The following is a 131515-nucleotide window of genomic DNA, read 5'->3' as shown; positions in this document are numbered from 1 at the left end:
AATCAAAATTTTTTGAAAGTTGTAATCACGATTACAAGTAATTGATTACTTGTAATCGTGATTACAAGTAATTGATTACTGTAATCAAAATTGTAATCATGATTACAGCTGTAATCAAAATTTTTTGAAAGTTGTAATCACGATTACAAGTAATTGATTACTTGTAATCGTGATTACAAGTAATTGATTACATAGCTGTAATTATCTGTAATCAATTACAGTTGTAATCGATTACTGTAATCAACAGCCAACTCTGGAATAAAGTCAGTAGTTTGTTTACAATCTGGAATGAGTTGGAGAGAGTTGGTCGTCATTTTTAAACGGAAGCAAAAATTTGCCGCTATTTATGCATGTATGTTTTTTATTGTGTAATAAGGAAAAATATATATTAATTTTTAAATCTCTGAGAACTGTATTAACTAATTTTATGATGCGTAATTTCTATCCGGTGTCTGTTTAGTTTAGTTCGAATTAGTCCTAAGATTCTTTCTGCGTAACGTGCGGATGTTCTATTTACAAACTAATTTTATTTGAAGAATTCGTGTATATCTGCATTCTGAATTAATGGTTGTTGCTTTTTATTGTAGTGAGAAAATAACTTTACTGGCTCTTATCTATATCTTATCTTACTGTAATTGTAAATTTTAATGTAACTATTTCTTATTAACTGTATTTTAATGTAATTATAAATTACAATTTAACACCAAGTAGTGTGAAAGAATATTGGTGTAGTGAAACACTATATCCAAGAGTCATGTATAGCATTTCATCACATCATTTAGGTGAAAAGAAGTTGCCACTATCTTTGGCGAGGACATACACTAAACTTTTTAACAATATACAAAAATACAATACGATTGCACCGCCCCATTTTTGGCAAGCATTTCGGTATTTTTACATCTCTCAGGGGCTAAAGTTAAATTTAATTTATATATTAATGGATAGTGCCTTAGTCCTAAATGGTTCGAATTTTTTTTTTCACGCCATAATTTTATTCACCAGTGCAGTATAAGTATTACTATATCTCTCAATGGGTAAAATGTAATTTCAGTTTATCGATTAAAAAATAATGCGTCACCCCTATTTAGTTCCATAGCTTTTGTTTTCTCGGCATTTTTCATCCCACCGTGTAAAAAAAATTTACATTTCCAGGGGGGCAAAAGGTAAACTGTAAAGTTTACCCCAATAAAGTTTGGAATTTTTTTCTGCGTTTTCCACGTCCATACAGTAATAAACGTTTATTCTTTTTTTTTCTTTTTTTTCCCTTGAAAGCCAACAGTAAATTCAGTTCATTGATATACTGCTATACATTGAGAAATAATGAATGCCTTAAGAATTTTGAATTTATTTGTCTATGTGTCATTTTATATAAATAACCACGAGTGCATGAGAAATTTACCTGAATAAAAATTCCTGAAGATATATATATATATATATATATATATATATATATATATATATATATATATATATATATATATATATATATATATATATATATATATATATATATATATATATATATATATATATATATATATATATATATATATATATATATATATTTCGATTACACTGCTACAAAGAAAGTTATCGCTTCTTTTTTCGCTTTGGCAACACAAAATTAAAATTTATTTTCGAATTTCTGAATAAAAAAAATTTTCTCGCGTAGACAACAAAAAGATGAGATTAACTGAGCTATAATTCGGGAAGAATTGAAAGGTTAAAAGCGAATACCTTGTTTATTTTAACAAACAAATTGCTCTAGAATCTATATTATGGTTTAATTATATTTATGCAAGTTCGATAATAATAATTTTATTCATTGAAAAATGAGTATTAGTCGTGCTGTTACGCTTTTTAAGTGTATTTTTTTTTTTAAAGCGTGCTTGAAGAGCAGAAGAAATTCTTGATGTTATAATAGATCTAGTTATAATAGTTCTTGATATTATATATATGGGTCATTCTCACAAAAACAGTCATTTTCATGTCCCCAGTATATTTTATGTTTGTTTTATGGGAAAGTGTCCTTCGGAATACAGGCTAACAAAAGAATAAAAATAAAATTATAAATTTATATTTTTTATTTATTTTAGGTAATTAAAATATACCAATATGTCATTCCCTCACTTGTCCCCACTGCTGATTTAAAAAAAGAAAAAAATTGTTTCTGAAATATATATATTTTTTTTTTTACAAATTCGTGTTTTTTATTTCAGAATACTGAAATATAGAATTCAGAAAATCAATTTTATGATTAATTTCTGATAAAAATATTAACACAGCACTATTTTAAACTTTGTCCCCAGTGTTTCGCGTCATTCCCTCACAACAATGTTCTTATCTCCTGTAATCTTCTTAGAATAAAAATATTTTAATAAAAACTTCAGAAGTTAACAACTGGCATCATAGAACAAAATTGCAGTATGTTTCCATCTTCAACTTAAAGAAGCTTTGCTGTGGAATAAATTTGAATGAATCAAACCAGGTAAAATTTTTTACATTTGTCATTCCCTTATGTCATTTTTAGAGTAAAATAAAATACAACTTCATCGAGAAAGTGGATAATTATATGTTGCTTTCTTGTATGAATATAATTGTATGTGATTGACTTCAGAAATTAATTAGGCCTAACTGTTATTTTTAAATTTTATTGAATTCGTCATTCCCTCACTAGTGTATAAAGTGAGGGAATGACGCTGAAGTGAGGGAATGATTCAAGATGAGTATATTATCAAATTTTTTTTGTTCAATCATACCAGCCAATTTTATTTCCTAAACCAGTAAAAACTACTAAATATATGACCAAATTATAATAAATATTAGATATACTTAGTATGTTATCATTTTCAAACTTTAGGTAGATGTAACTTAGATAAAAACATGTATTAAAATAAAATATCATTCCCTCACTATTAGTGTCATTCCCTCACTTTTTAAATAGTGAAAATAATTAATTTACTTATTAATTAATTTGAAAAATAAATTAATTTAATAAATAAATTAATTAATTTATTAAATTAATTAATTAATTATTAATTATTATAAATTAATTATTTAATTATTAATTATTATAAATTAATTAATTAATTATTAATTATTATAAATTAATTAATTATAAATTAATTATTTAAAAAATTAATTAATTTAAATATTAAGTATAATTTATAGGATATATACTTTCTTTATAATGCCATTACATATTTCTATTAATATAAAAAGTTTCAGAGCTTTTTATTCACTTTACTTTTTTGGGATTTTATGAACTGAAAAATGACAGTTTTCGTGAGAATGACCCATGTATATATATAACATAATGTCCCCTTGCCGACAGGCTATCCGTGAGAGGTTTTGGTGGTATTCCTCTCCTTGTAACGCAAATGCGGGTTAGCTCCATCAAAAAGTCCTCTACGAAGGCAAATTTCTCCCAATACTCGATCCAGGAGTTCCCTTGTTTTCTGGATTGGGATCAAAATTACAAGGCTACGGAGTTGAACATTAGTAATCGTAATGTTTTTTTTTGGAGCTTTAGTCTCATGCTTTGTCAATCTCTGCCCCTATGTGATTCCTCATTTTGAAAATTTTAATCACTTGTGTTCTTAGAGTTTTTATATATGGTATATATATGTCCTTTCTGTTTAAAAAAAAAATAATAATAATTACTGGAATTTGATAACTTTAGTACTGTTGTGCCAGCCATAATTATATTCTGAGTTACAAACATCCTTTATTTTCCATGTGAAATTGTTTCCTTTTATTAACTTTGCACCCCTACTGAAGATGCGACATCAATATCTCTTCTGATTGTTACTGTTTATTTTCTTTGTAATGTTTGTTTCCTTAGTTTATTTCTAAGTAGCACCGTTTTCTGGATTTCATATTTAATATTCCACCTATTTGTTAAAACTCTAATTTGAAAATTTTGAATATGTTTGCTCATGTAATTGAACTGTTACGCTCACTTCGAACTTTCGGAGTGCCCCTGGATGCCCCCTTACGGGGGCGGGACGGGCTTAAGCTTGTTATTAGTAGTCGCGTAAACCCATAAATTTGGGTCGGCTGTTCAACGACGATTATAAAATAAAATTATAAAATTTGGGAAGTTTAGTCCAAGTGGTTTAACTCGGAAAGCATTCGTCACAGAAAAGTCACATTTTTAAAATTCGATTTCTCCGAGATCTTTCAGTCGACTTCGTTTAAATTTTGTATTCTGAAAAGTAAAATTACATTCTTTAAAATAATGTAAGAAATTGTATACCTTTTAAAAAAATCTTGTTTTTTGCTTGGATATTCTTTGGATAAATGAATTTTATAATTTTGTGCATACGTTTTTCAATTCGCTTCGCATTGTATAAGTTTTTCAATATAGCGAAATATGCAAAAACTGAAATTAACATTAAGGGGTACATAACATTATTCACACGATTCAAGATCGTATTTTCACGATTTTATATCAAATATCGTATTTTGTATTCACGTGATTTAAGAGCAACTATTATTATTCGTGGTCAGGTGACTTAAAAATTATCCATCGAAATTTGTATTTATGCGATTTTAAAATCAAACATCGGGATTCGTATTCACGTGATTTAAAAATCATACACTGAGATTCCTATTCACACAATTTAAATAAATAAAATCACGCATCGATATTTTTTATTAAAACGTAAATAGCTTTCTGTGGATAAATATTTCATGCATATGCTTTTATCTTGCTCAAATCTCAGGTATTTTTTTTAACTATTTAAAAAGTGTTTTTGTACGTGACATTTTTGATTTCTATTTTCAGTTTTTCTGGGTTTTTTACCAAATTCATCCCTGTGGTATGAATCAATATAGATTTCTATAAAAATTAAAACATTTTAAAGAAAATTCGTGATTTTCAAACTAATTTCGCCAAAATGAAGTGGCGAAGAATAGGTTGAAACGAGTTGCAAGAGTTATTCAATGCATGCAGAATTCTTTTTTAATTGAGATTCTGTGTCCGGAAAAAGGTTTTCATTTTATCTAACCCTGGCTATCTTTCCCTGATAAAGCTTTATTAGTAAAATTATTTTACAAAAAAGGAGAATCTGCAAATTTAGCTCTATGTTCATATAGTACAATTCGGGTTATTAGGTTAGGTTATTATATGGTTGGTAGGTCACTGGACCCATAACCAAGAGGTCATGGGTTCAATACCCGTGTAGTAAAGGGTGACTGAAGCACGTTAAATCTGTCGAGTCACAAAGCTCTCCATGTTCCCATAACGAATCATACCTCTGGGGGTACTGATCCAGGAGTTTCCTTTTCTTCTGCATTGGTTCAAAATTACAAGGCTACCGAGTTAAACATTAGTAGTCGTAAACCCAAAATTGGGTCTGCTGTTCAACGACGGTTATAGAATTCGGGTTATTAAAGAACGAAAAGAACTAATGACTTTGCCATCTTCAACATACGGTGCCAGTGCTATTACACGACGAACTGGAATTTGTTATAGAAGCATGTGACGAAGTTTGAGGATTCTTCTAAAAAGATACTCGTATTAAATGCGATTAGTGTAAGATTTCAATCAGCTAACTTAACAAAACACCAAGATTTTGCTAACTGAGTTTTTTTGCTAATGGAGAATCATGTGGATCGGCCTTTAAATGATTTGTGGACAGACGATGCCCACTTTACACTATGTGGAAGTGTTAACACACACAACTGCCGTATATGGGCAAGCAAAAATCCATACAGTATTGTTGAAAAACCACTTAATGACGTAAATGTGACAGTTTGGGGAGGTTTTACCGCATCATTCATCATTGGTCCCTTTTTCATTGAGGAGCTGTATGGTGAAGCACTTAATACAGTTTCTGTCACAGGTAAACGATATGAAGCGTTATTAAAAATTATTTCCTTATTTACAAGAAAGGCAAGCACTTTCTTCAGTATTAGTTTTGCAGGATGGGTCCCGCAGTGGACTGATCATAAAGACACGGTTCCCAGTAGAACACCGAAGTCACTGGCTGCTGTCAGTAAGCCGGTGGGTGACCACTCTGATCAGTCTGCGTAGGGATAGAGGGTGTGCGGTATCGGTTCTCGCTAAACTTTTCTACCGTAAAGTGCTCGACTTCGAGCACAGGGCGTCGGGCTACCAAAGCTGGCGAGCCATCGCCTCTGCAAAGGATCGAAATTGCGATGGCATGTCTTCGGATCGTTTTCAGGGATGTTTTCCAGACCGTCGCCAATAGCCCATTGCGCAGCTCCAGTGCGAGGTTAATAAAGTACTTACTTTCATGCTGTATGGTATGGAGTGCCTCCGCACATAGCTACTCCTGTCAAGTCACTTCTGCGGTTGACATTTGGAGACAACCATGTCCTCAGTCGATATTTTTCACACGAATGGCCTCCAGATTTTACATCTTGTGACTTTTGATTGTAGGGATATTTAAAGTTATGTGTTCGGCTAACGTCTTTGGCTCAGTTAAAATAAGCTATACACCACCATGTGTCAGGTAATGAATGGAAATTTATTTAATAGCTATATTATTAAAACACTTTTATTGTTAATTTTATAAGTCCAGTAATTCAACTGCAATGCCATTCTTTCAGTCAAAATGTAACTAGCATAAATATTTTTTCGTTACTAAAAATAATCCCCCGTGTTTTTAAGCATTTCTGTGCAAACCGCATCGTTTCATAATTTAGTTAAGTTTTTAAACAGTATAACACGAAACAAATTTCAAATTCACGAAGAATTGATATTTAAAAAGTAATAATATAAATATAATGTATTCTATTTTTTTAAAATTAATATCTATTTATTTTATGCATAACCATCAAAAAGCTTCGAACACACAGGTTGAGCATAAAGGTTACACTTTCTAGATGAAATACTTTATAGTGACAGGGGTTTTACTGCTCTCGGTGAATTACAAACGATTGGTAAAACCAATTTAGCAAAGAGTGGCAGCGACATTACTACTCTCGATGAGATATTATGACCGACCTGTAAATCCAATTCAGATTCAGCAAAAACTGAGATGGATATTACTACTCCCGGTGAATCATAAGCGACTGGTAAAACCAATTCAGCAAAGAATGCCAGAGGTTTCACTGCTCTTGGTGAATTATTAGCAACCGGTAAAACCAATTCAATGCTATTGTTAACTATAAAATGTGCAACAAGAAAGAATAAGTTTGAAATGTTTAAGAAATATTTTGAGAAAAGAGGATGATCACAAGAAAAAGTTCGTTAAATAGAGAATTCAATTTACTATTTGGGAGTCATTTTACGAAGAAATTCTCTAAAAGTTCTTGGTTCATAGAAAAAAATTGCAACATAGAAGTTCGTTAAATCGAAGTCCAATTATATTTTAAAGTTGATTACACGATATTACTAAATTGAACGGAAACATGGTTCAATTTAAAGCCAACCGTCATCTATCAAAAGGTACCTCTTGATAGATGACGGTTGGCATGGTCGATTAACTCCGCCCCCACAACCTATTAAGATTGAAGCAAATTTGCAAGATATTATGGTTCAAAATTATAGATATTATATTACGGATTGGTTTATATAGGATTGATCCAATTTTCCGTAAGAGTTTTATAATCACACGAATGTCTTAAATAAGAACTTTATATTTATAAAATAAAAGGGAATAATACTCATATTAAAATACCGGTTACCAAAAAGTAACGGAAAGTCGTAACTGCATGTTAACTGCGCCGAAAATCCCTTAGTTACGGAAACATGTTATGTTCTCTGGGTATGTTTAAAACTAATGCAATTAAATGTATGGAAAATATTGCATGAACTTAAGTGCCGGTTAAATTTAATCATGGTAAAATCTCATTTGTGATTTAGAACAATTTTCTGATTTATTTTACTATTATTTGAAATAGAAGTTGTTGTTTTTAAAAGATTTTGTTATGTTTCATTAGAATTACCCATTTTCAATTTCAATGGTTTCACATTTTAATAAATTGCTGCATTTTAATGGTAAAAATGTATTGCAGGAAGATTGCAAACATTTTTTCAATGAAACAAGGGAAAATGAAGTAACTACAAAATAAAAAAAATATTACGGTATTGCATTTTAAACTGAAAGATAGGGAAACTAGATTACTTACTAGGTGTTAAAACAGTTCTACAAAAATCGTCTGCTTTTCACGAATTTCGAATTTTCGTGAAAGAATGCGGTTTGCGACCGAACTTGAAGCAATGAAAAGATTTTGAACTCAAAAGTCTGTCCTGCTACAAGGTCAAAAAGTTCTTTGAAACTGGTTAGTCATTTTATAATTAAAATTCAGCATTAGTAGAATAGTGGGTGACATTTTAAGTTTATAGTCTAGAAATAATTGATTGAGAGTAATGAAAAAAAACTTAACGTAATACCTTATCTTTTTCGAGTCTTCTTGAAAATGTGTTGCGCTTGCGGCGAACATAAAAGCAGTGAAATTCTAACAATTCTCATAAAATGATGAGGAAAAAAATTGCAGGAAAGCAACGTTACAAAATCAGATGGACATAAATTTCTTTCAGATCTTTAAAATATTCCCCGACGTCTTTAATTTTAGGTCATTGACATAAAATTAAGTAAAGAACGGCGAAATTTGATTGACCAACCAAAAGTATTTGATCCAAGAAGTAATAGTATTTAATTCAATTTCTGTTTTAAATAACTAATGGAAAAGAATTTACATTAATGCATTCTAACATAGAGAACCAAAGATGCTTAATTATTAAAAAGGGAAATTTTTGATTAAATAGAGCTGTAAGTTAACAGATGTTACGTTTGTTATCCTTTATATATTTGGGAGAAAAAAAACGTCTCTTGCAGTTTTCATTGCAAATAGAAATCAATCAGTTCAGTGTACAGTGAGCAAAAAAGAAAACAGACCACTCTGAATAACTTTTGATCTAATGATCGGATTTTCACGTTCTAAGACTGAATCTTAATGGCTGGAGGCGGTGGCCTCAAATATTAATAAGTGCAGACGATTAATATTAATATGTGCAATATAATGAATAAGTGCAGACGATATTTTAAATAACAAAATTAGACGTAAAATCGTACTTTCTGTGAATAAACATATCTTTTTATCAATGGAATCGGATTTATGACCCCTAATATATAGGGGGTAGTGGCAATAATATGGTCCCAATAGTTTGGTCAGGAGTTCAAAGTTTAAACGCCTTAATGTTAATTTTACTTCTTGCTTATTTCGCTATATATCTAAAATTTTTTAAGCGAATTGAAAACTCTTTGCCCATAACTATGAAATTTGTTTATCCAAAAATTATTCCATGCAAAAAATAACTTAATAGTAATATTTATTATTTCATTTAAGAATGGTTAAAAAAATTTGAATTGTAAGGTATACAATTTTTTGCATCCTTTTGAAGAATTTAATTTTATACAGCAAAATATAAAATTTGAGCAAAATCGACCAAGTTTTATTTGAATCTGTTTAGTTAGATTAATAGTTAAGGTTAGATTATTTTTAATCTTCCATTTCTCGTTTTTTTCCTTTTTTTGATTGATGATAAAATGCTATTTAACAGTACAATATTTAAAAAAATTAAGACTTAGCTTTATAAGAATGAGAGAACGAGCATTTGATAACTTTTTGGAAATGAACATTATAGATTTAAAATTAACTTGTATTTCCATTTTTATTTGAAGTGCCGATTTGGATTATGACGACAAATTATTTTAACATAAATTACTCATTAACAAAGCTGTTTTTCAAAAATGTAAAAACAAGCAAATGTATTATTAATTTATAATACTAAATTACCTTTTTGTTAAAGGCTCATTACAGAATTGTATTGGTATAAATTTTATAAAAGAACATCCTATGTAATAACAACCGCTATATCTCTTTTATTCTAAATAGGCAATGGCTTGTATGTTTCGAAAGATATTGCCGATTAAAGTCTAAAGTATCTTTTTTGAAAGTAAGGTATCTTAGCACTTTTTTATTATTGCTTAGTATTTTTAGTACTTAATACCAAACGCATTTTTAAATTTCAAACTTAAAGGAACATGTAAGATACAGGGGTTGGACAAAATAAGGGAAACATTTCGATGCTAACACTTTTTTTGATATTTCTCAAAAAAATACTAAGAGAATTAGTTTATAAATTTAAAAATGATTAGATCGTGTGATTTCTCATAGATATCAATGAAGTTTAAAGCCTTTTGAGGTTTAAGGGACCGACAATAAATTACAAAGGGAAAAAAATGTTTTTGAACACCCTATGTCATAAAATGTAGCAAAATTATTATTTTGGTTATTATATGCAATAATTGCACAATATTTCGTAAACCTAGCTTAAATATTTATGGAAATATGGATACATTTATAAAAGAGAAAAACTAATTTTTTTTTGTCTTACGTATTTTTGCTATGACTTCGAAAATATTCAATAAAATTAAGCAAATCTTTTGGATAAATTTAAAATTGATTACAAAATTGTTGCTTTAAAATTTGAGAAAAATTCGCTGAAAACTGCGCAAGATATGATAGTAATTAGAGTAGTTCTTTTATACATGAGCGGAAAAAATTTTTTCTTAATTTTGTCGTAAATTGTATTTGGCAACTAATTTTAAAAAAATCCGATTAGAATATCTAAAAGATTTAACAAGTATAAAGCAATTTTCTAAGTACTTTTTTTAATCATTAAAAGAAAGCTCAAAATAATAAGTTCCCCCCCCCCCACACACACAAATTACATTTTGTACTATTAAACAAGATTTATGAACCAATAATAACACCATTCTATGGTCCGGAAAACAAAGTTTGATGGTACTATTAAGAAATAAAACATGCGAAAGAGAGGATACTTCTATGGGGGATAGATCCCCAATAATGCCGGTATCATTTTTAATTAATCTTGCTAAATAGTACAATATGAAATTTGAGGAAAACCCCTTATCATTCTAAGCTTTCTTTTAAAGAGTAAAAAAACTACATAGAAAATTGCTTGAAACTCTTTAAATATTCAAATCGGACTTTTTATTAGTTGCCAAATACGATTCACTACAAAATAACAAACTTTTTATTTAAAAATTTTTCCACGCATGCGCAGTATTAAAGTACTACTTAAATTACTCATATCTTGCAAAGTTTTTAAGGAATTTTTCTAAAGTTTCAAAGCCATAGATTAGTAATTAATTTCGAATTGATTCAAAAGTTTTGTTTAATTTTGTTGAATATTTTCAAAGTTCTAGCAAAAAACAAACAAACAAAAAAACATACAATAAAATTCGTTTTCTAAAAATGTCCATATCTCCATACGTGTTTAAGCCAGGATTACGAAAATTTGTGTAAATATTGCATAGAATAATCAAAATCATAGTTATAAATTTATTACTACATTCTATGGCATAGAGTGTTAAAAAACACTTTTTTTTTCGCTTGTAATTTATTGTTGGTCCCTCATACCTCAAAAACTTTAAACTTCATTGATATGTATGAGAAATCGCACGATCTAATAATCTTCTAAATTTAAAAACAGATGTTTTAAGTATTTTTCGAGAAATATCAAAAAATGCGTTCGCATCTAAGTTTTCCATTATTTTTCATTCATTATTTCCAACCCCTCAGGGATGAGAATAGTCAGAAAGTACAAAAGAGGAAATCCAAGTATATATATATATAATTTGCATTTTTATTTTCAAATTTTTGTTTAAACTTGTAATCTATGTGATTATAAATCCCGATATGAGGCTTTTAAATCACGTGAATATGAAACTCTACATCGAATTTAAAAAATGCGAAAATACAAATCATGATGCGTAATTTTTAGATCAAGATGCATAATTTTAAAATCGCGCGATATTACAACCGCAAAAACGAATCACGACATTGGATTTTAAGCTCGCGTAGCTACATAGGGTTTTAAAAGCTCGTAAATACAAATCGCGATATTGGTTTTTTAAATCTCGTAAATAAGAATCGCAATGTTCAATATTTAAATGGCCTGAATAAGAATCGCAACGTTCAACTTTTAAATCAGGTAAATACGAAAATCGATGTTTGATAATAAAATCGCGATTTTAAAAATGCAAAAATACAAAACACGATAAAAGCGTAAATAAGAATTGCAATGCGCAACTTTTAAATCAGGTAAATACGAAAATTGATGATTGATATTAAAATCGCGTGAATAAAAATCGGGATATTTGCAGAGTCTGGACCTGGGATTTCTAAAAGGATTGTTTGAATTGTTTTTTGTTTACACAATAAATAAAAATTTACAAGATTAATTGAATGAGCAAATAAATATTTTCACCGCAAATTCACCTCTATTTTTTTTCGCTTTTTTTGTTTGCTTTCACTCCAGAATACAAGAAGCAGCGACGTCTAAATTACGAAAATACGAACTACCCCGCTGACGGATAAAAAATACGGAAAATCTTATTTTCTGTGCGTGAAATCGGAGAAAATAGCTAATATAAGTAAACATGCGGAAGGGTTAGCAGCTAGGACGTAGTTTGAATTTTCTGTTTTTCGTTGAAAATCGTAAATAAATATAATTATTTGACTTCAACAACTGAATTTTTTTTAAAAAAAAAACGGGATATTTATAAATAAATAAAAAAAAGAAACTTTTAGATAATCTGAGTTTTTGATAAAAAGGCTGAAATTCGAGAGACAAAAGCGAAAAAAATCTCATCCCTGTATTAAGGTCAACCAGTTTTATCCCAAGGAAATGATTTTTAGAGAAACTTCAGAGGGAGGAATGAGGACTTCAATAATTTCGCTCCGCGGAAAATTAAATTCCTCATAAAATATTTTAACTTGTGCAAAAAAAAATTTCAGCGGAAATTAGCGGGAAAAATCTGAGAAAAAGCGGAAATCCGCGAATCCGGAAGAATCTCATCCCTGAACCCCTGTACGTACACAATTAGGATACTAAATACTCTTCCATTATAGAACATTGTTTAAGATTGAACTCTTCCCCCCCCCCCTCTGTTCTAAACCTTTTCATGCCCATGGGTATATAAGGCCTCGAGCTTATTTTGCTAGATCCTCCAGACCTTGGATTCCTGCCATGCAACAAAATAATTTTTTCAGTACATCAATTTGAATCTTTCACGATATTTTGTCCACGAGAGCCTAGGTATGAGCGGCCGATGGTAGTGGCCAATCGTAAAGCGTGCCCAAGCCAGCTCCACCATAGATTCAAAATAATTTAGAAGATTTTAATTAGCTATATCATTAGGCCAAAATTTATAAATATGCATATCAGGTACTTATTTCTAAGGACTCAAAGCACATATAAATACAGCAAAAAAATAATACAGATAGTTTTTTTTAAACAAAAATAAAACATTTCAAGCATATTTTGAAATAAAAAAATAAACGTTAAAAAATGTGGAAAACAATTCTTTATTTTCTTCATTCTTTTTTTACATTCGAATTGTTATATATTTCATTGTTGTGAGAAAGACATAAAAATAAAAGTTGCAACGCCTTGTTTTCCCACATGACTAGAGCGAGAGCAAACCAGTTTTTTTTTGGTCCACATAAATTATGATATACTACAACAAATCATCAGATCTTTTTTATATCGCCTTCATTCAAAAATTAAATACAAAGAGACTTTTTTGACTTAATAACTCAAAGTGCTTTACAAAAAGTTCAATATTTTTTTAAATTGAAAATAAACAGATAAATAAAATTTCAACATAAAACAAAAAAATACACAGGTAGACAAAAAAATCGGACGAATATATACAAATATGGCCTCAAAACCAAGACATTTAACTTTTTACTTTATAATTCGCTTAAAAAATTTATTTAGTTAAAACTCTAATTCTTGTTTAAATTCAAGTTTGAATTTTTTTTTTAAATTGATATGCTATCACATGGGATATTATTTTAAATAAAACTTAGAAATAATAAACAAAATTAAAATGATAAATATTTTATTTAATATGAAGTTTCAATAATTTTAAATCTAAATACTCAAAGCTTAAGCTTTAAAAAATGTTGAAAATATAAATTATAAATTATATTTTATATCTTTTAACTAAAGCTTGAATAATAAAATTCATAAGCACTATAAACTCTAAAACATAAAATAGAGCAGCTAATACTAAGCTAAGTTAATAAATTCAAATTTTTAAAAACAATTTTGAAATTATAAATTAAATGATACTCTTACAATATTGACCAATACAGTAAGTTTTTTTTTTAAAGATTGAACGGAATATTTCATACATTTCACCTTAATTTTAAAACCAAATGTTCTTAAGTTTGAGTTCTAATTAGGATTTAGAAATAATAAAAAATTTAAATCATGAACTAAACTTCTTACATTCTAGCTAAAAAATTCAAATGAATTGAAACTCTAAATAAAATTTTATTTAGTTGCTACAATAACTTTTTAAAATAATGTTTTTAAATTTTTAAAAAATTCAACTAAATTAATTTTTAATTTACATTGACTTAGTGTATTTTGATCTTATTTGGCTGTGAATTAAGAGCAGTACAATTTACTAAGTTTTCCCTTCGACACAGATGGGGCACCAGTGTCCTTTTTTATATATATTTTTTTTCCTGATGCACTAATTACAAACAAAAATATATTTGGGTGTTCTTTAGTTGTAAAAAACAGTTAGTTACTAAAAAAATCGGTTAGATTATTGAAATTATATTTGTACTAAAATATTTTTAAAAAAAATATTCCCATTTAAAATTTATCAATAATTGACTTTGTAAACTAAAGAAATTTCAATGATGAATCACTGTTTCTCTTATATCTGAATAAGTGCAAATTTGAAAAAGTATTGTTTAAAAGTGAGCCGTGTTAGAAAGATTTTTACCTTTAAAGCAGAAAAGACACCGGTGTTTCATGCTGTATTTCACAACAATAAATTATTAAAACAATAAACATATTTTTTACTTATTTCGATCTAAAATAATACAAAATAATAAAAAAAAGTATGAAAAATATGCTTAATAAAAATTCTGCATCAAAAGGTTAAACTTGGTACTAAGCTTAACCAGAATAGACTTTCAAAAAAATGTAGTTTTTAATACAATCATCTTTTAAAAAATCTACATAATTTTATTAAGATAGGTTTTTAGATAGTAATAAATATTTTTAAATATAAAATGATATAAACAAACAGTTAAGTTTGCCTGATTAGATATATTTTAATCTAAATAAATTATTTAATTAAATAAATATAATATCAGTAATTGAGCTTGTTTATTTATATGGTAATAATGTAAACAAAACTTAAGTTAAATGATATGCAAGATAACAGGAACCATTGAAATAAATTATATAAAGGAATAAATCAATGAAAAAAAAAAAACATTTTTAGCATCTATATAAATTGGGATGGTGATTTTAAAATGAATTAGCTGAAAAAGAAAAACCTCTTTCAGTTGACAGGAATACAAATGTATAGAAATGTTTAAAAAAAATTATAATTGGTATTAAACAATTTATAAAATTTTTAAAATAAGTTTGTACTGTGGAAATTCTTCACATTTATAGTCACGAATCATTGTCAAAAAATAAATGACAAAGTAGTAAAAATATTTCCAGGAAATAGATAAAATGTTTCGATCAAATTATTTAAATATAAGTATGATGATGACAGGTAAAATATTAATCAGTATTCTTTTGCAATCTTACACTAACAGTATTAAAACAAGCAAATATTTTAAGAATAATTTTTTTTTCTCTCAGAGTATTTAAGCCAGAATTAAACATTGTTTTATTTTTAAAATATTTTAAAAAGATAACAATTAGTAATAAAATTTTTCACATTTCTAAACAATTTGGCATCAAATGTTTAACAATTTGTAAAGCAGAAGGTGCGATGCTTTAGCTCAACATTATGGAATAACTCTAAAAAAGGATTCATTTTAACATCAATACAAATTTGAATGTTGAATTCAAAATGAAGAGAAGGAAAAAAAAACTTTATCAGTTAAATGGAACACAAATGTATGAGAAAAATTATAATTACCTAGTGTAATAAAATTTACATAAGTTTGTATTGTGGACATGGTAACAAAATATATGATTCTCCTTATAAGTCTATGAAAATTGTCTCCTATTAAGCAAAATATAAGTAAAATTAACAAAAAATGGGGATTGCTCGAATATTACATATTTCTTATGAATCTATGAAAGTTGTCTCTAATTTAGCAAAATATACTTAAAATAAATTGAAAATGGGGATAGCTCAATTATTACATATGAGATGGAAGGGATGAAGTTCGCTAACAAGAAATGAAGGGGAAAAGTTTAAACTATATACACGAGACTAAAGCCAGAAATTTTTTTTAGAGGAATGGTCAATAACTGTTTTCAAATTTCATTCAGAAGAGTACATTTACTTCTTAATATTAACCTATTTTTAAAAGTAATTTTTAGCATGGTCAAAAATAATGAATGATTGCAAATTTTTTAAATCATTGCTCTTTATTTTTATAATTAATAAAAAAAATGTAAAAACACTAACTAACCAATAATTACACATAAGAATATAGGTAATGTGATTTGGCTAAGTAAGAAATTAGTGGTTGATAAAAATAATATACAGGATGTCCGGAAAAGCAGAGAAATGTTTAACCCATTTGTGCATTTTGGGATGCTTTTTTTAAAAATTCCGCAAGGGAACTACATTCCTCAGATCTTTTGAAAATTATACAATAAATATCCAGAGTTCTTAATACTTATCTATAAATGGAAGATTTTCAGAATTAAAACAGCGAAACAGATGTTTGATTACAGCAAAAGTGTCGATTTTCCAGATAATAAAAAGGCAATAAGAAAAGTTAAGATATTGTATTTATTCTTACAATCAATCATTTTATAATCAATCATTTTATAATTAATGTTATTTATTATCTAAAAAAATTATTTTACAATACAAATTTTTTGATATTTTTACTTTTTATTTGTTTCTTTTTTTTTAAGCGTTAATACATTGCCTTATTTTGGAATGGTAGGTTTAATAGGGTAAAGGTTTTTTCCAGCGCTTCTGTGCATTACAATGTACGCTTTATCTCAACGATATTTTTAAACATGCAGTCTGGCATATTTAATTTTTAAAATAAATTCTCAGTTTTTTAAACATATATATATATATATATATATATATAAACTAACTGGCACGACAGCCCATAGAATTCCTACTGTGCCCATCTCAGTTTTCTTGGCCTTAGGCTCTGGGGTGTAAGAGCAGATGTTCCGGTTGGGTGGTCAGCCGAACCCGAAACCCAGAGTGCTTAGTTCCCAAGCATGCTTGGTACTCATTTTATCGACTCACTGAAGGGATGAAAGGCTGAGTCAGCCTTGCCTGGCCTGAGGATCCATCCAAGCACCTGTGGCAAGAGAGCATGAAGTGCTATCACTCAGTCACCGGGCATATATATTTATACAAATAGACATTTCGTCTTATGAATTGCCCTTTCTGTTATCGAAAGAAAGAAATATTTTTCAACAAATTTGTGCAATGTTTTCAAAAACATTTTGTTATAAAATCACATATTTATACACAAAAAATATTTTAAAGCAAATTATAACCTTGAAGTTATTGGCAAAAATATTTGATTATTTTAGAAATAAAATATTTCTAATTTTCATTTTATAATTACTAGAATGATTTTCAAGTTGTACCCCATCATGTGTATTTCTCTAGACATCACACCATTTTAATACTTTTCGAACTCTCTGTATAATTCTTAAAACAGAGAAGTAATCTCATTTCAGCTAAGTGAACTGTTACTAGTTACATTTATCAAAAGTTTTTTTCAGAACTGATTTACAGGAGGGGGATTTTCTTATTTTTGCCAAGAAGGGGAAAAAATGAAATATTATGTGACAAAACAGGATTATGTATTATTTGAATTACTCCCACAGAAAATGGCATCACTTGTCAATTTTTTTTACATCAATTTGAGTTACATAACAAAAATATATAAAACTTAAAAGGTGATAATTAAAATAGAAAACAAAAAAAATTATACACATTCTAAAAGAAAATTTAACTTTATCGCCACATAAAGTTTGTTAACTCAAACTTGCAATTTTAAGACTAGAAATAACTAAGGTTTAAAAGGCTACCCGTTACAAGTAATAATATAGAACTAATGGCAAATGTAATAATATCAATATTATTTAAAGGAGAATTATACCTTTCACAGACTTATATAAGAAATCAGTTTTAGAAATTTCTCTAATACTTTTCATTTAAGTACAGTTTAGCAAGAACACACAGTGTATGATGTGAAAAATGATTTCCGATTTTAAAACGTAATAATTTTTTAAAAAGATAAAATAAACAGTATATTAATAGAAGCTGTAAGATTTTTGTATATAATTATCAATTTTTTTTACACACACAAAAAAAGGAACCCGATAGTGATGTAAACGTAACGAAATGATGGCGTTGAAACAGACTTGAGTTACAAAAGGCTACATTACCACCTTTTGGTTACATTTAAAGCTCTGTACAGAATTTAGCAATATTTTTAGCAGTTGGCAACAAACCAGAGTACTTGAAATGGTATGGCAATTATCTTTTTTTGATATACAGTACAGAACCCATTATCCGGAAATCAGAAAACCGGAACAAAATTCAATAAATTTTCTTGCCATTTTTTTAAAAAAAAAATTTTCCCCTCATAAGATTTTACGATTTTTCTTTCTTTTTGAAAGATGTTTACCTTACCATCATTTTGGAAATAATCATTAGTGTATTACTTAATCGTTTTTTCTTATTTTTAAGATTATTTCCAAATTCTTTCTTTTTTTAGTTGGGTTTAACAATAAAAAAAGCGGCTTTTTGTAGCGATTCAGAAAACCGGAAAAATCAGTTATCCGGAATAGCGATGGTCCCGAAAGTTCCGTATAATCGGTTCCCTACTGTACTAGATTCGCCTGAGAGGACAAGTTATTTCACCTACATGAACTCATAGCTTTACTGCTTCACGTTGCCTTTCTTTAATACGAAATAAACGTTTTAGTTGGGGAACAATGTTATTTCCGGCTACTTTTGACAGCATTGTTCTGAATTCTTATCATTAGAATTTCAAATGCAAATTAAAGATTTGAAACCATTTAATTACAAATATCAAAATGAAACTTTTTTTTTTCTTCTTCTACCCATCTCATAAAGAATCAAATCATCCAAATGTGAGACTTTTATCTTAGAAAAAATGAGTTATTTTGCAAAATAAGGCCAATTATCCAGATAATTACAAAATATCAAAATAAAACTTCAGTTTTTCTATTTATCTCATAAAGAATACATGTTCCAAATTTTAGCTATCTGATTACTTTGGGAAGTTGAAAACTTATAAATGAATTAGTTAGCAAGGGCTTTGAATTTCATACATACAGAGAAAACTTACAGCTTTTACTATCAATACACATTTTATCTTCAATCGTTTGAGAGTTATTTAGTATTGATGTCGGATATTCTTTTGCTAGACATCCTGTGTTTTTAACAGCACATTTGTGTTTCATAATGCATATTTCATTTTATTTTAAAACCACAAATTATAATTTTTGCATTTTTAACATTCAATCACTCATTTCGGATAACATCACTCTTTTCGTCAGAATGTTAGGTAACTAAGCAATGATTATTAAAGTGCCTCAAACTGTAAAGCAGCAAGAGTTTTCAAGGATAAACTTTATTTTATAGGCAGATTTGTTGATAGAGAGTTATAATGCAGATAAAAATTGTATCTTACAGTAAAAAAAAGAGATAACAGAAATGTAAATTTTACTATCAGTAATAAATCCTCATACTCTGTTTAACCAGAACCGTTGGCTGATTGGTGTCAAGGTTATGCCAAAAGCACTGGCATAACCTTTCAGCAATTTGGCGTCAAAATCACTTATCTGAATAGCGGTTAATACAAAAAGAATTGCTGACTCAGCAAAGAACCAAGAGTAAAACAGAATTAGGTGATTAACAGCAAACCTTTATGTTGTCTTGCACTACCAGTTCTCATTGAAAAGAGTATAGTAATGCAACTGAACTAATATCCCTAACTAAACTTACATTGCAGCAAATCTGCCAAAAGATAATTCAGGTTTCATATTGAAAGCTGTTTTTTATAGCCTTAACTTTGCATACTTGACTCAATTCTCCTTACCCTTAAGCAACACATGAAGCTGCTTACTTGGTTTAGTATTTTGGGAATTATGCAAACTTTGTTTAGGATTTTATCTTTTAAACAAAGTAAGTATTGAAGAATGCTGTTTACCACTTTGATTAACTATCTAAAGCCCACTTTTCAATAAATTATTTTTTATTAACTACATTTCATTTATTTTAGAACCAAAGTTTTGCAACTTCCAATTTCAATAAGCATTTTGAAAAATCTTGTCTAGGCCAGCTAATATCCTGTAATCAGAAATGTAGAAATTTTGTCTGAAATTCCATTTTCTCTATATAGATGTATCAATGATACGTGTGTATAGGGAAACTATGTATCAACCTAAAGAACTTTGTTTATTTCACTTTACATCAATTGGTTTGAATTTATTTACAGAGAAAATAAATAAGTTGATCCATAAAAAAATAAGAGTTTGTTTCCAAATTGAAAAATAAGTGGAGATTTGTACTAATTCATTAGAAATTAACTAAAGGGTTGTTTAAAAAAACCGGAAAATTAGATCTTACAAAATTTTTAAAAACTTTCTAAAATTTCATAATTGAAACTGAAGAAAATATGAAAAATCTTTAGTAATTGTTTCCCCCCTGCAATTAACTGTCTACCAACATTTCAACCTATGTAATAAAGTTTGCATACTTCACGTTCTGAATAGACAATAAATAAACTGGCAACATGTATGCAAGTATCACAGCGAATGGAAACTAAGTAGGGGCAATATGCCTCATATTATACAGACAAGTAATTCTTCATATATAAACATACATAAAAGCATCACACAGAGTTCAAACTGTTATAGATATGAAAGTTCACATTATATATTCAATGACAAAGAAATCAATTAGAAAGAAAAGGTAAGGATCAACAATGAAAGAAATCTATCCAGAAATGGTTTGCAGTTTAATAACTTTAAAATCAATATAACTCACTAATTCCTAAATTATAAACTTACTTATAATTGGAAATAGCAGTTACTTTGCATGGTTGTTATAAATTAGGAATTGTTCTGAAGCTAATGTAATATTCATGTAACAAAAATATTGTTACATATTTAAAACTTTTCTTTCTTTTAAAAAATGTTATTTTTAGCAAATATTTTTATATCAGATTTTTAAAAATACATGTTTTGTGCCTATTTTTATTTACAATTTAATGCAAAATCATTTTTATCAAAATGCACAATTTTCCATTTTAGAACAATAACCTGCAACTTTTTTTTCCAACCGAACATAACACTAAAAACAAGTTTTTGAAGAACTAATAACCTGTTTCTACTTCTAATTTGTTGAAATAATACATTGTGGCTACAATAATTAATTCTAATTAAAGAGCAAGAGGTTCAATTTTTAGAACAGTTACCAATAACTTGTTAGAAAACATATTACTTCTTCTGAAAACTGCTGCAATATTTTATTATTAACATTTCGATAAAAAATTACATTCTGATAAAAATGGTAAACCTGTATTAAATATAGAGCAAAATATAAGACTGTCAACTTTTAGAACAATATTTTGGAACTTTTTTTAAATGAAAGATAATACTAAAAACAAGCTTTTTAATAACTTGAATTTTTTTAATCTTACTTTCGAATTAAAAGAAAAATATATGATGATTACAATAATCAGTCTTAGTTAATAATATAAAGATCTTCCATTTCGGAATTTATTAACTGTTTTCTGTAATACAATGTTCAAAAAAGTTAAATAACTCAGATTTTTCTCTTATTTCTAATTTGTTCGGTAATTGCATGGTAAATTTTTGTTAGGTGAAAAAAGTATAAAGTTACTCCTTTTAGAACAGTTATATAAAGTGTTTATTTAACTTTATTAAATATAAAAATAATAAAACTTTAAAAACTGTTATAACATTAATCTATGTACAATTAGATTATGAAGTTACATAATAATTAAAATAACTATCCTGTGTTAAATAAAGTAAAAGGTAAAACCACCAGATCATTTTGGTGCTTTTTCTTACATTTTTAAACACCATAATAAAAACAAATTTCTTAAAAAATTTACATAACCTATATCTACTTCTAATTTGATAAAAATCAGAAAAGATTTATGATTTTTTTGACAAACAATTTTAGTAATTGCATGTTAATTTTCCTTCGTAACATGTTTTCAACTACTTGAAACAATTGTATAAAAAAAATGACTCCCATAATTAATTCACTTCTGATTTGCTTAATAATTTCATTACTTTAAAAATAATGTTACTAACTGTTAAAAATCAAAATTTTCCACTTAAGATACACTGAAACAGAGCAACTATTGCAAACTTTTTTATAGGAACAAAATAAAATTATTAACCAAATAAAAGGAATTTTTTTTAACTACTAGAAAACCATATCTGGATAGGCAAATTACAAGTAAAGACAGACAATAGGGGATTCAACATACATATATTACAAAACATTACACAAAAAAGCTATTAAAGTGAAAAAAGAGAAAAAACTTTTTATACAGTGAAGATGAAGGACAACAAATATCATATCAAAAATATACAATAGGCTTTTAAATAATAAATCTAATGATTGCTCAAACATATTCTGTGCACAGTTTGTGCCTGTTCTATTGCAACACATATAAATTGACATTGCTCATGCAGAAAGTACAATAAATAAGCACATCACTCAAACAAATTCGCCTGACAGCCCAGGAATACGAACTCGAGAATTCGGAAACTCCGACAGTCGTCCAGCGATTCCAAGTTCACCCTCTATTGTGGATGCCCCCTATATTATGTAAAGATATTTAGACTGTTAAATGCAATATAAGAAATATTAAGTACTATTTATGTATAACAAGTAAAAAGAAATGATGAATCATTTAATTATGTTCTAAATTTTATATTTTTTCTCCTTTTTAGAACTAACAAGTTGCTTAGATATTGAAATGACATTGCATGCTTCTATATAGCAAACTTAAAAAATTTTAAAATTTTTACATGTTCTTTGCAAAATACCAGTATGTAAATAACTTAAACTATTGAATATTTTTTTTAAAATTTCGATCAGAAAATAAATTTTAGTTTACATCTATATTTTTGCCTTAATGGGAAAAAATTCAAGGACATTTAAAAATTGTCAGATAAATCTAAGTAAGTCAAGTAATTTTTATTTCTTTTATAATCTTAAACACACTGTTAAAAAAACATCAGGCAAATAGAAATTTTAAGTATCAAAGATCTAATGAAAAAATTAAATTTTTCTTGTCACCATTTTATAAGAAAAACTTTCAACATTCTCACATGCAAATTCAAATTTGTTTATTGTTTCCATAGATGCATAAATATCAGTCATGAAATAAATAAATAAAGCTTCGTGGTTTAGAAAGAATTATAAGTTCAATTTTAATATAAGTTAAAGATACAAATAAGGGGTAATTAGTTAATTTAAATAGATACAGAAATTCGAGTAAGACAATAGTTTTTTTTTTTCCTAACGTAGACATAGATTTTTTCAAAATATCGTACACAATTAATAAATTTTAAAACAGTTTCACATAATTTAAAGAGAAGCATATGAGTGGTAATTGTATTATGATATTGAAGAATACATACATAAATGAGGTTCAATATATATACTTATATATATATATATATTATTTTGCATAGCTATTATATTTAAAATGGAAAATTTATAAATATTTCATAAAATTTAATTTAAAGGGTGTGTGTGTATAAGAAAAATTAAGAAAAACATGCACTTAGGAGCCTTAAAAACAAGTTTATGAATTTTAACATCTCAAAAACCCTTTCAATAAACTTGTTAAATTTACTAAATTTATTGGATATTGGATTGGCTAAGCTTATTGGACTCATTCAATATCTTTTATTTAGTTTAATTTAATAAAAACAAAGCCATTTTTACATACAATCTATTATAAGAGTTTAGAAAATTAAATGAATGAATATTAATAAGTGAAGTAGAGAAGGAAATTATTAACTGTTTTGTAACTATCATTGAAAAATCTCTGTGCCAAATATAAAAAGACAATAAAAGTACTACAACACAGTTCTTGTGATTTTAAGCAACTAAAAGTTTAAAAAACGAACAAAGACTTACTTACTTTTTTTAGATTAATGATCTATAAAACATTTTTGAGGGCAAAGGAAAATTTAGAAAATGTATGGTAAAATATTTATTTAAAAAATGTTGTGCAAATAAGTCTTAAAGTTTTCATAAAAATCTACCAACAAAAAAATCAAGTAGCTTACAACAGGGTGAATAAATTTCGGTGCAACAATTTTGCAATTAGGAATTTTTAATTTGAACTTTTGTATTTTGAAAAAAACTTTCTTAATAATTAACCATGTGAAACTCATTTTCTAGTCAGTCAGAATTACACAAATTAAAATGAAGGGTTTGTCAGTCAGAATATTAATGCAGGGTTTGTTTCAGAAATAGCAAATATTGCATAAAATGTTAAATCAATAAAAAATACTTATAATAAGGTTAATATTTTAAACTTTATAATTTTAACAAACAATAATTTTCAAACTGTTAATGCACAGTAAAATTTAATAATTTTACTCAACATGGAAGTTATAACTAAACTAAATATGTTAATATAAATAGTTATAATTATAACTAAATTTTCTTTCATGCAGAATTAATTATTTATCAAGATACAAAATTCACAAGCAAATCACTCAATAACTCTCCTGTCTAACACATTTATGACAGCACTGTTAACACACTCATATGATTTCTGGATAGTAGCACCTTTCAAATGGTACATGAAAAAATTTCACGACATTCTGATAATTACTTTAGAGATTACTAGTGGTGTTATTGACCCTAGTTTTGTAATTTTTTTTAAATGCATAAAGAAATTTTGAGAATTGATTAAATATTGTTTTTTTGAAGAGGAAAAATACTATTGAAGCCAAAAAGTGGTTTGATTTGCTATAGAGACTTTACACCAAGAAAATCAACTATTATTGACTGGTATGCTGAATTTAAATGTCTAAAAACACTGTTGAACGCTCTAGTCACCCAATATCAGCAGTTGTTCCAGTAAGTAGTAACATAAAAAATTAATCTACAAATAGTTTCAAAAAACCATTATTGATGGAGATAGCTGACACCTTTCAGATATCAGAAGTGTGTTTACAATTTTAAATGAAAGTTTTGGCCGCCTATGCTCTTATTGGATCAAAACCACGTTAACAATTCAGAGTGCTGGTTGGAACTGCTCAAGTGATGGATGAAACATGGATCCACTACTGCATACATAAATCAAAAAGATTCTCTCTTCATCTAAACTGAGTGGACAGCAGCCAATGAAAGTTGTACAAAGTGAACAAGAACTCAAAAGACAGCACGTTTTTACATCCGTATTTTTGTATGGTATTTTGTTAATAAATTTTGAGAAAGATAAAACTATCGATACATAATATTACATGACAGTATTGGATTGATTAAGAGTAGAAATCAAAAAAGAAAAAACTGTCTTACATGTAAAAAAAAAAAGAAGGTCCGTTTTATTAAGATAATGCCCTAAATTACAAAACAATGAAAAAGATGATTAAATTCAATGAATTATGCTTTGAGTTGTTTCCCCACCAACAGAGACTACTTGAATTTTGAAAACATCAAAAAGATGCCCCAGGAATTATCCTCAAAAGAAGTGATAGTAGAAATCGAAATTTATTTTAAGAGCAAAGACAAATCATTTTACAAAAAATGTATCGAAAAATTAAAGGAGCATTGCAATAAATCAAAGAATCAGGATTTCTTAAAGGAGAATAAATCGACAAATAGAATCAAATTTCTAAAAAAAAAAATTATATTAAGAAAAAATTTGTATTGGAAAAAATGTAGAGGTCAGCATCCCTGGTTCAGAGGAAGATTTATTTTCGTAAAAAAACAGGGTGTAAAAAATGTGATTTTTCAATTTGAATTATTGAAGGGGTATCAAATAATAAATATTTTATAAAATAAAACATACTTATTAAAAAAATTTCTTTAATTTTTATTTATTTTAAAACTAAGTTTGGCAAAAAGATAAAGCTACATTTGTTTCTCTGTCAGATTTGCTAAAAGAAGTTAAAGAACTAACATAAAACTCTTAAAAAAATATACAAATTTATTTTTAAAAAAATTAAAGGAGAGAATGGATTGAGTTAATTCATACACTGCGTTCCATAATCACTATAAATATGTGTTCTTGAATCCTCATTAAAATTCAAGATAAAAAAAAAAAACATCGGTTAAAAATTAATATTTAAGGATAAAACAGTAATACTGTTAAATTTTAAGAAATCACTGCTGCAGAAGATATGACAAACTACAAGGAAAAATGTTTAATTGCAAAAAAATAAATAAATAAAAAAAAAAAATAAATAAATAAATAAAAAAAATAAAAAAACAGAGATGAGAAGAACGGCGATAATGAGAAACACCTTTCAGATTCATTAGACAATCAATTTGATTTCTACTTCCCTCCAATTATTTGACAGATTGCTTCTTCCTTTTTTAAATATTAATTTGTGTATATTTTTACAAATTCATTTTTGACAGAGAGAATATAAAAGTGCATAATAAGGTCAGTTATTATGGAACACACTGTATTTAACAACACAACCTAAAACAAAAACACAATTTAAAGAGTGCAACATAAAAAAGAAATGAATACTAACGTTTTAATATCCTTTGCTGCATGTGTTACACTAATAGTCAACTAAAAACAGAAATAAAGCAAATAAAAAAAAGAAGCTATAATAGAATTAAAACAGTGTGCATGCAAAAAGCAAATAATAAACTAAAATAATAAATATAAATGAAGATTTTTAAAAAAATAAACTAAAAACACTTACATTTTTCAATCTACAAATATAAATTTAAAAAATGTGATTGTAGTTATACATTGAAATTGAAAATGTTGCAATATTTCTCAATTCCCCCAATAAATTTAATTTAAGAGGGGGATTACATAATTGCACTTTAGTTCAGACAGTTCACTTGGCATATGCATGTATAATTCAAATACTTTGCACTTAAAATCTGTGCAGCGTAAATTTTAGTTTGAATGGTTTGCATTTAAAATTTGCACAATGTAAATTTTTATTAGAACCAAAATTTTTGTGATGCAGTAAATATCAAATTTTGAATGTTTTTCTCTTTGAAAGTTGAATTATTTACACAAGTAGTACATTTTAACAAATAATTATAACAATTAATTCTGTAATTAAAATTTCAAAAGCAAACATAAGTATTATAACAAAGGTATTTTTCTGCTGCATCGATAATGGCAAATTGCCAATGAATTTTGTATTCTCAAAATGGAAACTGAAAAATAACTCTTGATAATGGAAAGTTTGTGTTTTATAATAGGAAATATTGATTTCATAGAGGGAAATATATACTTTATAATAAAAAAATATTTATTTATCAAAGGTACGTATCCATTTTATAATGAATAATATATATTTCACAGTAGGAAGTAACAATTTTTTGAAGAAAAATATCTACTTTTTAATGAAAAATATTGACTTCATAGTAGAAAGTAATCACTGTAAGTATTTATAAGAGTTAATAATAATTTTTTGTGAGCATTACTTTGCTCATTGTAGAATAAATGTAATTATAGTGGTGGGGGGAGGGAATAGTCATGCAAATATAGTTGAGAGTTATGATTTCTTTCAATCAAAGTGAATATTATCTAAACTAAAGCACAAATAATTATCACTTAAACCATAGTTGCAAAATTCAATATCAGTGAATACCTTTACTATATTCAAATAAAGAAGTACAGTGAAATAAATAACTAGTACAGTGAAATAATAACATAATTCATTGTCTACTAAAAAAAAAAGTGAAACTAGTGCCATTTTTTAATGATATCGAATTTTACCCGAGTTCTTTAGACGAGCACACTATTGGAAATTCCAGTTCAACCTACAAACAAAACAGTTTTCTAGAAATACTGAATATTCAGAAAAATACTACATAGCACATTAAAAATTTCGAAACTGTATAATATTTTTGGAAGGATTGAGTTTGCATAGTAACTAGCAAACAAAAAACAAAGCTTTCAATGAAAAAACTAAAAGTCTACGCTTATATAGCAAACTTAGGTTGGTTTGGAAAGAAAAAAAACCTGTATATACAATAGAATATTTTAAATACTTCATATAAAAAACTTTGATTAGAAAGTAATAGCATGTTCAATAGTAGGGATGGAACGAATAGTGAATTGGCCGAATAGCTGAATATTCAGCTAAAAAAAAATCACCGAATACCGAATATTCGCCGACCGAATAACAATATTTTTTTCCTAAAAAAATCATTAATAAATGTTTATAATTTATAAATAAGTTTAGTCATTAAAAATAATTGAAAAATAATATAAACTTAGCAATATTATTGGTATGGAGTCAGCGACGGAATGGACGGAGGGATGGGGGGGGGGGGAAAAAGAATCAGCAAGGTAAAAGATAAAAAACTATAACAGCTATCCATTAGAAATGTTCAAAATAAATAATACCTAACTAACTATTTAAAATAATAATAATAATGTTGTAAAGTTGAAAAAAAGAGAAATAGAAAAAAAAACACCTCTTAATTCTTAATAGAAAACTTTAATGCTAAAAATATTATTTTTCGGAAAAAAAAGTATTAATAAAATTTTAAAAGAGATATAGTCTATTAGAAATGCTTCCAAAAACGCTGAGGCACTATAAATAATATGCCCATAAAATGAATAAAAGTCCATCGTAATTTTAGAAAAATTTCAAACTGAGCATGCACTCAACTCAGTTTTCTAATTACCATTTTTTAAGCGAAAGTAAAGAAAAAAGAATTAAGTATAATAGAAATCCTCTTACTTGCAGTGTCATAATAAATACATTGATAAAAAAAAAGTTTTTTGAAAAAGGAAAAGCTAGAAAAAAAGTCAAAACAAAAATTATTAATTTGTAAAAAAAAAAATTTAATGCAAAAAATCTGAATTTAACCTTTTTACATAGCTGTATTTTAATCTAGTTAAGTAATCCAATTTCAATTGTTTAAACTTCGCTCTTTTATTTGTTTTACAGAACATAAAACTGGGTAGAAAAAAAAAACATTGCTGAATATTTTGCCTAACATTCGTCAAGAGGGCCGAATAAACGTTACATCCCTATTCAATCGCGTATTTTAAATTTTTTGTTTAAAGAAATTAAGAGCTGAAAGTGTATTTTCTTTATTTCCATTATTTAGTACACTAATAACAGATTTTTTAAAGTGGGAATTCATTTTATAGCGGCAAATACCTACTTCACAGTGAAAAATAACTCTTTAACAGATGGAAATACATATTGAACAGTGGGAAATATCTTTCTCACTTTAGAAAAGATCTATTTTATAATGAAAAAGGTCATTTTTTCAATGAAGATATTTATTTTATAGTAAAAATTATAGCTTCCTAAATCAATTTGATTTCAGAAAATAATATTGTATTATAAAATTAGGAACACTTTAGCACACCAGGGCAAAAAAAAGATCAACCAAATTCCATTTTTACGAATAGTAATGAATGTATAAAGGCAAAAAAATGACATTTAAAACTATATATAAAATATAAAAAGAATATAAAACCAGCAATATTTTTTTTACAGTATTATTAAATTGAAACATGGATATTAAATCAACATTTCCTAATTTTTTTAAAACAATAAAATAAAGTTCAGTAGAAATTCAATTGTAAACATTAAAGATCAGAGTTTATAAGAATTTAATAAGGATGGCTTTGAATTTAATTATCAAAAAAAAAGAAAAAGATTTTTCTAAATCAGTCAATTCATTACTAAAAATAGATGGACATTCACATAATTAAAAAATAATAATAAGAGTCTCTTTTTAGAAATTTTTAAAACTTTAGTAAAAAGTTGTTTTTTGTATCATAACATGACAAAAAAAAAAAAAAACTTGTAGTAGGCACCTTTGTTAGTAATTTAGTAAATCAGTATGACTAACATAATCCTAGTTTATTATATTCCTTAGACAATCAAAAAGAAAATTTAAAAACCTAATGCCTCAATAACCTTAAATCTGATATATAAAACAACAAATGAAACAAAGTTTGATGCTAATATTGTTCCTAGTACTAGGGAAAGGTAATACTAAGCATTTTTTAAAAAAAAAAACCCACTAAAAAAAACACCTTTAAGTGCTTTTATAAAACGAAAATAAGCACCTTTAAGCACTTTTTAAAAACGCTATGCACCATGTACCCACCACACCATCTGAGTGGCTTAAAAATCATTAAAGCTGAAATTGGCTATAAATTGGAAGAGATGGGTTTAATTGAAAAAAGGAACAGATTGAAAGGATTAACTGCAATTTATTTGTAGATAGGAACTATAACTATATAAATGTCATCAGCAAATATATTTTTTAAAAATATACCAAATAATTATACATACCGTAGATATACCTGGATGGCCGTTTGAGCGATCACTATAAGGAAGGTTTTCTTCCATGCACAGATCTGCATCTGAATCTTCGTCTTCTCCCTTTGGTGTCTCGTCCTATAGAAAAGTATTCATTAAGAGTATGAAGGAATAAGATGGGTTTATAACTACAGGAGTTTTTTAAAACTATAGCAGGGTGTGTAGCTAAATCTTTCGACAAAAAATAAGCACTTTTAAGCACTAATAGAATATTTCTAAGCACTATATACATTAACAAAATGCAAAATAGTTTTTAAAGAAGCCGAAATGTTGAATAGAACAATGAGAAAACCACGCTTTTGCATTCATTTGAAAATCGACACGGTAAAGAAAAAAATATTTTCCAAATGGGAAAATTAAGCACTTTTTTAAAAAACAGTGATGCTACTCGCAAAATATCAAATTGTCTCACCAGAAATTGCATTTCGTCTCAGTTAAAATCTCTTTTTGGCTCAGTTTGTCTCAGCTAAAATTATTTTTTCACTCAGTTTATCTCAGCTAAAATGATTATTAATCAGTTTGATAACAATATAAAGATAATTTTCAGGATCCATAAAACCATTAATAGCATATTAGGAGTACTACAATTATACATACATTCACTATTGCTAGGATTTTAAAAAACCTGCATATGATTGATTATAAGAGTCCACAAAATTGTTTTATGGACTCTGTTGTTTTCATATATATTGCATTTATCATTTATGCCAATGAATAGTATCTGTTTCAGAATTTTCAAAGTAAATTTTAACTTTATTATTTTTTAAAATATAATGGTGTTAACTTTCTAAAAAGAAATATCTATTTAGTTTCAATAATTCAAAGGGGAAATACCCATTTAATTTTGAGCTCAAATTTCATCTCAAAATATATAACTATTCAGTTACAATGGAAGGTCTACAGATTTCAATAATTAAAAGAGAAATTCAGTAATTAAATAATGAGAGTTTAAGAAAATGCAAATAACACAAAAAAAGCACTCTTTGATAGAATTCAGGAGGTGCAGTGAAATTTTGAAATATTTTAGGTAGGAATTTTTCAAGAAAATTTTAGGGAGCACTTAATAGCCAAAAATTAGCATATATACATTTTTATATCAAAACAGAAATATATAAAAACTATTATAAACAATTTAAAAAGACACATATAAATATAATTTTCTTTCTAAAATGACTTGCATCCTTTATTAAGTATAAAAGTAAACTTTTTAGTTATTTGGCATTGACTAGTAGATTGTACTTTCTTGCATTCACAAGATCAGTTAGTTGACTATGTTCTTTTAATTTATATAGCTAAATATACAATCATAAAATGTGATTATGAATGGACTTAGTAATTGTTTAAATGCAACAACTGTAGAAAAATATATCACATCTTTACAGTAACTAATTCAAGAAAAAACTTAATTCTACTTCTTTCTAGAATCGTGATACTGGATTTTAAAATTGCGTGAATATGAATTGCGATTTTGGATTTTAAAATCGCGTGAATATGAATCGCGATATTGGATTTCAAAATCGTGTGAATATGAATCACGATATTAAATTTTAAAATCGCGTGAATATGAATCGCGATTTTGGATTTCAAAATCGCGTGAATATGAATCGCGATATTGGATTTCAAAATCGCGTGAATATGAATCGCGATATTGGATTTCAAAATCGCGTGAATATGAATCACGATATTGGATTTTAAAATCGATTGAACATGAATCGCGATTCTTGATTTTAAAATCGATTGAACATGAATCGCGATTTTTGATTTTAAAATCGATTGAACATGAATCGCGATTTTTGATTTTAAAATCAAGTGAATATGAATCACGATATCGGATTTTAAAATCACGTGAATATGAATCGTGCAGTTGGATTTTAAAATAGCGTGAATATGAATCGCGATTTTGGATTATAAAATCATGTGAATATGAATCACGCTGTTGGATTTTAAAAACACGAAAATACAAATCACGATATTGGATTTTGAAATCGCGTGAATATGAATCACGATTTTGGATTATAAAATCGCGTGAATATGAATCGTGTGGTTGGATTTTAAAATCACGTGAATCTGAATCACGATTTTGAATTTTAAAATCACGTGAATAAGAATAGCGCTGTTGGATTTTAAAAACGCGAAAATACAAATAGCGATATTGAATTTTTAAATCGCGTAAATAAGAATCACGATGAATAATTTTTAGATCACGTGAATACGAATCGCAATGAGTAATTTTTAAATAGCGTACAAATACGAAAAACGAGATCTGATATTACAACTGCGTGATAACGAATCGCAATATTGGATTTAAAAATGCGTGAATACGAATCCCGACGTTGGATTTTAAACTCGCGAGAATACAGATCGCGATATTGAATTTTTAAATTGAGTGAATAGGAATTGCTAGTACGATTTTTAAACAGCGTAAAAAAATCGCAACACATAAGTTTTAAATCAGTTAAATACGAAAATCGATGATTGATATTAAAATCGTCTGATTAAAAATCGCAATTTTAGCATATTCCAGCGCAGTTCCTAATATTTAAAATTCCGAAAATCAGCCAAACGAAGGAAAAAAAAAATGCCGGTGGTCGAAACGAAACGCTTAGACTCCTTTCCACTCTATAGCGGAAGTCGCGAGAATCCGACTATCGTTCCGGCGGCTTGGGTTTCTCCAATTGGACTCCCTAAAAATTTTAGTTTTTGGAACATGGTGGAAAATTTTAAAAATTGGGAGAAAAAAGCGGATTTCCGCTTTTTTGCGGAAGTCTTTCATCCCGTGGAGACGTGAACGGCAAAATGATCTCCAATGACTCACGGCGATGCGGATTAATATTTGAAACTGAATTCAGGTTTGCCAAATTTTGGACGTTTTGTCTCAGAATGGCGCAGCTTTGTCAGAAACTGAGCTGAATGTCGCAAAATGGCGCAGTTATGCCGTTTTGTCTCAGTTTGTCGCAAATGGCGCAGGCGTAGCATCCCTGAAAAAATAAAATAAAATAAGCACCTTTAAGGGCTTTTAAAAAACGAAAATCGAAAATAAGCACCTTTGAAAATGCTATTTTTAAAGTCTATTAGTACTTTTTAAGCACTAATAGAATATTTCTAAGCACTATATACATTAACAAAATGCAAAATAGTTTTCAAAGAAAACGAAATGTTGAGTAGAACAATGTGAAAACCATGCTTTTGCATAATACATTCGTTAATCGAAACGGTAAAGAAAAAAAATATCATTTTCGAAATGGGAAAAATAAGCACTTTTAAAAAACACCAAATAAAAAAAGCACCTTTTAAAAACGAAAATAAGCACTTTTTAAAAATGCTATGCACCATGTATAGTAAGTACCATATAATAATAGTTTAAAAATACAATTCACTGATAATAGTTTATAAAAACAATTCACTGGTTTTCCTGGTTTATAACCACTATTTCTACACAATTTTTTTTAACAAAATATTATTTTAGTAGTAGTAACATCATGGGTTCATAATTCAGGGGTAATTGTGAGCCCAACTCAAAAATCCTGAAAATTTCTTGAATAAAATCATTTGTGACGCATTTAAAAAAATTAATGTTTTTGTAAATTTAAATCATTGATATTTTCACAACATGAAATTCTAAATAAATTACATGCAGCATAATTTAAATTAATCATTATGTATAAGTTTACTTTTATCTCTAATCACATTGTTTATTCTAACAGAAAAAAGTATTTACAAATAAAAGAGATGCCAAGTATAAATTCTAGTTCTAATATTTTTAAATAAAATATACAATAATTTTTATACATAAATGTGATGGATAATTTCTTGAAACTTCTGAACCTTGGATTTCCGGATAGCAATTAGCGAAAAATCCGGAAATCCGGATTTTTTTTTCGAAGCACAATTATCTCTGATAATTTGTAAAAAATATTTAATACATTTAACTTTTTAAATTTTATTATCAGGATATCCTATAAGAATTTTTCATGTAAAAATGCCTTATTCAGTATCATGTATGTATGCCTTATATGAGTTTAATTTTAATTTTGAAACAATATTTATGATACACAACAGGTCATTTAACAAGAAAAGATAAACATTGAAAAAATAGTCATTCCAGGAAGTTCATAATAATTGAAAATTAGCTGTTTAGAGAATCATTTACTCAGAATATTGTGTTATGATTCTCACTTTTACATATCGTTTTTCTATAAAATAGGGCAAGCCTTAACACATTGGTAAGTTACAAATTATTCTGTTTCAAGATTTGTGGGTCGCATAACTTATAACAAGAGATGATTAGCACGAAAAAATTAGTCTTTATAGAAGCTTATTTAAATTAAAAAATTAGCCTTTTAAAGAACCTCATTCAAATTAAAAAAAATAGCTATTTAGAGAACCATATGATTACAAAATTGAGTTTTTTCTCTTATTTTAAAAGATTTTTTTTTAATTAAAATATGACAGGGAAACGCAAAACAAACTTGTAGATTATATATTTAATTGCAGCAAGAAAATAATTACATTCAAAAATTTGCCAGTTAGAGAGGCTCATTAAAATTGAAAATTAGTCATTTGGAGAATCAATAGATTAAAAAAAAAAGTTCTTTTTACCACTTTCAAATATTATTTCTCAATTCAAACTGGGCAAATCAAAGCATATTTTAGGTTAAAAATTTAACTACAACACTAGCTTGTATGTATAATAAATTAAGATTAACATTAAAAAAAATTAAAATCATTTCCTCATAAAATTGTGTTCATTTTCACACTTTTTATTATTACTTTTTAATATATCAGGGCAAACTAAAAACAAAATTCTAGGGTGCAAATCATTCTAATACAGTAGTTTTTAGGTTGTACAAAATTCAAAAGCTAATTTCAATTGAAAAAAAAATCTGAATGAGAAAAGGTACTATACATTGGAGAGCTGCTGAGTGCTTGTGAGTACTCTTGCAATAGAGTGACAAAAAGAAGGTAGAGTTTCAATAAGAGTAGGTCTACTATGAGTTAGAAGAGGCTTCATATATCTATATTAAATGATTAAGGAAACAACACACAAACATACATTATTATGAAGTATATAGTAGTGATAATCAGCAAATAATTACACTAAAATTAATATTCACATAATTACAGTAAAAATAATCACCAAATAATTAAAGTTATGATTGCCAGGGATGAGATTAGCCAAAACGCAAAAAAGCTGAATTTCCACGATAGTAAATTTTACGCACGCGCAACCCTTTAATAATAAATTCCACACAGTTTAAGGTAATAAATAATGTGTTGACATACAATTGTGTACTAATCTATTATTATAAAAACTATTGCATTGATACTTAACATTTAGTGAAAAAAAAATTACCAATTGAAAAAATAAAGCTGGAAATTATATTTTTCCTCAGTTCACATAAGAGACAATTATTACTTGAAAAACTACCTGGTTTAGCAAATTAAAACTACTGAGAATATAAATTAATATTTCATTTCTTTTAATAAATACAGTTATGTGATTTATAGCAAATATATCAGTAATATTACTTTTTAAATTATATTGGGGAAAAAAAACTTTAGCAATGGACCGAATCATTATGTTCATATTATAGTCTAATCTAACTACAGCCCTCTGAAACATATCAATAACAGTGAAGTAGAAATATATATTAACTCCTTAACATACAAAAATTGCTATTTCAGTTTGAAAAATTACATGACAATCAGCAACTGTTTAGATAATTGCTTTTTATTTGATAAAAATTTTGCATTTTATAGCATAAATAACAGCAATTATAAATAAAATTTTGATAATAAGTTAATTAACTCTTTTTCCCCTAAAATTTTTTTTTAATTAAATTCCTTTTTAAGTGATTGCTTTTGTTTGCTATATCTTTTATGTTTGCTATATTTAGTCGTTAGTCCATCTTCAAACATCTTGTGAGAAATCCTATTTTTTCTTCTTTGCAAGCACAGAATGTAAGTTTTGAATATATTCCCTTCCAGTTTCTCTGATGTTGTAACACTTACATATACTAATAATCGTCGTTAGAAAAAAAGTCACCTTTATAGTAACTAATTAAAAAAAAAATTTACTTCTTACAAGAATCGCGATAGTTGATCTTAAAATTGCGTGAATATGAATCACAATTATGGATTTTGAAATCACATGAATATGAAACTAGATATACGATTTTGAAAATGAGAAAATACAAACTGGGATATAGAATTTTTAAAACGCGTAAATACAAATCACGATTCATAATTTTTAGATAGCGTAAATACGAATCATGATGCGTAATTTTTAGATTGCATAAATAAGAATTATGATGCATAACTTTTAGAATGCGTGAATGCGAATCCCAATCCTTATTTTAAAATCGCGTATAAATACGAAAATCAATGTTTGATATTATAAACCGCATGAGCAAATCAACACATTGAATTTTAAACTTGCGTGAATACAAATCGCTACATAGGTTTTTAAAAAGACGTAAATACGAATCACAATATCGGATTTTTAAATCTCGTAAATAAGAATCGCAACATACAATATTCAAATCGCGTGAATAAGAATCGCAACACGCAAATATGAAAAGCTATGATTGATATTAAAATCGTGTGAATAAGAATCGAGATATTAGCAGATTCCAGGCTTGGGACCTCTAAAAGGCTTGTCAGAAGCAGCGTAGTTTGAACTTTGAAAATCGGATCTATCTGGAGGGCGGGTAAAAAATTCGGAAAATCTTATCTGCTGCATGTAAAAGGGGAGAAAATAGGTAAAATAAGTAAAAATGAGAAAGGATTGGTAGCTATGTAGTTTGAATTTTCTGCTTCTCTTTGAAAATCGGTGAATTTTCTGAAAAAGCGGAATACTTATAAAAAAATGAAATTTTTAGAAAATCTGAATTTTTGATAAAAAAAGCTGAAATTTAAGAGATAAAAGTGAAAATAGCGGAAATCCGCTAAAAAGCGGAAGAATCTCATCCCTGGATTGCAGAATAGCAGAATTTACAGTGCAAATTTCAGAAATTCAAATATGTCTGCAACATAAGAGAGGTTTTCTTATAGGAAAAATTGAGCTTAAACAGATTTATCATAATTTCAAAAAATAAATATAATAAAGTTATGAAGAAAAATATTACTTAAATATAATTTGAATATTTTATTATTATATTTTAGCTTAGCCCAAAAGGGAAAAAAAATGATAATTTTAAGACCAATAAAGATAACACAAAGGAGGGTTTAACTTCCATTTGATAACATTGAAATAAAAACTTCTCTCATAAAAAAAAAAGAAGAAATTAACAGAATTGTAATCTATGACGTTCTGATTTATGCTCATTTAAAGTTTCTTCAAATGAAATTCTTTACCATACTATTTCACAGGTATTTTGCAGAGGAATAACACAATAACTAGAAAAATAAACATTAACCTTTTGCTTACAGCTCGTATAACAGGTGAACCAGAATGGCGGGCTTCATCGCACTAAGCGCCGTAAGTAGAGGGTTAAGTATGTCTATTTTCAGAAAGAAAAAAATTTTTAAAAGGGGGAAAAATTCTTTAACCTTCATAAATGAAGATAGAAAAAGCTTTTCTTTTTTTGTTTTATTATTAATTTTTACTTGTTGTAAATTTTTTCTGCTGGCACTTTTTTCTCCATTTGTTATTATTTTAAAAAAAATTTAAGGTGGAAATTAATCTGAAACACTCACTGCTGTGCTGGAGGGTTTCTGGCACCAGGGTAATGGTTTCATTATAAATAATAGTATAGTTACTATTTTTTTCCTCTAGAAAATTATTCAATAAGAATAAATCAATGATTTCAACGCATAAATTGGATGCAAATAAATGCTTGCTAGTTTACTAAGACACTTATTATCGGGAAATTAATATCTAGTTTGAAATTGCAGTGAATTAAAAAAGAAACTGGTCACGCAGTTATTTTCATTTTATACATTTCAAACTTACATTAAACAACAAAAAAAATTAAGCTGCAAATATTAAGTTAATATTTAGAATTCTAAAATCTATATTATATAAAACGCTAATATGTATGTATCAATAAAACCGATGATATTTCTTTTCTCGCGTTGGCAATAGTTTTCATTTTTAATTGATAGGTTTCGGCGCGCAAGAGCACGTAGTGAGCATCATATAGCTAATCTATATTATATAAAACGCTAATACGTTTTAATTGAAAGGCTTCGGCGCGCAAGAGCACGTAGTGTGGATAATATGTCTAATCGGGTGAATTCTCATCGAATTATCAAAAAAAATTCTCACAAAATTATTTTCATCAAAGCCGATGCTTTACATCCGGTGTTCAGTGGCAGACTACTATTTCATATTGTTTTACAACACATGGTTTTATCCCTCTGGTGGGAAAGACATTAAAACAAAACTTACAACAGTTACTTTTCTCAACAACTGAAATTTAGAATAGTGTGATTAAGAAAAATATGTGAACTGTTTGCAATTTTCAAATTAATATTGAAATTCACAGGTTTAGACTTTTCTACAGTGAAAAGTTTTCGGAACTTCAGTGTTCAGAAAAGTATACAAAAGCTAGACGTTAAGAACGTATCCAATGAGCGAGCATCGGATTGCAAAGCAATCCGAAATGAACTGCGACAGCAGTTCGGGGGGTCGGCAAGTGCAAGCGAGCAGGGGGCGAAGCCTCCTAGTTATATTATAATTACATAAATAAAAGAAACGAAGGAAATAAAAATATGACCCCCAAAGCCGACGTCTTCAGGGGGTACCGGCCTCGGTAGCCATTAAAAACAAAACCAGTTCAGTTAAGCAGCCCCAGTTAAGCATTCTATTAATTTGTCTACGTATTTCTTTCTCCTGACCTTTTCCATTTCATTTTAAACTGTTTCTGCGCATTATAATAGGGGGCGTTGTTTTTTTCAGCTTTTAGTGTTTTCTTTTCTTCTACTTGCTTTTGAAGTTGATGCTTGACCTGTGACTTAGTGAGTTTTTATTTTTTTTCTGATGATTTTGATTGAGTTTCTTTTCTTAATTTGTTAATTATTTTGAATGTATCTTGTTTTTCCTGGACCTCTATACAAAACCATAGGGGTACTGAGGGAGATATTTTAAGCATTTGCTTCTCCCTCAATTAGAAATGGTTTTGTTTTTAATGGCTACCGAGGCCGGTACCCCCTGAAGACGTCGGCTTCGGTGGTCATATTTTTATTTCCTTCGTTTCTTTTATTGATACTTTTTTCTGAAATTTCTGCTGCTTCTTAGCGCGTTTTTTTCAAAGAAGTTTTATCCTTTTCGAATTTAATTATTTGTGTTTTCTTTCAGTATAATTACATAAAGTAACTTAGCAGGTATAACAAAACAGATGTAAATAATAATTACAAAAAAAGGAGAATATTTTAATAATTGATAACAGAAAGTTTCTAATGACACAAAGTTTCATAAGATTATTCTAAATAAAATAAAAATTGAAGATCTAAGCATTTTAGTTAAAAAGCAAGAAGTTTTTAAAAAAATGTTTATGAGAAAAAAATGCTGCAAAACTATTTGACATCATGTCTCGACATAATATCAGAATAATTAAATTAATTTAAAATATAACATGGTTTATTAATAATGGTTTTATGAGCCAAGGATACCGTAGATCAAAATTGTACCACTTCTTAACAAGCCATGCTTTTTCATAAGGAGTCTTCAGAACTTGAGCAGCAGGTGGACTTCTCAAATCAGTTGGTGTCGTTACTTGAGAAGTCTATGGAAAAATAAAATCAAATCATTAAGACAAATTAACTCAAAGGTTAGTTAAAAATTAAACCAAAAAATCCTTCTTATTAAGCATAGAAAATAAATTAGGAAATCAAAAATTGTGTGTGGGAAAATTTTTACAACTAGGACAACTGTATAAATATTATATATATATATATATATGTTACCGTTCAAGTATATAATGCAGTTATTTCATAGAATGCCTAGTTATTCCATGAAATAAGCGATAGTGTCCGTTAAAGTGTGTAATATGTTATTAATTTGACACTTTAACTAGTTATTCTATGAAATAACTAGGTATTCTATAAATTAACTAATGAGAGACAGTTAAAGTGTAAATTAACAATTTATCTGAAATGAAATAACTAGGTATTCTATAAATAAACTAATGATAGACAATTAAAATGAAAAACAAGTAATTTATCTAATTTATGCAGAGTATAAATGGTATTTATGGAAACGTACCATAAAATCATTTGTTACAACAAGGATTACTAAAATGACACTTGGAATTACAAAGAACATTTTATCTAAAACAAAAACATTTTTTGTTGACACACTAGCTTTTACACGAACATTTTTTAAATCCCTGACCAGTATGAGATATACGATATAGATTATTTTACACTTTAACGGGCTGCAGATCGTTATTCTATGAAATAACTAGTTAAACCATGAAATACAAGAGAGTTTTACACTTTAACGGACACGATCAGTTATTTCATGGAATAACTAGGTATTCTATAAAATAACGGATTTCATACTTTAACGGTAACATATATATATATAAAAGAATCTCACACAAAGAAAAATAATTTTACATACTTTAAAGTGATTACTATTAATTAGGCTTATGTTGTTTTTCTTGTAATAGTAATACTTTATTTAAACTGTCAAGCAAGTAATAAACTAGGTAAAAAGTTTATTTTAATAGGAATGTTTTTTAGAAACTTTTGCGATTTTAAGGAATTTTTTAAAAATTCTACAAATTAGTATAATTTTTTACTAAATTTAGAAAACAATGAGTAATTGAGAAAAATCCAGTGGTCTGCTGAAAATTCTAGCACAGATAATGCAAAAACCAAATTTTATGTGTAGGAAAATAATTACTGGGACAGAACAGTGCACAGGAACAAACTAAAGAATTCAAATCCCTCAGAAGTACCTCTATACCAGGGGTTTCCAACTTACATGAGGCCGGGGGCCACAATTAAAAACACAAATCAAATGGCGGGCCGCAACTTTATCAAAATCTTATATAGGACTCTTTTATGTTTGATGGAACATTAAATATTACTGTCAGTTGTACAAAACAAAAGTATTGAATCACAAATTAAAATAAGAAGTAGATTTTTAAAAATATTTAATTGCATATTAAAAAATTCGGGCTACAATAACTTCAATGTACACCCATGTATTAAACAATTAATGTGCTCCCATGTCTTAAACAATTAATGTGCAACAGATATCTAATTGCTAAGACACAAAACTTTAAAAAGGTTGGTATTAAAACTTACATAGTAGCACACAAAATGTTAAATGACAAAATTGAGGTTTGTCTGCTGCAGCCACCAGAGAATAGATATTTACATTTTAAATTTAAAATTTACAAATGTGTGTGTAAATATTTTCGTCCAAAATTAGGGGTTTCAAAAAGTTCAATCGGAGAATTTCTAAGAGAAAATTTCTGAAACACACATGCTAAATTATATTCACAAAATACAAAAAACTGAAATAGAAAATAGCAACATACACGATTATTTCTGTATTTGAATAAATATTTTCTTGGATGCTAAACCTGAGAAATAATTTTTTTTGCACCGTTGGTATGATAAATTTCACAGAAACGAAGAAATTAGGGGTTTCAAAAAGTTCAATCGGAGAATTTCTAAGAGAAAATTTCTGATACACACATGCTAAATTATATTCACAAAATACAAAAAACTGAAATAGAAAAGAGCAACATACACGATTATTTTTGTATTTGAATAAATATTTTCTTGGATGCTAAACCTGAGAAATAATTTTTTTTGCACCGTTGGTATGATAAATTTCACAGAAACGAAGAAATTAGGTTTTTATTAACGAGAAAAGTATTTTAAACCCATATAGATTATTTAAGAAAATTGTCCGCAAAAAATGACAACTAATATATCTTAGTTCGCGGGCCACAAAAAAAGGCATCGCGGGCCGCCAGTTGGAAACCATTGCTCTATACGATCATAACCAAGGGAATAGGTGTGGACATGCAAAAAATCTACACCAAATATCCTGCTGAGCTAAGCAGAAAAAGTAAATGAATACTTGAATTCAATACTACAATTACACAACACATTGTAGTTAATCTTAAAAAGACTTCTTCGAAAAACTTTTTATGTTTCAGTTTCATTTCCTTAGATGCATATTCAAACACTGAATGAAAAATAGAAAGAGAGAGTTGCAATAAATTATGTTATTTTGGTTATTGAATTTCATAAAGTAAACTTCCAACCAAAAATAGAATAAATTAAATCATCTAGTCTTAAGCAATCGTTATGCACAGAAAAATTTACAAGAACAAATTAATGAATATAGAATAGCATAATTTTAATTAAAAAAACATGTATCACTTAGATAATAGAAAAAAATTAGGATTTATATAGTTCATGTTCAGACTAAACTGTTTGTTTGTGATACATTAAATCACTAATTCTTTTAGAAATATTATGAATTTTCATAAATTACAGAGTACATATTTTTTATACAAGCATTCTCTTAACATTCATTTACAAGTTCCATAAGTAATATCTGAATTGCTTCATCAAGAAAAATTAACCTATGAATGAATAAAAATTAGAGAATGATAAAATTCATGCACGATAATCCTAATTAAAATAAAAAAAGGCTTTCTTTTAAATCAAAATTTATTAAAATACAAAATAAAATCAAAGAAATATAGAAGAATTCAAAAGTAATATTAGAAATAATCACAAAATTATAATGAAATAAATTCCACCACCAATGTAATTCACATTAATAAATAGGAGTGCTCTGTTTAAATGTGCAGCAAAAGTCATACTCTGGTGTTCAAAAATAAAATGTCAACATTTATAGTTAAGGATGCCTCATCATAAGTCAGTGATTCATAAGCAATTTTGTTTTTGTGATTCTTAATATATATAAGAAATAATAAAAAAAAAAAATTGTTTGTGCAAAATTTCAGTCAATTTGCAATACCTAACTAACTAACTAACTCAGTGGCGTGACAGCCCATTAAGAGGGCCAAGACCGACTGTGCCCATCTCAGTTTTCTTGACCTTGGGCTCTGGGGTGCAGGAGCATATGTTCCGGTCAGGTGGTCATCCGAACGCGGAACCCCCAGTGTTAGTTCCCAAGCATGCTTGGTACTCATTTTATCGACCCACTGAAGGGATGAAAGGCTCAGTCGGCCTTGCCCGGCCCAAGGATCGAACCAAGGACCTGTGGCACGGCAGCGCGAAGCGCTACCACTCAGCCACCGGGCGTCTTTGCAATACCTAATAACTTGATAATTTGATTGTAATTTAAAGAACTTGATTTTATTTTATGAGATCTTAACATTTTTATCAGTGTAATTTCTTTGTTTAGCAATTTACCCACAATAGGTTAAATCAAACAAACTGCATTATGCGGTCCTAACCTATTATTTGAATTTTTTTGTCTTGAAATTTACTCACAATGGGGGAAAGCAAGTTAAGTCGAAGTGGGAAAGAAAATTTCAAAATCTAGAAAAAGTACTGACATTCTAAAGAACATTGAAAGATGTCATTTGAAAAAAATTAAATGTATCTTTAAGATTTAATATATTATATTAATACTTGCACTTCATTGAGATAAAAAAAAACAACTTAATATCAGTTATTCTATTAGTTCCATAATTCTTTTCAATGTATACCATGTTTTTCGCAAAATAAGTGCAGTATATATGAAATATTAGTAAATATTTGCTCTACTTTTGCATCTTCATGATAGAAAAGACTGCACATTATAACATCCCTTTTTGTTTGTATCGCAGGTGTCGTTATGGTAAACATTGGCTAAATTACAAACAAAAAACTTATACTTGCTATTGAATTGAAAATAGAAAATTTAAAATAAATTATAACAAGATCAATTCTTTTGGGAAAATGTTGGACTTTTAGGTACCTTAAACTTGAGTCAATTTATTTTCCAGACTTTTCAGATAATTATAACCCAGATTTTTTCTAATTTTTTACAATAGATTAAAGTCCTTGTTCCGTGGCCACCACAATTAATGCATTGATGTCTTCCTTTCTACCAAATGCACTCTGCGTTCAGAGAGAACTTATACAGAGTTTGATCATATTCTATCAGGGTCATTTTTTCATAACAAGCATTTTAATGTGGACAATATTTTAACCAAGCAATTTTGTACAGGGCAACAGGAGTATTTCACTCTTAGATCAAATTATAAAAAAATTAACATTATAAAGAACTAAGGGAAAAATATAAAGTGCGAGAATAATAAAATAATAATCAATGAATGGACTTGGATCGAAAAAACGAAATCATGCACAAAGTAATACGCTGACAAATTAATTATTCTAAAAAAACTATATTTATTTTATTTATAATTATTTGTTGCCTTACTCCTCAGTTAACATTATTAGACTTACAGAAACACGTTTTTAGAAGTTCAGCTCATCAAAATAAAGGTTGGGTTTGGTTAGTTTCGAAAATTATGCTATTGGGTACAACCAACTCAAGATTGTCAAAATGTAGCACAATCGATCATTTTTTCCTATCATTTTTGCTCTTTAGTACACAATAAAATTTTTTTATTTCTATTATTTCCAATTTTAAATAATTTAGTTTTATATTTATAGATACACCATCCACATAAATTCAGATAATATTAGGAATTCAGTAACATAAGACACACATGCTATCTGAGTTAATCCTTGAGCTCACTTGACATACATAATTAGCAAAGAACATGCAATATATATATATATATATATGTTTAGTTGCACAGAGCTGCAAGCTAGCTAACATCCTGAAGTCCTCTTTTAAACATCTGAAAAAGCAAATTTGTCAACAGTTCAATTTATAAAAATGTTTAACTTTAAATCAATAAGAAAAATTCAATTTCGAAACATCCCACTTGGAAGGACTAATTGAAATTTCTGAATGATTTTAAGGATCAGGGTGAAAATGGCCCCTTGCACCCATTGTCCAATTTCAGAACTTCAGCACAAACGGTTTTGAAGTTATAAGAGAGCCATACACACAGATAGTGTTGAAGTATGAAATTTCTTGAAATATTTCCTTGGCAATAAAAATCATGTAATATAAACTACATGAATCATTCATTTTCTTAGAAGAATAAGCTATTTTAAACAATTAGAATCTCTGTAATTGATGGGTTGCAATTAAAATATCCAAAAATTAGTTCAAAAACCATAACAAGCAGAAAACCAAATTTCCATTGGTCAAAATATACAGTTGGCCCTAAATTCTATTCAATCCTATCAATTTCAGTTATCTCTGACTGTAATAGGGCTCCGTAAAAAAAATAATCATAAAATAAATAAAAGAAAATAATAAATAAATTTTTTTTTTTATGAAAGCTATTTTTTATTTTTTCAAATTTTCATTTATAGTTTTATAATAAGTGTGGTTGTAATGGGTTTAATAAATGGGTTAATAAAATGGGTTTTGTAAATGCTGAACACCAGAGTATATAACCACACAAACATGCAGTGTAAACCATAAGGAATCAAATTGCAATTCTTACCGTGGGTTCTATTGAATTATACATCTAAAACATGCAAAAAGGAAACAAAATGATTAAAGTATAGGCTTATAAAGAGAAATGTAATACATAGGTGTTAAAAATGTTAAGTAAAAATCATGCATATTATAATCAGTAAAAATCTAGGGAAGATGAAGATTATTTTTAAAACTTTGACACTCAAAGAAACTGAAAGGAAAGGATGTGTGTTTGTATAGCTACACTGACACGCAGCTACATACTTATAAGTCTATCAAGGGCATTTAACCCATAATATGATTTGTAAAATAACACATTTTAACATCAAAACATTACAATTTGTGCATGAAAAAAATCAATTAAAAAATATACAGAACCACCCTTTAAAACATAAGTAAAGAAAATTTAATGCAAACTAATTTTATAATATAATATTAATTATTTATTCATAAATTTAATTGAGATTCATAAATTTAATTATGCAATTTAATAAATTAAATTGTGTGGTAAAGTTTTAAAGATAATCCTTTAATACTTTGCTTGATAGTTCAGTAACATGCAATTGAAATAGATAGAGCCACAACTTCATGCACATTTTTAACTATTTCATGCATATTTAGAATTTTTTTTTTTTTATTTATGCAGAAAAAAATTATATTCAGGAGTGAAAACAACAGAAATACAAAAAATATTAAAATAAATTAGAAGTTAGATTTTTATGCAAATGAAGGAATCAGGTGAGAAAAGTAACTATTAATAAATAATTTATTCAACACAAAAATAGAAATAAAATAAAACAATGATAAACCTTACAGAAGAGAACGATAAAAAGAGTGCTGTGCAAGTAACAATTCCTGTGGCATAATTTAAAGGGATTCAAATAATTCCTTTCATTTCAGATTATTTTTCTTTTGTAACGTTTTCAAATAGAGCTTTCATATAAAAAATGAAAAAATGCATATCCTTGGGAGATTTTCACTGCTGAACTTTATAAAAAATTTAATCAATCGTTCAGATTGAAAAATTAAAAAGTTATGAAAAGAAAACCAAAAAAAAAAAAAAATTCCAAATGTATAAGTTTTAAAATATACATTTAATATTGATAATTATTTTAATGTAGTATGTAGTATTTTAATGTAATGTATAAATGTGTACCAGAATAGAAACTTAAATATGATAAAATAAGTAACATTGGATTGCTTAAAATAAAATAGCTTTAATGAGTTGTTGTTTTTAAATTAAATTCCCCATTGCATCTTCTTCAGGATCATTAAAATTTTCTTTACTTAAAAACAACATTTTTTATGAATATAAGGCATATTCAAATGGCTATTTCTGTTCTGCATATTTTACAAATTCTAGGCCAATTCTAGGGTAAGGCAACCAGCACTGTGCTCGCGTTAGAAACTTCAGGCTTTTGGTCAATAATTTTTCCAACAATTCTTTTAAAAAAATACTTTCTTTATAAAAAGTAAAGTTAAACAGATTTGATGAGGTAATAATAATAATTTTCACGTCATAGTAAAAATGATTTTTTAGGATAATTTTTTTAAACTGTGATTTTTTTTAAAAACAAAAATACATTTTTTAGATCACTGTTTTTTTAATTACTTTTTACTTTCAGGCTTTGTAATAAACTTATTAGGAGCACATTTTAATGTTGTTACAAGACATTTGAAAGTCTGTTATTTTGTCCAAATGAATTTTAAGCAATCTTTGAATTTTTACATAAAAAGAAAGGAAATTAGTGACAAATGTTATTACTAGTAAAAAAAATGCCCAATTTATTAACAAACAATTGTACAATAAGTAGAAAAACAAAACATATTTCACAAATAATTTAATTTTCACAAATTTCTTAATTTTATGTAATTTGGAAAAACCTTTTTTTTGTAATTTTTATGTAAAAATATTTCAATTTAATCAATTTCCATTAAAAATTTCCTTTTAGGGCATAAACTGGTGACCTATTTTAATTAAAAAAATAAATATTTGGATGACTAATAATTTAAACCAGGAAATGACAAAAAATTTTTGCCTACATCAGCACATAGCGCTAATATACAAAAATTAAAAATGAGCCAGTACTTTCATAAATAAAAACTAAATAATGCTTAAGAAGCTTTAAAATTAATCTAAAAAAAAACATAATAACTTTTTTAGTTACTGAATCCTCCCGGGTGCAAAAAAAAAAAAAATAATAATAATTGGTAGAAACACGATACTTACTCGATGCCCCACCTAGATAAAAAATAAATAAATAAAGCCGAAAAGTTTGTAGAGAAAAAGTTTAATTAATTTGTAATAATGAAAAATTCTTTTTCAGTACGCACTACAAAGGGATACAAAGCATCATTTTATATATATTTTGCAAGAGGCAAAGTATTTTTTTAAAATCACTATTGCAAGCAACTGACATATGACACGAATTTTCAGAAGATCTGAATACAGTGGGTGATCGGTTAACGAACATAATCCGTTCCAAGACTATGTTCGTTATCCGAATTGTTCGTTAACCGATCATCGATTCACCATAGACTTCTATGTGAAATCGATTAATTCGTTCTGGAGACCCTAAAAATTAAATTTTAAAAAAAATGTATAATTTCTTATTAAGTTTTTTAAAAAATAATACATACATATAGTCTTGCAGATTAATCAGTCCTTTTCATTTTTTGCTTATGGGGCGTTGAAGAACATGTCCAATGTCGATTGCTTTTCTCTCTCTTTCAGGATTATCCGGAAGTAATTAATAGCATTGTCGTTGTAAAAATCCCCAACCCTACTGACATCAGCTTAGTTTGGGTGCCATTCTAAGACCATTGCTCTGACATCCTCCCACTTTTTCAAAGATCTTTAACGGCAGATGTCGGCATTGGTATGCTCTTTCGTCTTCCTTTTGTTCAGAAGGAGACACATTTCGCTGTGTTTCTTGGTGTTCTTCATTCAAAATTTCTTGGAGTTCTTCTGCCGTCAGTTAATCTACATGTCCCATTATGAGCTCTTCTATGTCATCCTCGTTCACCTCCTATTCCAGATCTCTAGCAGTTGTCAAAATTTTATCCATAATTTCAGGGGTGTCTCCCTGATCATCTCCGTCACCTTGAACGAAGGATGGACACAGCTTCCGCCAAGCAGAAATCAACTGTCGCTGTGTGACTTCTGACCACGCCTTTTGAATGATACGAATAGCTTCAAGAATGTCAAATTTTTCTTTCCTAAACTTTTTTGAAGTCATTGTTGAGGAGAATTGCCTTGCTTCAAAACACCGACGAAATAGCGCGCGAGTGTTCTTGAAAGCCGCAATAACTTCCTAATCCATCGGCTGAATCAGCGAAGTCGTATTCGGATTTGAAAACTGAACTGTCAGCCAGGGAAAGTCAGTCAACAAATTATCTTCAAGATCCTTTGGATGTCCTGGTCCAATAAAAGCAGTGCTTTCAACGGCAAGTCATTGGTATCAAGGTAGTCCTTGATGCTCGGACAAACTTCAAATAGCCATTCTTTGAAAAGATACTGTGTGACCCATGCCCTCTGATTCGATCTCCACATTACTGGCAGTTTGTTATTAATTATGGAATTTTTTTTTGAATGCTCTGGGATTCTCAGAGTGGTAAACGAGAAGTGTTTTAAGCTTTATAATAATAATTATTGAATGACCTTTAAATTTAAATTCATTGTTAATTCAAGTTTCCTTTAGTAATTATCATTACTAAGCATGCTTTAAATATCTTATTTTGTATGCGAAATGATAACAAACGTTTAATAGTACTTTTTTTTCAGGCCGAGAAGTGTTCGTTAGAATTCGTTTTGTTCATTATCCGAATATGTGTTCGATGTCCGAACAGAAAAAATCTTTCTTGAAAGTGTTCGTTATCCGAATATGTGTTCGTTAACCGAACACTAAAATCTTTCGTGAAAGTGTTCGTTATCCGATTTGTTCGTTAACCGATCTGTTCGTTAACCGATCACCCACTGTATTAATCACTTAAAAATTTAAATCTTTAGAATTGAACTTTAATATTTATATGCGAGAAACTGCTAGCTATTAATTAACCCCAACGAAAAGTTTCACATATTTTGAGTTTTACCATTTCTTGCTATACTGATATATCTAGTGTTTTATATGATCAATAACTATTGTTATTTCAATTTCACTCATAAATTATAAAAATATTTTGCAAATAATGGTAATTAAATACTAATAAAATTTAGGTTGGATGGATACCATTAAACCACCCCTAGATGTGTACATACAAATATACTTACTGTTCTCAGACTTCCAAATTGAAGCATTTCATGATCTTCTTCCACACCAACCCTTAATAAGTACAGAAAATATAAATTATGTTAGGCATTAATGAAGCCAAATAAATGTATAATATAAAAAAAATATTTCAGTAAATAACTTCATGATTAAATTGTTAATTTAAAATAAATAATTAAATTTCTAGAAAACTCTAAAACTTTGGTCTTTAAAACTTACAAAGCTTTGAAACAAGACAACCTTTATATTTAGTTAAGTAGCAGTTGAAACTTAATGTTTAAAGAACTACTTCAACAAATTTCAAGATAATTTTAAGATGAAAATAAAAGAACTTAAGTACAAACCTTTAAAAAAAAATAGGGTATTTGACCAAAAGGTATTTTTATTACTAATTTTAAGTTGTATAATGACCATCCCCTAAGCAAAATTAGGTTGAATTTGTTGGATAATGTACAAAGCCGTAAATTAAAATTGATATTAAATATTAAAAAAAAAAACTGATTTTTTTTAAAAACTATATAAGTGTATCATTTTCTGGATAATAAATTCCTGATATTTTTTTAGCTAACTGCCTACTTTGCCTGTCCAAAAGTTCTAACCCCCCACCCCACCCCATATAAAAACTCTTCAACAAAAGTTTATTAAAAAAAAATGCTTTAAATTTTTTTAACGTTTTTGATTTGATCCACTTTTTATCATATAGTTATTTTATTGAAAATTTTTACTGAGAAATGAATCTATATTTTAAATTTTACTAAGCCAATTTTTTTTTTATTAAAGTTGCCCATACAGAAAAATTACAAGTGTTTCCATAGAAATGAATTCAATGCATCCTCTTTTAATTTAATTTAAACTATCAACTAAATATTATAGCTTAAAAACCATATTAGCTAAATATAATTTATGAGCTAACCATTGAAAATTCAAAGCTTATGGGGGGGAAAAAGAGTGCAAAGAATGCTTAAATCTCTGGAAAAAAAGAAAAGAAAAAAAACAGCTGTTTAGATGAAATTGCACCTATGTTTATATGGAAGTCGGGCAGAAATAATTTAAGAAATTCACAGGACTATTTACCACAATGTGAATACTATAGAATTCATAAATGGAAACAACAAAATATTAAGTTATGAATACAAGCTGAACTAACAGGTTATGAATGACTGAATTTGAAATCTAATTGCTTCAGCAATATTTTGCAGAAATAAAGGTCTCCTTTCAATACCTTGAAATTTAATGCAATTTGAATTAATAAAAAATTTGTAAAGTAATGAGAAGAAAGAAATATACATAGACATAATTTTTTGTTGTTGATGTTTCACATTAATAATGAGTTATTACTGTCTAGTTCATATGCATCATCTTTTGATATAAAACAAATATTATTACACTTTTTGTTACACATTGAAAATCATTAAGTTATCTACTAACTGTAATAAATTGAAATTTATTATAAGTTTTTTTTTGTAATACTTTTAAAGATAGATTATTTGTCTGTAGATGGCACCACTACGGTAAAGTTTAAATTCAATCTTAATGATATTTTCTTTAGAAATTTTGAATTAGTCTTTTAAAAAGGGATTTTTTTGGGTAAAATCTATGTAACTAAATTTATTAATATTTATTGAAGATGGTATTATAACTTGTATAGGGTATTAGTGGATTCATGACGGTTTTTCTCAGGGATCTTTTTTTTTGGTTCTGACGTCCGCCGGATGCGGGATGACTCTGGACGTGGTAAACAGGTCAGTCTGGATTCTTTCGCCTTGTTGACGGGAGGATAAAAGAGAAGCGATGAATGTGGCTAGTAGCAGTTGCAGTACCAGTAGGAAGCAGTTAATCAGAGCAGTATCCTGGGGATACGGAGTTTGTCCGCTGAAGGAGTGGTTCGTGACAGTATCTCGGAGATGGTGGATCGTAACCTTAGGGAAAGCTAAACTGAAGTCTCTAGCGGGAAGGACTACCGGGATTAGCCAAAAGCCGATATCTTTGAGACGATGGGCCAAGTCCGAAGGAATCTATGCTGGACGTCCGGTGTCCCCCTTCTACATGCCTAAGTCGCTTGAAATTAGAATAGCTGGAGAAATTTCGAGATCCTAGCCGAGGAGTTTGTCCATGAGTTCATCTACCTTTCCGGTGGGCGATTCCAGAGTGAAAGCAGTAAATTCCGTAGGGTACTTATAAAACTTTAAATTTTATTTCGTTAACATTTTAGAGGAATCATTTACCGAATATTCTGAACTGTTATGTTGTGTTTTTTTTTTGTGTAGGAGAACAATCAGCATTTAAGTGTAATTTATAGATATCATAAACCAAGTCTGGGTTTTTAGAAATGTTAAATGAAGTTTTTATTTTATAAATGTCTTTTTTTTGAACTGTAGAAGTTGAAGGTTATGCTTGAGTGTTTTAAGGTTGCATTTTTGTTTTAATTAATGTATAAATGTTTATTCCCATGTTGGCATTTGGAGATGTGTGAAATTATGTTTTTGAAGATTTAGAGGTGCAATAAAAATGAGTTTTAAATGTTAAAAGTTTTCTGTAATTCATTAGATATTTGTCTACTAAATAACCTGGGTAACCGTTACTAAATTTAAATTTTGAGATCACAGCCAAAGGGGTAACGGTACAAATTGGTGCCGTGACCAGGATAGGCAAATTTAATAGAGAGGGCCTAAATTGGTGCTGCAATATTTTGCATTTCCAGATGCTAACATTTGACTTTTTATGTGTTTTAAAGTTGTATCATATTTGAGTGTATTCATGTATTCCCAGTTTTTGAAATAGACGTAAACAAGTTCGGGTATATTCAATTAATAGTGTATTTGTGATATTTGAGTTATAATCGAATATGTGTCTTAAAGATAAGCCTTCGCCACAGGATGGTCAAACGGGTGTGTTTATACCTGGCCATTTTTCTCTTTTGGCGTTGCAAGTACTCCGGCACTGTTAACATATGGTAGGGAATTAACTTTACAGCTGGAATTTCGTAGGAACCATGAACCTTTCTCTTACGCGAGTGCTGAGGACTGTGCCAAAGATTTACTTGGTAAATTGCATAGTACTTAGGCATTAGCGAGGGAACATCTAGAATATTCTGCGGAAAATAGAAAAGCTCGTAGAGACCAAAACATCAAACAATATAGTTTCCAAGCAGGGGATGAGGTATACTGGTTCAATCCTGTGTTAAAGAAAAACCAGTGCAAGAAATTTGCTAAATTTAATGAGGGCCCTTTCAGGGTGGTTGAAGTCTTATCTCCGGTCACTTTGAAAATCCAACATACAAAAAATTTCGGCTATACTAGGGTTGTTCATGTGGAGAATGTGGCAAAGGCGGAGCAAAGATTGGAAATTTTGCGATCCAGAGATAGTGGGTTCGGTGACCAAATCAGTGGCAGTATAGATAGGGAAAGAGTAGAAACACCTGCTCCAGAAAATCTACTGTATGAGACAGGTAAATTCGTGCCTTTTCCGCAACCTCGTTATAACTTAAGACAACGAGTAAATGGACGGGTCATAAGAAATTAGAATTTGTAAGAGGGGGGTGCAACTAAATTTTTCTTGTTTTAAATTGGGTTATAAATGTTTTGGGGTGGAATGTCAAATGTTCTCCAAATATGGAGGAGGAGTTTATATCTGGCGGTGCATATTTTGGTTACATAAGCCGGAATGTAGTAGGTCGGTGGAGACTGTTTTTTGTTTTCAGGTGGACCACGGTCCTTTTATGTACATAAGTGTGAAGTGTAGGTCTCCACCGGCAATTGTAATGATGTATGTAATCAGTCAAAACTGGGTTTGTCCCATTTTTTTTAATGTTATTTTGAAAATGCAGATTATGAATCTTTAGATGTTTAAAATTTGAAAGCTGAAGATTGATAACGTTGCTGTACAATCTTTTCCTGACCCCCTATGGGCCGCTGGAAAAGGTATTGCTAAGTGTAAATCTGAGTTATAATGTTTTTTAAAGTTAAGTGTAGTTTAAACTATTTTGGCGCATATTTGATTCCTCTTTTCTGTTTCCTTGCAAGGTGCACATTGTTAGGGTCAGATTTGATTTTAGTGATAAAGATCTAAAAGTAGGTTTAAAGCCGCGTGGTGCTTTTAGAGATTTTGAACTTTAAGTAGGAATTATTTATGAACAGCTTAGAGAAAAGGAAAAAACGGAATTTTTTATGTGAAACCAATAATTTAGTTTTCTTGATTTCTTGATAGTGTTCCAGGTCATTTTAACATAGTGCTATAGTGTTTCAAAAAATTAAAAGTATTTTAATTTTTTTTTCGGTGAGGCGATGGTATTGTAATAAATTGAAATTTATTATAAGTTTTTTTTTGTAATACTTTTAAAGATAGATTATTTGTCTGTAGATGGCACCACTACGGTAAAGTTTAAATTCAATCTTAATGATATTTTCTTTAGAAATTTTGAATTAGTCTTTTAAAAAGGGATTTTTTTGGGTAAAATCTATGTAACTAAATTTATTAATATTTATTGAAGATGGTATTATAACTTGTATAGGGTATTAGTGGATTCATGACGGTTTTTCTCAGGGATCTTTTTTTTTGGTTCTGACGTCCGCCGGATGCGGGATGACTCTGGACGTGGTAAACAGGTCAGTCTGGATTCTTTCGCCTTGTTGACGGGAGGATAAAAGAGAAGCGATGAATGTGGCTAGTAGCAGTTGCAGTACCAGTAGGAAGCAGTTAATCAGAGCAGTATCCTGGGGATACGGAGTTTGTCCGCTGAAGGAGTGGTTCGTGACAGTATCTCGGAGATGGTGGATCGTAACCTTAGGGAAAGCTAAACTGAAGTCTCTAGCGGGAAGGACTACCGGGATTAGCCAAAAGCCGATATCTTTGAGACGATGGGCCAAGTCCGAAGGAATCTATGCTGGACGTCCGGTGTCCCCCTTCTACATGCCTAAGTCGCTTGAAATTAGAATAGCTGGAGAAATTTCGAGATCCTAGCCGAGGAGTTTGTCCATGAGTTCATCTACCTTTCCGGTGGGCGATTCCAGAGTGAAAGCAGTAAATTCCGTAGGGTACTTATAAAACTTTAAATTTTATTTCGTTAACATTTTAGAGGAATCATTTACCGAATATTCTGAACTGTTATGTTGTGTTTTTTTTTTGTGTAGGAGAACAATCAGCATTTAAGTGTAATTTATAGATATCATAAACCAAGTCTGGGTTTTTAGAAATGTTAAATGAAGTTTTTATTTTATAAATGTCTTTTTTTTGAACTGTAGAAGTTGAAGGTTATGCTTGAGTGTTTTAAGGTTGCATTTTTGTTTTAATTAATGTATAAATGTTTATTCCCATGTTGGCATTTGGAGATGTGTGAAATTATGTTTTTGAAGATTTAGAGGTGCAATAAAAATGAGTTTTAAATGTTAAAAGTTTTCTGTAATTCATTAGATATTTGTCTACTAAATAACCTGGGTAACCGTTACTAAATTTAAATTTTGAGATCACAGCCAAAGGGGTAACGGTACATAACTAATCATATACTAATTTTCAAAGACTTTACAGGATGATGATAAAATAACTAGTTTCTGGCAAAGAACTCTTTTCTTGATTACATTAGCCACCATAAAAATATGGAGATTTTTCGGCTTGATTTCAGAGGGTGGAAAATGAAGTCTGAAATTGAGAATCTCTTGCAAAATGCAGCAGAGTTACACATGATAGTGCTAGAATAATTCTCAGTGAATCCAGCTCAGTATACGCACATGCAGACCCACATATATTTCATCAAACATGTAAAATGATTGGCGCTTTCCTGCCCTTCGAAACAATGGTACGCCAAAATGCATTGTGTTTGAATGAATTTTGAAAACAAATAGAACAATGTGAAATGTGCTTTTGAATAATACGTGGTGAAAATTGACATGGTCAATTTTCAAAAAGGGAAAATTAAGCACTTTTTAAAAACACCCAATAAAAAAAGTACCTTTAAGGGCTTTAAAAAAAAAAATCAAAAATATGCACTTTTTAAAAACGCTACGCACTCTGGAAAATTATCCTAGAGTTAAATTTCAAATCTAACTACAGAGAAAAAAAATTTTGCAATATAGGTAGACAGTGAACATCAAGTTGTCAGAAAATTGTGGAACCTTACTCTCCATGTCTCCTTGGCCCACAATGTGCTACTGTGGAAATGCTTAGATTCTAGATAGATAAACAGGATAACTACAAAAATGGATAGATAACAATATGCATGACAGAATAGGAGGAGTTCACTTACGGGATACCCAACCAGGCTAATAGTTGTGTGGCTAATCCACCACAAAATATAACAGTAACAATAGCTATAATTGATGTAGCAGTTAGCATCAGATGTCTCGATTCTGACATTGTATTACGAATGGCCAGAGCAAAGGCCATTGCTCCTCTTAAACCTACAATTAGAAAGATAAAATTCAATTTAAAAATTAATATTTTTTAATGATGAATAACAAGCAAAATGTCGGAAATTTGTTTAAAATTTTTTAACAACATTATTTAATAAAACACTAACTGTTGAACAGAGAAATACTGGTATCTCTGACATAATAAACTAATTTTCATACAAAAAAGTACCCTTATTTGTAACAAAAATAAGCAATACACAATGGTGAATTCAACGAAAAAATAAAATAATGCAGAATTTTATATAACTCTTGATCTAATGTTGCAATTTTAATGATCTAATTTCAAGGTTCAAAAAGCCTCAATAAGATGGTCGAATGAATTAGAGTTAAATATTATTTAGACTAGGTGATCAAATACAAAAATATGTTGCCCTCAGAATAAACACAGTATACAATTTGAATTTTAGAGCTAGAAACCTAACGAAAATTCATAGAAAATAAAACACTATAGTTTACAGTAAATACACCATAATTTAAAAGCCTTAGAGTCGTATTTTAAGTTTTATAATTTCAACAATATCTTTAAAAAATATATATATTAGCACAAATGTAAAACATTTTGGATCGAATTATAAAACTTAAATCACCTAATAAAGATAGTTCCACGGCAAAAGGAATTTTATAACTTATTTTTTATTAAATATGGTTGAAAATTTTTTAAATCAAAATTCTTATGCAAAATTAAACATCATTATTTAATTTAATAATGATGTTACAAAATACTTTGAATGGTAAGGAATAAAAATTTAAACTATACAATTTTGAATGATAAAATCCAAAATTTGAATGAAATAGCTAAAATACTTATTAAATAGAAATGTTAATTTCTTTTTCTTTTAAATTTTATCAATCAGAAATTATCTGGCAGATTTTGCTAGAATTTTCTATTTTGTTGTTTGAAATCACATAGTCAAAAATGAGATAAACATTTGTGTACCTTAAAATGTAATTTTTTTTTACCATTATTAAGTTAAAAAGCAAAAATTATTAAAAACCATGTTGTTTTTGAATAAAGAATTTTTAAGATTATTTTATTAGCTTAAATAAGTTCACAGATTATTATAGCAAAAAGCAAAATTTATATTAATAGCTCCAAATTTTGGATAATTTTCCAGCCAATTATCTAGATTGCGATTATATTTTAAGAGCCAAAATTCTGATGCAATCAAAAGAGACGGAAGTTTATTCAGAGAAAGTAATATCGAATCATTTGCACAAATTAATTAGCTAAAAATATAATTTGCACATTTAGTATTATTTTAGGATATTTAGAACATCAGAACCTGATCCCTAGATTAAAAGTTATTATGCGCATTTTCTCTATTTTTCTTGTGTATGAGCAATGTACATTAATTACAATACAATAAAAACTAGTTTAAAATAAGAGAATTCAAACAATATCAAGCGGTGCAAAAATCAAATATACATTAAAAAATCTGTTATAAACAAGAGAATTTATACATAAATAAGTTGTGCAAAAAGCGAATATACCAGAGAAGAAGAGAACATGTTGAAAACTCAAAGGGATTTTATTGTGTCGTCCCAAATTAAGAAGGAAAGAAAGAGGATAAATATTTAAAGCTCTTCCAACTGCAATTGCAATCTATAACACTTATTAAGGTTAAATAGATTTTTAAAAAAACAATAATACACTGTTATATTATTAAAATAAAATAAACAAGAGTTCATTTTAGCAAAATTATCATTATGCTACAATATTGCAAATTTTTTCAAAAATTAAACAGGTACTTTCTATGGTCTGATTATAAGAATAAAATGCCTTGGTTTTTAGCTCACCTAAAGCTGAATAAAATATAAATAATTATTAAACGAAGGTATCTTAACCACTCAGAAAAGTTTAATGCTAACAAGTTAACACATCAATTTATCATGGCACTAAAACAAAATATTTTTTAAACACAAAGTAACCTATATTTTTAAAACTCTTGGGAAAAATAAATTTTTTACTTGAAAAACTTCCATAGAAAAAAACCCATAAATTTTAAAAACAACAAATTTTTAAGTAAAATTCACATTTTAGTCACTTAGAATTTAAATGAATCAGTGATAATTGCTAAATTCACCATAATCATTTAATTTTAAAATTCAAAATTAAAACAACTGCCAATAAACTCATTCAAAAAATTATTTCAATGCATTTAATGTGCTACATGCAATTTCACTTGTAGTCTCTCTGGCGTAGAAAATCAGTCGCATTTAAATTTTTGCAATGGCAAAAAGGACAAGGAATGAATTTTTCCTTTTTTAAAAGTATCTCAACATTTCATCAGATTTAATGCACCAGAATAAAATAAGGTTAATTTTTCTTTCATTTAAAAATAGATTGACCTATAATAATGTATAATAATAATCTAATAATTTAATTTTTTAAAATGATCTAAGAACTACTTAAGATAGGGACAGTAGCTTGAGAACTGGTATTTTTGATGTTAAAGGAAAAGTATAAAATGACAAATAAAATTATTGATTGCTTTAATAATCAAAAGGCTAAACAAAATTAAATCTTCTCTATTCTATTAGTATGAATGAATGAAAAATAAAATGATTCGGAAATCAAACAACTAAAAAAGGATACAAAAGCTGTAATGATGAATCCCCAATGCCAATAATGCTTTTGGTAGGTAAACATAGACACTCCAATGTAGCCAAATATAAAATTCTCTGCTACAAAACTCAGAAGTTCAAAAAGCTAAAAAATAAAATTTTTATGAGAAAACAGTATTTTACACATATAGGTTTAAAAAATAACTTAAAAATAAATTATGCCACACTTTTCAGACATGATATTAAAATGAAATAGTTAGCAAAATTTTTAAATTAATATAGTATAAATATTACTGGCAATTTTTTGAAATGCTAGTACTCCATAGACTATCTAAACATAGTGGTTGTAGATAATGTCTAAACAGTTGAATAAAAAATGTTTTTATGCAAAGTATAAAAAAAAGGTCTTGATGGGGTAATTATTTAAATGACATTCATTCCTGAAAAATACTGACGTAATTTTTAAAAAAAAATGCTTAAAAATTACTATTAAGGAGACTAATAATGTATTTTACTGGCATTATATGGACGGCTGGTTTTTAATAGAGTGCTTAAGGATCTTAAAGAATGTCTATGTATTTTACATGTTGTCGTTTTATCATTCAATATGTTATAGAACAAAGTTCGAAATTTCTACTCATCATTGGCAACCGAATATTTAGGGCTGATCGGTATGTTTTGACTTATATGCAGTGTCGCAAATCAAGCTACCATATTTTTCTTAGGATTATGAGTTTTCAGTTGAACGGATATTAAAAATAGGGAGCAATAACACTGTCTTTGAAGGGCTAGGTAAATTATATATTACTTAAGTTGATATTGACGAGGACATTAAGAACAGGGTTAAAAAGGTACTGAACACTTTTAGAATGCTTTTCAAGGTAGTATTGAAATTTCAATATTGGAATATGAAATTAAAAATACAAATATGCAATGCAACTGTGAAATCTGTTCAGCCACCAAAACTTTTAAGTTAATAAAGCAGCAGGAAAACAAAATTGATGCATTTTAAACAAAATATTTTAAAGAAATATTGAAAATCTACTTGCTGAACAAAAGAAGCAATATCTATGCATGCAATAAATCCAGTGCCAAGCCATAAACAATCAATGTAAAAAAGAGACATGGATTGATCACACATTAAGAAAACGTGCTTAAGAGAATCACATTGATCTGGTCGCCTGGAGGTAGGCTGAGAACAACATGGTGAAATTCGGTGACCAATGAGAGATACCAATTTAATTGACCCTAGTTGAAATGTTGCCAAAGAGAATGCACTGGATAGAAGATGGAAGGCAGAGTTCGTGGCTTTATGCATCTTTCAGGCATAAAAAGCTTCAAGACAAGTTATTCAATACGCAAAGATGTGCATCTCAGAAAAATACTATCTATGTCCACAGATGTGTTAACATATCTGCATTTAAGGGGTGGATCTTCCATTTTATTGGATGCTTGAATAAAATTCTTGCATTTGGGATGGAATAGATAAAGAAACGCTCCATGTATTTGAACCCAAAAGTCTTTAAGAAACATTGTGTTGGCAGAGTATGCAAAATTCTTGTTCACGCTCATTTCACCAACACTGATTTGGATGTTGGAGAAGTTTAACAGTGAAAAATGTTCAGCGAGATAACCGAATATGCACCAGATTGTAACACTTTTGAGCTATTCTATCAACCAATGATTTCGGCTTCCTGTGCGGTTTTAGCTGTCACAATAGACCGAAGACACCTTCCAGAAACTCTTTAGAGACTGAGGCCCTGATGCTAGGCCTAAATTTGACTTATGGTATTTCAGAGCCAAAAAGCAGCAGCATACGAGTAAGAAGTGTTAAAAATATGGCAAAATTTTTGATGTCTGAATTTTCAGACATCTTTGCATTTAAATGATTTTATTTTCAAAGATATATGGATAACATTGGAATCATTGAATTTTTTTAAAAAAACTAATAGTGTTTTTTAGTAATACATGTGTTTTGGGTTTCCGAAGTCTACATTCTTTAATAGCTTTGGTCTCCAATGAAAATTATTTATATTTTTGGGTAAATAGAAGAAAGCAAAAATTTTAGTCTAGCTACTACTTGAGAATGGATACCGTGCTAAAGAATGTCCAAGTAATGTGAAATAATGAACTGTTTTACACTTTCTAGTCAGTTTTCAGCGTTTTACAAAAGGCCAAATTTAAAACTTAGTTGGTAAATGTAGTACAAAACTCTATAATAATAATAAATTATTTATTTGTCATGTTAAAATTTCTATCATACGAAAATGTTAGAACTAGTAAAAATTTTTAATTATGCATACATAAAATGAATACTGTGCAATAGAATGAAATCTAGATTAAAGAAAATACTACAAACTTGTTTAGTTCTTGATCTAGATTCTACAGTTAAATTATTGTATGTGTAGTGAGCTTGACAAATACCACAAAAGAGAACAGCCACAATGCCTGAAACAAAAATAATGAATAAACTGAATAAAGAAAGTCTATACATCTTTTAACAATCTAAGGATACTTAATAGATAAAGAGGTACACTTTTTATGGACAAATTATTTGGTATTTTTTCCCATTTTGAAAAATTTAAGTTGATTTTTTAATTAATTGGATTTACACAGTAAGAAAATTTTCTGTATCGGTGTACATTGCGAAAAAACACCACAAATAACTTTAGATCTAATAATCGGATTTTTCCGTACTTGGCCTCAATCTTAATCATTTGAGTGGATAACCACAAATATTAGTTCAGACAACATTTTAAATTATGAAATCAGGCACAAAGAGATACTTTCTCAAATCAAATTTTAAATATATGATTTAATTAAAATTCGATTTCTCAGGAATCACACGCCTTATTTTGTTCAAATTTTTTATTTTACCACTTGAAATAACATTCTTTTACATGTTGTAAAAATTTGCACAGCTTATACAGTACCGCTCAAAAGTATCAGTACACCAGAAACTTATAAAAAAAATGGCAAAATTCAAAGTTTCATAACTTCTTTAAAAATGATCAAAAATGCTTCTGCTTTAGCTCATTTTGAAGCTTAAAATCTCTACTTTTATGTACTTTAATTGTTTTTAATTAATACATTTTGAAACTATGTTCAATTACACTCTAAACAATCATAGAAAATTGTATTAATTTTTTGTGAAGTTTGACGCGATGTGCGGGCACAAAGGGGTTAGATATTGTTAATTTTTATTATACCATTAAAAAATTTGGACTTTTAGCTTTCATTTAAAGAAAAAAAATTCCAAAATAACATGTTTTTGACGAAGTTATTGTCAAATAAAAAAAAAGGTTTTTTTTCAGAATTTAATGATTTTTCAGCAATTATAATGAATTTTAGTGTAATTATAATATGATATGAAATTTTTTTAATTAAAATAAATTAAAATTTAATATTTCTCGATAATATTATTTCATAATTTATTATAACAATTTTAATTTTTTTTTTGGAAAATATAATAATGAAATAAGAATCAACGTTTACAATTTAATATTTTGAAATTTATTTTTTCGTATTTTTCTCAGAAAAAATTTGAAAACAAAAATGTAATAGTGAAAAAATATTTTACATCATATTTTGCTTTCTTCAAAATATCCTCCCCGCGCTATTATAACTGCAGCACACACTCGAGGCATCCGATCAATCAGCTTTTTTAATGTTATATTGTCTATTTTTCGCCACTGCTCTTGAAGGACTTTCCACATATGATTTATGCTGGTTAATGGATCGAAGACCGAAGTTAGGAGGACGAGCCTAAATAGTTCCTGTGCGGAATTCATTATAATTGCTGAAAAATCATTAAATTCTGAAAAAAAAACTTTTTTTTTTATTTGACAATAACTTCATCAAAAAACATGTTTTTTTGGAATTTTTTTCCTTTAAATGAAAGCTAAAAGTCCAAGTTTTTCAATGGTATAATAAAAATTAACAATATCTAACCCCTTTGTGCCCGTACATCGCGTCAAACTTCACAAAAAATTAACACAATTTTCTATGATTGTTTAGAGTGTAATTGTACATAGTTGCAAAATATATTAATTAAAAACAATTAGAGTTCATAAAAGTAGAGATTTTAAGCTTCAAAATGAGCTAAAGCAGAAGCATTTTTGATCATTTTTAAAGAAGTTATGACACTTTGAATTTTGCCATTTTTTTATAAGTTTCTAGGTGTACTGATACTTTTGAGCGGTACTGTAATTCAAAATTTTTTTGCCTATTACTAAATAAAATAATAAAATTTTTCATTACATATTGCTATTTTTTAGGATGGAATTAACTTTGGATAAACAAATTTTATAATTGAGTGAAAAACTACTTTAACTTGCTTAAAAAAGTTCAAGAGCTATAGTAAAATAAACTATAGATATGGTAAAGTAAAATTAAAATTAAGGGGTCCTAAGTTTTAACCGCTCTCCTAACCAAACTATTCAGACCATATTTTTCAAATTGCATTTTAAAAGCAGCCATTAAGATACTTGTAACCATTAAGATTGAATTATAGTACATGAAGATTTGATTACTAGATCATAAGTTATTCAGGGTGGTTTTTTTTTTTTTTTTAGTGCACTGTACATAAATGTTTTTATACAACATTATATACTAAAAGAATCTTATGAAATACTTTTTGAGAAATTCCTTGATACAATTCTCCAAAAGTTGTTGATTAATTGAAGAATTGTCACATTTCAGAATTTTTTTTTTTAGATGAAAATTTATTTCCTACACATGTGCATGTTATTTTCAAAATAAAATGGTTAAAAAATTAATTAAAATGGGAAGTCTATCTATTTACAGAAAGATACAAAATTAAATCTAGATAAGTAATCTAAGTGAAGTAATTATGTAAATTAAATTATTACTTAAAGAAAAAATGCTAGGTACATTTGAAAATAAAAACTTCTTTTGCTTCACGGTTGAAGTGAAATTGATCCTTTAATTAAATGTAGCCTTTTCTTTTTTCTAAATTTTTCATCATTGAGATATCATTTAAAACATAACTTTCTTTCCTTTTAACTATAAAGCAAAAGGAGTATTTAAGTGAATTTAATTATTGCAAATCAAAGTTACCTGTTAAATCAGCAGCTTCTGCCATAAGAAATGTACTGTAGGACATTAAAACAAACAAACTGGATTCCAGCAAAGGAAAGTCACAAATGCGAGTAAATTTTGTCAAGTAAGCAGCATTAAGGAAAACATTGTAATCAATTGTGCATAAAACAATTTAAGAAATTAAAAATGTTTAATTCTTAAATTAGAAGTAAGACAGAATATCATATCACAAAATTAAATACATGGATTATTTTTATAGTAGAGTTTAATGGCAAACAAAGGAAGAAAAAACGATCGAAGTCGAGACAAAAATAACTACATCTATGCATCTAAACTCAAACAAGATAAAAGGTTTTATCCAAGACAGGCAATTTTAACTTTAAAAAAATTATCAAAATTTTCAGCATATTAATAGATAATTCATAAAAGAGTTCAAATTTACAGTTGTAAATTAAAACTCAACAAAATATTCATCACATAGGTTCACAACTCTTGAAAAGTTAAAATACCATATTACTTTAACATACAAGATTACAAAACATTAAATTTTAATAATCATCAAAATTTATAACTAGAGAATTTCCCATTAGCCAGTGGTAACCATAGAATTGTGTAGAAGTCAGAGAGTTTACGACTTTTACTGAAATAACATTTATATACAACCAATAATCCATAATTAATTTAATATTTTTGTGAAATTATTTCAGTCAAATGCCAATGAAAAAAAATTTTTGAAAATTAAAAAAGAATAAACATTTCATTGCAAAAATCATGAAAAGGGTATACATTTATTAAAAATTACTTCAGTATTTCTCTTTGAACTTTCAATTCAAAATAAAATAATCAATTTCAAGAATAAAAAAAAATATTATCGGATAAAGTCAAAGGTATCGAGAGTTAAGACCTTTTTAACCAATAATAATTATTGAAACCAGAAAAATTTAAAAAAGGACAAACATTAAATTGAATAAATTATGAAAAGGATATGCATTTATTAAAAATTGCCCCCTGCATTTCTCATTTAATTTTTCAATTCAAAATAAAATAACGAATTTCAAGAATAAAAAAAAATTCTAATTTTATTTTTAAAAAAACCGTAATTCAGCATATTTTCAACATGTGCATACTCCAAAAACAAATTCAGGACAATACTAGAAGTCGCTTCAGACCTGTAAATACCTGACGCAAAACCTAATTAAAATGCTAAATTACACACAATCACACTAAATATTTTCCAAATAATTAGTTATTTTTCTTCTGTTAGAATATTCACTATTGCTAAAGAAAATTATTTATTGACTCATGGTTTCATGAAAAATAAATAAATCATTTAGGGACCTATAACCAAAAAAATTGAGAACCATTGCCTTAAGCTACACTAATATGTTTGACACTAAATGAAAATATAAAAATAAGCATATTTTTAATTCATTGTCTATGAGTTGAACGATTAACTACAGAGTACCACTGATTTAGGTTCAATTACTTAGCATTAAGATATAAGGTTAAATATCAGTTCAAATCATCCAGGATTTTGAATTACGTGAGGTGAAATAAGCAGAGTTGTATTGTATTAAAATATAATAAATATTGCATAATTTTTTTTCTCCATATCATGCAATATTTTTTGAAGAAGGATTTTGCCTTAAAATCACATCCATAATTATACTTAAATTCCGAAATGGCAATAAGTTTTACAATTGAACTGAAATTAAATAAAGGATATAGCAGCGGTGAGACATCCAGTGCCAGAACCAATTAAAAATGAGCAGATGAAAATGTACACAAAATTTCCTACAGATTTAAATGCGGCTGAAGATTGGAAACTATCATCTCCCTTTCCATACATTTCAGCATAGTTGTTGATTGATCTACAGAAAAAAATCCATTAATTTAAAATTCATTAGTTTGTGAATAGAATAATGGTGAAAAAGCTTTGAAATCAAACCATCCATCTAGTTTATTTGATGCAAAATTTTTACTTTCCTTATTTGGTCTGTTTTGCAATTAAAATAAATATAAAATAAAATGGAAGAAAGATATCTGGTAAATGAAAAGCAATTTAAAGAAAGCATAAATCTTCCTTTCCTTTATGATCTTTAAATACCTAACTTGGCCACAAGCAAGCATGCCATGACAGTTTCAGTGATTTTGAAAGACTTTCAAACAAAGGTCCACAGCACCTAAGATTTTCCAATATAGCATTTGTTTTTGTTTTTTTGTTTTTTTCATTTCAGTTTTGGAAAGAAAACTATACTTAGGGCAGTAATGTTTTAAACTCTAAAATATGTTTTCCAAATTACAAATTAAACTACAGCAAAAACTACAATTTAATAGAGTTATTGTATTAATAAAAGTATGCATTAAATTAAAAGTTATTTTTTCAGTAATTTAATTTTAGTTGTTTCAAAATATCATTACCTATTGAATTCTCAAATGGAATAATTTCTTACTACTTAGACCAATCTGGAGATTTAATATGTTGCAAGTTGGTTTAGTATTTTTTAATAAAAACTTTATTTTAATTAAAGTGTTTCACTAATTTTGAAAGCAACACAAGTTTAAAAAATAGTGATTTTTGAATGCTCTTTAGTTCCGCATTTTTAAAATTTTGGGATCATTAAATTGAAAATTAAAAGCAATTAACCACCATGATACAAGATTTTTTATCTTAAAAAAATAGTAAACAAATAAGTGTATGACCTCTAATTCACTCCTACAAAATTTCACTAACGGAGAATACACCATAAAAAATAAATTTGTTTTGTTTCGTATATTTACTTAATGTGTTCTATTTTCATTTCAATTTTTTTAGTGCGTCTCACACTATTGTACTGATATTTTTGCCTTGGCTACATTAATACAATATTAAAAAGCACTCCGTTTTGCGGATATAATCCTGTGAGCTGATGACGAGATATCTTTTCAATATTTCATTTTTCTGGTTTTTATATATTTTTTAAATTTTATTTTAATAATTTCTCTTCTCTTTTCATTAATATGTATTATTTTCCATTTTTCTCTATATTTTAAACAAATTTTATGTTCAAAAAATAGTAAACAAATATGAGTATGACCTCTAATTCATTCCTATATATATATATATACATATATATATAAATATATATATATATATATATATACATATACATATTCCTATATATATATATACATATACATATTCCTATATATATATACATATACATATTCCTATATATATATACATATACATATTCCTATATATATATACATATACATATTCCAATATATATATACATATACATATTCCTATATATATATACATATACATATTCCTATATATATATATACATATAGAATATAAATAATATTCTTAATCATGAGAAAATTTCTGAATCAACAAATTGGATAAAATACTTCGACAATTTACAATTTTGTAATTGTTAATTCGGAATCATAATAACTCCCCTCCCCCCCCCCCAAGTATGCCAAAAGTATTCAAAGATAAGAATTTCTAATATTTAACTTATTTTTGCAAATCAACATTTATTCTGATGTTAAAAGTTCCAAAAATAAGTAATTTATTTAATAAATCTCACGATTTTTTAACATAAAATTCACTTTAAAAAATTTACTATAACAATACTAGTTTACAAACAATTTCTTTTTCTTCAATTTAATACAATTATTTATCACAAAGAGAAAAAGAAAATGGTTGAAATATTCTCACAAAAAAATCTCACTCTTAACAAACTTTCAACTTTGCTAATTAAAATCAAAGTATTTAAAATACTACAGAATTAACAAAAAACAATTTCTTACCCAGCCAAAACTATAGCTATAGCATCATTCAGAATACTTTCCCCGAAAACCAAAGCATATAGATTAACATCAACATGAAGGTCATGGAAAATAGCTAAAACTGTCACTGTTAAAGTAATAAAAAAAAAAGATTTTTAGGTTTTAATATTACAATCAAATTATAAAACTTCTTACAAAATTATTAGACTGGGTAATTTTATTCAATTTGTAACTATGCAATAAAATGAAAGGAGAAAAAAAAACTTTTAAAATTTTAATATTGAAACTCAACTTTTTTAGCAAGTATTTATTATGCCATTCTTAAAATAAGTAAAGTATAAGTGCTAAAATATCAGTTTCATTTATTTTAAAGAAAAAACAAGCCTCTCTTTTTAACACCACATATTTGAATACAATTATACACCTCAACAGTTATGCTAGGTTATGTTAGTTTAGTTTATTACATATTAGTTTAGTTAACAGTTATGCCTTAATTTATCTAGGTTAACTTAGGCTCTATAGTTATGCTAGGTTAGGATAACTAAAGGGAGATAGAAAAATTAAGATATCACAAAAAAGGGGGCACAGCCTGCGTTTAGAAAATTACAAACAAATAGCAGAATAACAAACTTTAAAGTACCCTTTTCATTATTGAATTCAATTATGAAAAAGCTAAAATGTATAATTATTATGCAACTTTAGTATGGTGTGAAATTACAATTTGGTACTAGAATGGTAAAATAAATTGGTAGCACTACATAAGTACAACTGCTCAAAAATTATATTGCCTGGCATGCATAGGTCATGTAAACATTTGAATCAGACGTGTCTTACCATATCCTTACATCTCTGCACAAGCAATTACATATTCAATCAAAAATATTGATTAACTTCAAACTTAAACAGATTACATTTCACAAGACCTAAAGGTTACTACATCTATGTTGAGGGGCAAGCAATTTCCAATAACTTCTGAGGTAAAAAAATGATAATTTGTTGAATTCATACTTAAAAAGATTGATATAGGTATAACATATTTATTGTCATTTTTTTGATAGATAAATTATAGGTACATTAACGTATTTTTATTAATATGCATTTGAAAAAGATGTATGAGTATGTAAAAGTTCAATTTGGTCAAGTATACTAACATGCGCTGCAAGGCATGTAAACATTTTGAGATCTTTTAAATCATGCTAGGTTTAATTTTAATTTGTTTTATCAGAATTCATAGCTTAACAATAACATAAAAGTAATTTAAAATACAAAAACTTCGTAATAAAACAAAGAACATACCAGGGTCAGTTGCAGAAATCATTGCCCCAAAGTACAGACACTCATTGAATGAAAATGTAATGCTAGGCATCAATTGAAGAAATGCAAACATTATTCCCCTGAAAAGAGGATGAAAAAATATGTGCAAACATAACAACACAGAATCTAAAAGAGCATTTAGCAACATTGATAGAATTGATTTTTTAGAAATGGCTATACAAATGAGGAAATATTTTTTAAATAAAAATCAGTCAATAACTCGTAAAAAAATAATGAACAGATTAACAAAGTGATAAACCTGAACTAAATTATAAAATAATGTTTTAACTCTAGTATGTAATACAGTATAACATAGAAAAAGAAAACTTGAATAACATGGTAGGGTCATTGGGAGAGGTTAATCTTTAATCAACTTAAAAATATATAAAAGTCTTTTATGACAAGTGATCAAAAGCACAAACAAATAAACAAAAAAATTTATGTTATGCTAGATTGATTATTTATTCAAGAAATAAAGTGTGTATTTCCGTGCCAAGTCTTCAAAAGTATTTTGAAAAATAATAAATTCACTTTAACTTAATTATGGGAATTATAATGAAATGAATTAAATGAAATATAAAAAAAGCAATCATGTTAATATAATCAGAAGGAATAAGAAGCAAAATAAACAACAAAATATAAATTTTAAAAAAAATTGATATTTAATACAATGAAAAAGTTAAAATAATTTATCTCAAAATAAAAATACATTCAAATTACACAAAATATGGCACTAAATATAAGCTTAATTACCTAGACTTCAAATTTTGAATTTATCCATTTATCTTTTAAGTTATAACAAGCTAAAAGCAATACAAAACATAAATTCAAAAAATCTCTATCTATATTTAAAATTTAGAGTAATACAATTATATTACATTAAATAACAAATATTAGACATTAAATTTATTATTATTACCAAAACATAAACTAATTATTAATTATTTATAATCACAATTATTATTGAATAAGATGCTTGATAGCTAAAAAGTCAAAGTATATATTTTAATAACAACATAATAGCTCAAGTAATCTGTCTTTTAAAATTTAGTCAGATGAAGTAAAAGCAATCATTTCAAAAAAATAAAGCATGGAGTACAAGAAGAATTTAACATCAAAAAAGACCAAACAAAATTTAAAAGCAGAATGAAAATAGGTTAGTTAAAAATTATCTTACCCAACCATAAAACAGGATATTGTAGTGCCTAAAAAGGCATAAGTAAAAATAGTGCCCAAATTTCTGAAGAAAAATTTCTGAAACGTAAGAAAATATACATACATATATAAACATTTGAATTTTTATTTACAATAAAAGAAAAAATTAATCATTTTATAAATTAGGAAGAAAAAATATTTTTAAAAAAACTTACACGTTTTAAACTATATCCTGCATTAAATATGATCGGAGGTAGAATTATATTAAAAAATATTTCTGGATCAAAAGTTGCCTGAAATAAAGAAGAAACATTAAAATTTATTATTTTTTATTTAAAAAATAACTAAATGAATGCATTATTCATATTCAACATTCTTAAAACAAACTTTTATTCCCTTTTATATCATTTTTCTCAATAAAAAATACATTTGATACACATATAAAAATAAAAGGCAAGGAAAAAAAATTATTAATGCTGCACAATTGTCTTTTGTTGAACTCAAATGTTAAAACTTTTCAATAACATGAAATGTCACTATAAAATTCATTTACACTATAGTGTCTGTTACTTGCCTTCAGTTAGTTTTAAATTAAGCAAATAAAATTTTTAGCAACTACAATAAGAAATTTTTTTATAACACCATTCATATTAAATATCAGCATATTTTAAAATTTCATGATCAACGATTTCTGAAATGATGTCATCTATATTTATGCAAACTTAGTACCAAACATTAGTGAACCATTATTATCACATAACTTTTGATGAATATGTTTATTTCAAATGTTTAATTTACCATATTTTCCTAAGTCAAACTTCATTTTTAACTTCAATATAGTGACATTTAGATGCCTAATTCCCATTGGAACAACAACAACAAAAATTATACCCAACAGCAAAATTCTAACCCAAAGATAAAACTAAAATTAAATTTTTGAAAACAGAAAGAACTACCTTTTATTTTAGAGCATAATTTATCAATGAAATAAAGAATTTTCTAAAATATATAGTAATTTTGTTCTTTCATTCTCAAATAATGATGTTAGGACTTATGTTCTGATCTTGTTCTGAAAATTTTAATTCTGTTTTCAAAAACGGTTTAATTCTAGAAGAGACATGGAAAAATACTGATGCCAACATAATAGAAATGTGGTATTTCCAATTAATTGGATGGTATCCGAAATGACATGAAAGGGAACTCAGGATCCTGTGTAATAAGTATGCTATAAAAAGTTTAATTATTATTTTATAAAAGTTTTGATTATGTAATATTAGTGTCACTTTTACGTTCATATTAATCGTATACATTAGGTGAAGGGTTAAATTTAAAAGAAAAAAAATTTCGTTACTGTTTAAGTCGATTTCCCTAACTTACAGTACAATTTAAGGACTCAAGAGGCTGACTTATATTAGGGATGTAACGAATATTCTGCCTCTATTCGGTATTTGGCCCTTTTGCCGAATATTTGGCCAAATGTACACCAGAGTATTATTTGGAATATTATTTTTCCACAAAGTTTTTAGAGGGCAAAATTCATAATAGATTTAATAAAGAATAGTCTAAAATCATCTCATAAAATCATTTTTTTACCATACATTATTAGAAATCAGGGTTGGGTTTTTGACGTCAAAAAGTGGTTTTTGACATGACAAGGGTATAATACTGGTTTAAACCGTCAAAAACCCGTCAAAAATGTCAAAAACTGAAGTTTGCCAAGAAAATATATAAACTTCAAAACTACCAACAGTTGCCATGCATTATATTGAAATTTAATTATACTATAGGTAATCAGCAGGTTTTAAAATATTTTTTAATTAAAATTAAGGTAAAATAACAGATTTAAAATCTCAGAAATTTATATTCAAATGCATGTGCACAAAATATTGCACAAAAATTGTTGAAATATTTATATTTAAAAAATATATATATATATTTTTTTTTGATACTTAAGAAAATTGAAAGTTTATTACTATGCATTTTTGACATGTAAGGAACTTATAACTAATATTTATAAGGAACTTACAAGTTATGTTGTATAAATACAAAATTGATACAAGTGTATAAAAAAAAATTTTTAATGTTTTACCGAATATCTTTATTATCCAGTATGTTAATTTGAATTTAAAAGTAGTTATATTTATGAATAATGATAAATATAATTCATATTGTTTATTATATTTATTTATAATTATTACACTTATCATTTTAAAAAAATTTTTATCTCTTAATTTTTTTCTCTCCACTTGTATTAAGAATACAAATAATGCATATCTTGAAAGCAAGAAGTAATTATTCAACAGCTGAATATTTAGATATTCAACAAAACTATATAGTATTCAGCAAAATGAAATTCACAAGTATTTGGATAAACTAAATTTTCAGCATAGTAAATGAATAGGCTGAATATACTGTAAATCGACACTAACTACTCTGTGTATTTAACAGAAAGCACTTAAATTTGTATTGTCTTACGTTAAAAAGATTATTAAGAAGATTTAAAAGAATATTAAAAAGATTTTTCTTTAAAAGAAGATGTCTAATGTACAAAACTGCTAATGTTTATCTTTAAAAATGTCTAATTTTTAGTATAATCTATACTATACACTAAATTTGGTTATAAATAAATTTCTTAATAATATCACTGCAAATTTTCAATAACACATGAAAATGAATACATAATATTACAAAAGATGTAAGTTTTCAAAAGTACAAGATTTTGGTTACTATTCAAAATATAAGTGTTTCTTCAAAATTTTAAATTATTTTTTCTAGAACATTTAGAAACACTATCCTTTATAAAAAATATATAAATTTTATGTATTAATTAAATTTCACATATGAATATAGGTTTTTGACATTTTCGACATTTTTGACAGTGAGGTTTTTGACGTGACGGTTTAAACTATGGTTTAAACTGTCAAAAACTGTCACATGTCAAAAACCTGCCAACCCTGTTAGAAATACATAATTAGAAAAATATGTTTTTATACATATTTGTTAAGTTCTAAAACTTGTTAACTTATGTTCTGAAAGACACTTGGAAAAGCGGAATTTGAAGAATTGAAACTAGATTAATTGACACTGAACCATGAGTTTTATAATGCTGATTTTTTTTTTTTTTAATTATATGCAGGCATTTTTAACACTTAATGTTTTAAAAATTGAGAACATTTACTTTTGTTTAATTTTTGCTTGTTTTTCAGTTTAAACTAAAGCAAAGCATGTTAATGGAATGTTTCGAATACACTTTATTTTTTTTTCCTGTCGCTTTTTTCTTGTACAGTAAGACAGATAACTAGTAACATGGAAAACTGTGATTCTCAGTGTTAAAGTTATATTTCAGAACTAAGAAAAAAAAAATCTGTTTCTCTTTAGATTTTTTTTTTAACTTTTCCTTTTATCAGCTCTTTTATTATAACAGCATTTTCTAAGGACCATTTCTAACGAACGTTTTTCTTTTATGGTCACTTTTTTCGAAAAATACAGCAATGTGAAAATTTTTAGTGTTAAATCATTTGTTAAAAAAATTAAGAACGATTGTTTTAGTTTTTAGCTAGCTTTTTTTTTTTCTTCAAGAAAACTTATGGTTTTATGGACATTTTTATTATGATGCAGAAAATAAGAGGGTTTCTATTATAGACTTAAATCTTTATTTTTTCATGAAAATACAGTAAATGAAAAATTGAAATGCTTAGCTTTAAAATTTTCTTTCAAAATTAAGATCGATTTTTATTTTTTCTGTTTTGCTTTTGTATATAGTCTTTATTTTTATAGGCATTTTAAAAGCGTTTCTGATAGACAGTACCTCTTTTAATGTCTTATGGATATTTTTTTTCTCCGGAAAATACATACTTTTAACACTAAAGCTTTGTTTCATTTGAAGAATTAAGATTTTTTTTTTTCTATTTCCTTTTTTTTCAATTTTATAACTTTGATTTATTTTTTCAATAGCTATCAGTCATGTTTTTTAAATATTTCTAACTACCTTAATATCTGATTATCTTTATTATCTTAAACATTCATATTTAAATATTTTTTTTCCTTTACTCAATACCAATAGTATTGCTAAGTTTTGATTATTTTTCTATTACTAAACTCATTTCTGTATAAAAAATCATATTTATTAATGATTTTTTATTTTTAAAAAAACGTTACTTGGCTGTAATAGTGATTTGGGCGATCACCAAATATTCGACCTAATCACCATTAGTTATATCCCAAACTTATACTTCGAAAAATATGGTAAGCTAAAAAATTTAGAAAGAATTTTTTTAAAAAACGTTTTTAACATGAGAATTTCAAATTTGGCATAGTTAGATTTATTTCATTTCAATATTAACCTTTAAGAGTGATATCTATAACAAATGCTCCCTGTTTTTCAGAATTATTTTTCCTTATGATAAAATTAAATTTTTTATTCTTTTAAAATAATTTTATTACCTTCCTTTGAATATGTTGAGAATATTAATAATAATTTATTACAAAACCATTTTTTTATACATAAAAGCTACTCCAATATTTAATTTATGTCTTTCTGATATATAGAACAGTTTTTCAATGTCAACAAGGTTGGTTTTTCCAACAAAAATAAATGGATTAAATAAGTTTGAATAAAAATCACATTTTTATCAATCCAAAATACAAATTTAAATTTACATAAAATTCTCACCTTTTGATCCAATTTTTTATTTTCGACATCTGTGATTTCACCTCTGAAAGAGTAAGCATAAGTCTTATTCTTCACATCTTGAGTAGCTGTTTGCCTTACTACAGCCATTTGAAAAAATATATTATCTGGGGGCATGGTTAAGTTATGCCCATAACCCCTAGCAGGTGTTGTGTAGATGTGATTAACTTCGTAATCTTGACCACCATACCTGATAATGGCACCAACAATCAATCCTAAAATAATAATTATAATATTCATTTGCAATTTATTCACACATACCCTACCCTAAGTAAATCCTACCCTCATTTAAATAATAATTTAAAACAAATATATATTTACGTCAAGTAAAAAATTTTTAAATTCTAATTAGGAAATAGCAATCATCATTTTGCAACCTCATCAATTCATTTTATATGAATGAGAAAATCAATATAAATAGCATGCAAAATTGCAATTAAGTATCAAAATATATAAATTAGGGGTGCACCTTTTGGAATAAGGGCCATTTGCACATCAGTTAGATTAATGAAGGGCTGCACCTATATTTAGTCATGTTAGTGGCAAATATGATAATTTTAATGTGTTGTAACCATAAAAGTGTGCATAAAAATTGCAACATTAGTGTTGTAAGCACTAAATACTTTTATTAGTAAACTTAAATAACATATTTGCAGAAAATAAAATATTTTTAATTATTTGAATTTATTTAAAACTAAAAAAAACTGATACTTTTTTCAAAAAAACTTTTTCCATTTTTCACAATAATTAATTTATCAAATATATATATACATAAATATTGGTTGCTGCTGCTGTAGTTAATTTGCGTCGCACTAGAGCTGCACAATGGGCTATTGGTGACGGTCTGAGAAACTTCCCTGAGGATGATCCGAAGACAAGCCATCACAATTTTGATCCTCTGCAGAGGGGATGGCACCCCTGCTTCGGTAGCCCAACGACCTGCAATCGAAGTCCAGCACTTTACGGTAGAACAGTTTAACGAGGACCAATACCGCACACCCTCGGTCCCTACGCAGACTGATCCAAGTGGTCACCCACCCGCACACTGACCGCAGCCAGTGATGCTGGACTTCGGTAATCTGCTGGGAACCGTGTCTTAACAATCAGTCCACTGCGGGACGTATAAAAAGTGCAGCATTAGTGTTGTAAGCACTAAATACTTTTATTAGTAAACTTAAATAACATATTTGCAGAAAATGAAATATTTTTAATCATTTGAATTTATTTAAAACTAAAAAAAAACTGATACTTTCTTTTAAAAAAAACTTTTTCCATTTTTCACAATAATTAATTTAGCAAATATATATATATATATATATATATATATATATATATATATATATATATATATATATATATATATATATATATATATATATATATATATATATACACATAAATATTGGGGAGGGGGATATAAATTCAAACCAAAGAGAAGCTTATAGAATGAAAGTGCAAAAAATATATGCATTTTATAGAGTAATATAAATTTGAATAAAATATTGTAATTAAAGAAAATTCACAATGTTTAAACAAAAACTAAATTAAAAAGAAATGTTTTTATTGTGTTCAGAAGCTCCCGCGGTCTGCACGTCAACGGTCAATGGGACACAGGTTGTGCCCCCCTAATGTAAACCATTTGAAACTCAATTGCATCTCTTTTTAAGAAATATTTCTCAATCGAAATATATTATTCATACAAAAATTAAATATTGTAATTTATATAAAGAAAAAAACTCTCATTAATTTTTCAGCAAAAAAAAAAATAATAAAAACTTAATAAAATTCCAATTTTTTTTTAAAAGACAAGTAATGTTTAATTTCAAAAAATATATTTATTTTTTTTATTTTAAAATATTATGAGTATTTTGAAAATTGTTTCATATGAGTGTTTCACTTAAGTGTGTTCTTTTAGTGTTTTAATAACATTAGAACAGCATTTTTTTTAAATGTATAAATTGGAGAAGAAAAAAAATTTCATTTAACATTTTTTGGAAAAAACTTGCAGAAGAACTTAGATATGAATTCAAATAAAAATTTATTGACACTTTAATTTATGAGATTTAAGATAAGAAATAAAATACTTACAACTTATCAACACATGTTACAGATAGATACAAGACAAAGTTTTATATTATCATTTATTATCAATGATCATAAAATAAATAGCTATTCTTTTTCATATCTATTAATAAACAATTCAATATTATCATTAGATATCGAAATTATTATCGGTGTTAACAGTGCAAAAGAATAACACTCTTGTATCAGTTTATAAATACTTACAATTTGATTATTAGTTAAAGTTGAAAAAACTGCCTTAATAGTCATGACTGGATTATAGTATCTTAAATTACACATTTAAAATATGTTTTTTTACTTAAAGCTTTATGTATCTAATTTAATTTAAATCATTGATTATAAATAATGGAATGCTTTCATCAATGCTTATAAAATATAAACATACAATAGTTAAATAGCTCACAATCATAATTAAAAATAAACTTTGAATGGAAAAATAATATTTTCTTAACCTGTTTTAATTCTATTTCCAGATAAATTTGAAAGCTTTAAAAAAAAACAATTTCAGCTAAGTTGCTTAACTTTGTGCAAAAACATTTTGAAAGTTATATACATAATTGTTATTTTTGCAATTTTAAGTTAAAATATATTTGAAAATCACTAAGTATGGAAAACTTTAGCCTTATTTGAAAATCAAAGGCATTCACATTTGTTTTTATTTAATGATCTGGCCGATGAACTGGCCAAGGAGGAGGCTAATGATCCTATAGATAGTAGTGGCCTTCTAACTTACAATGAAATCTATGCAAAAGTTAAGACCGACAATAACAGGACTTGGAGGATTTCACCTAGTCATGATTGGTATCAACAAAATAGTCCTGGAGCTGCCCTGGAGCTAAAAGGTGATAGGAAACTACAGACAGCTATCACAAGACTAATCAGTGGTCATACCCATGGAATAATATTTGTTCAGGGTCAAAAGACTTTCCCTGTATTGCTAAAATGTAATGTGCACCAGGCTACACCTGATTATTTGTTGTCCTGTATGGGGCTAGAGAAGAATTTTATCTAGGAGAATCTGGTGATGGTATATGATTTTCTGTTGGTGAACGGTCTTCTAGATTTGGTCTAGCCTTGTTCTGGGCCAAGTGGAATATGTAACAACACATTTGTTTTTAACAAATTTTGAAGAATTATATATATATATATATATATATATATATATGTGTGTGATGTTGATGTTATAGTAGCCATGGTCAAGTGTTCAGGAATGCAGGAAAATAGCTGGATAGAAACAAACTTTATTTAAGTCATTTTTGAGTTTGCAAATCTTCATATCATGTTCCAGAATCTGCGTGATTGAGTTTTTATCTAAGGGAAAGTAGCACAAGTTTGTCCCTCTATTGTGTTAGATCTCAGGGAAAAACAAAAACAAATTACAATTAGTCCATTAAATATGTTGAGGGAATAAAATATTTCTCACAGTTCGAATTAAGGGAAAATCCAAAATGTTAATTTATACATACCGAAACCAAAAATATAATAAGAAAAGAGGAAGTGAATAATTAATTGTAAGAAAGTGCTTAATGTTGAATAATAATTTAAGAAGGAGAATTTAGATAAAGAAATTACCTAAAAAGATTACTTGAAGATTTTTATGTTACACTCACATACAGATATATACGCGATTCCAGTTTGAAAAAATATCATCCATTGTTTTTAAATAATAATTACACACTGGTAAAATAGTCTGTGTTTATAACTTTAATTTGAATTACGACTTTAAATATTTACTTTGTTAGCATTATTCTCAGCTGGTTAAATTTTTATAAGTATCTTATCTGGGGGAGGGGTAAAAATAAATTTTTTAAGTGATTTTAAAACTTTTTTATTTTAAATAAATGCCTCTCTTTTACAAAAAAAATGCATCTTTACACGTTAATTTTCTACTAATTTTCAGATTAAATTATGGAAAAAAGCTTTCAAGTTGTTTATCAATTAATCATTTTTTGCTAGTTTACTTTCTTTGAAAAAAGAAATATGCACAAAGATTGCCTTTTAGCATGTGTTTAATTAATTTCATAAACTACAAATTTTTCTCTTATTTTGATAATGATTGAAATATACACATAAGATAGCATGTCAAAAATTGTTGAGCAAAAAATTCAGTTATTACATAATATTACACATTTTGATTAATATTTATGATGTTAAGTGAGTGAAATAATGACTAATAACAACACAAATGTTTTGTTACTTACTGTAGTGTAGCTATCACTGCAAAAATATAATTTTAATTCAGTAGTTAATAAGACATGTTAACTTGATTCTATGGTGGGGTACCTTTTCATAGATGAAGGTTGACATTGTCGATTACTCCTTGCCCCATTGTTACCTTACTGTCTATATCTCAAATAGGTATTACATATTTGATTCTAACCTTAAAATTAAGTCTCATTAAAAAAAATGATTTTATCTTAAGAATTAATAATTGAAAATAAAGTGAAGAAAAAAAAGGAAAGAAGAAAACTAGAAGGGGGAAAAAAGCTGACTAGAAAAATTGTTTCTGCAAATTATGAATCACAAATTTTTTCTTAAAATGAATGTTTTCATGTTTTCCTAACTTTATTTATATGTTTTTATACAGCATTATCTTTTTATTTTCATTAAGGATATTATTTCCAAAAATATATTTTGGTTCCAACCATTAGTTGAATAACCAAGCAAAACTTATTTCATTATCGTTAAATTTTTTTCAATACGTACTAAATATTTTTTTATTGCAAGTAAAGAAAGACGAATACGAACAATTCAGTAGCGAATTATTAAGAGTTACTGTTTAAGAACTAAATTTCTTTCGAAAATAAATCAGCAATACTTCTATCGAAATATTTTAAGGTAAAATAAACTACAAGGCTTGCAACAAAAAATGACAGATGTCAACATCATAACCAATACGGTTCATAATAAAAATTATTTTAATCAACAAATAACCCAACAAAATAGATGGAAAATATCACAAATTTAGACAGTGATCAATTGCAATTGTCATACAACTCACCATAAATTATTGCAAGGCCAGTTTCGTGCAAAAATCTTGCACGGCGCCTTTTAAAAAACCATATAGTGCATACAGTAAGAATAAGTAAAATTACATAAACTAATATATTTAAACAGTCAATTTGATGAATTCGTTTAGCATTTTCATCAAGTTTTATGTCATAAGGTACGCTCGCACTACATTCATGCACTAATAATAAAGTTGCAGTCGTTAAAAAGAAAACAATACTATTTCTTTGACGGCGCATATCTCAAACAAGCGGCCACAAACCGGCGCGAATCACTTCACACGCGGTATCATACACAATAGATATTGTTCGTTCGCCGATCCGACTAGCAAAACAAAAGTTTTCAATTAAGTAAGCAAGATCAAGTGATTATTATTCACACGAACGCCCATAAACATTAGAAAGATCTACAACGAAATTACGAAACAGATTCGGCAGGTAAACATCACGAAAATTCGATTGCCATTCAGAGTTTTTAAATAGAGAAAAATATGAGAGACCGTGGTTGCCAAGAGGTTTTTCAAACCAACCAAAGAACGAAAACCGAGCTCTCAAAATGCTGTAATTTTCATTTGGGAATTTTCGTTTACATTTCATTGAAAAGTGTTTGCTGTTTCTAACATTCTCATTTGGTCTAAGTAACTCAGTTATTAACTGAAAATTGAGAAAATAGCATTTCAAAGTAGAACCAAGATCCAATTTTGAAGCGGCGGACTTTCGAAATTTTTTCATTCTTATTAAGAATTTCAGTATTATTTTAACAGCACTTTTAATGAACTCAGTGTAGCTTCCAACTATGTTCAAAAATAAATAATAGAAAATGGCATAGATGACCAAACAGAGAAAGATCGGGTTCCTGATCGAAAATAAGAGAAGCTTTTTTATTCAAACACAAATTAAAGTCAGTCACTTCTCATTTTTACTTTATTATTTCAATACAGTAGAGGAATAATTTTTAATAATTTTATAATATCTTAATTTAGATTCGTGAGATTAAAAAACAGTAATTTTATTTCAGATTTTAAAATCATAATCTGAAAAGTTATAGTAAATTTCAGTACTTTCACAAAACGTCACGTTAGTCATTTAAAATAATAAATTAATAAATATGTTTTAAATAAAAAATTTTGCCAACATTTTGAATTCCTTAATTTAAATATAAAAAAAATTTAAACAAAGTAAATAATAATAATTTGTACATTTAAGCTGATAAAAGGTTTAAGCGATGTATTTTAAAAACCAGTTTCCATGTTATTGCACTTTCCTACTCAAAGATATTTTTAACATGCTTAAGAATTTTTGCCAAAGAGATTACTTTTTTAATCATCATAAATGAGGAAAATTAAACTCCGACATTTTTTAATAATTTCAAAAACATATTTCATGCTTTAATTATTTTAAGTAAATTATTATTGGGCGCAATTTTTTAAAAAATTTATTACGAGATGTTTTTTTTTTTTTTTTTTCTTTCTTAATAATTGCCAAATGGAAATAAAAATTTTGTGCTTATATAACGTTAACATTTACATGTCAAAACAAAATAACGATCACTTTTAGTTCGCACTTTTGAATTTGAACTATTATTAAATCAAAAACATAATAAGATCAAAGGATGTTATTAATTATTAAAGTCTTGTATAGAGTAAAGAAGCTATAAAAAGAATAATTTACAGGCAATTATTAAGATTTGTTTTTACTTGTTCATTAAATAATTGATTATGTAATTTTTTCCCCTCTAAAAGAATGCTTCAATAACAATCCGAAAATTTTGCAAATAATTTTTTATAAATACTACGTTTTTATAAATTGGTGTCAGTGAGGCTGGAATCTTGTAATCGCAATTTGACTACTTTCCAACTTGCTAGAGCACTCACATATTTATTGGGACTGCGCGTCGAATGACAAAGAAAGTTTTAATCTCTTCCTAACCTTTACAATCAGCCAATTTTTGACATGATAACGAGCTCAAATTTCAATTGGAGCTCAATGCCAGATGATATTACAGGTCACAATTATTTTCTGAATGCTGCACGTAAAATTTATCGCAATTTTATCGTCAATCAACATTTTTGCTACTCGATCTTCTACGTAAACAAACTAAAAGAAGAAGAAAAAAATAATGAAATATAAATCAATAAAAACGGGAAAACTACGATTTTCATGAGCACTAAAGAAGGTAATAGCTATGATAAACAAGCTACAGATATCGGGCATGCTGTATGCTTTTTCTAAAGCAGTTCATTATGCTGATTTCAAATCTGAAAAACATTTTGCTCAAACACATCAGGTTTTGAAATTATTGACAAAACATTTTTCATGGTACACCGCTCAATTTTCATGGAACACCGTTTATTTTTCCTGGAATACTATTTAGTTTTTATAGAATTTGCTTGTACAACAACTACACATTTTTGCCACAGACAAAACAAAACTTGTGAAACACTTTTCAATGCTATGCACTATTTTCTAGAACTACAGGAAAAAAGCTCCGAAAGAAGCCCTAGTAGAAAAAACAAAGAAGAGAAGAAAAAAAAAAACTCGTTTCTCAGGAACTATTCGACCAATTTTGTTCAAAATTCGTATTTTGCTATATTGTCGGTTATTGTTAAATAAAATACTGAAAAACAATAAATAATTATTTAAAATGATTTTTTGCATGAAATTGATTTTGGATAAACAAATTTTATAACTGTTTGTAAAAATGTTTCGATTTACTTAAAAAGTTCTCGAGATATGGCAAAAAACACAAAAGGTAAAATTAATATTAATGGGTGAAAACTTTCGACGCAGTTCTCCTGATCAACTATTGGGACGATATTTATCAGTTAGCTGCAACCCCCAATATTTTAAGGATCAGAAATCCAAACCCGTAGAAAAAAAAGCTATGTTTATTCAGAGAAAATAGTTAATTGCGTCGTAACTTAAAATATCGTGTGCACTAATTAATTAACATATCTGAAAACCTTTTAAACCATTGAATCCTAGTGCGTCAAAATCCGATCTAAGTCAAAAGTTATTCAAAGTGATTCGTTTTTGGACATTGTACATTCAGGGGCGGATCCAGAAATTTTTCCTGGGGAGGGTCATAGACTCAGATCCCCCCCCCCCATTAGTTTTTTTATAAAAAAAAAATTTAAATATTTTTTTTGAAAAAAAAATGGGGTTTTTAATGCTAGTCTTCTCATTTATTTTTTTCATAATAAGTATTCAAAATCTTTTAATAATAAATGTAATGCGTTTTTTTTAGAAACTTTGGCAAACACAATCTTAAGTTAAACCTATCGAAGCGGGCTTCAACATTATTAATGTTTACAATGAAACTATGACGAATTTCGTTTTAATCCTCTGGATTATGATTCTTAAAACAGTGTGGAACATAATTAGATGGGGAAAAAATCAACTTTCCAACCTACCTAGGTGTATATGACCCCTTAAATAATTTTCAAAATATTTTATTTCCTTTGTAAACTATTAAAAAATTTAATATTATTATTATTTTTTCAATCGGGGGAGGGGAGTCATGACCCCTATGACCCTCCCCCCTTCTGGATCCGCCACTGTGTACATTATGTATTGCCAAGGCTGAATCTATCCTCGCATGATAAGTTTCCATATAAAAAGATTTTTTAAATCCTATTATTTGAATTTGATTCTCCCAGTAATTTAATTTTTCTATAAATTTAAAAGTTTTACTGTCTTAAAAATTTTAAGCTTGCTATCTAATCTTTATGTAAAATATAAATCATTTGATTTACAGAAAAAGATTGTTATTTTTTTTATTTTATTTATTTATTTATTTATTTTATAAACTTAATTTTGAATGGGGAGGGGAGCAAGAAAACTTGACTTTAGCTCACGTAATTTTAGGTTTCTATAACTACGGTCACTTGTTAATGTATTTTGTAGGATATAAATTTTGCCTGTTTTTTTTTTTTTTTTTAATTCTTTTTGAGTGTATGACTACTTTTAAAATTGTTCATTTTTAATTTGCTTTATTTATATTCTTGATTTAGCGAGTGAATAAAAGAGGGGGGAAAAAGAAGAAGACAGGAAACGAATCTGTGAAAGGGTAACTTAGTGATTTCATGTATTGTGATAATGTATCTAGATAGACTAATCAGTAAATTAGCATAATAGCAAAACAGCGAATAGGTGCGGCGATTAAAATAAAGAAATAAAAGTGTTTATAAACCCATAATTTGTGAAATGGTAATTAACGTGAATAGCCATTTTCTTCTAGTCTTATATGATTTATTTTCTTTCTTTTTTCAGACAGAAGCTTCCAGCTCATATTATTTAGTCTCTTTTTCAAGTCAAAGAAATATCGTTTGACGTGAAGTTTCAGCTGTTCAAAATGATCAAAAACAAAATGTTATTGTGTACTGATGGGTATCTTTACGTTTGAAATGTGCAGCTAATTTCGCTCTCAACACACATTTGAAAAGTTCTCTTTTTCGTTACATCTACATTCGATAAGTAAATAAAAAAAATAATTAGATATCATCATTATCGATTGCGAAATGAGAATTACAAGGCTTTTCATCATCGTTTGGCAACATTTAAGTGACATATTTTATTAAGTATTCCAGAAACAGAATGTGTGCTGCATTTGAAGAGAATTTATTTACTTTTTATTTTATTTATTCTTAATATCTTTTATGAAAAAAACTTAGAGGTAAAATGTTTTGCTTAGATTTTATTTTTCTTTCTTCTATTAAGTTTGCAAGTATTACTTGTGACTTAAGTTTCATCAAACATTTTATATTAATTATTCGATGAGACTTATAATAATGAATATGAATAACGACTTATAATAATGAAATGAATATGGATCAGCAGGCGCTGTCTTCGGTAGAAGGTACGGAGGGATAGAGAATAACTATAGTAAGAAAATTTTATTAAGATCGTTCGGTTAATACAATCAAATGTATTATGCAGGGTGTTTTATAATGCTCTCCCTTAATAGGTATTTTTAAAATCCTTGTCAAAAATTAAATTTAAAAAAAAATTACAAATACGGGGGATTGCTGGTTAAGCAAGAAAGAAACAAAAACATTATTCTAATCTGCCGAATTATCAGAGAAATTTATATTTAATAACTTAGTCTGGAGAAATTTGTGGTTGTTTCCAATGATCGTTTTATAACTCTTCTATGCTTCTTCCGGCATTTAAATTGGTTTTGATATTTTCAGTCCCGTCTTCTTTAAGTTTCGATGCCGGTTATATTTCCTTACTCGCTTATAAAATACTACGGGTGCTGGAATGTGTGAACTTTTTGACTTTATTTTTTTACAAGGATTCTAAAAACAACATGCAGTGATTACGTAACAATCTGTATAATAAGAGTGGCCATTATAAAACACCTCATAAAATGATTCGGTAAATTCTTTCCTTAAATGTATGGAATGTTTCTTTCAATACGAGTAATCATTGCGCTCATCTTTTTATTAATCTATATTTATTTACATTATTTATTCGAACTGTCTTGAAATTATATGTTCAGAAAAAAAGTTTTTATTTTATTTTTATAACCGTCGTTGAAGAGCCGACCCAATTTTATGGGTTTACGACTACTAATGTTCAACTCTGTAACCTTGTAATTTTGAACTCAATCCAGAAGACAAGGGAACTATTGGAACGAGTATTGGGAAAAATTTGCCTTCGTGGAGGACATTTTGATGGCGCTTGCGTTACATGGAGAGGACGACCACGAGAACCTCCCACGGTTAGTCTGACGGCAAGGGGACTCTAACCCATGATCCGTCTAACACTGAGGATACTTCACATCAGCACTGTGGTCGGTGTAAGCCGGATGCGGAATTCGTATCGACTGGGATTCGAACCCGGTTCGCCTCATTGGAAGGCGAGCGCTCTATCCTCTGAGCCATTGCGGCTCAGGAAAAAGCTTTTGTTATTGTTGAAAATTACTATTTGTTGAAGATGCTGGATAAATTACAGGGAAATTTTCGTATCGTTATTTGTGGCAGAATGATCGATAAGTGTTGGCTACTTCCGGGCAACGGCCTGCTAAAACTAAATAAAAAAAAAACATTAAAAAAAAAACATCACAGAAAAGGACCAACTCGAAAAGTGTAACTCGTAGCAACCCCCGGGCAAACATCTACATGTTTTTTTTTTAATAGCAAGTTTAAAATCTATTTGGCACCTTGGCGATTGTAATTGGAGAGACAGATCACGATGCCGAAACATCCCCGAATTACCATGAGTTTAAAGATGTTTGATGATTGTGCAAAAATTCAGTTGATTGACGTATTTTCCGTTGTCCATATTTAATTCCGGAGTGATGTAGGCCAGCAATTACTTTACAAAAACCACAAACTTCTTATTAAAGAATCAAATTATCTATACATAATAATAAACGCGGCTGTGTGTGTGTGTGTGTCTGTAATCACAATATATCGCCCCAGAAGCCTCGCCCGGGCACGAAACTCGGCCCATAATTGTGTTTTGACATAATGAAGAAGTATTTTTTTTCTTTTTCAAAAATTTTGATTAGTTATTTAGTTATCAGTCATTTTGTAAGTCTATGCTTTTCGTCTGCTTTTTCGTCTTCAAAGAGCCATATTCAAAAAACTATTAAAAAATGCATATACTTTTCCCCACTCTTATAAATGTATGCTAATGCGAACCTCACAATTGAAATATTAATTTTCGACAACTTAAACCAATAATATACGAAGGAATTAATAATTTAGTTGTAAAGTTCGTATTAGTTTACATTTAAAGTGGAGAAAAGTTTAACTTCTGTATTAAAAATGTGGCAACATATTCGATACGTAAATAGAACGCTTCGCTTTGATATATTTGTCGCTGTTCATAATTGTTATAATAAGTTTTTCTTCTTCTTTCCACGCTCTATTTTTTTTTTCTTAAGCGAAGACGATAATTTTTATAGCGATATTGTAGTACTTTGTACAACTAAAAATTCTTTTCACAACACTTTAAAAATATTTACTTTATTTTCTTTATATATACAGAGAACTGTCGGCAAAGAATTCGATTCGCGATCGCAACGAACTATAGGGGGCGTTGTTGTATGAGACGCTTACCTGCGATTTCCATATGAACCGTCATTCAGTTACTCTGGAGACGTCGTTAATGTAGCGTGTAGCATTGCAACGTTCCTTCTTTAATGTGGCTTATTAAATTTAAAAAAGAAAAATGCTTGATCTTCTTTCTTGTACAACCGAAAACAAAATGGTATCTCTTTTTATTAGAGAAGGAATATCCAAAACACATCGGAAAAATATTTGTACATTAACGGAAAAAAATATGTATATTCTTATAAGAGTTAAAACCTAATGCCCGAGAAATAGTATTACTAAATTTAATGATATAACATGAAAGGCCCATTTAAACTTTACATTCTATAGTTTTAAGAATCATATTAGTTCAAAAATTAAAATGAACAAAAAGTATACATAAGCCTCATAATTTTATGAAATTTAATTTTGTAAACAACGTTTTTTGACAACAATTTTTATCAAAAAATTTCAAGTTTCAATAAAAATCATTATTTAGAAACTAAGAAACGTAAAATAAAGAATGCTGACGAAACAAAAACAAAAAAACAATTCTTTTTTGTCGCCATTTTTAGTGCTACGAATATTCGTCTTTGGGATTTGCCAAAAACAAAACAAGATGCAATTTTATTTTTTCAGGAGGGAAATATTTTACCGAAAAAACGAAAATGTACCAATTCCCACAACATAAAACTTTATCTTGGCAAACGTACGTTTTGGAAATGTTATTTCATTTGGAATCTTATTCATCAGAGTTCATATGGCGATATGATTGTTTTGAATCTATGCTAAACTCTATATCGACTCATTTTCCACCGAAATCCAATTGACTATTTTGATTTTAAATAAAGTGTTTTATTTTATGAACTGTCGCAAAAATTTTAAGTGTAGATTGGCGGCACTTAAAAACCGCCAAATCTGTAGCGGCGGTGGCGTTAATACGTCGTAAGTACCGAATTTTTATTCCATACTTTTCTGAATCATATTATTTCAAACATTGGAATATACAAGAAGTATACATAAACACATAATGTTATACCATTTAATTTTTCAAAAGTATTTTGAGAACAATTTTTATCAAGAAATTATAAACTAAAAAACGGAAAATAAAGAATTCTTAGGATAAAAAAAACGATTTTAAGAATTATTAACATTGAAATAAAAACTTTCATATTGTTTCTTTTTTTTATTATTCTTATAGTTCTTAATCAGACGTAAAAAACCATTCTGTAGAGAACCATCATCAAATGAAAAAAAAATATTTACAAGCAAATTTTTTATTGTAAAAATCATTGCACTTACCTGATTTATGATTCCCGGAGAATTCCAAAATGATAAGTTCCTTGTTTGAAAACTTTATTCTCAAATAATAGATACATAGTTTATACCTTCATTACTTTTAGATAACATACTACACAGCAAAATTTTATAATTGATATGAATTTGAATATGTAGCTAAAAACAGAATAGCTGAATTCTAGTTGAACTTATTCTTTCAAAATTAAAAAAAACTTACCAAGAAAACGATTTAAATTAATTAAGAATCAGCACAAATGGCACTATTTCAAGTAACTTGGATAATTTTTTATTGTTGTTTTCCGAATTATATGGATACAGAAATATATACTATTCTATAACGAAGAAGAATATGCTATAACTATTACAATTCTGTATGTTCTGAATTCATATTTATTCACTGGAATGACGAAAGCAATGTTGACTTCACTTTAATTCGTAATGAATTGAAGACAGAAGAAATGCATTTTACCTTAATACACACATCTTTAACAGTATCCGAAATCGGAAGTCATCAGTTGCAAGTTTGTTGATAATAGAAATTAAAAATTATTGAGGAATTTTTCTTCAAATGTTTGGCGTGTTCTGTTCCTGAAAGATTTACTAATATTCTGGAGATTTTTTTCAAGTTCTTCGGCCTTTTCCTTAGGGAAATTTTGTTTCTTATTTGCTGCTAAAAAATAGCGTCTGATTCAGTCAATGACTTTGATGGAACTAAATGAAAACGTGATAAATTAATGTCCGATATTTACAGGCTCCCGCTAGACGGCGTACTCGAGCGTTGCGATCGCGAATTAGGTTGAAAAACATTTCGCTAAAAAGGAACGAATTCCAAAAGAAAAAATAAACAACTTAAAGAATAAAAATGCTGATGCCAGCCAATTTTTTGAAAGTTAACTTAGAAAAAACAAACCAAACGATGTTAACAAAATGACGTAGATAGCGCAACTAGATCAAAATTATACAAGCACAACTAGATCAAATTATAATACCTGAGTACTTGACGTAACAGATATAGAAATAGAATTTGATACCATAAAAAATTATATAGAAATAGAAATTGATACCATAAAAAATTTATTCGTTTTCGTGTTCTTTTCATGCATTTCCCTATTGGAAAAAAATCTTAAAACCAGTATCAAAAACCAGTAAAAATGATACCAGAACCAGTATAACCATACTGGAAATTTTGAAACCAGTATGGCACCATACTGGAAATTTTAAAACCAGTATAGCACCATACTGGAAATTTTAAAACCAGTATAACACCATACGGGAAATTTTAAAACCAGTATAACACCATACGGGAAATTTTAAAACCAGTATAACACCATACGGGAAATTTTAAAACCAATATAGTTCCATACTGGAAAGTGTAAAACCAGTATGGCACTATATCAGAAATTTAAAACTAGTATGGATCATACTGGAAATTTCGACACGAGATATAAAATCGTACTGGAAATTTTTATACCAGTTTTCAAACATACTGGGAGTTTTAAAGTAGTTTTAAAATATAGCTTCATTCTTAGTAAGTACATATTTTTCTGGAAATCTAACAGTTTTGACATTATCAAACTTCGTTTTTTTATTTTATTTTATTATATACTTATTTCAAATACTTAATTTCTTAGATTTTTATTAGAATTCTTTACATATACGATATCAAGGGCGGTGAAAGCATATATTTACTATATACATTAATTGAAAAAAATACATATTTAAAAATATTAAAATCATTTTATAATTTTGAAGAAAAAGGAAGTTTTTGAGTAAGATTTTTACACATTTTAATTACTTTAAAATCTGCTTAAAGTCATTTAAATGTTAGTAATTTTCCAAGAAAAGTAATTTAATAATAGATTGTGTTTTTATTCGTTTATTATTTATTTACTCATTTATTTTTTGATTAACAAAATTTATTTTAATCAAAGTCATCATGATAAAAGAATATTATTAATTGTTAAATTTTATTACAAAATGTTTTTATTTATTTATTTATTATATTTGAATTTATTCTAGAACAATGTTATTCCCAACCGAAACTAATTTATCAATTCGAGAAATAAATTAATTAGTTCAGGTTTCAAACAAAAACAACTTCGTAGCAAAGGAAATATGTTTACATAAATTAAAAATTGATATAAAATCTCAACTTTTTATTTTCAAACATAAAACTCTCCTTCATTAATTTATAAATTTCAGTCCGTTTTTGAAATTTGTGATTAATAAATTTAAATCATAAAACAAACTAAACTTTTTTCGAATGAAATAAATAAATTTGTTTTGTTACTATATAGTTAATTCAATTGAATCTATAAAAGAGAAAAAGAGCGATTAATTCAGAAACGAATAATCACGAAAAGACGAGAATCGACTTTTAGTCGTTCGTTAAATGCATCGAACTTGCGTGAAGCGATGAATTCGTTCGTTAAATCTATATCACGCTAGCTCATCTATACAGCTCAGTTTTTCTAGTTCTTTCCGTTTCTCTGTCTGAACTTCACAGCCAACTAATCTTGTTTACATCATGGAAGCATCGTGGGAAGAAAGGCGTTATATTTTAGTAAGTGTATTTTTATCTTTATTTCTTGCTTTTATTTGCATCTTTGTTATTTACAATAATGTTAAAACGTATGCTTCAGTAATATTTAAAGTAATCAAGACATATATATTATTCTTGAATTATTACTGCATGTGCATTTGATATGGGGTTCATTGCATTGAGACTCCATTGCATGAGAAGAAAGTATTTTTAATGTTTTTTCCTGGGTTTCTTAATGAAACTTTAATTGAAATAATTCTCTTTTTACATAAATTCTCATTAATATCACCGTTATTGACAAATTAATTATTTGTTTAGTTTTATATAATATTTGGAAACTTCGCGTTATATAATTAAGTGTTAATCTCAAATTCTTTTGTTATTTTTAATGTTTAATTTTATTTTAAAGCATTTAATTATAATTATATTTTATTAACTGTTGGTACCATGAAGTTTCAGTTAAACTAAAATAACATTTTAAAAACAAAGTAGTTGATACTTAAAAGTTTGATATTACTGCCTAGTTAATAGTGTAGATATATTTTGTAATTGTATAATTTCTAAATCAATTTTTTTTTTCAGAAATGATTTGGAAAACAGCCTATTATTTTTATTTCAATAGAGGTATGTTTTTCTTGTTCTTGACATATTCAACATGCAAACTATTATAGAATTTTTTTTAAAAATTCGATAGTTATTTTATCCTTTATAAATCTACATTTAGGGATGTTTCAGAGTCAAGATCCATTACACCAGCTACAACTGTCAAGATGCCTAAAAGATTTTAAGCTTACAAATTTTATTTATTATTTAAAAAAGAAAGACTAGTAGAGATTTGGCTGGGATGGCTGCGAGTTATACTCTTTAAATTGGTCCTGTTCTTTAATGTTTTTGTTTTAATTTCGCCTGGAGGTTTTTTTTTCTTGTTTTAATTTCTCCTTATTGATGCTTTTAAGATGTTTGCGAAATTCCCAGAATTCTGAAAGTTTTAGTTAACAATATCAATAAAACATTTTGCTAAAAACATAGCAGTTGGCAGTCCTGAATTCATTATATTTCTTTGTACATAGAAGTGATACAGTGTACATAAAGATATTCAGTTTGTTGATAAATTGAATTAGTGAAGCCTTTTTGCAAGTTTTCATATTATAGTTACAAATTAATTATAAAATGGAACTGAATGCTTCATTGATTTTAATGAATGTAAAAAGTATATGCAGATTTAAATGTTTCAATATTTTTACTTCTAAGTTCTGCCTCTGAAAAGTTCAAATTTTAATTTTATGTTTAAAACCTTTAATATGCTTTGCCATGATAATGTATTTAAATGTTAACCTTTAGACAAAGTTATGAGCTGAACTGTTTAAAAACTGAACTGAACTAACTGTACTGAAACTAAAATGGTCAAAAGTTACTTCAGATCATTCATACTTAAATTTTTGCATGGAGTCACTCTAAAAGTAGGTTGGTAATGTGCTTTCATGATGTGGGCGTTTGTGAATTCTTTTGTGTTGTCAACTAGAAGTGGGTAGTATGAGAGATACCTATGTTAGACATTAACTTCCCTTTATTAGAAATCTCTTTCAAATTACAAAAATAATAAAATTTTGGTGGACCATTATTTTTTCTTACTATTGTCGCGCTGATCTAAGTTTCAATTAGCCAGTTGAAATATTGAGTATATTTATAATTGATTGGTATAGTAGTTGAAAAATATGTAGCATTTGTAATTGTATTTTTCATACTTAATAGTTATTCTGAAAAATTGTTTTTACTGTATAAATTAGTTAAGCCCTAATGTATCCCTAAATGTATAAATTAGTTAATTTACTGTATAAACTGTTTATTCTTAATTTAAAATAATTTATTTTAATCTTTTATTTATTTGCAGTCTGTGTATTTCAATATTACTTAATGTTAAAAATGTCTAATGGAATTAGCACTGCAATCTGAAATATTAACTTAATCAACATTGTAATCTAAAATTTAGCATAAACAGATAAAGCATAATATTGAAAGATAAGGCATGCAATGTCAAAAATGAGATTTTTTGAAATTGTTTAGTTTACAATTAATGTTAATTGAAATTTTGTTTATATTAGGAGCTCTAAATGGAGATATTGTTGCTGGCTCTTTTTTGGTGAAGTGAGATAGATAATTTTACTAAGAGGTCGACATTAAAGAAAAGTGAGGGATCCTGCACAACCAGACAACCTCCAACTAGACTGGAAAAGTGACTGTTGGAAAGTGCATTTTCGTCTCTATCTTCTTTGATATTGAGAAGGCTTACGATCGGACATGGCGGTACGGAATTTTGAAGACACTCTACGACATGGGACTTTGTGGAAATCTACCCATCTTTCTCAAGAACTTTCTGTCGAAGCGGTATTTTCGAGTAAAGTTGGGAACTACATTTTATGATCTCTTCAGTCAGGCTGAAGGTGTCCCTCAAGGCAGTGTTTTAAGTGTCATACTCTTCATTATTCATGTATCACAAATCTTGAACGTGCTGCCACCTTCCGTATTTGTTTCACGATATATTGACGATCCGAACGTGTAATGTACAGGATTTGACGTGCGCGTCATTGAACGTCAACTGCAGTTGACTGTGAATAAAATTGTGGAATGGTGTGAGAAAAATGGTGTGAAGTCCTACAAATCTCATCCTCTAAAGCAAGATGTCTTTCCATTAAGCTTGGAACGATTGTATGACGCTAGACCTTCACACGTCCGTCCATTTCATGCTCGCGTGCGCTCAATCATACATGGTTGACGCAGATAAGGCCTGCAAACGACGGTTGCATTTGTAAAAAGTAAAAATGAACCACAACAAGGAAGATATAATATTTTAACTATGCGAATCAATCAACTATTTGAATGCTATATTTTTTATTTCGCTACTAAAATATGACTATACTGATTTCGTTTGATTATAAGAAGATTAATATTTTTTAGGCTGTTATGGTAATGTTTATATCATTTAGTAATTGTGTAATTCTTATATCTTATTGAAGGCAGAGTTTAAATTATGTCATATTCAATGTTTAAAAGTTTTAATTTTGTGTCGTGTGTTTTTATTCAGTATGTATATTAATTATTATATTAATTATATCTTGTTGAGTTCAAAACAATTGTGAGATAAGAAAATCCTTCGAAAATTAAGGCTTATTTTATTATTTATGAACATGTGTCGTTATATAAATAATTCGCTCTTGAGATTTAACTTTTGTAGGCGATAACTTTCCTTCCTAATTTAATTTTCAGATATTATGTGATAAGTAAATTATAAAAATTAAATACTTCAAATAGAAAATGACTATATCAAATTGTGCTTTAAGTCAAGGGATCTTAAGAAAAATGTCAATAGAATGACAGAGTAAAAGAATTCAAAATTTTTATTTATATTAGTTAATAACTTGTGTCATTTAAGATTTTATTTGTAGCTATAATTACTACTCTAACCACTATTATGTTTGAATGATTAAAGTTGACTATAATTTAAATATCAAATATATCTAAAATTAAAATGGTTTGTATTTAAATCTATAGTAGCAAGCAAGTACATTGATCAAAATGTAACGTAACTATATAATTATATTTTACAATGCCTGATTTCAGAGTAAATGAACAGTGTCAAATTAGATTCATTTCAAATATTTTTTGCGGCATTTCGAACATTATATATTATATGCGTTATTTGCATTCAATTTTATTTATCAATTACAAATGTAAACCAAAGATAATTGATTTATATGAAATCATAATTTTATAATTAGATTGTTTAAATTTATATTTATAGATATATACACTTCACACCGTCTCCTTATTGTGCATATGAATTTGCATTTGTCAAATATTTCCGAGGCTTATTTAACAAAATTTATCATTCAAATTTGTAATTACAAAGGATATAAAAATTAAGATTTTGACTTTAGTCAGTTTTTGGCTATTCATTACATAATATTTCTAATCCCCAATCAATTTTCATAAAATCTGAAGAATACATTTACACTTTTCTTATGTTGCTGCAAAACATTTTTTGTGTAGTATTTTAGATTCAAATCTTATTGACAATTATTTCTAATATATTAATTATTAAAAAAATTACATTAACTGTGAAGAAGTTTAAAAAAAAAACAGTTTATTTGATTTTTATAAACATAATGTAAACTATAGCTTTTGACAAAGTGTTTTAGTTCCCTGTATAAACCAGGTGACTTTATTTATTTACTCGTATCAATGTTTTATTTTCCCATTCAGAGCAGTTCACTAACCTTCCTGTATTAAACTGTAGTACCTCACTATACTTGTGTTAAAAATAAATTGTTACACCATCCCAGTTTACTGGGTGTAGTACACTAGTGATACTGGGTTCGATATCATACTGGAATAAATTTTATACCAGCTTATGAAACACCGGTTCCGGTATGATACTGGTTCCGGTATCATACTGGGATCAATTTGATACCGGCTTATGAAACACCGGTTCCGGTATGATACTGGTTCCAGTATCATACTGGGATCAATTTGATACCGGTTTATGAAACACCCATTCCGGTATGATACTGGTTCCGGTATCATACTGGGATCAATTTGATACCGGCTTATGAAACACCGGTTCCGGTATGATACTGGGTCCGGTATAATACTGGATCCAGTATCATACCGGAACCGGTGTTTCATAAGCCGGTATCAAAATTTTTATACTGGGAATTTTTTCCAATAGGGTTAGCATTTTAGTTTTTTTTTTCTTAAGCTTTGTAGCGACAGGAACACTTTAATTGTTCACTAATCTTCAGATTTCCGGCTATGTTTTAAAAAACTTTATTTGTGAAAACCTTTAGCTTGGCGGACAGCTGGGCGCCTTTGGCGGCTAGTGATAAATAAAAAAGCTTTACTTTTGAAATATATGTGGAGCTCCAAAGTAAAGATTAATCTAAATTTTTGATATAAATATACATAATCAAGTTATTAAGTTTAGAAAATGGCCATGGAGGTGTGGCTGAAATCAAAAATGTTAGTGTCATGTGTACGTTAGGGTTAGCATAGTTTTTGCCAAGGAAAGTTAAGGAATCCATGTATTGGCTATTAATTGATTAAATTTAATGTTAAGGCTCTTTTTCTTAGTCTTACGTATTCAAATATGTTGGCGGAAAAGAAATAAGAATAATAATAAGAGAATAGAAAGAGAAATAACGAATTTTAATGAATCCAAAACATTAGCAACTACATAACAGGTTTCGAATTCTATGCTAACGAGTTAGGCAGTTGTAGAGGGAATAGATTTTATTTTGAATATATTTCAAATAGGATTAGGGAATATATTTTATTCTGCACTCAATTCAAGGTTGTGGTATAAAAAGATTACAGATTATATTAATGATTTTCATTTATTGAAAAAGTATTAAATAAGATAATAATTTGGTTTTTAAAAGTGAGGAAATATGTAATGCATATTTCAGCATGATATATGCTTTCTTTTTTTTTAATTCGAAAAAAACCAACAAAGAATTTATATTTTAGGATTTTTTTATTGATTTCCGGAAGGGACAAAAGGATGTGTGTGCATTAGAACAATTTCTAATAAAATTAAATATTACCTCGAAATACGAGAAGTTCATTATTGCCTGGAAAAAAATCACAATATGTTTCGTAAGATTATTTCAACAAGAACAAGAAAATCGTAAAGAAGAACGAAGTAGTTTTTCGTATATTTCTTCATTCTAGTGTTCACTTGTTCGCATTTCCAACTTTCCGAATTATTCTATGTAGTGGTTGAAACAAAACTCTTCAACAATGTATAATAAACATTATACCTAAAGAGTATTTCAATAAATGATGATAGTATACAAAGAATTTATGTTGACATTATAGTAGTAGGCTTCGGATTAATAAGTTTTTTTTAAAGCAATACTTCATAACTTAATCTTTAAGTTTATTCAAAATTTACAGCTGCAATTTATACGTAATTAAGTAAGGATTGTTAGCAATAATTTTTCAACTCTTATAAACTGCGTGTATTGTAAACTTGTAAGATTATTTAAAGATTTGAAAATACTTTAATATTTCAAAATTCATTAGGAAATGAAAGAAATCAATGAAAATTATCATTGGTGAGTCAATACACAAATTCAAATAATTTGTTATGACAGTATTAGTAAAATATTTAATGCTTAAACAGGTTTGTTAAATTTGAATTACATGAAATAATATTTTATTTTGATAACTGCTGTTAGCTGGTAACAATTATTTGTTACCAGATAAAGAGGGTGCCGGCTAAAATCTAACAGAATGTTAGATTTTAGCCGGCACCCTCTTTATCTGTGCTAATTAAGAAAATTACCTGAAATATCAATACGAAGTGAATGAAAATATATATATATATATATATATATATATATATATAAACTGCTGTTTGTAGAAAATGCAACACCATGAAAGAATCATCAGAATCAAATGAAATTTAATGCAGAAACGACTTGTACTGATACAAATAAATGATGAAATTTTCAAAACAAAAGAAACAAATTAAGCGTCCGAAATCAGTATTTGGTGCAGCCACCACGCGCTGCAATAAGTGCTGCTATACGACGTGGCATGGAGTCAAACAGATGTTGAATATCTGCTTGAGGAAGAGAATTCCATATCGCTTGTATGCGCAACCAAAGTTCGTCTTTGGAAACTGCAGGACGCGGATCACGAGTGAGACGCCGACCAACCATATCCCTTACGTGCTCAATAGGCGACATATCCGGCGAATAAGCAGGCCAAGGAAGAAGTTGCATGCGTTGTGCTGAACAGAAGTCTCTAACAGTCCGCGCAACATGTGGGCGTGCATTATCCTGCTGAAAGATAGCTCCAGGGATGCCTTGAAGGAAAGGAACGACTTCGGGCTGTAGCACTTCACGGACGTATCTGTTGCTATTGAGATTACCCTCAATTCGTATCAAATTGGATCGTCCATGATACGAAATCGCACCCCAGACCATAACTCCGGGTGTTCGACCACTATGTCGTTCAATAATACACTCAGGAAGGCAGCGTTGACCGGCATAACGTCTAACACTAACACGGCCATCATGGGTCCACAAATTGAAGCGTGATTCATCTGAAAAGACAACTTGGTGCCAATCAGCTCGCCAGTCTCTGTGCTCAAGAGCCCACTGCCGACGCAGCCGTCGATGATCCGCCGTGAGGGGAATCCTGTATAATGGCACCCTTGCACGCAATCCACGGCGCAGCAGACGACGACGAATTGACGAAGCCGACAATTGTACACCTGTAGCAGTAGACCAATGTGCTGCCAGCTGCCTGGAGGAAGCTGTGCGATCATTCACCGCCATGCGGAGCAGGTGTCGATCATCGCGCTCTGACGTCACCTTCTGTCGTCCAGTGCCTGTTTTTCGAGTTGTTCGGTGCTCGTCGGTCCACTGCTTCCAAACTCGCATCACTGTGGAACTGTTCCGCTGCATACGAGCTGCTATTGCGCGATAGGAAAATCCTCCTTCTCGAAGGCCGATTATCCTCCCTCGTTCAAACTCCGTAAGTTGCTTGAATTTCTTATTCTTCCGTCGTGGAGGCATACTCAGGTCTCACTAAACGTTTGCCACTAACAAATAATCATAGACTATTTTCAACGTCCCGCTACAGCACTTTATTTATACGCTTTCAGCATCAATTCAGAGGGCGCTGCGCGCGCCACGCACGCGCGATGGCTCTGAAACTTTATTAATTTGCATAATATCCTATAATTGACATTTGCTGCGAATTTCATTTGATTCTGATGATTCCTTCATGGTGTTGCATTTTCTACAAACAGCAGTTTATATATATATATATATATATATATATATATATATATATATATATATATATATATATATATATATATATATATATATATATATATATATATATATAAACTTTGAGATCAATTTGTTTAAATATTTAAAAAAGGGGAATCTCTTACTTCGGTCTATTGTGTTAGTCCTAGAGTGAAGCTATCCTGCCTAAAATTCACCATTCTTGTTTCCATAGCACCAGACGGCCTCAGACTTTGTGGCTGGAGGAGTTCTTAGCTTAGACCAGTGTTTCCCAAACTTACGTCTTTTATGTACCCTTTCTAAATGTTTCGCAACGCTGCGTACTACTAATAAAAAAATGAATGTACTTTTTACTATAAAAAATTTGCACAAAAGTTAAAAATCACCGCTGGCTGTATACACCACTAATTATTAACTTTAACTCTGCAAAAAATAGCCAATAGAAAAATACGTAATCGTAAATTTTCATGGCTAGTTTCGTTTTTAAATAAAATATTTGAAATTTTCGTTTTTTTGTAAGATATTTCGCATAAGAACGCTTACCCCTGCTAAACTGTTCCCGTACCCCTGGAGGTACGCGTACCACAATTTGGGAAACACTGGCTTAGACAAACTCTATTTTTTATATGTCCTTTTGTGTATACGTTATTTTAAAAAAAAATCTCAACTAAAAATTCACTTTTAAAGTGTAAAATATAATTCGATCAAAATTAAATTGACTTAAATTAATCAACTCAACTAATTTAATTTCAGTTAAATTTCAGATTCAATAAAAATTAATTTGGGGGTAATTGCAGGCTTGGTAGTAGGCCAAATTAAAAATCTAGACAGTTTTCATAAAAAAGGACATTATTTAGAACATACACCAAACTATCTTTAAAAAAATACAAATTAAGTAAAGCATTATTTGCTTTGCATATGTGCAATAAAAGTAAATTTTATTGTAAAGTAAAATAAAATGTACTAATTTTAAATTCGGAAAGAAGTTTAGAACATGAAATTTTGAAAGTTTCCTGCATAGTTCTATTAATACTGAACAACTCATTGTACAAATCAATGCATGAAAAATTTGAATAAAATTTAATATTTATGAAAAATTTTTAAAATTAAATTTCTACATTGCATTAAAAAAAACAGAATCAATATAATTAATATTCCATTATAACGATATACAATTAAATTTTGAAATTGAGTTCAAGATTTTTTCATCAAATAATTTTTCAATAGGGGGTCAGATAATCTCGAAATGAAAAAACACAATGAATAAACCACTTAACATATGTGTACAAATGTAATTTTAGTGAATTGTCTCTCAATCCATCATTTAAAAATTCGATTTCATGATTACTGAAGTATTGGTTGGAATCGATGATTTTTAAAATCACGAGATGAGTCAATTATTGCGAAACGACAAAAGTCCACCCTGCAAGATTTATTACTGCATTTTCTTAACATATAGACATATATATGACTCCTGAATACATTATCATAAAAATTTGATACAATAAAATTGATAATTTAGTTTCTTTTTCATAGAAAGACTAATTTTCCCAAAAGGTTTAAACAATGAAACCTATGGTAAGGCTATGTGCCTAAAAAATGTATAAAATTAGTAGGTGGTTTCTAAATTTGAACTGTGTAATTTTGCGATTTCTGCTAACATTATTAATTAAGTTTTAAAAGATACTAAGTCTTAAAAAAAAACACACATGAAAGAACATAACACATGAAAACACATAAAAGATACAAAAGATATTAATCAAAAATCCGAAATTTTCGATTCTTCAAAGCTATTTTTTAAAAATCTACTAATGTATTTTTAGAAAACGAGACAGAACGGAAAAATCAGGTATATCAAGACAAAAAGCTAAAAATCAGGATAAATGAGAACAAAATATTTGTCATGAAAAAGCCTAAACATCATAAAAAAATATCAGGATGACTGCAAACCCTGGGTTTTTTGGAAAGATGAAATTCCATACAAGTCGAATGTTATGACTAGAGCCCGGATTTTGATGACTTAAAAATTCTCAATTAATGCCCTTAAAAAGTGCAAAAAATGCCCTTATGAACTGCAAAAAATGCCCTTAAAAGTGCAAAAAATGCCCTTAAAATGCGAAAATTGCGCTAAAAATGCCTTATGACATGACTTAAATAGAAGTAAAAATATTGAACTAAAACAATGTTTTACTCTTCAAAATTATTATGAGTCGTTTCAAAAAATATAAAGCAATGCAATACTTGTTCTACGTTCATTAAAGTTCGACAAATATGTTTTATATCCAAAAATAACAAAAAAAGGAAAATATATTGATTCCAAAACATTTTCATTTTGTATAGAAACTTAAATGAATATAACAACTTCCATCTCATAAGATTACTAAATATCAGAATTACAGTGGATTATAAATTTTTTTTTAATATTTTGAAATGTAAACAAGCGTCTCTAGTCTGAAAGCAAATTTTTATACCAGGAGAAGCTTCTTTCAACGTCTACTGATGTTATTGGTGCGTACTTGAAAAGGACGGTCACACTTACTGACAATTCTTCTTCAATTTGAAAAGATGTTGCTTCACCTGTTAATATCCTAGAAATTTTCTTCATTGTTTGGAAGCCAGTGTAATAATGAAAAATTATAAAAAATAATAAAAATTAGAAAAATTTATCAAAAAATTTAAAAAATGCTTTAAAATGCAAAATACACCCTAAAATTTTAAAGAAAATGCCCTATAAATCTCAAAAAATGCTCTAAAGGACAAAGAATGTCCAAAAATGCAAAAAAAGCAACAAAATGCAAATGTCATCAAAATCCGGGCCTTAGTTATGACTATGAAAATTTTTTAACTCATCTTTTTCGCCTGCGCAGACGATAAAATAGCCAATTCAAAATTATCAGGTTCAAGTAAATTCAATTTTAATTATATTTCTTTTTTTTTCCTCAAATTTTTAAAAAAAAATTACGGCTATTTTTTAAATAAATAAATAAAATACATGAATATCGCTTACGCTCGCTTATGGGAAAATGGAAGTACCTTTTAATCAATTTTGTGGTTTTAAAGCAACGTTATATGAATTTTATGAAAAATAATACTAAAAGTAAATAATTAATTAAAGACTTTTTGTTTACATGTTGTATTTTAACTCTTAAAAATTTGAATAAATTACAAAAAAGAGAAAGAAAAAAATTGTAAGAAGTGTTTATGTTACTCTCCATCTATAAAAATACATTCTTTTCTGATTTAGAGAAATATTCGTATTTAAGTATTGCATTGTTTTCTAGCCGTAGAACTCAAGAGTTTTAGCCATAATTTAGTTAATGTTATCCATTTATGTTAATGGAAACAAATTTTTTAAAATTTTCTTTCTTTACTTTTCTTCTTTAGAATTTTAAAATATCTTTTTGTCATTATAGTTTAAAATCTAAAATTTTCTGAATGTTTTTTGATAATGCTGTGTCGAAGTTTTAGCAGCTAAATAATTTTAATTTAGCAAAAAGTTATTACATGAATTATTCACTGTTTTACGAATGAGTTAATAAAAATGTAAATGGGACCATAAAATAATAATAAAAATAAATAAATAAAAAATTAAAAAAAAAACTCTAGCTCTTTAACAGTACTCAGTAATATTACACAAACCTAACTCTTTGTATACTTATTGAAAGAACATCATACTTTTTTAGTAGAAAAATCTAGATGTTCAAATAAAACATTAAAGAATTAAATATATATATATATATATATATATATATATATATATATATATATATATATATATATATATATATATATATATATATATATATATATATATATATATATATATATATATATATATATATAAACATATGTATAATAATTTCTTTCAGTTTTTTAACTTAAGAATTTTACTATTACTTGCTTCCTTTAAAGGTCATTAAAATATTGCTTGATAGTTTAAGTGCTATCCATAATTACTGATTAAATTTCTGGTAAGTATTTTGGAGTGGATTGTGATAATTTAAAAAAATTGATGACCTCATCTTTTGATTATATAAATGTGGTGCTGCCATCTAGAGGTTTAAATTCTCATACATATCCAACTATTCCAACCGGACTAATTTATAAGCTTGTAAGATACTCAAAATCAACTAAGCATTCATTACAAGGTACAATTACAAGTTAATGAAAATACAATTACAAAAAGTTTCTAAACCCAAATAGTTAACCACTCAAAATTATATAATTAAAATTAATAAATTTTTTATCAAGTAATTTTTCTTCTTCTTTTGTTAGGTTTCCCCCAATTTTTTATGTTCGTAATTAGACCATAGAGGCCATTCAAGTAATAGGTAATATATGGAGCGCTATTACTCTTGACTGTGATTTCTTGTTTTTCTTTTCATAGCTCCTGCGGAATTCTAGGGTTCCGCGGAGCACCCTTTTGGGGAAATAGTTGTCTAAATTAAGAATTTTATTCCTAATAAGAACAATTAACTTTTTTCTGTTATTATCATTATATATCATAACGAGCTTTCTTTCAAATTTTGGATTATGGTTTGATTTTTATCAATATTTATCGGGTGCGGAACTCTTCAGTACGCAATGTAGCTTTTAAGGCCTGTTCTGAGTAATCATCTAAAAATGTTTAGATATATTTTTCTACTTCTACTATTCTGATTCTTAGAAATGAATGCCTCGTGCGGAGCCCATAAAAATATTTCATATGTGATTGTTTTATTCTAGAAATTTATAAGATTTTCTTTTTGTATTCCTTCTAGCTCATTAATTTGGCTCCTAGTGACGTAAATCAATAATCGCCGCGTTTAATGTTAGCCTGAATAATTGAATTAGGTTACAAAATCTCCCCCCCCCCTCCTGTTTCCTTTCTAAAAACTGTCAACTTAAAATTTCATGTTTTATTTTATTTTTTAATTTATATTATTGTTAAAGTTTTTATTAATAATTTATCAGACGATTCTATGATTCCATTTCTATGGTTTCGATTTTTATAAATTTTTATAGTTTGATTATACGAGGCAAACCACTGAACATAGTTATTAATCATTTATCAGAGCCCCATTTTAATGATTTTAAATGAGATTTTTTATTTACTTATCAGTTATTATTATTATTATTATTTTTTTTTTTAATGTTACTGGAACAGTCACCCTGAGGATCCTTAAGGAAATGAGAAGCCACGGGGCAAACGGGGCATTTGCCCGAGGCCCACGGGCAAATGCCGCGTTTGCATAGCCGGCTCTGTATAGAGAGATATTGGCTAATTCCAGATATACCAGATTCCAGATATAGGCTAATTCCAGATATAGGGACCAGATATAGGGATTGGCTAATTCCAGATATAGGGACCGTTCAAAAAGTACGTGCATCCCGAAAGGGGGGAAGGGATTTGCTATTTTGTACGGTTTTATACGATGGGGGGGGTATTGTACAAAGTACGTACATTATAAGCATACACCAAATTTAAATTTGACTTTTTCCTACACACTCCTTAAATAAATATTTAATTTTATTTAAAACATAATTATTTTAATTTTTATAAAAAAGGGGGTTGGCTAAAAAAATGTACGTACTCTAAGGGGTAGGAGGAGTAAGACCTTATGTACGGTAATGTACGAAGGGGGGGAGGGGGTTAAATTTTCTCCATTTTCGTGTACGTAATTTTTGAACGGCTCCATAGGAGTATCTTATACTATAAGACCTACCGCCTACTGACTGCACAGTTCGTTTTTGATAAAATGGTATCAAACTAAAGCAAGGTTGCAGCAAGGTATTATGTGTTCTTAAGGATAAAAAATTAGGGAAGCATGACAAGGCTAGAATCAGTTCTTTAGGATTATTTGTTTTGTTTCATTCCTTTAGCAGGAATGCACATTTTTACTACGTTTTTCTTTTCATTTCTTTCTAGTTCTCTCTCTCTTTCTCTTTTTTTGCGGAATTTTAATTTTATCATGTATTTTACTTATTCATGTTTTTAAAAAAATTATGCCATATTTCGATACTTTCTCCATTTTTGAACTTTGCTTTCATTCATCTATTGTTTTAATAATTACTTACATTTTAATTTTCAATTCCAAAAATCAAAGTTTCTAAATTTAAAAAAAAATGTGTTAATGTATTTTAACTGATTTGAATGCTCGACTCCTCTTTTAATGATTTGTAATTTCAGTTCTACTTAAAAGTTAATAGATTTTCCATTTTGCAGCAGTGTTTTTCTGCTTAAACACCAAAGAAGATTTAATATCGATACATTTATTACCAAAATAAAAACAAATTCCAAAAATACTTCACATCAATATTTTTATGAAGCTTATAAAAAATGTTTTTTATTTACCCACTTCTTCAATCGATATTTGCTGATTAGTTTAAAGATTATCGGAGCCGAATATAGAGTGGAATGTTGTCCAATAAAAATATTGAAAAATTAAATAGTTGCTTATGGTTGATGCTGAGCTATTAAGTTTTTAATGTTGATCAAAAGCTTGATAATGTTGAGCTCTTATAGCTAAAACTGTTTTTTGGTGTTTTGTTGAGTGTTCTTAGAAGTTTAAAATGTATGCATGGTGTTTAAAAAAATTACTTACAGTACAACAGAATAAAATTTTGTGTGTATGAGTGGTAAAATGTGCGCACAGGAATAATTATTTTTTTAAAAAAAAAGAGAACAAAAACATCTAATGCAATAGATTTTTATTATTACAAATACAAAATTGTATGACAGTCCATGCTATTTTTCAACTTTTAAATATGAACGGAAAACTTGATAATTTTTTTAGAAGGAAAATTAATTTTCTTTTAAATTATACAAAATGAAAAACAATTTCGTATAATTTATTAGAATTTGAACAACAATATTTATTTTGCAAGTAATTAAGAATCTAATCTTCATGCTATCTTTTAATCAATCAATTTATCATTCATTCTTCATCATTTGAAATATATTGTAAAAAAAGCAATTTATCAAATTTAGAACTTTTGGCGTTATTCATTATTTGACACTATTACAAAATATGCGTCTGTCTTCAGTATAAAAGGTTACGAAAGAGAAAGAAACGCATATCATTTGTAAAACTTCTTTACCATTAGAGATTATTTGTTGTTGTTGTTGTCCATTTACGTCGCACTAGAGCTACACAATGGGCTATTGGCGACGGCTGGGGAAACATCGCTGAGGATTATCCGAAGACATGCCATCACAATTTTGATCCTCTGCAGAGGGGATGGCACCCCCGCTTCGGTAGCCCGACGACCTGCACGCGAAGTCGAGCACTTTACGGTAGAAGGATTATTTCAGTTTCTGAAATAGATTAAAACAATTCTAAAGTAAATCTTTAAGAAGTTTGCTCATAACTAACTAGTCAAGAACACATGCTCAAAAATAAATAAATAAATGAAATATAGGACATTTTAAGTCACAAGACTTGGAAGCATGAAGAGACAGGAGCTGTGTGATTATATACTCCAAATCTAATTAAACAATAGCTTTTTTAAAGAAAAAAAACCCCAAAACAATACTTAACGTTTTAAAGTATAAACTCATTAATAGACCAATTTTTTCATTGTCTTTTTCTCACAGAAAAGACAATTTGTTGGAAAAAAAATTATGGCAATACCAGTAAAATAAAAGTGAAAAAATTTCTTAAAATTTTAATACATATTATAATTTCAAAAAAATGCAATCATTAAATTATTTTTGTCCATAAAAGTTAAAAATTTACTAATTCAAACGAAATACATAAACTCATGGAGACAACGGGGTGTTCCTGGTTCCTGGACGGAATGGGCGAAGTACGTCGGGAGAATTTTCTCTGGGCCCAGGGCCACTCTAGGCGTAAAGGTCTCTCCATTTTGCCCAGCTAATTCCTAAAGAGATTGAACCAAGTCAGCCTTTTACTTTTTGCAGTCACATCTTTTTGACAACATAAGCTGCCCCCTTTTCTCCATCTATGATTATGTCATCGACATTTTAGTATTAGACTTTCTTAGAGTGACAGATTTTCTAGACCTGATTTGATTTAGCTTTGACGGAGATATGCAACAACAACAACTTAGCACTTAATTATACGTACAATGAAAAAAAAATGAATTACCTAGTACAACTTTTGATCTAATTATCGGAATTTTTCATTGGTCTAAATTGTCATTGAAGCGTTAAACGCATTTTTATTCATTTCAAAAGGAAGTTAAAAAAAATATAAATACTTTCAAGTTAAATTTAATGCACAATCGAATTCGTAACTAAACAACTCACAGAAAAGTAAATTCATTAATTTTATTGAAACATCTATAATGTGAATTTATTATGTATTCTTTAAAAAATAAAAATTGTTAAATCATTTGACTCCGACTTAGTTTTCAGTGATTCATATAATTTACTTTCATTAACAATCAATAGAGAGCGCCACTAGGTGATGCAGTCCATTGCCTTCCGCTTGGCGAACAAATTCTCACTTATTCTTTGGCCAAGGCCTTCCGAATGAAAAAAGGTAATAAAATAAGCACCAAAGGTATCCGACTAGTTTCGACAACTTTTTTCTTCATATTTGTATAAAATTCAAAAAAACTACTACTTACATAAAATTTTAAAAAACCACTTTGAAGATTTTATTTAGAAGGCTATCATCTATGTTTTGAACTACTTATCTTAAAAACAATTTCATATACTGCTGAGTCAATGTAGTTAAAAAAGAAATTTTTTTTAAATTTACGCACTTGTCTCTGTGAAAAAACATGCAAAAAAATGAAATTCTACTACTTTCTCTTATTCTGTAGTTCAAAACATGTGTGCTGTAATCATAAACAAGCATGAAAAATAGTGGACAATTATTTTAAAAACATGAGCTATCGTGTTTGGTGGCGTAAAATACGAAAAAAAAAATCTGATTGAGATAAGCGTAATTAATGACTTAAAATCACTACTCTATCCACTGTTATCACCTTGCACAAAAACTGCTATAACTTTGTAAATAATTGAAGTACAAATAAAAAAAAGTATTTTTAGAAAGCTAAGAGTACAGAAATTCTAAATTTATAGTAAACTCAGCTTCAAAAATTTTGCCCAAAACAATGTTTTTAGTCAAAAGGGGGGAAATGGTGGTGATTTGAGGAGGCGAATTGAATACTGATTGAGAGACATTATTTCCAAAGTATTAGTAATACCAAAACGATCAGGTCGAAGTGATAAGGATTATATGTACAAACAATATAATTTTGTACATAAAACCTTTATCTATTTTAATACCTTCTTAATAACTTCATTAAAAAACACTTATAAGCACTTATGTGCGAGCATTCGAAACACTTTTAATTGTTGCTTAAATACTTGAAAACATTAACCTTAAAAGAAAATGAATCTATATATAAGTGCCTTGTTTTAAGATAATTTAATGAAACAAAAGTGGTGCATACTAAATCAAACTTGAAAATATGGAAGAAAAAGTGTTTTAAAATATATCCTAGTCGAGGGCTTTTACAGTTTGTGCCATTTTAGATTTCTGTCAATCTAATTGCGTCTATTGAAAAATCCATAAAATGAAATTCAAAAATGTTTGATGTTTCAGTTAAAATTACATATCTGACTATACACAAATAATGAATTAAACAAACATATTTAATTTTTCTTTAGAATTGACTTATTGCTCTTTTAATTTATATCTCTAATCATTCTTTTTTTATATTAAGTAACTAGGTGTACCCTGCGTGCGTTGCAACGCTTTCAATTTGAATTTGAATTTTGTATTTAAGTGTGTAAATGACATTTGCGATTATGATTTGAAATGCAAATTTTATTTAATGGTGAAAAAAACCAGTGATATTCTCAGCAGTTAATTCTCTAGAATATCATTAGTGCATTTTCAAACAGACATGTATGGTGATGCACACGAAGCATGAAACATATTTTGGACAATGATCTGAAATAAGATTGGATCTATGGTGACATCAAGAATTTCTGCTGATATCTGATCAGTTTGGCATGGTGGTTTTTTTTCAATAAGCCAAATCAGAATGTGTGCCTGTGGCAATCCTCGTTTTTGCCATTCAATAGAGTACACCCAACACCGTGTCTCTCTAAAAACATGACGCTTCACAATGAAATCAAGTAAAGATTATCATTTTTGTTTGAACACACGTGCTGTAATATCATGACGATCCGATGATGATTGTCCTGGTAACGAAATATCTCTAATTTCAACCCAAGCAGAATTGCACGTAAATGTAATAAATAAATCTAGGAGCCCATATGCGAGAACATATGTCATTGCATCCTGTGAGTATTCATACATGTGCCTTGGAGTCCAAGGCACATGTATGAATACTCAGACATGTATGAATACTACATTTGCAGGGAGTCCAAGTTTTTCTCCCTGCAAATGTAGTCGGCAATATAATCATTTTCCCCACATCATTAGGATTAACGTTACCATCATTAATTATTGCATCCCGTAAATGAATGCATTCTTCTGAACTTAATTTGGTTTGATTTAATTTAATATACTGTAGGCGTTCAGTTTCAATTTTCGCATACATATCGACAATGTATTAATGAACTATCTGTCGACATTTTAAAGTATGATTATCAGCGTTTTGGCAATCATTAATCTATATGCATAAAAACTTATTGCACTTGCTTTCTTATTGGTTTTCTCGCCTGTTTGCGGACTTCTTAATTTTATGTTAAAATAATACCCCTCATCTCCTCACCAAAATAAAATAGGATATTGCAATGCATCATATGATCGATACGTTTCTGAGAACTCTTTGAACGTAACGATTTCCGCGATGAAGAACTGTATCGCGGGAGGTAAATTCTTCGCCAACTATAACAATAGCCACTTCATGTGGCTTCAATAGCTTCTTCTTTGTGGTGGCCTACAGGTGTTTTTTCAGCTCTAATAACAACTTTGTAAATATCGGATGACATTTAGTCAAGGGCAATTGTGAACAGCCTAATTAACTGATTATGTTGATCGAAAAAATTTTGTAATACGGTAACAATTTTTCGTTTAGTGCCATTGTTTACCTGACAACGTTGATTGACTTGATCATTTGTGTTATCCATGAAATAAATTTGTAGAAATTTATGATCTGCGTTAGGCATTGAAAGAAGTGATCCTGCACGATGATAAATTTGGCCTTGCACTTTGAATGTTGGGATGTAATTCTCGTTCACGATACGTGTAGCACCGAATAAAGTCATTTAGAAACACGAATTGTACCGGCGTATATTCGCCAAAAAATGTTTCGATTGGTTTGTTTGACCTGATACGAAGGTTGATAATGTCTCGGCAGGCGACGTAAAATCTTGTAGTTTCTCTATGCCTCTAGAACAGCAAATTTCAGCTGTTTCATTTTTAAATTTGAGAGCATTACAAAACATACATAATTGATATATTTCTCCGATGATGACACTTGGGGGAAGACTATAGTTTGTTGTCGGATCATAGTGAAATGCACTGAAATTCAAATCAGAGTATTGGCAGTGTCTGAATAGCGAAATGCGTTCTCGGTCGGTTTTCATTCTTGCTTCCCGTTGCTCTGATGTTTCCGACGAACGGGCTTGTGTAGTTCGTAGTTGATTTGTTGACAGTCTTCTTTCCTGTTGCTCAGACGTTTCTAAGGAACGGGCAAAAGCATTCTGTTCTCGATTAGTTTCAAGTCTTTTTCCCGTTGCTCCGATGTTTCTGAAACACGGGTAGTTCTCTTTTTGCGCGCTTGAGATGTCAACCGACTAAGAGCGATTTGCTTAGGCGGCATATTTTTGCAAATACTCTTTCTGACAAAGAAAAAGAAATGTAAAAGTTGACAGTGGTCGCAAATTTGGTAAATCGAAATATCACATACATATTTTAAATAATAAAAAGAGCAATAAAAATGAGATGAATAAGAAATATGAAAATTATAAGATTTAAAACAAAAACCAATTTTATAAATGAAAAAAATAAAATGGATGAATTCGAAAACTTTGCATAAATAAACAAACAAACTAATAGTTTTCAAATGACAACTGTCACAGCACTAAAATCTTCGAAAACTATATTTAATTGTGCTAACCTAAAATTACGTACTAAATATAAATATTTCTGAAAGCGTGCAATTTGAATGAAATTTGCTTTTGTCTTTATATTTATTAAACAGTTTTCACAGTACTGAATCCGTGATACGACCAACAATTAAGAAATCTATTCTTGTTGATTTTTCTTGCTTGTGCTCACCTGACATAAAGAAACGCGCGAATTACAAATTAAAGTATATGCAATTTACTTTAATTTACTTTTCTAAATGAATAGAGTTATAAGATAGAAAATATCACTGTTGTTATCTTCAAGATATTTGAAAATTGAATCGTTTATAGCAAAATTTAAAACAATGGCTAGCTTTTAACCAGTCAGAAAATTCCATTTCGACTTTCACTGATATCGCTGGAACGGTTTATCGCAGAATGTTCTAATGTCGACAAAAACCTTCCTCGTGCTTTGAACCATCTGTATGCCAAGTTTCATAGCTTTCTGTCGGATGGTTTAGGAGTGTATAGAGGACAGACAGACAGACACACATTCACTTTTATATATATAGATAATATATTTAAATGTACCCGCGAATTCGGCATTGAATATTCAATAATTTGTTCATCGTATTATTATATTTCGAATTATTTTCGCCTCCGAGAACTCTAACGTTGGCGAAAATTTAAAATCATCAGATGGCAAGTTTACGTTGGATTTTTAAAGAAGCACTAAAAGCTTTGAGTTTGTCGCGAGTTAAAAAACATTGTTACTTAAAATAATCTACACTGATTCTACACAAGGCATGCATATTTTTAAATGTGTAATAAATAAAATTTTATCTGATTTTGGCAATTTTACTCTGCTAACAAAGAAAGTAAGAGAACTCATTATTTTGGAATGGTTTCATGGAACAGTTCTAAAATAACAGAATGTGGAAACAGATCTAAAATAACAGGTACTTAGAATGTTTTTTTCGTAATCGTTACTTTTTGAAACGGTTAAAATGGAAATATGTTATTAAATAAAATATACCGCAAAAAAGTCTTTAAAAATATTCGAAATGATACATAAAATAAAATATATATCTGAATTTTCGCAGTTAATTTTCCAATTTTATCTGATTTTATTATACGAATCTCACAAACACAATGTTCAATTTCCAGGAATTCAAACGATATATTCAAAATCCAAGCGATCATAAAAGATCGAAAGATGCAAAGATAATAAAACTTAAAGTATTATTGCACAATAACCATCTGCAGAAAATCAAACAAAATCATTTTGGAAGCAGACGAGAAAAAATATACTACTTCCAAATATGAACGTAAAGATATTTCGAAGAAGTTGTAAAATGTATGGGAGGTAAGTTAAACGTTTAAAACATCTTGAACTTGAGCACACAACACATGTTGCATGTTGTAAAATTGCATTATATAATAATATTAAGCCACGTGATAAAATCATATATGTTTTTTAATGAATATGTTTTTAGAATTTATATGTTTTTCAAATGCTAACAATGATTAATTGCTGCGCGCGATTAAATAGGATTATCTTAAGCCTTCTCTTTAGAAATCGTCATAAATTGAATCGATGAAAGGAAGAGAGAAATGTTAAATACATTTTATAAAAATTTTTTTCATTATTTAATTTTCACAAATAAATTGATTTATTTTTACTGTTGCTAGCAGTATCTTTTGAAAAATTCAAAATACAAGGTCGTTGTTATGCTTTCTTTGGAATTTTTGAGATTTTCTCCTGGCACAGTTCTATTAATACAGTTTTGCAATCAACAATTCTAATAAAGTAATTTAGTGTCTAGCGTTTCTTACTATTACACTATATTATCCGAATAAAATTTTAAAATATTTATTTCTTTTATTTTTATTATTGTTTTTTTTTTTTTTTTTTTAAATAAGCAAACGTGACTTATCATTTTAGTTTGTAACCAATTGTTTATTTCGTTTATAGTAACACTTTCGAAACGCATTTCGATCAAATTAAATAACTTAAAGCCAAGGGTAGTTGAAACAAGAAGAATTAAGTTATACACTACAAAGCAAAATTAATGGAGTATCATATTCACTTGGAACCATAAAAAATCGCCAAACTATTATTGTCGCCAATGAGTCCTTATTAAATTTGGTGTTAGCTAGTGTCGTGTAATAGATGCTGTTTAAATAGATATCAAATACACTAATAAAGATATTTAATATGGGTACTGTGGCAATAGGTTTTTTACGGCTCCTTAAAAGTAATAAATACCGTACAAAATTGCTTGATTGTGGCAAGTTTGCCATGAGTTGGCCGCAAACAATAAGATTATACAAAATAATACTGAATATAGCTGTTCTTTATTTTGTTGAGTTTTATTTCTTAAAACGTGTTTTGTTTGATCTAATAACGTAAAGTCACCAAGAAATCCAACAAGTTATAATTAATAAAAAAAATATTGGAATTATTCTTTTAGTTTTACTGATTGTGTTGGTTCATGCCTTTAAGTTTTGTACATGATTTCGCAGCTTTAAATAAATGAATAACACAAATTTATTGATTTTTTCTTCTTCTTGCAATACGAAGAACGAGTATTCAGCTAGTATTATTTAATAAAGTTTGAACTTATACGCGTGTCTGTCTTAAGACACCAAAACTGTCCTGAATTCGAAAAGCGGATGCAAGGGGCAATTTTAGTTCTCAATTCTAAAAAAATGTCAAATTACAATTAGCTTTGTTCCAGAGAAACGTTTGAAATTTTTTTTTTGTCTTTCTTTCTTGCATAGGTTTTGCGTTAGGCATCGTTACAAATTAAACAGCAGACGCTTTTCCTTTTTATTTGTTTAAAAGACAACATCATTGATATTAGATACATCACTGATACCTATCTGCTTAATAAATAAACGGTTTTACTGTTCGTTCTTAAATATTAATTTATTTTCGATTCATTATGCACTGTAAAAAATGGATACTCAAATTTTGCCACGTTTTTGTCGAAACCGTTTACGGGTTCATGCTCCGAGGGAACATTTCGTCAAAGTGACGAAATAACACACGTCATTTCTACGAGGAAAAGCATGTCGTCAAAATAAAAGATAGTTTTCGTCATTCTAGTTTCGATAGTTTAGTCTGCATTCTAGTTCACAATTGCCAACAATGCACAATTACCCACATCCTACTCGGCATAATTCATCGCTTTATTTTTGATCACCTTGTAATAATTCTAGTTAATAATCTCCCACAATGCACTATTGAGGTTCCGAGTTGAGGAAACGTTTTCGTCATGCATTAGAGAGTTCGCGTTTCGTCACAAATCACGTGATTTCGTGATGAAATGATTCTCGAATACAGCTCAAGGATTGCTGAGCATTTAAATGTGAGTGTTTAATTTCTGAGTGTGTGTCAGGTAAACTTATAGCGAAATAAACGTAAGATGATAATTGTTTTTAAACTATTCGAATTATTTTCTTTATAATAGTTAAATTTTTGATTAACTCGTGAGAACAACGGGTGCTGTATGCTGCGAGTTATAAATAATTTCGGATTCAATGATGATCAGTTAATTTTTTCTTTTTAGATTTCTTTCACTTTTCCTTCATTGAAAGATAAGCCCTTATAATTATTTTAACTTTATAAAATGTGATAATATTTTTTTTTCAATACGCGGCTTATAAATAATAATTATAAAGCTTATAATTATAAAGCTTATAAAGTAATAATTTGTAGTTTCCAAGTAGTTCAAAATATTTATAAAAATATATCTGAAAAAAAGACAAATTTGTAGTTTAAAATATTATTTATACACACTGTGATATTATGCATATTTTACCTTCCTTCCTTCACCCGATGCTTCCCAAGAAATATAACTCCTCCAAAAAATGGCAATCAGTTTACAACATAAAAACATTTATTAACAATTGTAAATGAATTTTTGTAGAAAAGTTAACATAATTAAATCACCAAAACAAAACTACAGTCAAACCCCGCTATAGTGAACACGGCTTATAGTGAACTCCCGGATATAGTGAACGAAATGTTTGGTCCCGTGCCTTGCTATACACGTGTAATGTTATTTTTTGTGGATATAGTGAATCAAAAAAGCGAGGAAGTTGGATATAGTGAACTCTTTTCTGTCTTCGACAGATTTTTTTCTTCATTTTTTTGTAATGATTTTGAAATTTCTACTCAAAGTAAATACATATACCGATTTTTAAAACCATCTATAGAGGAGAATGTAGCGATAAGCATTTTTTCTTGTTTGCTTCTTTTGTCTCGATTTCCCATCCCTAAACAAACCAAGCAGATGTTTCCAACCCAGGCAGATGATGTACCTGTAAGGTGTCAGTGGGATCAATATGCATTTTCTGTCAGAGGGAATGAGTAATTATTCATTATTGGTCACAAGGTTGAAAACTAATTCGTGTTGATAAGGCCCTCATTTTAACTTCTTTTTGCTCTCAGTTCAGTTAAAAAAAAAGCCTGCGAACAAGTCTCAAATTTAACTATGGCAAACAGTAAACGTAAAACGTTCTCTATTGATGATAAAATGGGCATAGTTAGAAAAATTGAAAATGGATGAAATCAAGCTGACATTTGCAGGAAATCTAAACTATCCAAATCTGCAGTTTGTAATGTATGGAAAAATAGGCAATTAATAATTTCTGCTCATGAAAAAAATTTAGATGGCAGAAAAAAGTTGAGAAAAGCAGATCACAAGGATGTTGAAGAAGCATTACTAAAGTGGTTCAGCATTCGAAGAAGCCGTAATCATCCAGTATCTGAACAAATGCTGATGAATTTGCTAAGCGATTTTGTGAGACTACTTTTATGTGCTCGAATGACAGGTTAGATAAGTTTAACAAACAGAATTACAGAAATTCAGGAAAAATTATCCGAGAGTCGGGAAGTGTTTCCAAATCTGATGTTGAGGATTGCTCATCAGCTAAAGATTACGAATTTTTCTTTGTACGCAAGACGAGGAGTAATAAAAATTAACACATTTTTTGCTACTACATAATATTTTTAAGTCATTTATTTGAATAATGTATGATAAAAGTTAGGAGTTTGGGAACCATTAGTCAAATTATCGCGTAATGGATATAGTGAACTCCCGGTTATAGTGAACCAAAATTTTGGTCCCTTGAAGGTTCACTATAACGGGGTTTGACTGTACTAGCATGCAAAGATTTTCTGCACCTCCGCTCTCCATCAGAACCCTAGCTTCTCTGTTTTTTTTTTTCTGTTTTTTTTTTCGCTTTTGGTTGAGGGTGGCGCGACCAGACATCACAAACACACACATTAAAAACTCTTATTTTAATACCTACCTGCAAATAATTTGTATACCTAAATCTTCAAAAGCATTTGTTTAGAAACCATAATGAGATAAAGTAGAAGAGAGGTGCCTAAAATTTGACATCTTTATTTTATTCCATTTCATAACCGACTTTAAACAGCCGATTCATTTTTGAGTTTAAGGTTGTCAGTGTTCAACTCCATTGTCTAGCAATTTTGAACCAAACCCAGAAGATGAGGGGATTTCTTGATCAAGCATTGGGACAACCTAGCCTTCGTGGAAGATTTTTTGATAGAACTAACCCGAATTTTCGTCACAAGGTGTGACGAAAACCCACAAAAATCTCAACGGCAAGAGAATTAATTTCAACCCGTGATCCGTCTACCACTGAGAATTTTTTACTTCAGGTGCGTGGTCGGTGCGAGCTGGTACGACAACCGTATTTTATTTATGTATGTATATTTTTTTATGACCGTCGTTGAACAACTGACGCAATTCTGAGTTTACAACTTTCAGTGTTCAACTCCGTAGCCTTGTAATTTCGAACCCAATTCAAAAGACAAGGAAACTCCTGAATCAAACACTGGGACAAACTAGCCTTCGCGGAGGACTTTTTGATGGAACTAACCTGCATTTTCGTCATAAGGAGAGGAAAACCTCCTACGGTTAACTCGGCGGCAAGGAAATTCTAACCCAGGATCCGTCTACCACTGAGGATATTTCATGTCAGCTCTGCGGTTGGTGCGAGCCGGGAGCAGAATTCGTATCGACAAGCCATCGTTGGGATTCGAGCCTGGGGCACCCTATTGGAAGGCAAACGGTCTATCATTTGAGTCACCATGGCTCACGATACCCGTATTGTAGCCAAAGAAAAAAAAAACTTTATCAAAAACACATGCGAAGGCTGTGCATAAACAACAGTGCGGAAAAAAAAGCCTCTCTGTTGGTTGAATGTGAACATGGATTGTGTTTTAAAATTTTTTTTCTTTGAACGCCATTGAAGTTTATTATTTTCAGTCATATGCAAGTGAATGTTTTATTATGTTGTATAAAGTATGTCTAGAAAGTGTCTACAAGCAATCATATTCCATTATCATAACAATTAGATCTTACTTATCTTGGTATACTTACTCACATTATGACAGCTTTGCTAGATTTTGCAAACTTGTTAACATTTTTTTTTTTTTTTTTTTTTTGAGATGTGTTATCAGCACTACGATGCGTTTGAGTGTTTCAAATTTCTCCAATACATAATGATTTACAACGCAAAAATGTAAATTAGATATAATACAGACGGCGCTCAATAAAATGACTCCTGTGGCCTTAACGAAAAATGGACGTTATAACGTGAGATGAGCTATATCGTGAGTGCACAAAATACCAAATATTTACTCATTAATACAGGACTTATTTTTTCAAAAACATTATTCTTTTATCAAAATATTATTAACCTGGTACCGGGTAGCCAAGTGGTTTTAAAATAGTGTTCCGCGGAACCCCATGGTTCCGTGGAAGGGTCATAAGTGTTCCGCGAGTTAGGAATTTTTTTTAAAAACTAGTTTTGTTTTTTTAAATCTGTAATTAAATTTTTATATCCAATTATTAATCCATTATTTACTTATACTTCAGTTATTTTTACAAAATTACTTGATTGAAATGCTTGTGAAGAAACAAATTTAAATACATTGTTTTTTCTAATAAATGAAGGAATTATGAAAAGAATATACGTATTTAGGAAAAATTCTGCCAGTATTTCGCATCGAACAGAAACAACCAAAATCGACAGTGAATGGGGTATGTTTCTCTGATAAACATTTTCAGCGTTTTTTTTTTCTTCTTTTTATTTCAATAGTAAGTTTAGCTCATTCATCAGTTTAAACATGCACTAAAGTCAAATAAAGAAGTAAACTATAGGTGGAGCTTCAGACCTGTGGAACTGTCTGACATAAAACCAAATTTAAAGATTGGTATTGATGAAACAATATGATAAAAAAACGTCATTTAATTCATTTGATTCTTCATTAATTATTCATTTTTCAAAATAATTAATGAAATTTGGGGCATTACATATTTTCAAAATAATTAATAGCCTTCTGTTAATTAATATGCTCTCAATTGCTAATGAGTTTTATTAATTAATTCTCGGATTTCAGCCAAAAGAAGAAGGTCGATCATTTAAAATTCCAAAATAAATAGATAAAAAAGTGGGACCCGCTGAAGTAGTCAAAGAACACTGCCGTCCAGAGAATTCAGAAGTCTAAGCAGAAATTAAATCAAGAAAAATGTGAGTACAATGTGTTTTATTTCCAAAATTATCTATTACAACATATAACAAGAAGAGTAAATACAGTTTTTGAACAAGAAAAATATGATTGATGAATTTATTGAACCCCTTGAAAATTCTTTTTACAAAGAATATGAAAGCATACAGGACTATTTCTCCTATTTCCACAGGAGGATGCAATACACATTTCCAATTCTCAATAATGAAAAGCAATCGATATTTCACCATCTCTTCGCTATAGGCCTATCCTTGTCCTAGGACCACCTAAGAGTGGGGTAGGTGGTCCTGTCAGTTTCGTCATTCATAGAGAACTCAGGATGTCAGAACAACTAGTGGTTTCAATCATATGACTATCCAGAGATTCATTGTTAATGAAAAAATGTTTATTTTGAAAGCACAAAAATGTTTAATTAGCTGTTTTCGGGGTGAATATTCTTAGAATAATAATAATAATAGATATAATAATAATAATAATGAAAACTTCGTTCGTTATATTGGAATGAACGGTTAGTTTGGACTCAATGGTAACATTCATCTAAGGCAGTGTTTCCCAAAGTGTGGTACGCGTACCCCTAGGGGTACGGGAACAGTACAGCGGGGATACGTGTTCTTATGCGAAATATCTTGCAACTAACGGAAATTTCAAAAGCTTTTATTTAAAAACAAAGCTAGCCATGGAAAATTAAAATTGCAAATTTTTCTATTGGCTATTTTTTGCAGAGTTAACAGTTTATAATTAGTGGTGTAAACAGTCAGTTGTGATTTTTAACTTTTGTGCGATTTTTTTTATTGTAAGAAATGTATTCATTTTTTATTATTAGTGGTACACAACGTTACGAAAAATTTAGAAAGGGTACACAAAAGTCATAAGTTTGGGAAACACTGATCTGAGGAATAGCTAATGGAACTTAGTGTATCGGTCTCAGTGGCGTAAATAACACCTCCGCAATCCCAGCGGCGTGGATGGGGGGGGGCGACCGACATTTGAAAGCACATTATCCAGAAATAATACACTATATGTCATACAGGGGTGCACAACCTGCAGCAATTAATGTGCTACCAGCGGTTGCACCAGAACATAATAATAGAAAGGAAAAAAAAAGCATTATATAAACGTATTTCTTTTTGGGGGGGGGGCGGTTAAGGAAAAATCCGAAATTTTGATTTGCGCATTTGAGTTTTTGAGGAGCAAAATCTAAATCTACGTAGTTTCTCGATCGTTTTTTAGGGGTTAATTTCCAAAGTTTCAAAAATCCCAGTCTTTTTAGTCAGACAAAATTATAATGCCTGAATTTCGAATTTCCGAAATCACTTTTGAAGTGCTTCATTTGAGTCCATTTTATAGTTGATACATTATTTTTTTAATTTTTTTTTACTGTGTCTGCAGAGGTTGTTGTCAGATGTCCATGTGCTTCTTAAAATCCCGATCTTTTTAAAACGATGTTATAAAGACTGGCTACTTTCAAATTATGAAAATGGTAATCACTATTAACCTGCTTTATTATTTGTATCAATTTTATCGGAAACCCAAGCTATTTTTCTCACGTTTTTTGAGCACTACGAATTTCCAAGAGGTTTTGAAAATCTATTGGGATATTTATTAATACTTTATTTGTGCCAATTTCATCGTAAATTTAGGAGCTTTTCTTATCCTTCTTTTTCTATCTTTTTTTTTTTTTTTTTTTTTTTTTTTTTAATTTTAAGTTATTACAACACATTTCCACGGGGTTCCGAAAGTCCTTATATTTTTTATCTGGTATTATGAAGATTCGCGATTTGTTTGTAATCGATTTTTTGTTGCGACTCACAATTAATGTTTTTTAAATATTTTTTTTAAAATCTTGATATTTTTATACAATGTTAAAACAAAATGTGAAATTCGAATGCGGGATTAACTTTGTTTCTAGTTTTTTGTTGCTTAAAAAAGTGCTAAAAAGGCCGTTTTAAGATTTATCAATCATAAAATCTCGAATAATTTACAAATTATATTGTTCTAAAGTTAAAAATACACTGAACTGAAAGTTGTACCTCATTTTGAGCTGTAATGTGTTCTGTTATATTTTAAATCATTTTTGACCCCGTACAATTTCTTTAATTTAAATATTCATTTCGCATTTATGTTGCTCAAAATATTTATCTATAAGTTACTTCAAAATATTTATCCAAAATATATTATATCCATATATATAATATATCCAAATATATTATAAATATATCCAAAATATATAATATATTATGTCAAATATTTAAAAAACACTTTTCTGTAACAGAAAACCATTACTTTACTCCATTTTTATATTTTTTTCGATAAATCTAATGTTTTTTTTTATCAAAAGGAAATATATTAATTTTTCAAAGTATCGATTTAGTTTTTTTCAGTTTTTAATGAATTTTTATATTTAAAAGAGTTTAATTTTATGCAAATATATTACTAAGTTAATTGATTGAAAGAGAAAAATAGAATTAAGGTAAAACACTGATGTTTACTTTAAAATTATTATAAGTGGCGTTAACATATCTAAATACTCTATGGCTCAGTGAATTACAATAAAAATATTTTTTTTAATTATTTTTATTCCATTTTACAAATAAAAATAACCCTTAACTAAACTTTGAATATAATTGCATTACATTCAGCTGAATAGTTCCAAAACAGTTAAATGGTTCCTGATAAATCAAAGTTTGAAAAAAAAGTCTTATTTTTTAAATGCAATTTCTTAAGAACTTCTCGACCGATTTCGCTCAAATTTTGCATTTTGCCGTTTAAAATTACATTTTTTAAAATGATTTAAAAACTGTATACCTTACAATTCAAAAATGCTTCGACTGTTATTAAATAAAATAATAAAAAGAATATATATTTACTAAAAGTTATCTTCTGCACGGAATTATCTTTGGATAAACGAGTGTTATAACTGTGTACAAAACTTTTTAGATTCGAATCAAAAGTTCTTGAGATATGGTGAAATATTCTGGCTACCCCCCTATATTTTGGGGTCAGAAATCCGAATCCGTCGAAAAAAGGTACGTTTATTCAGATAAAGTATCTTTTTGTGTCTGATTTGGTAACTTAAAATATCGTCTGCACTAATTATTTAGTATATTTGAGGCCCCTCCTGGAATCGTTAAGATTGAGTCCCAGAAAGTGAAGATCCGGATCATTAGATCAAAAGTTATTTAGGATGCTCCCTTTTTTATTTTGTGCACTGTACATAAGTGTGAAGATGCTTTGCTTAAACCGATTAGAGAGCGTAGTTGAAAAACTATTCATGTAAAAAAAAAAAAAAAACTAAGATTGATCGAGGGAAAATCTTAATTAAATATACTGCACTTTAATTAGTAATAATTAAACTTAGTAAATTGTGAATTTAGGTATTAAGTGATACGCTTTAAGTGTTTTCATAGTGGAAGAAGCATCCAAGTGGATTTGATAACAAACACACGAATAGTTTTTAGAAACACTCTTTTTGGAGGCAAGTTAAAACACCAAGAGTGCAAACGTTATGAAGTGAACTATTAAGATTGGAATTAAAGGAATTACAGAATTTGATAAAGCAAGAACCAAAAAAATAAATTCAAGACATAATCTTTAACTATTCTCAAAGCATAAATTTTAAATTAATTTGCTTATCAAATACATTGAAATGTCACTTTCATCAGCCAAGATGTTCAATAGTAAGGATACTAAGCGATTAAGGAAAATTTGAAAAATAAATCTTTCAATCCAAGCTGCAATCGATTTTAAATTTTGCACGTCAATGAACGATAAAATATCGATATATTTACTTTATTGGTAGTTGTAAATATTATCTGCCGTCGAAATCTTGTTAAATCTAGATTATTTCTACTTTATAGCCTCTATGGTAAATACGGGTGATTAAATATTATTTTTATGGTTTTTGATCTCTATCTCATCTCGTTATGTAAGATTATATTTTCTTTTCTCTCAATAATATAGTTTGAGAACGATCTAGTATTTATGGAGTACATTAAAAGGCACGAGCACGGTTACAGAGGAATTTGGATTTTATACCTGTAAACTAATATGTTTCTGCGTTTTACTAAACATGATTTCGTGTCTGTTTGTAAGAGGCAAGTCCTGAAGTTAAAATTTTGACCAATTTCCGAATAGCTAGTGATTAATTAATAGCAATTAATACTTGAAATATAAGAATCTAGTCGACTAGATCCTTATAATTCAAGTGCAAGAAAAATGGGTAGTAAATATGTAGATTTAAAATTTTTTGGAAAAATTAATCAACCTTATTAGAAAGAAAAAAAAAAAACATGTAGCTAGCTATAAAAAGTGAGGGTTAAAACACAACTTTTAATAGCTCAAATTATTTCAAAAATTTAATCGGACGCTACCGTAAAAGTGCAAAATATCCCTATTAGTGGAAAGCGGTAACGTAACACAAAAGTTGTCGAATAAATTAAAAATCCTACAATTGAAACGAAACGATATTATTAGCAATAACAACTCCCTAAATATCATAACAAGAATTAATAGCGATTCTATAACAAACATAAATATTATATAATAGAATAGATGAATCTTTCTGTAATTTTTCCAACTATATACAAAATCAACGAAAAAGATTATTTTTCAAAAATCAAAATAAAAAGATTTATATTTTCTAAAGAACACTTACTTTGTGCAGAGTCAACTAGAAATCTTTAACGTGAACAAAGCTAACCAAAAATGAAACGGATGCTTCACTAAAAAAACGAGAAAAAAAGTCAACAACTAAAGGGGTGTTTCCTATTCATGTGCAAAACTGTCCTTTAAAGGAAATAAATTGGCTTCTTTTTCGCCCTGTTTTTTTAATCCCCAAAACGCCACTAAGTCACATTTTCTCGCCATTCACACCAAAACCCTACGTTTGAAGAGGCTCTCTATTTTGTATAACTTTTCCCTCTTTATTCAAAACCTCTTGAGGAAAAGCAGAAGTGGTTTGGAAAAAGAAAAGAAATGAAAAAAAAAAGCATTCACACAGAGGATCTGAAGAAGTTCGCTATATTGAATTTCGAACTCCCCAATATCGAACCAGTGGTACATAAAACGAGAGCTTCTGGTTCTTCTGCGTCTGCTGGGTGTAACTATTGAAAAAGTTAAGTACTTTTGAGGTACCCGTAAGCGGATTTGTGTCCAGAACGGATGCTTTTCGCATCATTGGGTTTTTCTGTGACATAAGTGGGTAAATCTCGTAATCCTCGTCAGATTTTGAATTCTGCCCTTTTACCCCCCACACTGTTATGAATGTTGATTTAGTCGAGTGTTTGGGAGTCAGCCTGCAGTATTAGTTGAAAAATGTATACGCCGAAGTGTTTTGGGAGATATTTTGTTGAGATGCCAACTTGGCGGTACAATCCCAGAAAAATCGGTTCAATGTTAAGCCATAATGTTGATACGCTGAATGTGTTAAAGTGCAATTTCACTGCAACCTCAATAAGTTGAACTATTTTCCAGTTCAATTGAACCGCAATATCAAATAATAAAGTGTAATAATTATTAATTTGCACAGCAATACAGTCAGATTTGAGACTTACTAAGTTTGCTAGAAATTTGCAAATTATTACAGTTCAATCCTCACGCCTTTCACAAATGTCTCAAATTTGCACAATATTGTTGTTTAATGTGAAATACAGTATATTGGTTAATACAATCTAGTATCTAATTAAGGATGTAGTAAATTTGCTAAGCATTATAATTTAATTTGACACCTTACTAAGGATGCAATAAATTTGTTTAGTATTATGATTAAATTTGGTACCTTATTAAGGATGCAATAAATTTGTACATTATTAAGGTTCAACTTGGCATCTTACTGAAAATTCAGAAAATTGGCGCAGTATTATGGTATTCACTACATATATATTATTACACTTAATGGTTCAACTTACAGTAATTACGATTCATATTAATTTCACTCTAAAAAAAGATTGCAATAAATGAGCACAGTATTGTGGTTCAAATCGATAAATGCTTTGCTGAGGTTTCAGCGAAGTTCTACAGTATTGCGTTACAACTTAACAACTTGCTAATTGTAGTAAAAATTTTCTGCAGCATCATCGTTTATTTTGATACCTTACTAAAGTTGCAACAAATTATCACAATATTATTTTATGACGCAAATGACCACAGAAATTTTTATCAGGGCGAGATTAGACAATTAGTACTGATTTACTGATGTTAAATGTATTTCCGGTTTTTATTCTTTTTATTTTTTATATTTTTTAAGGAAGATTAGATAAATAATAGACTCGTTTTAGAGGACAGATCGTTCGCCTTCCGATGAGGTGAACCAGGTTCGAATCACAGCAATGGCTGGTAAAAACGAATTCCGCACCAGGCTCGAACCAACCACAGTGCTGACGTAAAATATCCTCAGTGGTTGACGGATCATAGGTTAGAGTCCCCTTGCCGTTAGGCTAACCGTAGGAGGTTTTTTGTGGTTTTCATCTCCATGTAATGCAAAGGCAGGTTAGTTCCATCAAAAAGTCCTGCAAGAAAGCAAATTTCTCCCAATACTTGACCCAGGAAGTTCCTTTGTCTTCTGGATTGATTTCAAAATTACAAGGCTATGGAGTTGAATATTAGTAGTCGTAAACCCAAGCATTGGGTCGACTGTTTAATAAAGATTATAAAAAATAAATAAATAAACCCAAGCTCACATTGTATTTTAAAATTAGAATAATTGAGTTAAGGGGGGGGGGGTAATCCCTGCCTGCTGCCTCGTTACACTTTTTTCAGATAGAGCTTATAATTTGTCAAGATTTATAATGTTTTAAAATGTCTTTTTTTACAACATTTATTTAATTCATTCAGTGTCACATTATTTTGTACATATTTAGTTCAGTACACATTTAGTACATATTTTTGTACATATTTAGTTAATTTTATTTTTAATAGAGACTTATTTCAGTCTGAGGAAAATTATTGAAATCACGAATATTTAATTTTTATTTTTATTGTTACAGAATTTTTCTCCTTTCAGTCAAACCTCCAGTCTCTTTTCAATCTGTTCAAACTTATAAATATTACCAATAGTAATCAATAAATTTTAAACATTTTCTCTTAGTAATGCAATAACTGTTATTGGAGTATTAGACATTCTTGTCTTTTAAAACTTACAGACATGCAAAGTAGTAGCATTAAAAGATAAATATTTTAAGATATGGTCTGCAGATTTTGAATTTTTTCATCAATTTTGAAATTTTCCATCAGCAATACATAGGATTTTGCTATTGGGCTGATTTCTGTCGAATATCTATTTTACTAAATGCATTATTATTGGAAGAAAAAAAAAATCAGTAATATGGAGGTAATTAAAAAAAAAACACCACAAAAAATCGCCAAAAATCTTAACTGGCGATAAAAAATAAAATGTAGTAACCAAACTGTAATACTTTCTCCCCAAATTTTAAATGGAAATATTGAAAAGATGTCGTACTGTAATATGAGACAGTTTTCTTCAAAATAAGAAAGAAGTTAAGTTAAAACATTCTTTTTTTTTTTTTATATATTTCATCTGCTTCTCACCTGGCGTAGTTCCTTCCATACAAATCAATGAATGAATAATTTTGTGTATAGAATTTTCTTAAGAGATTATACGCGACGGATTTTGTATGAAAATTTGTCGCTTCATCGATTCAAAATGTGCCCTTCTCGACGGAACTAAAGACCCCACAGGAGTTAAGAATCCGGTGTGGGGCAATATGTTGTTATAAGGAGTTGAAAATCTGCTTATATAGTTGACTTGGAAGTTAAGCTATTTGGAGCGCAAACAATCAAGTGGAACGCGAGAAATAAATAGCCAAAACTCCTAATTTGTATTGAGTGAATAAAGGTTCTAAGCAACATTTTAGGGAAGTTGGGTACATTAAGAGTTTATCAGGGTGCGTAGCCAGATTTTTCAACAAAAAATAAGCACATTTCAAGCACTTTTTAAGCACTTAAAAATATTTTTAATAACTTTCCAAAAAAAAAAATCATAATTAGGATCTCTGCAGTAATAAAAACTATTTTTTTTCCGTATCGTTTAAAGGTCTTAATTTATAAACATAAAATCAATAAAATTCATAAACATTTTCAAAAACTTTACATAATCATGATAAAATGACTAGTTTCTAATAAATATTGCTGAGAAAAATTTTGAAAATCATGCATTTTTTTTTTTTTTTTTTTTTTTTTGTGATTTAGAACGACAAGCTATACGGCAAAGAAAAAAATCTCTTTTCAAAAGATTAAAAATTAAGCACTTTTTACAAACCCCGAATAAAAAACAGAAGCACCTTTAAGGGCATTTAAAAAAACGCAAATCAAAAATAAGCACCTTTAAGCACTTCTTGTAAACGCTACGCACAGTGTTTGTAGATTGACAATCGGAAAAATTAGATTAGTCTTTGCCTTCATTTCTTGTATCCAAACTAACAAGTGGCGTAATTCGCTACATAGCATATATTCTTTAGGCCTTTACTTTTTCTACTGTTTACTATTAATTGTTGCCAAAGGCACCTTTTTCCACACACACATACAAAAGCTGTTTTTTTAAAATTTATATAATTTTATTTGTGCATTATTAAACCCAGATGATTGTTTAAGGCAAGATGGTAAATATAGTTTAAAGTTTTAGCTTCGTTTCCAGTTTAAGGCCCTTGAACTGTGGCTCCTAAATTTCTCACAGCAAAAGAGATTACAGTACACCTTATAACTTGTACAGTTTTAGCAACATATTTCCTCATTTAGATCTGAAATTTTTTTTCCTGATTATTCTAAACAAGAACAATGTTTAGAAATATATTTAAAAAATATTCATGTTGTCGAATTATTAAAAAAAAAATTCTGCTTTCTTATTTATTATTTAAAATTTAAGTTGTTATACCTAAATTCAAGTTCATGTAGAAGCATTCTTATTGGACAAACAAGTCATCAGGGGTCTGTCCAGACATTTTGTGAAAGGTCCGTTTTTCGTAAAATTGTGAAAAAATTACTCACATTCTTTCAACCAGGGTCCGCTTTTATGAATTTGTGCAAATAGGGTCCGTTATTGCAAAAAAAAAAAAAAAAACTTTTTCGAGGAGTTTTTAAATTGTAAGATATACAAGATTATGCTCAACACTGTAAAATTATAATTTAAAAAATTAAATTTTAAAAAATAAACAAAAATTGCTGCTTCTAAATTAGAGATGCAACATACAAATATTTGGTATTTAGCCTATACTGCTGAACGCAGAATATTAATTTCGGACGAATAATGGAAGAATCGTCTGCCGAAGACAAAACTTAATTCGTTTACATCCATCTTTCTTGTTTTCTGCCCTAGAAAGGGCTTATTCGATTAACAAAATAACAATGAAGATTAACAAATTTGTGAAGGGTCCGATTATAAGAAAAATCATTTTGTGAAGGGTCCGTTTTTGAGTTAAAATATTTTGTGAAGGGTCCGTTTTTAAGTTAAAATATTTTGTGAAGGGTCCGTTTTTATGAAAAGATATTTTGTGAAGGGTCCGTTAACGGACCCAAATTTCTTCTAAACAGACCCCTGGTCATAAGGCATTATTTGCATTACATAAAGATGATCTCGTTAAATATAGCAGTTATGAACAAGACATGGGTGAAACTGATCTTACTGTTTAATTTTGAATTATTTGTAAATTATTTTTGATATTGCTAAATGCTCAAGTGTAAATGATTGATTTATTTTATTCAAAGTTCAGGTTTATCAAATTTAGGCAGAGTAATAAATTGCAACTTTGATTTAATTTCTTCAAACAGCCACAATTTAGAAAAAACAATTTTTTAATATAATCAATGAAGAATGGTATAAAATAATTAATAAAGCGAAGCAAAAATTGATCACTTAATTATTGAATATTATAAATTAATTGTTCATCAATCCCCCTCTCCCTTCGACTTAAAATAATTATGGTGAGGGTGTGCCTTTACCTACTATAACAGAAAAAAAAAATTAATAATTGAAAGCTAATATTTGGAGCTGTTCGAATATTACGAAAATACATAAAAGGGTGAGGGGGTTGTGGTTTGCTAATTTTTGCTAGCGAAGGGGAGGGGCTTACATCACAATAATGATTGAGGTAAGTCACTGAACTTCCACTATTTTCAATTTTTTTTAATGAATGCTTTAAAAAAACAAAAAAACAAAAAACGAATATTTGAAAAATTAAAGAAAAAAAGTTAAATTTGGGAAAAATTAAAATTTTCAAAATTATTATATGGGAAAAGTTAAGCTTGGGAAAAGAAAAAATTTAAAAAAAAATTGCTTCAACCAATTTCAAAATTTTATCAAATATTTTATTTATAAAATAAATTTTTTTAGGTAAAATTTGTTTTATGAAAAGTTACATGTATTATTTGAATGTAATTCTAAAATACTTAACGTTAGATTGCTACAGTAAAAGTCAAAGCAAAAAACAGGAGTTTGGGGCTTACGAGTTTTTTTTTGCATAAGTATTTTAATTTATTTAATAACTAGTGTTGAGCCGACCCAATTCTGAGTTTACAACTATCAATGTTCAATCCTCAGCTTTGTAATTTTGAACCTAACCCAGAATACTAGAGAACTCATGGATCTAGCATTGGGAGAAACTAGCGTTCGTGGAGGACTTTTTGAAGGAACTAACCCACATTTGCGTTACATAGAAAGGAAAACCTCCCACGGTTAGCTCGTCAGCTAGGGAACTCTAACCCCTCATTCGTCTACAACAGGGGATATGTTTACTTCAGCACTATGGTTGGTGTGAGCTGGAAAAAGAATTCCTTTCGACCAGCCATCAATGGGATTCGAACCTGGGGGACCTTATTGGGAGACAGTGCTCTATCCCCTGAGCCACAGCAGCTATTTTTTGTCAATATTTCAGTTTTTTTTATGAATTGTAAATTATTTTGCTTATTGTAAAATTTGTTAAGTTCTGCAATTTTTTATTCATAGTATTTTTTTCATTACTTTAATTATTTATTATTGTTTATTTCTTTGCTACTGTAAAGATTTTTTTTCTCGAAGATGTGTAAAAAGTAAAGATTTAGTGAACAAGGATTTTTCTCATTACTTTATGAATCTAAACAAATGAGAAAAAACTTACTTTAAAGTGGTTACATATAATCATAATTTTAAAACAAATGTAAGGTAAAATTCTGATATGAGGTTTGCAAGAGAGTTAATAGATGGCAGCACACTATCAATTTAGAAAACCTATTTCTCCAGAGGGAAATTTTTTTTATCGTGATTAAAATAGAATAACATTGAAATTAGTGAAATTTAGCTGGTATTTAACAGCAAAAAGCAAGTTTGCCTTTTAGTATCCATTAGAGATTTATGAATGACATTTTTCTGGTATATAAAATAATTTTTTTATTTTAAAAAAGTAATTCAAACTAAGATTATTTGTTTAAAGTATTAATTATTTTTGAAGGTTGTTCCGTAGAAAAATGCTCTTTTTTATGTTGAAATAATAGTGAATCAGAGAGTTTAAGAAAGCTAATTAGGGGTGTCGTTTACATATCGTATTAGCACCAGGAAGAGTAGAAATCGCGATCTTCTATATTTTTTTGGACAAATAAGAACATAAAACATTTGGACATAAAAGAAATGTTTACTTAGACAATAAAAAATAAAAAAAATAAAAAAATTCTTTACAGAAAAAAATTCTTGTAAATTCTAATGATTTTTAATTTTAGAGCAAAATATTTGAAAAGAAAAATTATGTCCAAAATTTCAAAAAATTAAATTATTTAAAATAAATAATATTGCAAAGTAGATTTTCAGTTTAACTTTTTTTTTTATTTTTTTTTTATTTATGGAACTGGGTATTTTAGACCCTTTAAATATTACGTAAGCAATTGAGAGAGAAAGGGATTTAAGACTTTTGCTAACAAGGGCCAGCGAGTAATAGCAACGCTTACTAGACACCGAAATCCACTTATTAGCATTTTATCTTCTTTCAAATTGCTAAGGAAAAAAAAAGGATCACTTACGAATTTTTAAGCTTGGATTGGGAAATATTTAACTCAATATTTTACAAACTAAGTAATTGTTAATCAGAAACTTTAGTTTATTAAAAAAATAGTGCTTTAATGTAAGTAACTCACAATTTCTGATAGTAGCAAAAAAATAGCAGCAACTAGACAGCGTTTTTTATTTTTCTCAAATTTAATAGGTCACATTACGTTTGAAAATTAAGTAAATTAATGTGACACTTAATAAAATAAGTTTTATTGTAGTATAATTATTATACTAAAAGTCATAAAATAAGTTACTTTTACAAATAAAATGCGTAATATTACGAGACTTTTTCAAATAAAATAAATTATATTGAAGTACTTTTATAAATAAAATAATTAACATCGATAAATATTTTGCAAATAAAATTACTTCTATATTGAGACCCTTCTACGACTAAAATAAGTAACATTTAGTCATTTTTTGTCACAAATTTACTATATTGCAAAATTATGCAATATATTTCTAATATAAACACAAAAGATGATTGAAGTAATGTATTTTTATTCTATTTTTTTATCATCTTATTCAAGCTATTATAATCAGAATCGCTATTTCAAAACGAATAGTATATTGAAAGAATTAATATAAAATTAAAATATTTTTCCTAACGATGAAATTTTTAGTGATTCATTTGACCTTAATTGTTAAAACTCAGATTTATAGGTTCTCACGAAATACGTTTATATTTCAATAGAATAATAAACCTACTTACATGATAATTTTTTTTAAAATTAGAAATACTTATATATTCTTATAGAATAATAAACTTAGGCCTATTTGCATGATAATTTTTTTTAAAATTA

The 131515-nt window shown here is 28.4% G+C and overlaps 1 protein-coding gene and 1 long non-coding RNA gene across 4 annotated transcripts; one reads left to right on the top strand and one right to left on the bottom strand.

Annotated features, from left to right (window-relative positions):
* Positions 1 to 22121: 22121 nt before the first annotated feature.
* Positions 22122 to 80871, bottom strand: Nhe3 (Na[+]/H[+] hydrogen exchanger 3). Of its 3 annotated transcripts, XM_071184396.2 has the most exons (19): positions 80400 to 80871; positions 75299 to 75531; positions 70842 to 70919; positions 70649 to 70725; positions 69454 to 69551; positions 68179 to 68284; positions 66104 to 66248; positions 64396 to 64501; positions 61676 to 61764; positions 59348 to 59461; positions 58243 to 58354; positions 56586 to 56739; positions 50350 to 50401; positions 40202 to 40314; positions 35493 to 35601; positions 30560 to 30664; positions 28009 to 28052; positions 26795 to 26835; positions 22337 to 22883 (listed from the first exon to the last, which is right to left on the bottom strand). In XM_071184396.2, exons 1-18 carry the CDS (start codon positions 80644 to 80646, stop codon positions 26832 to 26834), a joined length of 1986 nt encoding a protein of 661 aa, XP_071040497.1. In that variant the 5' UTR covers positions 80647 to 80871; the 3' UTR covers positions 22337 to 22883; positions 26795 to 26831. The 3 variants fall into 3 exon arrangements, with proteins under 3 accessions (XP_042902571.1, XP_071040497.1, XP_087009834.1); XM_043046637.3 differs by lacking the exon at positions 28009 to 28052 and having other exon boundaries at positions 22122 to 22883; XM_087153708.1 differs by lacking the exons at positions 26795 to 26835; positions 28009 to 28052 and adding an exon at positions 46105 to 46128 and having other exon boundaries at positions 22534 to 22883.
* A 10375-nt stretch (positions 80872 to 91246) lies between these two features.
* On the top strand, positions 91247 to 95224 carry LOC147802453 (uncharacterized). Its single transcript, XR_015429714.1, has 3 exons — positions 91247 to 91311; positions 91873 to 91914; positions 93393 to 95224. It is a non-coding gene; the product is annotated as an uncharacterized LOC147802453 (long non-coding RNA).
* The last annotated feature ends 36291 nt before the right edge of the window (positions 95225 to 131515 follow it).

The sequence above is a fragment of the Parasteatoda tepidariorum genome, chromosome 10 (genome assembly GCF_982258835.1).
Source record: "Parasteatoda tepidariorum strain Cologne lab strain chromosome 10, Ptep-v5.0, whole genome shotgun sequence".
Classification (NCBI taxonomy): Eukaryota; Metazoa; Arthropoda; class Arachnida; order Araneae; family Theridiidae; genus Parasteatoda; species Parasteatoda tepidariorum.
Note: the sequence above shows the minus strand (reverse complement) of the source record. Positions and strands in the feature narration are given on the sequence as shown.

Excerpts from the sequence above, each read along its gene's own strand:
- Nhe3 (XM_087153708.1), bottom strand. The coding sequence starts at position 80,646 with ATGCGCCGTCAAAGAAATAGTATTGTTTTCTTTTTAACGACTGCAACT. Across the intron at positions 69,552-70,648 it reads ATATCCTGTTTTATGGTTGG|GGGAATAATGTTTGCATTTC; the intron begins GTAAGATAATTT and ends TCCTCTTTTCAG. Across the intron at positions 59,462-61,675 it reads CTAGATCAAGAACTAAACAA|CTTTTTGAACTTCTGAGTTT; the intron begins GTTTGTAGTATT and ends TTTATTTTTTAG.